This window comes from Melozone crissalis, unplaced genomic scaffold (assembly GCF_028551555.1).
Source record: "Melozone crissalis strain CALT ecotype California unplaced genomic scaffold, PUWL_Pcris_2 ptg000005l_1, whole genome shotgun sequence".
Lineage (NCBI taxonomy): Eukaryota > Metazoa > Chordata > Aves > Passeriformes > Passerellidae > Melozone > Melozone crissalis.
This window is the reverse complement of record NW_026535783.1, coordinates 37772266-37916444: the sequence shown is the minus strand read 5'-3', so window position 1 is coordinate 37916444 and position 144179 is coordinate 37772266. Positions and strand designations below refer to the sequence as shown.

The following is a 144179-nucleotide window of genomic DNA, read 5'->3' as shown; positions in this document are numbered from 1 at the left end:
CCATTCAGTTAAACAATGATATCAGCATCACTTAGATTCACTCTTGGCTTTGTGCAGGTTTTTTAATCTGTAATTAATATTGTGCCTCTGTCTACTTCATTCTCCTGATTAAACTGGTACGAAACTCAGTAAAACAACAAGTACTGGTAGCCCTAACTAAAGAAAGCTGTCATCTCAGATACCTATAGCCCATTGCCTAAGAATCCACAGGATTATAAATTCAATTACCATTTTCAATAAAAATAATTCTATCACAGAAGTACAGAATTCATGTAATTCAGAGACAATGCATCACAATATAATTTGTAAGTGTACTTGTGTATGGTGGGTAAGATAGGGACACTTAATTTAGGTCTAAAAACTCATCTCAAATGCATATTTTTATTATTTATTGATTTAGTCTTCACATGCTAGCTGAATGCAATGTTTATTAGGTTTTGGGAAAAGAGGGGCTAGACAGCCATATTTGCCAAAGGAAAAATAAAATTCTATGGCTGTAGGAATGTGGACTATGTATATTCTTATTACTTTTTCTGTCTCTAGCTTTCATGGTTGTATGATCAACTATTTATAAACATTGTCTTTTCTCAGAATGCCTTCAGCAACATGTAAATACAATTTCAATGTTACAATTCATTCTTGGTGCTTCAGATGACTGAGCAATACTCTAAGCCCCAACCCTTCTTGTGTTGCTCAGAAATATCCGCCAGTACATATATACAACATAGAATTATTCAGGTTAGAAAAACCTTTAAGATTGTCATGTTCAACTATTATGCCAGCACTACCAAGTTCACCACTAAACCATGTTCCTAAGCACCATATCTATTAGTCTTTTAAAGACCTCCAGGGGTGGTGACTCAGCCACCTACCTGGGCAGCCTGTTCCATTGCTTGACAATCTTTTCTGTGAAGGAATTTTTCCTGGTATCCAATTTAAAACTTCCCTGGGGCAACTTGGGTCCATTATCTCTCATCTAGTTGCTTCCTGCTTGAGAGCAGAGACTGCTCCCACCTCACTACACTCTCAGGTAGTTTTAGAGAGTGATAAGATCTCATGTCAGTCTCCTTTTCTCCAGACTCAACAATCCCAGCTCCCTCAGCCACTCCTCACAGGATTTGTGCTCCAGACCCTTCACCAGCTCAGTTCTGCTCAGAACACACTTAACCACCTCAATGTCTTCCTTGCCATGAGAGGCTCTAAACTGGATTCAAGGGGTGGCCTCACCAGTGCTGGGTACAGAGCGACAATCACTTCCCTAGTCCTGCTAGCCACATAATTTTTAATACAAACCAGGACGCTGCTGACCTTTTTGGCCACCTGGGCAGACACTGAATCATGTTCAAATCTGTCAACAAGCATCCCCAGGTCCTTTCCCCCTAGGCAGTTTTTCGGCCACTCTGCCCAAAATCAGTAGGGCTACCTGGTGCTATTGTGATTCAAGTGCAGGACCCAGACACTTGCCTTGCTGAATCTCCTACTGTTGCTCTCAGTCTCAGTCCACATCCCTCTGCAGGACCTTCCTACACTGCAGCAGATCAACACTCCCACCCAACTTCAATGTCATCTGCAAGCTGACTGAAGGAGCACTCATCCAGGTTGTTGATGTGGATGTTAAACAGAACTGGCCCCAACACTGAGCTCTCAGAAACCCCACTGGTAACTGGCCACCCAGAGGATGCAGCACCATTCACCAACCCTCTGTGGGCCAGTGGGTTTTTCACTCAGTGAAGAGTGCACTGGTCTAAGCCATGAGCAGCCACTTTCTCCAGGACAGGGCTGTGGGAAACTGCATCGATGACTTAAATGAAGTCCATGTAGACACAACCACATGAACATGGCTGAGTGAGTCCTTTCACCAGCTCCCTTAGTAACCTCAGGTAGATCTATTCTGGCCCCCATAAATTTAAGCAGGTTCCTGAGCATTTCCTGCTGGATGTGGGGCCTTCATTTTACTCCCCATCCCTGTCTTCCACCTTGGGGGGCTGGCTATTCTAACTAGGCAAAGAAAGCGTTGCAAGCCTTAGCCTTTTATCCATCTTTAGTTGCTGACATGGTATTGGCATGGTCTTCCTACATAGTGTCCTGTAAAAGCTGATCACCCTGTGCTACAACCAAACATGAAGGCTACACCTCACCACATGAGTTATTTTCTAGTACTTCAATTGAAGTGAAGAAGCATAAATAAGGATAGTAAGCAAAGTTTAGATAAGAAGTGAGGTTTAATTCTCTGACATTACTGTCCCAAGGGTGCATTATTGCCACTTAAAATAATTAAGTGTAATTAATTCTAATTCTAATTGTGCTCAGAATTTGCATATTAGGGACAGGCCTAAATCTTCTCAAAAAAAATGTAACGTGCCATATATCTTTACATCTGGTATTTATCACATTAATGTACATTATTATTCAGGAATATCTGCCCTGTTTGGGATAACTTCTGAATGAAGACTGTATGGTAAATCTACTTCAGAAGTTTCCTGAAAATTCTTTTGCTCCATAAACCACCACAAGACCTTAAAGTTTTCTTGTCACTTATTAAAACTGATGGCCATTTCTGAACACTTCTCAATATCCAGCCAAAGGATGAGAAAATGGAGCTCCCAACATTATATCTTTACGTCTGAATTCTCATTGAATTTCCTGACCAAAAACTTACTTCCTGGAATGGAAAAATGTCACCCTCTTCCCTCCAAATTACTAAAACTTTGAAATTACAGGGTTTTCAGGCAAAGATATGGAAAAGAAATACCGGTTCTTTGCTAGTGTGTGTGCACTAGTGTGTGTAGCATGTGTGTCTGTATAACCAGGCAAGCGAATAGCGGCACTGCTGGCACAACCAGCGAGAGCAGAAATCCCAGGAAGTCTCTTCCCGCTCTTTGAGCGCTTTGGTGCGGTTCCGGTGGCGGCTGGCAGGGGGCGCTGCTGGCTCCCGGCGGGCCGGGTGGGTGCGGTGATTCCCCCGCGCCTGCAGGGGGCGCTGTGCGCGGCCCGGCCGAGGCTTCCCACGCCGTCATGGCAGCTCAGGCGAGGGGAGATGGCTTCTCTTGTGAAACTCATGGGGAGCCACCAGTCTCAGTACCACTCTGGATCATAACTGGGACTGTAGCAGAAACCTTGGAGCAATGGGCTGGAACAGCAGAGGCGAACAGATCCAAGGGCAGCAAATCAAAGTGTAGCAACAACCCCGGCTCAGTCGCAGGAACGACGGCACAGACCCTGGGGGGCAGGGGTGGAACTGAAATGTAGCAAAAACCTCAGTGCCGCAGGAGGAAACCATGGAGGCCAGACGTGGGGTAGCAAACCACCCCAGAGTAGTGGCAGGAAAAAACAGGGGCAAGCAGGGTCCAACTGAGCAGCAGTGGACCTTGGCATCACTCACTGGCAACTATGGTGAAGGCGGGCAGGCCCAAGTGAGCAGCAATTGATGCCGGCAGCTGGTAAAAACGGAAAAAAAGGAATAGACAGACCCCAGGATCAAACCACAGCTCAGCCCTGTCAAGGGAAGGACAGGCACCTGCTCCTCACACCACAAATGGTCGCTCTCCCCTCTGAATGCAGAGAAGAGAAAGGACTGAGCCCAGCCCCTGACCCCCAGACAAGTCTTGGTTGGACCCCGGCATCTCATGATATTGCTTCCCAAGAGAAACCCCTCAAGCAGAGAGCTCACTCCCCAGCTAAGAGACTGCTGCAATCATACCCCTTCCCCCCTCCTCCCCCAGGACCATCTCAGTGGAATTTGAAGATGCCCAACCATGTTTTTGTCTCTTAATACTCTCTGTTCATCATCTCCAGGGCAACAACATGGGAAGAAAAATTCCCTGAGAGAAAGAAAAAAAAGAAAAAGCTTAACCCCCAGCACAAAGATATTTACTTTTCCTTTCTGTAGGAAAGTTTGGAATTTCTACTTGTTTCAGAAAGCTAGAATTTTTGACTTTTGGACCAGCTTTACCACCTTATGTCTCTAGTAGACAAATCATTATTATAAGAAAATTACCACCAATGAAGAGTGTTTTCTGTGAACTTCACCATCCTGTAGTCTCCCGTGTGCCCATTTGGTGTCCTTACCATTAGAATTTTGAGATAGTGTTAGACCCTTCCAAAGGCTGCCTGAATGGTGAAGGCAGCTAAGATGTGAGTAGGCACCTGATGCAAAGGACAACTAGGACCTGTTGACCTGTCACCCTGAGTGCAAATGCAGAGGCACGTTTTGTCCAGGCAAGTTGGCTCAAGCAAGGCCAGCAGCAGCACCAGCTGCAGCTCAGGCAGCCAGCACTGAGTCTGCTAGCAGCACCATCATGACCAGGGGAGACCTGCAGAAGATTTGCACAGCTCAGATCTCAGAAGAAGGAAATATCTAGCTCATCTGGCTGTATTACTGATTCCCCCTTGGCAAAAAGAGAGCACCCTTCCTCAAGGCTTTCCACAGCTGCTCACAAAAATCCAATTAAATCAGTACACTAACCTTGAGAAGGGGTGTTTTTGGCAGCATGGGGTCCTCATGCATAGGGCCACCATGGCAGAGACACCCAGTTACAGACTCTTTTTTTTTTTTTCCTTTTGCAGTTTATTTTCTGCAAAAGGAAAGCATTATGCTGCTCCACTGTTGCTTGTCCATTGTGCATCCAAGAGGGGAAAGACAGCTGCCAACTGGCACTAAGCTGATTTACATCCAGTGGTGGACATGAGTGGGGAGATGAGAAGATTCAGGGCTAACTAGATAAAGTCATAAGATAATTTTGGTGTTTATGATCATATGTCTGTGATGGGCATTACTCAGAGGTACAAGCTATGCCAAAAGGAGAGAGATCAAGATTATTGCAAAGCCCTAAACAATAAAAATAAATCCATGTTTGAGGAGGGAGATGCACGCATTTCATCCTTGCCTAAGCATGACTCATCAGTACTCCTCACTCCAGGCAGCCTGAGGAGCTACCCCAGAACTTCCCTCCCTCTCCCTCATTTATAAACCATGTTGGCAATGGATTTACAGCTATATCACTTTCCCTGCACACAGACAGGCATATTGTGCATAGAAATTCAAGGACTACTGTTTAATAACTTTTTGTCAGCAAATGCAATTGGATTAGCTTTCACTGCCTGACCTTACAGCCACACTACCCACCACTTCGAAACATTCCTTCATTTTCATCATAACATTGATGCAACAAGGAATTATTATAACCATTTTATAGAGACACAGAGTGATTAGGCTGTTTGCTCACAGTCAGCAGCAGATTCCACAGCCAAAGTCATGAAACTTAAAATCCCACAACTTGAAAAGTACAGAGTCACTCATCATCTGTCTCCTTGATTACTCTAATGGTACATGAGAGAGTTTCCATGGACGGTCATGTCCCACCGCCTTCTGAACTCAGTGACCATTTCCCAGATTTGCAAATAATGGAATAAGAGAAGGAAGACATTATAGAACAGGACAGGTTTATCTTTAAGCTTAAGAACAACATGCAGATTAATTGCACAATAAAACCTCAGGAGATTATGCAAACATACCACATTATATACATTAAAGCAGAAAGGATAACAGCCTAGTATGAAGAAAAAATACTTCAAAAAATACTTTAAAGCTACAACTATGGTCAAAGAACTACAAATACATTTATTTAGAAGTTTCTACTGGAAATCTTAATGAGAGATTTTGGTCACACTGGACAGAGCCTCCTAGGGGGAGTCTTCATGCTCCTCTAGCCTTTAAAAGCAGCTGTATTACCAATGCTCCAAATTCCCCCACCTTTCACTCCTGCCCTTGACAGTACATGTAGTTCTATGAGACATTTCCCAGATCAGAAGAACAAGATGCCAACTCACTGTCTAGCTTCCCTCTTAAAAGAGCTAATTTAAGTACCGAGATGTCTAGCTTCCAAACAGAATCTTAGCCCTGAAGAAGGTATTTCCTGAAGAGAAAGGTGTAAAAATTAAGCCAGAAAGTTTCTTTTCCAGATATACAGCACCTAACTTGAAGACTTCTGCTGTTATACCACATCAAAGGAAAAACAGTTCCTCCTGTTCAGTTTACAATTAGAAACAATGTGAAATGAGAAGGAACTACACATGAGTTACACAATTTCAAAGTAAGTGTAAGGTAAGAAAAAGAGTTTCAATGCTCTTTTCCTGCCTTATACTGCATGCAGATTTTTTAAAATCCAAATAATTTTCCTTTTATTTTTAAGGGACTAAACTTCTGCTTTGTTTCAATGTAACAAGTGCTTTGGAATATTATTAAAAGTTTGCAACATTTTTAATTGTTACATAGCTACCTGATAGAAAAATAGTTTTTTGACCATTTATAAATTCTTCCTGCCCCTCTACTCTACTCTGGTGAGATCCCGCCTGAAGTGCTGCATCAGCTCTGGGGTCCCCAGCAAAGGAATGACATTGGAATGAGTCCAGAGGAGGCCACCAAGGTGATTGGAGGGATGGAGAATCTCTCCTATGAGTGAAGGCTGAGACAATGGAGATTGTTCAGCCTGGAAAAAAGAAGACTTTACTGTGAATTAATTGTGGCCTTCCAGTGCCAAGGAAGCTGGACAGGGGCTTTTTGCAAGAGTATGTGGTGATAAGGATAAGGAGGAATAGCTCCACACTGAAAGTAAATAGGTTTAGATCAGATATTAGGAAAAAATATTTGCTGTAAGGCTGGTGAGGCAGTGGAACAGGTTGCTCAAAGAAGCTATGGATGTCTCACCTTTGGAAATATTTGAAGCCAGGCTGGATGGAGCTTTGAACAACCTGGTCTGGTGGAAGGTGTCTGTACCATAACGGGGGGGTTGGAACTAGATGATATTTAAGGTCTCTTCCAAACTAAGATATTCTATGATAAAAATCAGTAAATTATACTGGTAGATCTGTCATTTTTACATACTTACTATTGCACTTGGTTTGTACAATAAGGAGATATTTTATTTAAACATTGGGTAACAATGAATAGTGTTAGATGAACTTTAATGCAGAGAGTTTAGCCTGGCTGATCTCTAGTGATTCATGAAGATAAGATCATTATAACTTCAATAAAGCAACCACATCTCACACAAAGGAGCAAAAACCAAAGGAAGATGTAGTGGAGTGTCAGGGAAGATGCTGTAAGTATGCAGAATAACTGCATCATGTGCTTCAGAGGGAAAAAAAAAATCAAAGAAAAAATACTTTCCTCTATTAGAAAACCTACAATTTTTAGGATATTTTCAGGGGTTAAGAGCTAGAAGGGAAAAAAAGATAAAAAGATAGATAAAAAGAAAAGGGATAGAGATACATCATCTATTTCAAGGCTAAGTGAAATTTTTAGCAAGTAAGATAAATTATCTCTCTCCCTGCTTCTTTGTAGTTATTCTCTACACACACAGCTTTTAATTGTTTGTGATCTAGAACCCAGAAACCTTTTCCTGTGTCTAAATATCTACAGAAAACAGTAGTTTCTGGAAAATTCACAACAGAACAACCTAGAAAGAATAGTGGAAAAGATACCATAATTATTGTTCTTTTAGTGAAGCTTCTTATATTGCTCTTGCTGGGAGATGAAAAGTATCAATGTATGAGATTTATGATGGGAAAGGAATCCCTCTTTCTGCATAGTCCCACTGTTCCAAATGAGCCCCACATAGTAAAAGATTCACATCCCCATTATAAGCGTCATTCTTTTGCTGTATGAAAGAGCTTTCTCTGTACTCTTTTCTAGCAGTTATGCATAAACTGTGTTTTAACCTCCAAACCAACATAGTATAGCTGAGACCCTGCCTCGTGGTTTGCAGACTGCTCACACACCTCTTGTCTTTTTTTTGCCCACCATCCTGTCCTTGTTCTGCAGCTGCACGATATTACCACCACCCCAGCACCTTTTACTGTTATACAAGGGCCTTTCACCTTCTTGGAGTCACTAGCACGGTGCTTGTTTGTTCAGTGACTCCTCAGGACGTGGTTGATATCTTGAACTTTCTTCTAATTTGACATCAGGCTTTTCATTATTTTAACACCTTCCACATGGAAATCCCATAGATAAAAGTATTTTGAAGATAATGTGGTTTCACTTTCTCTGTCCCTCTCCTTTTTAAATGAAGATTTCCAAATCCCTGCCATTGTTATTGCTTTCACTGTATACTGATGGGGCCACCTTTCAGCACTATTGTGTACAGAACCTCCCACTCAAACCAAAAAAGGACATAATTCTAATAACATGTCATCTGAAGAACAGTTATATCTTCCTCCCCCAGACTGGCTTCCTCTTCACATCGGGATCTTTTGTGCCCATGACACAGACTTGTCAGGAAAATCTCATTACGAGGGACACTCACAAATGAAGTTGTGCTAATGCATAGGTCTAGGTGCTTGGGTATTACCTTATTTATTTTCCCATGGGGTAATCCATCTATTCTTACCCCACAGTTTCCTGCTCTTTGTCTGGAGAATAAGAAATGTTTGCAGATTTCAAACATATGTGTAACATTTTTGCCCTAACTTCTTTTAAAACAAGCATTCATCATTTAATCTTGAATAATTAATGTAACATTTTAATTTTTCAGGTAAAAGCAGCCTGAGATGCTCAGGTAAAAGCAGACTGAGATGTTGTAACTATAGACCTCAGATGTCCTTAGGAAATTCAAAGTGCTTTACTAAGCTGTTCTCAGTTTCAGGATTGTGGGTGTCTGGAATTAGCACTTGTCACATTTATCTTATGTTAGAGTTGTTACAAATGCATCACCATGACATTTTAACAAGCTGCCACTATAGATTAGCATTGCCTAGCTTTTACATGGCATTTTAGATGTGAATCTCAAGCACAATACAGAAGATGGTAAGCAATGTTTCTGTCATTAAGCAGACAAATAAGAGTGAGAGACAGTGTGGTTAAAAAGCCTCCAAGAGGCTGCTCAGAAAAGCCATTCCTGACAATTTACACGGGGTCAGTAACATTCTGAGCCAGAATGATCTCTCCCTGCCTGTCAGAAAAACTTCAGAAACAACTTGGAGATAGGGGTTCAAAGAGTAAGGCTTCCATGCCATGCTATGGATCTTGAACCCTTGATGCTGCAAAAGAATAAGGACAAGGCACAAGGCACCTTGCACGACTTCACTGCCACAGGCTGGCCTTCCCCTAAAATGTATTTTCTGTTGCTTTTTCACCAGAAGTGCTTTTTCTGTTCTAGCATGCTCCAGTGCCATATTTTCAGACTCTATTCAAACCAGATCCTACTGCTGAAACCACTTGAAACCTTCCCAATTTATACGTGAAAAGCAAAGAAAGACACTAATCAAAACATGCTTCCATATGAAAATGTCAGTAACCATCTAAAACTGCAATGTATTTCTTAAGCAGATGATTAAAAACAAGCTGGCTCTTAGCCAGCCACTCTACTCTACTGTGCTGTACTGTATCTTCCTTCACTAAAGAACACTGAAGCTTTTTTTACTAATCTCTAACATTAATAAAAAGCAAGTTAAGCAGCAGGCAGAAAAAAGAAAAAAACACATTGAAGCACCCTTTTGATAGAATAAAAGAAAGGTAGTTTATGCCAGTTTAGAAACCAAGTGACAAAAATAGCAAACTCCTAGTTTTTAAAAACCAAAAGTTTTTAAAATATTTATTTAAAACATCCATGGGAGAAGTCTTTGGCTTGAATAAACAAAATTCCAACTACATGGTTCAAGAAAGAGAAGTCTGTGAAGCAGAGCTCAATATCCAATGCTGAATTTCTTGGTTACTTGCAGAAGGGAGCAGATGTGTAACGTGCATAGAGGACCATGCTTAAGAGTCTCTGATCCTCTTTATGTCTGACATGTTTTAAGACTGCTCAGAAAACATCTCAGAGAGGATTGCAGCACTAACACTGTTTACACCTGTGTGTGCTTCAGCACCGCATCCTCTGTCTCAGTGACAACTAAACATTTGCCAGTGTTGGCAAAGGGATCAGTGTGACACACCATAAGTTTTCTGCTGTTTACCCTCTCTTTGTGGATATTTTTCAACACTTTGAAGACTGGATTCATGCTACTTTAGCTATATTATATGGTTTAAAAGCAACCGGAATGAGAATAAATTGTAATTTGTGTACCTTGAGTACAGGACTCAAAACAGAATGAAAAGCACTTTGAGACCTACTTTTGAATTGTTGGACTTGCATGGCAACTTCAAGCTCCAAAAGAGGACTTATGTTTCCCATTTGAAATTATTCAAAGTAGTATGAATAAAGGGGCAAGATGGAGATAGATTTTCAAGGGGCAAAAGCAAAGTCTTAAAAATATGTTTTATAATCATATTACATGGGACTTCTAATTTGAAGATTTCATGTCCATATTCTTCTTGTAGATAAATCTGCCCAGTTAACCCATGTTTTCTTGAGATGCATTAGTTGTATTCAGAGTGGTTGTATTTCCTTCAGAATTCCCACAATGAAACCCAGTCAGAAACTTTAAGCACTAGGGGAAAGAGGAACCCAAGGACAAAGAAGACTGCAGCATCTGACAACAGAAGGAATTATATTTTCAACAACAAAAATAGATTTTCTATGGAAAAGATAACATGATTCTTGAAAACAAATCAGATTTTCAATTAGCCTTCGCTACAAACAGCAACTCCCTTTTTATTGGTAGAGGGGCTGCAGATATTTTAACTGAATTTCTGTAGTTAATCATTACAACAACAAATAAATTCTCATTAGATAGTGATACAGAAATAATACATGCTTCTAAAGGAATTACTTCTCAAATGAGCTGATTAATATTTTTCTTGTACTACAATTTTGAATTTGCTGGCCTCACAAATACTTTACACTGAGAGAAAATGATGAATTTTAATTCAAGCAATTCTGTCACAACCTTGATATTTAGTGTATATACACACAAGGGCATGGATGAAATGGAGTCATTCACTAAACAACACTTATATTTGTAGAAAGCGTATTATATTAAGCAGTAGCTGTAAAAATAGTAAAAATATCTATTCATATTTCTATCTGTGCATTGGTAAGTTTATTCATTTGTTCCTGGGTGAAGGGATTTTTGTTTTGAATTAATAATGTAATTTATTTTTTTCAAATTTTTTTTTATTTTTTTCAAAATGAAGGAACTGGCAATAATACTATAGTTTTTGGTTAAGAAAGGAACTCTGTATTGTTTAGAGGAAGAGCTGAAAAAAACCTAAAGATAAAAGCAAGAATGTGATATTTGAAACCTTTAATGGTACTTAAGGGGGTACTCAAACCATCCCACTCAACTTTATTTTTTTTTTAAAGGGAATGGAAAAAACAACAGAAGTATTCACAAGGACAGTGTAGGATTATTTATTTCAGCAAACATGGGCATTCATAGCCATCTTATTCCCTGAGCCAATATTTGGAAAATACTGTGTTCTAGAAGCAGTTTCTAAAGCCCCCTGCATCTCAGCAAGACAGAAGAGGGTGAGGAAATTGCAGTCCGTATTATGACCTATATAAAAGAAATACAGTAAGTAAAATTACTAAAATTATATCCCAGGGATTACTATACTGAATAGATGTAAGATTTTTTTGTTTTAGAGGATGATAGGTAAGAAAAAGTGGATTCAAGCTCACAGGGTAGCATTCATGCTACTCTCTGTTACAAGCTCCATTTTTATTTCTGTGCCCTAAATCTTGTTCTATAGATATGCTCAATTTCTCATTGCTACTTTCTTCTTTGTAATGTCTAAGCTGCTTTCCTCCTTCTCAATTTTTTTTTTACTTATCAGGTTCTTCAGATCTTATTAGAGATCATCAGAAAGAAATTATTTTTCTGCTGAACTGAAAGTTGAAAACATTATTCCATAGAGAAATGACAAATTTACTCTTCAACACAAAATTAAAGATATTAAATTAAAACATAATTATATGCACTTTGGTTGACACAATTTGCTTTTTTCCTCTGCTTTCTTTAAAAAAAATAGTGCATGCTTTCCATTGAAGTCTAGACTTTCAAAAAATTCAAAAATTTTCTACCAATCCTAAAAATTCTCAGTGCACAAGAGACTAAATGTTTCAATGCACAAAAGACTAAAAAAAGAGGATAACACAAATCCCACCAAAAACCCGACATGAATCAAAAACTTGCCTTCATGAGAACATAACCATCTACAAGAGCAAAGTGACCAACATCACTCTCCTTCAGTTTCTCCCCATCACCTGCATAAAGAAACCTAACGCTCTGCCTCGTGTCTTTTTTCTTCTCTGGGTCTCTTCCCATAGTCTTTCTTGTCCAATGCCATTCAGTTCTAGTTCAACCTGTTTAACCAAAGCTTGGGGCAGGCTGCAGGGAGTCACATCAGGGGCTTACTGCCTCCAGAAATGTGGATAGAATAAGGCAACCCTCTTTCATCTTCAAAATTATTTTCAATATGGTAACTTTTAGATGGAAGTGAGGATGGGTGGCAACAATAGGGGTGACCCTTTATGCATATTTTCTCCCTTTCTAAGCCCTTACCCAACCTTGGGAAAGGATGCATATGGGTAAGGAATCATTGTGGCATTTTCCACATGTCTATGCTCTCTGTCTAGGCAGTGGCTCAAAACCAATGCAATCACCAAAGGTAGAAGACATTGTATTTTGGTTTCCTGGCCTCTGGGAAGGGGTGCTCAGCAGGACTTTGGTAATTTCCATGTCCCCTACTCCTTGGTCATTTTCAGGCAAGGAGTAGGGGACATGGAAATGTCCCATTTTCCTGTTTGCAGAAGAGCACTTTCTGGATCTGAGAACTCCCTCCTGTTCCTTCATCTCCCACTGTAGCAGTGATTACATATTGAGTATATTAAAAACAATTTTCAGATTAGGAAGAGTTAATCAAAGTTAATCAAGAGTTAATCAAAGTCCACACTCCTGTTGATGTGGCACCCTCCTAGCTGGCTTTCACATATTATTAAATACAACCCATCAGTGTTGTATTTAATAATACATGTTAAATACATGTATTTATTTACATGTATTTAACATGTAAATACACTTCTTCATTGTTGTACCAATGAAATTTTAATATGTATTTTCATTATTTAAAAAGCTTATGTATTTCTGGTGTTGTATAGTCTTGGTTTTGTCAAATGCACCTAAAATAACATACACAATCCCTATCACATCCTTGTTCCCTAATTATCACACATTTAATTCACAATAACAGTTCTTGCCTTTTGCCTTATGTTATCTTCAAAGAGCAGTAGAGTTGCAATTAGCAAAATCTTGTGAAAGCAGAGCCATACCCATTCAGCTTTGGAAAAACAGAGCTAAAGTTGTACTGATGTGATTCAGCTTCCATTCTGGAAGCTGACAGCTGTGTAAGATGCCTTTCAGCACTGAGAACAAGGATTTCCCCTCCTCACCCGCACTGGGTAACCTGGAGATGTAATTTATGATGAATTCACACACAAAATGGTCAGTGGTTCAGTACAAACCAAACATAAGCAGACACATTTCTAAACCCATCCGTCATGCTGCTTACACAATCTGTTGATCCATTGAACAAATATATGTTGAAAGATTAGGCGGGAGTTGACTGCCATTCAGTAAAATAAATGTGGACTAGACTAATTTTCTGCCTGACTTGACACTTAAGGATTTGTATTAAAGGAGAGGGGGAGGGAATTCCAGCCACCTAGATTTTTGGAATGAGATTACCCTTCCAAGAACCTCACAGAGAGGTCCCTACCAGTCCTCTTTCACATACCAAATCGTCTGGTTTTTTGAATAAAATTGCTAGGCAAGCAATGAACTGGTACTAAAGGAGCACTAATTCTGGCTATTCAGGTTTTTATTTTCTTGGCAGAAGAGAAAAAAAGCAGAAGGATGAAGTTGTATGGTGTACAGCTGTAAGTTAAAAGTGCTAGCTGTGCTGTCATGGTCTTTGTTATACTGTTGTTTCACAACAGAATTGCAGAAAATTGAAGATCGTTAACTGAGGAAAAGCACTCATGCTGCCTAGGGCCATCCCCTGCCATGCACTAAACCTAGTATTTACTCAGCTTCTTTTTGGTGACAGTTCCTCTAAAAGAAGCAGCTTTCCTAGAGGAAGACTTGTTGGGTTTTGTCAGAAAAATCCTTCACCAAAAGACATACTGATTTTTGGAAATTGTGTCCAAAAACTGCATTTAAATCATGACTTGTTGAGATTAGAAGTAGTGCCTAGAGGGAAATAAGCTTGTTTTATGATTCAGGTATCCCAGGAAATACTGGCATCCCCAGTAAAAGGGCTACTGAAAGTTTAGGTAGATGAGCTAACAAGAGGTCCAACAGGCGTAAACCACCTCAGGTAATTCATCATCACAAAGCATTAGCTTTTTGAAAAACAAACAAACAAACAAAAGAAAAGAAATCCAACAAAAGAAGGAAGTTTCTCATGTGTTTTCATACCACTCAGAAATGCAATTATGAATATTTCCACTAGGTCTTCAATAGACCCCTGAAGAAATACTGAAAATAAAATAGATTTAGCTGTTTTGTCAGGCAGACCAGGCTTTTAGAAACGTGGCATTGAAAAATGTGATAAAATTCCAGATTCACTGCAATGACAGCATTTCTACAAGCTTGAATGAATGTATGTTTTCAAAAGCTTACCCAAAAACCCCTCCATCTTTCCATTGTGAGCCCAAAGTTTGAATCCCACATGCTTCTGGGAATATGTCTTACTGTAATAATTCCAGTAACTTGTACCAGGTGTCTGTCTTGTGGTCCTAGGTCTCCTCGTAGCATCTCAGAATCTTCTATCACATCCTCCCATGATACCTGAAATGCATTTGTAAAGATTTTGGGGCAGGTGGCAATTTTCTAAGCATCTTGATTCCACCTCTATCTCTTTCTGCATTCTCGCACAAGACAAAATTTGCCAGGCTGGATGTGAATATCATTGCACAGCGCCTTGTTGTGCAGTACTGTCTTGGACCAACACTGGCATGTTCAATTAAATGTTTTGCTACTTCACAAATAAAAACACCTTGCAAGCAGCAGTGCTTTTTTCTCTTGTGTTATAAAAAAGCTACCCCTTCCATTTATTTCTTTTGTTTTCCAGTAAAAATCCCCAAAACCTTACAGTGCTTAACCTGGTCTAGCACTCCACTTTTCTGCCTGTTTGTTTAATTTACTCTAAAGCAGACCCTATAGTCTTTAGCACAAGATGCCTTTTTGGTTTGCTTGTTTCAACGAGTGGAGCCTAATGAAATGCTGATTTCTACTGGACACTACTTCAATACTGAAAGCAGCATTTCAGCAAAATAAGTAAGCCCATTGTTCCAGGTACAGCAAACACTGTCCAAACATTACTATGGTTGATTGCATCTCACTGGCTCATGTGCAAGCACTGGTCTCTGAATATTTAAGTTCATTGCAGGGATGGAAGCATCTTAGAAAACAGAAATGCTTCACTTGAAAATTGCCTAATACATATGATGAAAACCCCAGGCATACTCATTTATTGGTGCTAGTAGTTTGGTAATTTCTTGGGGTCTTTTATTCAGATGGAATTTTTTCCTCCACTAGTAGGAGGTGTTAGAGTGTCTTTAAAGATTTAATTCTACCAGAATCAATTCACATAAAAACATTTTATTTAGTTTCTCAGAATTACTTCAGCTTTAGCCTTCTTTAATTAAACAAGATTAAATAGGATTAAATTTAAATTGAATTATTAAATAAGAGCCTCTGTTCCAAATTTTGGGTATTTTGGGCAAATCTTTGAAATAAGTTAAGAAGGAAATCAAAAATAACAACAAATTATAGGAAGAAGAGTCTGGAAGCATGGGTAAAGAAATCTATCTTATTTAGGACCAATGATTCTTTTTCAATAAACTGATCCAGCCATAGGTAGGAACAAGGCAGAAGCATCAGCTGAATGCATTACAATTACCACTCCACAGTGTTCAAACATCTACATTAATCCCAGACAAAACACAATGTATTAGCAATCTCTAGATACCCTAAGCCAATAATTCAGTGTTGTACCCTGGTGTACTTAAAAAAGAAATAGAAAAGGGAAAGAAAAACTAGACCAGAAAAAAAAAGGGGGGGGGGGCAGGGGGAAAGAAAAAGATTCGTTGAATAGTTTAAATCCTTCAAAAATAAAATAATTGGGCACTTGAGATTAGTTTGGCAGACCAAGGCTTTTTAACCTAGCTGCTAAAATTATACTAGAAAAGAAAGCTACAATATGGTTCTAATGAATTCACTGGAGACAGTTTGCATTTTAAAGAAAACATAAACTTGACCATCTGGATTAAGTTATGGCAGATTGCTGAGTATTTTTCTTCCTCCAGTCCCACGTATATGACTAGCAACATCATATTTGGCACAGCAGTAATCTGTGATAGGCTCCATGGCTCTTTTGAAAGCCTGCTGGTACCTGCTCCAAAATTATGTAATTGAATGGGAATCATCATGACAAATGACAAATAAGGAAAACCTCATTTGGTAGCTTCTTTTCCTTCCGACAGCCACTATCATTGCTCTTCCTTTTCAGCAAGTACTATCTACAGACACCCAAGTCAATGCATGAGTCCATTAGTGTCTAAAATGAGTATTTTGCACACACTCGAGCACAAACACAAGAGATTAGCACCTGCCCATAAAATATATGTTATTTGTGAGCTCCTAGGAGAGTGCAAAATGTGTGTAGTTCAGAATAACTTCTTTAAATTTATCACTCTTTCTCTATCTCCTCAAGATAGATGGATGTTCCGCTTTTTCTCCTTACCCACCTGAAAGGAGGAACAGACAAGCTATACTTGTTATATTAGGGTTAGCAAACAACAATGCAGAAGCCAACAATTAAAATACACAGATAGCACATAAAAAATCCCGAACTAGGGGAAAGTGTTCAACATCTGCTGAAGTAGCCCGGTTCTCCATTCAGCACAATATACTTGCCCTTCATGAAGCACAACAAAATTATATACAACTGATACCCAGGTCATGCTCATCTCTAAAAACTTTTAAACTTTCTGCCCTGGAGATGAATTTGCCACCTGCTAAAACCAAGAATTTTACAACCATTTTCTTAAACAAAGATTGAAGTTTCAAACACACTTAAATTAAAATTTGCTAGGATAACAAAATGAAATCCTGTTTGAAAGACAGGAAGTTGAGCCTTGGAGTTTTTTCTCAAAGAGAAAAATCCCATAGTGTATTAAAATACCTGACCCAGCAAAAGGTAAGCAGTGGCAAGAAGGATGTATTTACTATGTCTTGAGAACATAGAACAGGTCACGCCTGATTTCTGTTTGCACTGCAGTGAACCTTGAATCTCCTGGAGCAATTTTTTCACCTGTGTCTGCAAGCTACATTATTCACTGTGTTTCATCTCGTAGGGCACATTTTGCATTAGCACCAATATCCTCACACTGTTTCTGTTCTATGCTTATTACACTGGGAAAACAATATTTCTGCATCACAGGAACTTTAACTTACATTTGGCAACTAGCAAACATAATCTGTACAGCTCAATGCCATTGTAGAGTACATAGTGTCTAAGTGGACAAGAGCACAATGGATTTTAGAAAAGCTGAAGCTACAAATAGCTGAATAAGGAACAGAAAAGAAGATCTCTTAGGATCTCCTCTGGTCCATCATACTGTGTCCTGGACACAGGTGCATATCTGACAGCACCAACAGGAGTGCTGAGTACTCGCAGCCCTTCTCCATTAAGCATGCCCAGAGGAAGATGACCACGAAAAGACTACGGTCCTTTTGAATCTACAGTTTGCATTATTATCACTAGCCAAGCTCATTCCAGTGTTCCAAGTTAATTTTAATGTTCCTATGAGTGCTCAAGTTATACAAAGACCTTTTCTGACAACTTGAGCACAGTAAGAGCTTTCTAGTGCTTTTGCAGTTCACCTGCAAAAGAATAAGTCTTTCTCCATAAAGTCAATGCCACATCCAAGTGCTGCATTTGAAGTTGAGGTAGAGTCCTCTCAGCTGCTTCATGGGAAGGAGTGATTTAGAAACAGAAGAGTTTTAACAGTTCTCAAGGATGGAAACCACAATGGCATTTTTAAGATAAAAATTTCTTCTTCATATAACGAAAGGGGAAAGAAACATTGCATGATTTTACAGCCCACTCAAGACTGAATCATAACCATGGAGGAGTTAAAATTACCATTTTTTCCCCTACTCAAAAGAAAGAATGGTCCACAAATCTTTTTTCCCACCAAGCTATTTCTGCCAGACAGAATAAGGCACATCTCTTTGATCTGCACAGCAAATGGAAAAGAGGCAGCGGTCCTTACTCCCAATAGCATTTTGAAAAAATCCCAAAAAGCCCAAGCAAAAAATCCTCCCCAAAAAGCAGAGAAGCCATAATGTGAATATGTAGGCACTGAAACGTTGTCCAGAAAACATTTGGTATCTCTATTCTCAGAATTAAGCAAAATCCAACTGCACCAGTCTTAAGCATCTCAGCTTTGAAAAAGAGCTGGCAGAAGGTGAGAAGCCTTTAAGATAAACATCAGCATAAGAATTATATTTCCTCCTTGGTTTTATTGAAGTAATGAATAGACACTAGGGAGCAAGAACAATATATGGAGATAGGGGCCTACACTAAGTAAATGGGGTTGTTTTATGGGACAAATACAAGAGAATTGGCTGAAAATTAACTACATTTTAGAGAAGACTGGCATTGATGTATGATAGAGGAGACCTACAGTGGCTGTGAAATGTGTCATCCTCCCCTTGGTGGAGCAAGTAGGTCTAGGGAGAAAGGCTTTTTTTCCAGTCATTTGTTTGGTTTGGTTGTGGTGGTTTTGTTGTAGTTTTTTCCAACAAATTTCCTGCTGGATGCCTGAATTGTTAGTTATGAGACACCCTCCCTCCACCCACAGCACAAAATCAAGCACGTATTGATTGCGCAAAATGACATTCATTGCAAAGCTAGCAGAAATGACAAAAAGCTCCTTCTGCCCGGAAAGCAGATACTACCCACTGTTGCCTCCTGAGTTGCCAACATCCAACAGATTGAGATTTAAAACCATTTTTAACTAGTTTCATCCAAAGAGGTTAGTCCTAATTTACCCATTCATGCAGAATAGTCCAGCAGCCCAACCCAACACACTCACCACATGGATTCCTCAGAACTGGATGTTTTGCTTATGTGCAACTCCAAGACAAACAAACATCAAGGAGAAATAAAAGAGTAGAAGAGTTACAGATGTTGGAGAGGTCCTTCAAATCTCCAATTAGAGACACTGGAAAAAGGAAACACTTCCTTTTAAAAGCTCAAAACTGAAGCAGAAAATAAATCAGTGAAAGTAAGATCAAATTAAAGCTGTTCTTCTAGAAGAGAAAAGTTGATTGCTGTGGAATACTCAGAGAATTGCTCAGAGCTGAAGCTGCTCTTATTGTTTAATTTCTGTTTTTTTTCATTTTGCTTTTGTAATATGAATTTCTTCACATTGGCGTAGCAGCAAACTACCTCCCAAGGAGCCGGACAGACAGTCAAATAGCTGGCAATGTTTTCCTTTTGATTTAATGTCTTGCTCAAGGCATATTTTCAGGCTTTGGATGAAAGCACGGGAAATTGCTATTATAAGTCTTTGACTTTTAAAAGCAGTGTAGTGGGGAAGACACTGCTATGTGAAATGTTTCAAAGCAACATGGCCGAACAGTATTCTGTCACTACACATGAGCATAACAACTCACATAAATATAAAACCCACTTTCAAGGATTTCTATGGTAGCAGATATAGAAAAGCTACAATAATTTTGAACAATACCTGTGGTTTTCTGTATTATTTGCCAGATTTCAAAAAAATTAAAGAGTAAACAATTTTCAGTAAGATTACCAAAGATTTTTTCTTTTTTATTCTTGGAGGTAAATGGCATACAATGTTAAGCACTTAGTGACATGGGCCTGAATTACATCAAAACAGGATCTTGTAACGTCATACTGTAGTTATGTAATGCTAAAAAAGGCAGAGCCTTCATCTGGGCAAATACCTGATCTGTTTCTCACTGTATATATCCAGGTTTCAAAGTCTCCAGCTTGACCGATCAAGAGTTAATAATCAACGTACTTGTGCTGGGTGTTTTCAGTCTTTTTTGGATATTGTGCTCCTGAACAGGAAGGTGAAATTCCTTACAAGTAAGATACTTTCCTGGGAACAGAGAGGACCTCTGATGGTACTTACATACAGCTTGTTTTAATTAGAACAATTGAAAGCAAGCTGTCTCAACCAAGAATGCTGAAATCTCTGCCAAAAGCACATTATACTTTAACCTGGTTGGTAGCCATTACCTGGTTGGATAAGACCATTTCTCAGGAACTTATCAAACACACAGATAAACATTTGCTTGGTTATTTGCTCTTCCACTGCCTTCTTTCCTGAGGGTACTAAGAAAAACTCAGAACAACCAATAATGTGTTCCAGCTTTCCCGTATTTGGCTAAATGCAAACGTAATATTCCACCTGAATAATCAAGTAAAAAGTCTTGGCTTACCTTTTTGATGTTTCATCTTCATTGCTGCTCAAGTGTGCTATTTCTAATGTATCTTCATTTCTTCTGTTAATGGAAGTCTTCCCTGCTGGCAGAAAAACAATGTTCTTTTCCAATCCAGTCCACAGTTACCTTCTTTTCCAGGAAACAAGCCCCAGATAAAGGCCTTTGCCCTGGCTGGAGAAATGCAGCAGAGCCAGGGTGTGCAATTCCTTCCCCTCAGGTGCTTTGAATCTACTGCCCAGCAGCTTGCTGCAGGGAGGTGAGGGAGATGAGAAGTTCACTATGAAACTAGTAGACACGCCCCAGGTGGAAGTGGCCATGACCAGCCAAAGACGGTGTCACCGCACAAACCCCTTCACTCCTGGGTTTTTTCTTCACTTGTCCCTGGATCATCTTGGACAAGCCCAGATCCCCAAAAATACTTGATGATGGGGCTGTAAATTATTTATTTAGAAATTTTGGGGCTTATCCTCATCCAAGAGATTTATGCACAGTCTTTTTATCCCAATTTCCCCCTGCTGACACTCTCCTCCCTTTTTTCTCCCAGCAGTCCTCAAACATTGGTTCCTCTCCTGCACCTCCCCATTCCTCAGCTTCTTGCGCAGCATTTCAGCCCCAGCCCTATCTCTAACAGCACTGGGGCTGCCTGGGCAAAACTGAGGCCAAAATACAGATACCACCCTGCATGCACACTGTTGCTTACATTTCTCTGTGACCAACTTTATGAGGGGCCCACCAGAACATGGCACCTCTGCTCCTCCAAACCTTTGCTGGCTCTGTCTTGGAGGCCACCGGTATCTCCCAGCTTATGGTCCAGTTGATTCTAAATGGAGGGTTTGCTCTTCATCTTCACTCCCTCCACCCTATTTCAACTACCCCCACACCATCCCAGCATGAAAAGCCTTTGGAAGGGCTGTAGTTATACTATATGCTTTCTTAGTGCCTTTTTATAGCAGAAAATTTAATCTTTGATGGAATATAAAATAAAAATGTTGGGAGAGTTCAAAGAAATAAAAGCTTTTTTTGCTAAATGGATCAAGCGATTTTGGATTTTTTTTTCAGATTCTTCAGAGAAATTTCAGTGTCAGATTCTTCAGAGAAAATGGTGGGGGCTTGGTTTACTCTCAGCTAGAGTATCAGAAAGGTACGGTGCAAGAGAAAGGAAACTATCACAGAGTTCAGGAATACTCAGATACAATTTTTTCATAAAAATTAAACACCCAATAAATGCCATTGATAAAGAACTTGAAAAAAAATCTGAATTGTTTCAATGAATAACCATGAATATGATGTCTTGGTACAATGAAAATTTGAAAAAAAAATTGGTAAAAATTTCTGCTGAGGCTAGAAAAAATGACACTAGCAAAAAAGATAAATGTTCATCATCATACTGCAGTAAATTAGGACCATTTCATGGTTCTGCACTTGGAATATTGGAAATTTGAACAGAGATGCTTAAGAAAAAGCTACATTTCCATACTGTGGCAAGTGAGAAGCATTACATAGGAAGGCGCAATTAAAAAAGTAAAATCAGACTAATTAAAGAACTTGGTTTTTGTTTTTCTGATGTGTTATTGGTTGTAATAATGCATTATGAAAAACACGGTCTGAACAAAGTTGGACTGATCAGAACTTAGACTGACAACAAACTCTCTTTGAACTAAGTTTAGTGTGCTGTCTTTTGCTGGAGCTCATCAACTGTTACAGGATAAAGGGTGCTATTTATGGTTTGCACATCTTTTCCAATCATTAAGTGTTGGCCAAGAACTGGTTTGTCAGGAGCTGGTTTTTCTCCCCTGCCAGTCCTCTTTTATACCAACCAACTGTCCAGAGCAGCTTTTGGTGCACTCCAAATTCCTCACAGCCCAGTCTAAATTTGGTTCTTTCCATAGGAAAGTAAGAGCTTGCAGCTTTGAATTTATGGAAAGAAAGCTTCTGCCTTTCATACAGAATGATTAGCTCTCTTTGCTCTATGTAGAATAACAGGCTTGGCCTCAGAGTATGCATGCAGGTAACAGTGCACATAGTGCCATCAGCCACAGGAAATGAAATCCTGAATACTGTATCACCCAATTTATTTTGTCTGTTTGTTACAAGAAAAGGCAAATTCAGTGATTAGCCAGGGAAGATTTTCTGTGTCCTTGAAATGTTCTTTCCTCATCCAATATATGTATTGAACTATACAAAAAACCCAGTTTGTTACTAAATGGCAAGGTTTATTTTGAGAATGCAATTAATATGTAATACCTTGGAAGATGAACAGCTATTGTAAATACAGAATAAAGGCTCAAGCACCACAGCTCTTCTGTTCCTGTATTTGTGTTTTACAAGAAAAGACACACAGCACTAAACTGCATAACTTCCATAAAAGGTGCTATAACTAAATTAGAAAATCAATGCCTCAACGAATTAGCATTTCAGACTGACATATGTGTGCATTCATGATCATAAGAATTCAAAACAGCAGTCCAGAGAGCCCCATGAAATGAAGGTTTCTTGATCCCCTTCAGCTGTGCTTTGAACTATGTGCAATACCTTTTTTACCCTGCTGCCTCTGCCTCAGCTCCATAAGGCAGGCCCCTAATTTTCTCTAATCAGCGGTGTGAGTGTTCGTAAGCCCTGCTAGCTCATTTACAACAGTGGACACTAATACAACAGGAAATGAACCCACTGGTTTCACTTAGATCCCTGGGCAGCTGCCAGTTACCAAGAGATCTCGTCTGAGTTTGAAAACAGCAATGCTCTTGATTGCAAAATGATTTTTTCCCTGCTGCTGCCGCCCTCCTCACACTCACTTCTGATCAATACACCATTCTGATTCACAATCACATCTTCCTCGGGAGGCTTTGAATCAACTAAGTACAATTGCAAGCTCAAAGAAAATACTGACATTTATTTTTATGTTGCAACAAAACCTACTATACATACCCCCTCTCTCAGAATTCACAGAAAAGTTGAGTCTTTTATTGAAAGGCCCTATAAAACTGAGGTAAAGTACAAAATTAGAAAGGTAGCTGTAGTAGAAATGACAGAGGATGAAACTCATTGTATATTACACCATAAAGAACATATGGGAATTAGTTTAAACATAGCAGAAGTGAGCTTCCTAGCAGCAAGGAATTTAATGCTAAAATCTGTGATAAGTAATGTGTATTCCATGACCTTTTACAGTTCACAGTTACAGAACAAATCAGTTCCTTTTCATTGTAACTGCTCCAAAATCAAATGTATAATATGTATATACAAATAGAATTAAATAGCCAAAAAGTTGTTCCTAGTCTGACCAAGACTGACCTGAGCAGAGATACCTATTAATTTTTTTGCATTTAGCTTCATAAATTACCTTTCAACTTTGTCACTAAAGCTTTGACTTTTATATGTACTAACATAATTTAAATACATAATGGGTTTTTTGCCCATCTGTACAATGAAATTTGTGTATAAGGCTGCAAAATGTCCACTTCCACCTTCCAGTGGGAATGAGGGGCAGCAGAACCTGCTGCTCATACTTAAGCTTCCTGGAACAGGCTGACTACAAGCATAGCTAGGATAATAATTCCTTCCCTCCTTCAACCACACATAATACAGTCTTTATTCAGCAAAGTCGTTTCACGCCATGCCAAAGGTCAGCTTTTGCTGTATTAATAGCTGCTCTGGGAGGATCAGTGTTGTGCTATCCTACATTTTTTCCTGGGTCTGGAGATGCAATTTCCTACAAGCTGCAGGCAATTTCCCACCAATTTTCTTGGGGAGCTAATAGGCTGTGACAGGAGATGGAGCTAGCTAGCAGCAGGCGGCTTCAGAAAAGACAAATTGCATCTCTGCCACCTAACTGGGCAATCTAGACAGACAGAGTTTATAGCTTTGTAGTGTTATTGGGCCCCATGCTAACAGTAAATTGTTCAAGCTGCTATCTGAATTTCATATTCTTTTCCTTCCGAGTTACCACCACATATCACTTTGTAGCACTTTTTCTACGAATGGCAGTTAGACACAGATCATGTGTGATTACTATTTTAACTGCCTTTTAACTAGACAGGCCCTGCTAAACAATATCCACATCAGAAACAGAGAAATAAACAGTGTCTCTATCAAATAGTGATATTTTGATTATTTTTATATTTGTTAAGGTTCAAAGCAGACACCTATGGAAAGGGATTAGTTTTTAAGCTAAATTCAAGGGAAACAGATGGAGCAAACTATGGCAACATTAAAACTGAGCACATCTACAGTGGTATGAAGGTCCCACTGATATATATAGTACAAAATGAAAGCAATAAAAAACCCCCAAATATAACTGGCAATTTCTCCCTCTACTCTAGCAGGTTTTGAAACCTAAGAAGTTAACCTGAACAGTCAAATCAGCTCAAAACTATCCATGTAACCATTTACCATGCAGATTTAAATTTAGTAAGACTAGTAAAGCTCTAGGAATGTATTGTCATATCCACTTTGATAGAAATGAAACTGATTTATAACTGCTCACCTCACCTAAGATTACAAGAAAATTTAAAAACTAAAGAAAATGGTTCAAAGGCACATTGCACTAGCAACTATTGCAAGTGGTATCTGTCACTGTACTTCCCCTTACTGTTATAGCTAACCCAGGGGATAAATACTGTAAACATATTCTATTACAGAACCCTGTATATCTGGATGCTTTCTTCAAAATATAGAAGAACTAATTTCTGAAGGCATGGAGGTTATTAAAAATAATTAACAATAGCAATGAAATTATTATAATTAGCAAAATTTGCAAGGTTAATATTTTTCCCCTTCCCCCCTGCCCAAGAATAAATTAGGTAGAGTAAAAACAATCCCATCTAAATTATTGCTGTCCACTGGGAGACAAAATTAGTACTGAGATGTATAAAATTTTACTATAATTCAACCCTAAGGATTTTTTTAATTACTTAAGTAATGAAAAAATGTAAAATTACAGTGAACAAAGTGATGAAATATTCTAACATGCATTTGAAACTCTCACATTTAAACCACTTGTCATTAATATCCCCATTTCATATTTGTGGTTTTTAATAAGTTACAGCTAGATAAAATACTGAAGAACCAGGAAGAATAAATAGAATACCAGGTCAATAACTTGTACTCAACAAAGAAGAGTATCTACATAAATGAATTTAAAAAGCAATGAAAACCATTCAAAATCCAGAAGTATTTCCTTTAACAGATTCACTGATAAAAATACAAGAGTATCAGGACTTGAAAATCTTGAATTTAACAAATGAAAATCAATGATTTATCTATACAAGTCTATAAACTTCTTGAAGTACACATTCAAAAATTCAATTATATCATATATTTGTGAATATTCACTCAACTGCTGTCAGAAATACACATCTCACATATCTAACAATCAGAAGGACAAAGAAAAATTAGAAGCATTATGTATGTATAACTCATTAAAACATCTCTAGAGATCTAATGTATATCCAGGAGGAAACATAAAGGAGCACGGTAGTAAACTGATTTCTGTATGAAAAAGGAAACTTATTCCAGTAAGTAAATTTAATGTGGCCACAAAAGTTGAATCACTCCAAAGTTTTGTTGCATGCATGGCACGCTAAGCAAAAACCAGGCTGACATTAAGAACATTTACATACTTAACAGCAGTGTTTGGCTGATTCATCAACAATTACAAAATACTTTGAATTTGCAAAACCATCAGATTGTATATTTATTTGAAATCCAATTTTTAAAAAATCATTTCCAACTGCAGAAAAACCCCAATAGCTGATTATTTTTTAAGAATAAAGGGCATCTTCGCTGGACTGCAAAACTTTATGCTACAGCAAACCACAAAATAAGAGTTATTAGCTTATCATAATTTCAGACAGGTTTTAAAGTAAGGGGGTAATCCACTGTGGATCACTGAAGGAAGTGTGACAAAGACTGTGAAATGAGCAGATGGATTTTATGTTAAACAAATTAGGCTCACTACCACGAAAGTAACAAGGATTTCTCAGTTTCCAACTGCTGTGGGTTAACTTTCATTTATGACTCCTTCATTCTGCTTGTTAACTTTTTTAAACTGCCATTAAAATCACTGCTCAAAGGAAAAACAGCATTTATTGTTTGCAGTTACAGGCTATCATCTCCATTTTCTATGTTAATGACAGAGTATACAAAAGGGATAATGATAACAGTATGTTTGATTGCTTAGTCTCCAGACTATGTGTTATCTTCACCTCAAACTAATTTTTGGCAGAAAACAGGGTTTTGAAACAGGGTTTGAGAGATACCTTTGTGCTGTGAACACAGCAAAGGCAATCCTTGCCAAGCTGTACACAATATAAATGTTGAGTTGCTTGCAGCATCTCTTCTGTGAATCAACATAATCTTAAAAATATGGGCAAAATCACATGTGAAATTATAGGACAGGAAAAATCTCATAATTTTATGTTTTACCACAGAAGCCATCATAGAATTTTTTCTATGAAGAGTCAACTACACCAAACCAGGGATTCATAAACAATGAAAATATGAGTATAGAATACTGCAGCTATCCTATATCTGAGTGCTTGCATTAGTAAGGGAAATCATTACACCAGACACTGCCCAATATAATTATGCAGCTATCCACTGAAATATTCAATCAGATTTTCCTGTATACTGTATATCATTAACAGGCAACTAAATTCTTACTAATGTATAGTAGAGCATAGACCCAGAAAGAACATGGACTGTGGTTCAGCTTCTCAGAGTGAACTGTGAGACCCAGATCTAAGAAATATGGGGAGGGCAAACCCCAAACAACCCAAACCCCACAAAAAACCCTGCTCAGATTTGAAAATGATAACTAACATTTGTCCCCACAACAGACATTTTTGGTATTCAGTTTTCTGAGTAGCACTTTTAGCCTCAAGGAAATAGAAATCCAGCTCTCTCAAGAATTAATGTATCACAGAAGCAGTAGGTTCTTTGCATCTTCAACAACATTCTGCCCTCTGAAGACTACTATTAATTCTTCTGATTTCCCTTCATCTTTTCTTGTTATATTCAATTCATACTTTTTAAAGTAATGTCAGAAGAAAAAAAAAATCAATCAACAGAAAATAGTGAAAAACCACAAACAAAACAAAAAAACCCCCAAGCCCACCCATGTGCTTAAAATATGTTCAAAACACACTTTTTGCTGATTGAGAAAATGTTTCAGTGAGTGTTTGAGCTCTCCTATATAGCTAAGCAGAAATCCTGGGTAAATTTCTCAGAAATGTCAGTAAGATAGACCCATAGGACAGATTTTTCAAGCACCCAGTTCTCACATGTCTGATTTCCCTAGCAAAACCTACCACACAGCACTAAGCGCGTAAGCTGCAGTGGGACATTTGGGAGCATGTTGCTGAAAATGGGATTATCAAGTGCTTGGAAGCAGATCTTGAGCTACAGAAATAAAGGTAATGGTAAATGTAGAGAACTGGCTGTGAGTTAACTCCTTTTCCCTCTTAGGATGAGATGACTAGATGTTTATGGATATAAAAGAAATGTCCACTTCTAGTTCAATCACACAACTCAAGGGTCCTTGAATAACTGCAGAAACATTTGAACAACTTTATAGAGAAACAGATGTCAGTGAACTCTCTGACTGAAATCTCATTCTAGGTGAATTGCGTAGATTGCATGTTAGATTACACCTAAAATAGATGTGTTTCTAGTTCTCATTTCCTCTTGTCCTGCAGTGTGACTAGGTGTCCAAGGTGACTGATGGTGTCCTCGTTTGTGTCAGCAATAGTGTGGCTAGCAGGACTAGGGCTGGGATTTTCCCTGCCCCTGTTACTGGAAAGGCTGCACCTCAAATCCCGTGTTCTGTTTTAGGCCACTCATGAGAAGACACTGAGGTATGTTCAGAGAAGGGCAAAGAAGCTGGTGAAGGGTCTGGAGCACAAGTCTTTTTAAGGAGTGGCTGAGGGAGCTGGGATTGTTTAGACTGGAGAAAAGGCTCACTATACAACGCCCTGAAATGAGGTTGTAGCAAGCTGGGTGTCACTTGCTCTCTCCTCTCAGCCACAGGACAAGAGGACACAGCTTCAAGCTAAGCCAGGGGAGGTTCAGGTTGGACCTCAGGAAGAATTTTCTCATGGATGAAGTTGTCAAGCATTGGAGCAGGCTGCCCAGGGAGGTGGTAGAGTCATCCATCCCACAGGTGTTCAAGAAATGACTGGATGCAGCACATAATGCTATGGTTTAGTTTACACGTAATATTCAGTCAGAGGTTGGACTAGATCATCTTGGAGGGCTTTTTTAACTGAAGTGGTTCTGTCCATGAATTTCTGTGCCATAACTCACCTGCATTCTGGTGTTTGTCAGGTTCAACTCTGAGTTACTCCACCTTTCCCATTATGTAATGAAGTATGTCTGTCTGGCAGGACAGAATGAATCGGCTGAAGTCTTACATAAAGCTACATTCTCAAATTCCTTCTGTGCACTTGTGGTAGGAGAAAAAACCCAAAATCCTTCAAAGAGACAGCAGAGTTGGAGTCAGTCCAGATTATCCAGTGAAGTGATTTAAGGGGTAAACACTTTATCAGTAGTGCGAAATCAGAAGTCTGTACTCCTCCTTAGCCAAAAAACTTCAAAATCCACCTTTCTTAATTAATAGTATGGTGGAATTTCCCCATCAACTCAAAATTGCACCAATAAAATAGAAAATATGAAAGACTATTTTAACTAGACTACATAATCCCTTGGGATCCTAAGTGGGCCAGCCATTCCACAAAACTACAAACAAACAAAAAACTTTATCAGGAATTAAACACGAAACAAAAAATCAGTTTGTCAATCTGAGTTAAAGTTACTTGAGTAACTTAGAAGCTTCTGAAATTCTACTTGTATCACACCAATGCAAAAATGTGACCCAAAAATTATGGTCAATCATTCATACATAGATTCTACATTGATGTTTATATTAAAAAATAATGCTTGTTATAACAGCCTGTGAAAATGATGTTCATTTAGTGGTCTCTCTTTCCTTTAAAAGAACAAAAGCCTTTGAAATGCCAAATGAATTAGGAAGAACTAATGTAGATGAAAATTCTCTCTCAAGACACCAGTAGCTTGTAGGCTAACATGGGGAACTGCCATTGCTTGGAATTATAAATTGAAAAGAACATCTTACACACTGACAAATACATTGTGTGGAATGATATCATGACTTTCTGCACAACTGATTTATGAAGGGTTATACCAAGTGCACATATACAAAATATACATATTAAAGCTGACAAAGGATTTTGTTCAGTTGAATTGGTATCACCACAAATCCCCTCTTCATCAGTTATTGTTCGCATTGACATCCAAAATGTCTTTTGTAAGGACTCCCTACTTCTATCCAGAACTGGCATTTACCAGAGTGCCATTGAGACATCTCTGAATACTGAAGGCCACCTAGCACACAAAGACTGTCCCAAAAGGCGCTAACCAAAGGAATCTTTTAGGACTGTATTTAGGTTGACCTCCCACAAAAAACAGAATTACCTATACAATAGCTACTGCTGCACTTCTCTTCTCCACATGGTTTCCCCAGTGCCTTTTCTGTTACTGCTGACCTTGGTTAGTCTGTTTCTTCATTCAGTGAGCAATTATTTTATTTCCACCCACCACTTTACACAGGGCTATAAGATCTTACAGAAGTTTTAAGCTTCACAAGTTTTACATCTTTTAGGTGTTTGTGTAGACAGACATGCTAGAAGTTCAGCAAACCTCTCTTTTCATTAAAAATTACATCTGCAAGTAGAATATGCTTTACTCTCTTGACAAATCAAAAGACTCACGATTTTATAAACATTAAGTGAAATCTGAAACAACAAATGGAGAGAACTACTCATCCACAAGTATGGATGATGCATCCAGAAGCTTTCAGATGTATCCACTAATTTTCAGACCCAAGGCTTATAATAGGGGGGAAAAAAGGAATTAATTTCTTAATTACAATCAAGAAATGCATGGTACAAATATGATTAAATTCATGCATATAAATTTCTGATTCCATAACTGCTCTGACTCATTGTACATTCTAGAAGCCAAGAAAACAAGGTATTTTATGATTCTCCTGACACTATGATTTTGAACCTCCGGATTGACAAGGGTGACCTTGCTAGCAAGCCCTATGCCACAACATATAGCAGACCAATTACACTTGTTGGGTCTTTTTTAATTGATATAGATGTGTAAGAATACTTGTATTCTTGGCTCCTGTGATGTTGACTTCAGAGAACAGCAAAATTTTACACCTATAAAGTAAAAGCCAAGGTGCTAGCAGTTTGGCAAAAATCCAAAAGATCCTAATTAAAGCAAATTTGCCAGTGCTGCTAAAGTCAATGATCACTGCCAGAACCAGATGTTCAGAGAAATTTCAATATGAAAAGTGTAAAAATCAAGTAATCTTGTAAATACTCTTGTTTTAAAACTTTCCCTTGTAAAAATGGCACAGCACTTCCCAGTATTTCAGTGTAGCAAATACAGTTAATTCTCTGACAAGCCTCATGATTCTGCTTTCTGCCCCACTACGTCTGAAAGCAACATGACCAGCATCTAAACTTGTCCGTCATTTTCATACAGATACAAATTAACAACTAAAAAATCAACAAAGAAATATATGGATACATATTAATACAATGCTATTTTTAAAATTCTCGGAGACCAGATTATCCTGGATGGGTAATATTTTACATTCTGGATGGAATGTACTATGTTAAGGCTATTACAGTTTTAGACACTATAATTTGGTTTCAGTAGAACGGTCATGTAAATCAAAAGGAAAACCTATGTCCCTTCAGACTAGAATCTTAGATAAAATTTGCCCCCACACGAAAAATTCTTTATCCAATCAACACACCTGTCAGTCAAGCTTGTTTCTTCCTAGCTACGTGTCTTCGTATCCCTGAAAGAGCAGGGATATAGGCCATCGTCAAATGCTAGGAAAATGAGAAAGCAGCTCTTCTTCTGTCTGCCAGTTTGTGTAATCTAAATTAATTGTTCAAAGATATCTTTCTGTTCATCTGTGCTCTCCATTAGCAACAGAAATTATAACCAAATTACAGAATGTAGGAAATGTACAGCTCCCACCAGTGCAACAGCAAAGTCTGTTGTCTAGCACACAGTGGTAGAACACATTAGTCTGAAAAAATAATAGTTAAATAAAGTGAACACATTCTCTCCTCATCCATTGCTCTTGAGTACACCAAGAAAACTTGAAGATGCATAGCTTTGGTAACTGGCTGCTTATCATGGCTCTTCACAGATGTCACACAGTGATGCAACAATGGAAAGGACTCACAGATTGCTCAGCATGAATACATAGAGCCTACAGGCCTGCATAACATAGGACACTCAGGAAAATTAATTCTAATTAATTTGTAGAGTGGATTAGTTAAAAATCAAAATATTCCTTTGTCATTATTCTCACAAGAAATTAAGAAGCGATTTTAATTTAGTTTAGGTTAATTCACTTCACTTGCTACCCTGCAAGTATTCAACATCTTTAAGAAATCCCCTGTAAACTCACACTTTTGGTAATTTAGTTAAATTTACCTGAGTATCTAAGTATAGACAAGATTTTAAAAAGGAAGTGGCCATTAACTACCACTTCTCTGTAACACATGAAGGATGCAACTTCTCTAATCACAGACATCCTCATATAACAAATAAAGGCTCTGATGTACTTAGTTGAAATGTAGCCTCACATGAATTCTGTTCAGCTGGGGGGGAAAAAGAACAGGGAAGACACCTCCTCTTCTAGAGAAATGACCAAATGTGTTATGATCAGGCACATATTACTGTATCTGCCAAAGAACATATACATGGGACATCAAAATAAACTGCACAGCTTTATGAAATGTTCAATTTTTATATTTACACTATAATTAGTACAAAACTGCCTTTAAGTTTTCTGTAGAACAAGACAATATCTACTGGACTTGATATCCTAGTATGTCAAATCAACTACTTTGAAGTATGATAAAGGAATCTAAGAACAGTTATAAAGAATAAGACACCATTTTCAAACTATACATAGTGTTTGCTCTTGCTTCTAAAAAGGTACTTATATCCCCAAAAGGTTTTTAATTTTAAATAAGCAGGGCAAGCAGGGAGGGGGCAAGGGGGAAGACTGGTTGTTGGTACTAAAGCCTTTACTGTAGTAAACTAAATATATTTACAATTTATACAAATGTTTGACCTTCAACAAAAATACAAAAACATATCACAAGATGCAAAACCAGGAAACAAGTTCATCTGAGACACTGCTGCTCTACCCAGGACAGAATGCAACTTGAACTGCAAGGAACAGAAAGGTATTTATCCCCCATATTCAGGCAATGAGAAAAAATTGCATGAGGTCACAAAAAGAAAAAATAAAAGGCTCCAACGTTCTTCAGTAGACTTGGCTTTTAAAAATTATGTCAAAAACCTAGGCTACATTTGTCCATCTTGCCTCTGTGTTCCGCCTGGTCCACGTAGCCAATACTTAGTTGCAGGACGTTGCCTTCTATTTTGAAAAATTGGAGTAGTTTCATGGCAAGGTCTGGAACCTCAACACTTTTGCTCCTTTCAAAAATTCAAAACCTTTCTACTTCTACTAACAATTTTGGCCCAGTTCAACCTCTAAAAGAATATCCCCATCATATTTTTCAGTAGATAACTTCATAGACTGTAGCTTTTTTGTCTCCAGAGCCAGTGACAATGTACTTATCATCCACAGAGATGTCACAGCTAAGCACTGATGAAGATTCTTTGGACTGGAAGAAAAATAGAAATATATTACATCATTAAAAAAAAGTCTGTTTACCATCATTCCATCATCTCATTTTAGGTAGATCACATATGTGAAGATATCTGAATCCACTCCTGGAACTCTGCATTTTTTTTTTCTCTTCATGAAAAGCAACATTATCCTCACCTGGAAGATACTGGCTCCATATGGAGTTCTCCATGCATTAAGAAGGTTATCTTTCCCAGTACTCACAAACCATTTACCTAGAATAAAAACCAGAAGGATTACAGAAATGTGAAAGAGACATGTGACAGGTTTTGGGTTTTCAATTCACATCAATGAAATCTGTTAACTAATTGCCCTTATAAAAGCTCTTACTACAAATCAACACAGTACTTTTGCTTACAATCAATGTGGATGCTCAGCACGTTTGCAGTGTGTTACATACTAGGAAATCCCTAAACTTCAAACAGAAATAGCTTTTTACACATGAATCAATCCTCACAGCAGCCTCTAGACAAACAGATGGCTGTTTGTAGATAAGTGCATTTGAATTCATAAAGCAGAGATATTTATGCATTACTTAAGAAACTGAGATGTAATAACTAATGACTATGAAATAAATAATCAGCAAAACATGAATTAAGAGCCCTGACCTCCAGTTCTATGTTCAGGGCAACTTACCACAGTAAGCAAATTTGAGTGACAATACACAGCTCTCATGAAGGTGCAGTTGATACTTGTCTGGTTTATTTACATGTAGCACTTCGACATTGCTGCTCTCCATTCCCACAGCTAGCCATTCACCAGTAGGACAATAACCAAGGGAAAATATCTGAAAATTATATCATATTTACACCTTTTAATTATTTTCCTATAGATAATTTTTCTGCAGTTAAGATTATGTGGGAAAGGGGGGGGGGAGGAGAGAGAGAGAGATAAGGGCAAATTTACATAGTTCAATAGCAAAACTGCAGTTCAAAATTTGAGTAACTAAATAACCCCTGTTTTTACACATTAACTTAGAAAAAGAATAGTGTCAGGCTGTCATTTTCTTCTGTAATCTAAGCACATACATAAGCTTCAAAATATTGTGTTGAGAGCAGTCAAAAGGAAGCGAGGGAACAATCTGCTACTTCTACTGGGCTCAGTCTTACCTTTGATCCTATGGGTTTCCTTCCCACCCCACATATTGCCACAAGCTGTAGGAAAATCCAGTTACCTGTGATGTGAAGTCATGCTGTTGTAGCTGTCTCCCTTCTCTCAAGTCCCAGGATCTGACAGTGTTATCCAAACCTCCTGTCCAGAGCTTGGTACCATCATTAGAAATGTCAATACAGCTGGCTCCATCTGTGTGGCCCTGGAATTGCCTGATAAAACAAACCAGATTGAATAATGATTTCCTGCCAGAGCTCAAGGTAAACACTTTGTGGTGTTAGTTTTGGACTCTGAACATGTGTCATCTGTTCTGTGTCTGACGATGAGCAAGAATCAGCCTCTCACTGAGCATTAAATACCAGTATTAAAAAAAAAAAAACATTTTCCAGGTGCTAGAGAAATGATTTGCATCATGGCTAGCTGAATAAAGTAAAATATTTCCTATCAGGTTTTGAAAAAAGAAAACAAAACAACAACCCCCCACAAAAAGCCTATACCCACTTGTGAGAATATTAAAGCCCAGTAACTACAGTTAAAAACCACTAAGGATAACTCAAATAAAATTGAAGCGGGTCAGAGAATAAAACCTCCAATTTCAGAAAACAGCTTCTGCATTTTTCTTTGGCTGCAGGTCAAGAAGATAAATAACAAGCAGATATACTAATAGAAAGGGATCCAGATAGAGATCCAGATAGTTAAACACAAGCATTGCTGAGTCACAAAGTTGCATTCTCTGTGGCAGGAGATTAGAAAAATCTGAACGGAGCAGTTTTATAACCTTCTCATTAGCAAATCTCAGCTTTCAGCAACCAGAAGGTCATCTCAACTTTTTCTTAATCCTTTGGCAAAAGCATTCTGGAGCTTCTGCATTTTTCATCAGCAATTAGCTTTAGCAAAGTCCTGTGCCTCAGTGCGAAAGGCGGAGGGCGGGTGGGGAAAAGACAACTAGCTTGTGAAGGAAGGGTATGAATCACCAAGAGCTGCCACAGAAAGGTCACACAGCATGTTTTGTTTAGTAGCTCTGGTCTCCAAATTCCATGTGCTATCAACCAGCAAGATCAGTGTGCAAGTGGTGGGAACACATACAGCAAACATTTAAAAGGCAAGACATTCACAGATGTGTATAGATGTTGCACAGTGCAACCTTACAGGGTCTAAGCATGCACATGAAAACTTTATGTAACTAAAATTGTATTTATTGACCTAAAGTTCAACAGAAAGAAAAAAATTGCATGCACATTAACATGACTCTCTGTATGTAATTTTCAGCTAATTGTGGATATACAGGAAGTTTAACTGAAACACAGCGGACTAAGCATATTCTTTAGTTTTTGTGTTCAGAACTCTTCTCAAAATATTGTAAGCCATCACTGCTTTGATAAGCCTAAACTAAATTTATCTTATAGTAAGCCCCACTGCTTTCCTAAAGAACTGAGAGGATTAGTTCTTTAGGAAAAATAGTAAGATTAATTGTAAGATTAATTTTACTACTTATCCTTGCTAAATAGGAATTGAAAATACTCTTTTTCTACTTAACAAGGCCTAAGACAAAGGAAAAGAGCAAATCTCAGACCTTCCCTAGAAGGCATGTTCAGTCCATACCAGTAACAAACCAGCAAGAACGCTGCTTGTAGAAACCTGCAGACCAATCAAATAACAGGGAGGATCTGCAGGAGCTTCTACATTGACTACAGCAGGTTATGGACAAACCCTAAAAGATATCTTCCGAGACTAGGCCGAAACTACCAAAACTAGTTTCTGCCTGACTTGGGTGTAAACCACTCCCCTGAATAAGAGACACTATTTACTTTGCTGTTATAAACCCTATTCAGGGAGATAAATATTTATGTAGCTGTCCAAAGAGTAACTTCTATTAAAATTTTCTGTAAACAACGACTCACCTGACCAATGTCTGGTTATGCAGATCCCACACTGCAATGTTCCCATCACTGCAGCAGGAAAAGCACACCTTGGAGTCAGGGCTGATAGCCAGAGCATAGCAGGCAGGTGCTGAGGATGTCAGCTCTGCTTTTATGCGAGGAGTTGGAGCTGCCAGGTCCCATATGGATAATGTGCTGGCCTCCCCACCAACGATGAGGGTGCATCCATCGGGCAGCAATTTACAGGAGCGGATGTAGTTATCTCTGTTCTGTACAACACAAATCACCTCAGTTATGTGCCTGCCAGTAATGACCACTAACATAATTCTGACTGCATCAAAGTTTCAAGCAGTGTGGTACTTTTTCCATTACCAAAGTACTGAAGAGAAGCCAGCAGATCTTAAAAGGTTGGAAACATCTACTTCTCATCACTAATTAGAAACTGCAGCTGCAGAAATTAAAACTGCAGACTCCTGTTGCCACAGTCTACTCTGTTTCAAACGTGACAAATGGCAAGTTTTCTATCTCATTACACAAAAATAGAGCCAAAGTAAGCTTGCTTTTCTGCAAATGTACTCCATCAGTGAAGGTCACCAACAATAGAAATATTAAAGCAAATGACCTTTCATTTGGCATTTAACAGCCCTATATGAAAATGTCGTTCTAGTCTCATGCGCTTCAGGTTTTTGAATTTTTCTTTCAAACACTATTTTTCATTCACAGTGTTAAAGTTGAAAGATTAAGGATTCCTGTATTGGTCCTGTATTTATGTTGGTCCTTTGTTGTTCAACATTATTCTTATTGTACATATTGATCTCTCCTTCATGATGTTATTATTGATTTGAGAGGTACTGTGGGTGAGTTAGTGACAGAAGACATTTCTACCTTCCCTTATTACAGCCTTGCTTGACTGGCAACAGTTTTTTTACAAAACTGATAATAAAGATCTGTAACTTAGGACAGAAAAAAACACTGCAAGAATTAGTTAACAGTATTCCTACTATGATATATTTTTTTAATTTGCAGCAAAGAAGCAGGAAGTAGGGCAGTGAAAATGTTGACTTTAATCAGTCATTACTGCTCCCCGACTTAAATGAAGGCTCTTCATCCAGAGAGATATACATGCCACAGAACAGAATACCTATTCAACTTCACTATTACTACTCAGCAATTACAAAATGATAGCAGTAAAGAAACGATAAAAGGTAAAAAAATCCACCACACATAAAATCTACACTGAAGTTAGAATTTTCATTCACAATACATATTGCTGTGCTTGACAGCATTGTCTTCTCAGTTAACACTGCACAGACCTTTATGCTGCCTCTAGTGAGAAACATCTCTTGTTGAGCCATTACTTTTTTTGAGTTAACTTTTCAGCTACCTATATACTATTGCACCCAGTCCCTTTTGTACCCTGCACATGTGAAAATAACCAGCCTGTACGTATAACTAGTGGATCGTGAACAAAAATCATAGCAAAACTTTAAGTGACCTTTGGTACTGTGTCTCATTATTCCAGTAAGTGGCTGCTATCATCTTACAGAAATGAGGTTTTTGTTCCTTGTGTTTGTGAAAGACCTAGGAAAATTCTCTGCAGCCCTGCATAAGACAAGCTATATTCCTTTTAAACTCATGCACAAAAATCATCAGTATAACTAGAAAGGGAAAAAAATACTGTGTTTTATTCAAAACATGACATACACATTCTATTCAGAAATCCGAGCTAATCTGTTATTTGACCCTTAGTGATAATTATCACTAAACAAACCAGCACTATTCTCCATGACACTGTTATGTATTCAAAAAAGAAAAAGGACATCAGGAAACAGATCTGCTATTTCCTTCTAATATGAACAAAATCCAAACAAGGACTTTTTTTTTGAGTCTCTGAGGAGAAGCTACCCTTGTGCATAAATTCCTGTTCACCTACCAGGCAGTCCAGCTGAGAGACGGGGCTCTTGTTGCCAGGCTGGCTGATGTCCCAAACCTTGACACACCCCTTCCCACCCGTGTACACATGTCTCGTGGGGTTGCTGATGGTAACTGCACACACAACTTCCCCGTGGTTCAGGGTGTTGATCTGACGGGCATGGCGAGGGATTCCTGGACCGATGAGGGCATCAGGAGGGAAAGGAACTGGCTGCATCTGACCATCTGCAGTAACGTGAAAGGAGTAGGCTCTTTTGGGGAAGGGAAAGAGAGAAGACAAAACAGTTTAAAAAAATCGGCCATTACAGAACTACAATGCAAGAAAAACACAGTATTTTTCATTTTAGTTCTTTGCCAATCATCTCGCAAAAATCTACTGTAGCAAAGAGCTCCAGTGCCAAGTAATGCAGGCAGATGAAACCTCAGATGGAGACAAAGAGTCACAATAGAAATTTTCAGTTTGACTCAGCTGAAATATGTGTGTCATGGGAAAGCAGGTTAAATTCCACCCTTAACTCTACAGGCCAAGGTCATGGCTGCTATCCCTCAGCGACTTGGATAATCGCAAGACCTTTCAGCCCCCGGTTTCCAGCTAGCTGTTGCAAGTCTCATCAACACAAATACTACAGCAGCAGTGCCTCACCAGGCACTACTCATCCTTCCATGAGGCTTGCACCTGTTGCCTTGTGGCACCACAAAACAAAGTTTTGCTTGATTCCTGCACCTCATTTGTAACATCACCACTGCCTGTGCTCATATACTCCTCTTTCCAGCTGGTAAGTAGTGCTTTAGAAAACAGAAACACAGAAAATAGAAACACAGAGTGGCTGCACACAGATTTCAACAGAAAGCTGATATCATCTTCTCAAAATTATGTTTTCTTGAATACATACATTGAAAAACCTGAAAGGCTCAGTTTTCCAGGTACTTTTGGCACTTCAGAAATACCTTTTATCTGTATTCATTGCATGATTTCCAGTTTGTGGAAACTGAAGGTTGAGGAAGTGATGTTCTAGCACTGAATAAAAACACTCCTCAGGGAAAGTACATGAAATTATTTTTTCATGGTCACTGAAAAGTAAGTCAGCTCTGCTCAAGGGCAAGGGCACAAATCCCAACTAATAAAGGTTTCAGGTGCGGGGGGGGGGGGGGGGGGGGTTCTTTGTTTGTTTATTTTAACTACTAATGAAAATGCTACTGTAAAATGCTGGCTTTTGCTATACTAGTGAGCTCCTTTTCTGTTACTTTTGTTGTAAGTGCATCCATCATGCTTTTGATGCTGTTGTTACATCAACAACATCCTTCAAGAGGCCGAAGTGGATAAAAAACGCTGAGAGATAAGTATTCTTTTTTTGGTTTTTCCACTAATAAGATGCCATCGCCATACTGAAACATTTATTTTTCTAATATATTCTTCTGTTCAGAACTTCCTTTTATTTTCCAAATCTACTTTCTTCCTCGGAAATCTTCAATCACTGTAGTTCAACTATCCATTTTCCAAGAACCCAACAATAGTTATTTCTATTAAATCTTCAGTCCTGAATAATAAGCTAGTATTTTCAAGGCATTTTTTTACATGTTCCCAAGTATCACATAGTTTGAAATGAAGGAACAAGCAAGAGGCCTGGTTCTGGAACAGACATCACAAAGCAACTGAATCTGCTCTGCTTCTGGGCATAAGATATTCCCTTGAAAAACCATGAGGAGAGATGAAAGAACTCCATAGCTCTTTCACAGAGAAACTAAGACTGGAAACAGTCAATCTATGCAATATCTCAAGTCTTTTCTTAAGTGAAGGGCAAAAAATGGTTAACAGTAACTGCTCTTAAACAGAGGAGAAATGAATAGTAAACATGCATGCAATTCCTGTATTCATTCATGTTTCATGGTTGGGCATATAAGCAGAGAGCTTAGTCAGAGAGTACACAGAAATAGAGAACGAGCAAGTGCAAAAGATGACATCTTTTTTGGCACAGAAATGACAGGAATAGGAAATGTAAGGTAAGAAAGGAAGTGCAGTGTTCACTCCCTTACATGTACACAAAGCACACAGTATATCAAATGTATTTTGTCCCGTGGGAACCTTTTTGTCTTTTGCTATGAAGAATTACAGTAATGATAAAGGCTTAACTAGAAACCCATTCCTTTCTGTGAAGAAGAAGAGAAACAAGATTGTTGGTCCTACAAATCCCCCTTTGAATCCCAAAGTAGGTATTCACTAAACAGATCAGACATGGGGCAGGAGAGAAAGCAGAACAGGAGTAGCAACAAGGCTGCTTGAGGCTGAACTGTGCGGGTTCATCTACAGAATCCAACAAAAGAGTCACAGCATTAAGACACTGAAAAGCTTTGCCCCATCCTGGGCGCCAGATCAAAGTCAGTTGCAGAGTATTTGTTAGCAGTAAGAGTACACAGAACCATATAACTTTGAAGTTTCAGCCCCTCCTTGCTTTTATCATGGACTGAAGCAAAACAATTAAGCACGTATTAGGCAATTTTTTCCAGCATGTCCAAGATTAATAATCTACTTGTCCATTATTTTTTTTAATTTGAAGGTTACAGCTTAAATGTTCTGTTCAATTCAAACTACCTAAATAATTAGTGTTTTGAAATGCTTAGATGCATACACAGAGCTCCTCAGTTCTTGCTGAGATGGGGTGTGAGAAAAATAATAGAAACATTTTTCAAGTACTTCCTGTTTACTGTAGAACTGTAGTGACTCTTATGCTTTGAAACATCAGAGGCCTACCTACTGTATTTTTAAATCATGTAGAATTTTACCACTATGTCTACGTTTAAAGAGGGGCTATACTAATCATAGAAGCAGTCCCTCTTTTTTAGCATTTGCTTAGTTTGATGGCCTAACAACCAGACCAGTTTCTTACAAGCCAAGACAGCTTTTTCTACAGTGCAACTTATCTGCAATCCACTGTAGAAAGAAATGGCAACACTTTGCCAAATCCCTCTGCCAAGACAAGCACACAAAGCAGTAAATGTTCCTGTTTGCTTTGAGATATGTCACATGTAATGCTGACATCACCACTGCCAGCATACCTACGGTATGGTAGTCTAGTGACTCGTCTCTGCTAGGTATTATGGTATAACTTTTGTTACACAATACCTTTTAACCTTGAAAAGGCTTGCATGGTTTGCCAGACTGACACTCCAGACACTCCTGGACAAGGAAAAGTGTCTGTGTCCAGAAGAACACAGGACCGGAGACAGCAGGAGTGCAAAGGATTATTTGCAGCTCAAACGCTGCAGTCTTTGCCTTCCTCTTCATCATGAAAGAGATCCTGCTGCTTCTGAGGAGGACTGTACTTACAGGTCCACACCTACAGAAGATTCAATTTTTAGTGCGCTAGACATATTCACAGGCCTCAATTCTCAAAAATTGCAAGAATTTTCATTATCTAACCTCATAGGAGTCAACAACTAGCAAAATCTGGCAAATTCTTGAGTTCTCTAAAGGTCAGGACTTAACAGGCACCACTTGACCACCCATTTTTCTTTTAGAACTGATCATGTATGCCTGCTGTTTAGTCTCAAGACTAGCACAGTTTTCTGTCTCGCTCAGAACATTCTGCCTGTATGAAAGATGGCTATCCTATCATTGATTCCATGATTATCCCTCTTTGGTCAAAGGAGAGTCCTTCCGTGTGTTGGGCTAACAACAAACAAAGAAAATTATCTTCTAAAAATGCAATTAAAATATGCAATATAAAAATAAGCTAAGTACATATCAAGTAATACATATTAACAGAATATTACAACAAGAACAATTATAAGACAAATGTCTGTGCATTTTGCTTCGAACAGTTCTGAGAAATAGTATACTTATATTATTTCTGAATAATGGAAATAATCTTCTGAATTACTGCATCCAGGGACTTCTCTCGCGTGTGTCAAAGCAGTACTTAGAACCCTCAGAATTCCTATGCCCAGCAACATGGTTAAGTGATACTAATACAAACCAGTTTCTCAGCTTATTTCTCAAATTTCCAAATAAGTATACAGCAAGTAAGTATCATCTGACATGCTGAGGAGGGTTCAGGATAATTAATTCACTCCCCAAAAATATAGGAAATTAACTAAACTATCTGCCAGCTACTCTAAGTATTCAGATTGATGTACAAATGCACACAATTTCTGCCTACTAAAGTAAGGTCTTAAAAAAAAAAAAAATCCCTCAAAAACTTCCACTTCATCCCTTCAATTCAAGCAGACTTCTTTAACCAGCAGAACAGTACCACCCACAGCAAAATAAGAAAGCAAAAAGTTCCTTCCATTCACAACTGCATTTTGCTTTCAGCTTTTCTTTGCACTCCAGCTCATTTTTAATTGTAGTTATCACAAAAAAAACATGAATATCTGAGTGTGTTGTTTCATCATATAGAACAAAATGCCAAGAAACAAGGATAGATATGTTTGTACAGAAATGACTGAATTTTCATCTTCAAACATGTCACCAAATGATTTTATTTAGAGATAAATGGCAGGATGCACACAGCCCTTAATCTCCTATAATACAGTAAAATTAGCTGTCCTTTACAATATCTCTCATTGTACATTCACTGTAGAAGTATGAAGATCTGAAGAACAGAACTGAAATCAAGGAATTCCAAAAGAGTATAGTATACCTCTCCACAAACACAGTGAAAAGTCAACTTATAAGTAGAAGCAGGAAGATTTAACATTTACTACGTAAAGTTTTCCTTTCCTACTAGAATTAGAAACATATATTTTCAGCTACTTTCACTGCCCAGGAAAACACGCTGAGAAATACATTTGTTCTCAGTACTAACATTAATTCAGAATTTTATACACCAAGGAAGCAGTACTGTGGACATAAATCTTACCAGTAATCTTGAAACTCTGTATTTAGTCCAAAATCCAGCTATTAGAAGGCATGGTTCACATAAACCATAAGAATGTTATTTCAGCAGCTATAGAACACTAAAAGCTAAGTACTTGTTAGAAAGACTATGCAAAGAAAGAAAAAATTAGAGCAACACACCAAAAACTTACAGTCCAGGGCATATTTAAAAGCATCAGAACAAAAGCATTCAGGACTCAGACACCACATGTTCATGTCCAAGTGGGTTTTTAACAGGCTACACATTTTTCTAACAAGAAGATCAATAACAGACCTCAGAATATGCAAGGCTTACAAAAACCTGGGTGCTATCAGAAGTGTCTGTCCTTTAGAAAGAAGGGAGCATAATTTTCTCTTGGGTCAAAAAACAGTATAATCATAACCATTGATAAAAAATGTGCAGCCTAAAGCATACACATATGAGTGGGGATTCAATAGTTCAATTCAAAAATTCTCTGTAGCACCTGCAACAAGACTCATTAAAACTTCACATCTAATAAAACAAATTCAATGCATCAGCATATCGGCAATCAAGAAAAAGGCTGACTTTGAAAATAAACAAAGCATACTCCACCAGTTTGCATGATTTTTTATTTCTGCTCTCTACAGAAACTACAGGAGAAAAACCTGAAGTAGGTGAGATACTTGCAAATGCTGCAGGTAGCAGACAGCATCTAGCCAATAAAGACTAGAACATGAGATTGTTTTATAGATGTCAATGGAAAGACAATTCCACAAGTTTATAAAAATTTTAGACTTGCTTCACTAAGATAAGCAAAGAAGTAATTTTAGAAGAAATGTACAAGTAACATGACCACAAAAACCCCCAAAAACTGCAGAACACATTAAATGAAGTGGTGACTAGGGCATATGTATCGAAGCAGGCAATATATGAAGCAGTGTGAATAAAGTGGTAAAAACATTTAAAAAACCCCAAGCAACTCCCACAGTTTCCCCCCACTCCTGATTAATTCAGCTAAATTACCAGGATACAAAGTAGAGCAGTATACATATTCTGTCCTTGAACAGTGTAACAACTAGAACTCAGCCACAGAAAACTTCTGTGAACAAAATTCCTGAACAAAAATAGGTTTCACTAGATTACAATATAAAATATTGCAAGGCAATGAAATATGTTATTGAAAGCTTATAAACAAACTTGTTTAGAAGTAAAAACATAGAGCCACTCAATTATGTGATTTTCAAAAGCATTTAATTTAAGTATGCCAAATTGTATGACAGTCAGCAAGACTATGTCTGAGTTTTGAGTACAAAGCCTGATCCTTACTGCACTAAATTTAAATACACCACATTTGATATACAACACCAACTCATTGAGCCTTCACTTCACTAATCTTGTCAACACACCACCAGCTCTAAGTACAACCAAGATTTAACAGGTTTCTCACACTGTCAACAGATAGCTAAGCCTGTTCCCAGAAGCATGGTGGATAACCACAAAAACACATTCAGGATGGCTTTCCAAACCAAGTCTGCTGCTTCCCTATTGTTATAGGAAAAAAATCAGAAGAAAACATACTTTTTTTTGGCCTGTAATCTGGTATTCTTTCAAGGATGTTTGCAAGACTGACATTAGAAGGTATCACTAGTCCAAAATCAAAGCAAACAGAAATGCATGAGTATGTAGTTTTCACCACAGCCTGTCAGACAACTTGGCATCCTAAAAGTAATAGTTTCTAAATGTTTCCTGAAACTGCAAAAGGAAAAATTAAATATAGATTGGCAAATAGGCATTATGAAACATTAACATCCTGCACAGAAAGTCCAATGTGTTAAATAAGTTTCAAAATTATGTAAGCAGCTAGGTAGAGAAAAACTACTCTAATTGCAAACTCCTGTTGAATGAGAAATCAGGACTGACTGTCAAGTGTGAACAAAGAACAGGTTCCAACAGAGTGTTGAAAAAACTGTTAGGAGTGCTCTCTGCCTCATTCTCTCCAGAAAAACAGCTGAATTAAATTTGCTCTGTTAGTACCCACATAGACTACCCGTCCAGAAATACGTAAACATTAATTGTGTATTTTCAGAGGTCATACATGCTCATGAGTCTACTGCACTGGTGAAGTTCAGGGTCAATGGTCTACCAAAGCCAAATTACTGAAACATTTCATGTATGCTGCTGAACTTATTTTATTGAGACACTAATAAGTCGCAGCATCACAGAACCATTTTATTTAATAACTGCTTCACCAATAACCAAAACTTTTAAATAAAAATACTTATTGTGGAACCTCTTCTACATCTATGCACCAGCTGCTCCACAACTGCTTCATCATCCTTTTGCTCTCCAGCTGCACTCACACAAAAGTTCTAAATAGCTTGCTCCATTATGCAAAGTGTGTGTAATCTGTTGCTAAAGTAAATGCTCCAGATACCTCCTGTCATCAGTTGCAGACTCCCATGCCTGATAAAACAAGTGCCAGACAAGGAGTCTGCAAGTTTGCAATACACATTTATCCTGATGTAGTGCAAATTTTAGTTTCAACATATTTTTATCTAACACATTTTACCACTATTTACTGTTTAGTTTGTCATCCCCTTAACTTTCCCCAGAAAGAATGAAATAAAAAAAACCTTAACATATACCTTCAACAACTTGGAAATAGGTATATACACACCTGTTTTAGGATATGACAACTACCATTTGAGAACTTTTATGCTGCAGGTTTTACCTAGAGAAGTCTAAAACACCCTCTTAAAAACAACCAGACACCATCCCCTTTGAAATGCCTGTTCACTGACAAATATAACTTCATTCCCTCTAAATATTGCAGAAGTTACCAAAATGTTAAAAGTTACTTACGGTTTTCCCCCAGGAATCCCTGCTAGATTTGGAGGGATTCCAGGTACTCTCATGTGAGGAGGAGGATCAAACCCAACCTGACAACAAAAAGTGAATTCATCTTACACTTGGAATTTCTCATCCATTTCTCAGCAAGTCTCTTTTCTCCACTCCCAAGACACTCTGCATTTAACCAAAAGGTGAATTTTACCCACAGTATCAGACAACTGCATGACCCTCCACTGGGGGGCAAAACCCAGACCTTTTCCCTGAGCATTCTTTTGAAAGAAGCACTCATACAAAAGCAGAAAATAATTTATCATGCACTCACACACTGAGCATTACCCAGCAGTCCGGGTTAGCAGGGAGAGTCCTGTGTTGGCCCTAGAATCAGAGTCCATGTCAGCAACAAGCTATGCCAGTGCTTTTCACTCCTGGGAGAGCTAGCACGTACTCAGGCTGGCACAGTGAGGTGCTGGAAAGTAGCTCTGGGCCCCAGCTAGCATCTCAATGCCTCCACAGCATTCTGTGTGGGCACAGCAGCTGAGAGATCTCTCAGACACATTGTGGGGTGCAAACAAGCTCATCCACAGCTTAAAAAAAAACAACATTCTCTTTACATACTGCAATTTCACTGAATTTTTATATCTTGAGTATGTTTATCAAATAATCCAAGCAGAAAAAGTTGACCAAAAAGTCTTAGTTTTTCTTCTGAACGTTATACTTGAATAAACATTGTTATTGCTTTAAAAGGAGGGTGTAAGCTATTTAAAATTTGAACATTTTCACACAAAAGCCCTGTTTACCAGTTTGAAAAAACTGGTCATAGAAACAGTAATGGGAAGTTGACAAGCATAAATCCAACTTTGCAAATTTACAAGTAGGTAAGTTTATGGCAGCTTTCTGCATAGACAAAACTCATGTTTAGCGAGTCAGGACCCTAGGTTATTCTGTGTGACAGCCACTATAACCACCAGGTTCCATTTACTTACTACACCCACAACTGCAACTATTCTTAACACACCTGATCTCAGAGCTCCAAAATAGGTACTGACCAATTTCTCAGGTTGATTTCCACAAAAAAACCCAAAAAAAACAGGTACAGAGACCCAGATAAAAAAAAAACTTTTACATGCTTCAAGATTAATCTGTTATGTCTATATGGAATACAAACGTGGTTCAGCAACCAAAAAGCAAATGTCCACAGCTATAGTGAAATACTTTGTGTGTACCAAAACTACTTTTTCATTTACAGCAGCACAAAAAAATTTTTTGGCCTTTATTTATCAGTTAAAGCCCTGATGAAGGTGAAGGACAAAGAAAACATCCACTAATACACTGAAATTCTTTGCTTTCAAGGTGCAAATTTGTTTCTTCAGCCACACAGCAAAGTGAAGCATGCAGTGAAGCACGCAGTGAAGCTGTCAAGCCTCTGGCACTGTTATGAGTTGGGAATTCTGCAGTGGTAAATGAAGCATGCGGCTTTTCTCAGTGAACCGCAACTCACAGGACTGAGATTGCATGCAACGTATGGCCTACCATAGGAGATCTTCCATAGGCAACCACAGCAGCTGCAGCAGCAGCAGCACTCATCTGGGGTGACATATTGTGCAGACTGGCATAGGCTGCCCCTGGACTGGTTAACTCTCCATTCATGCCAGCGTGAGGTACCATTCCAAACGGAGCAGGGTACGGTCCTGGTACTGCCAACGGGGTCCGCAAACCTGCAGCTACAGAATCATGAAATTAAGTGGGTTTATTTATGTATTCCTGCATACAGGAAAGAAGCCCCTTTTTCTCCCTCCTAAAACACCTCGCCTTCCCCCCTCACACGCTGTCAAGAAACATTGCCATAATTTGTCAGTACCACCAGCTCTTTTCAGTGTAAATAAGATCTACTGAAGTCTGAACTTGCTGATTACTTCTAGCAATCTCTTCTAGCATTACCTATTTCCATTTCTGTAATATTCCCCTGTTTACATTAATCTCTTCTTTGCCAAATTAAGCAGTAAAGCTGACAGACATGGTTTACACAGCTCATGTCTGAAGCAACTGTGTGTACCAGCCTGAATAGCAAAAGTAAACTTCCCCCGGCATTTGTCAAGCTGTGCACTGCAGCAAATATTAGTAGATTCAGACAAAGACTGTAGAAGAGATTGCATGCAGAGTAAGTACCAGAAACTTCTGAGAAGTCTTTTTATATTGCACTCAGTCTCTGGATTATTTGCAAAAAAAGATAAAGACAAAAGTAAACAAAGAAGACTAAGACACAGAAAGATATTCAAACTCCTGATAATCCAAACATCTGCTTCTCATCAAGCCCTCTCTTGATATCAAGAACAAAGCAATATATTTAGTTAGCAGTCACATGTGTAAAAAAAAGATTAATTCTGAAACCATAAAAAACCATGAGGTAATGCATTTACCAGCTTGGTTAACCAGAGGGTCCATTGTTGGAGGTTTGCCAAGGCCTGGACGGAGTCCTGGAGTTGCACTAGTGCCTGGGGTTGGCACATCACCTCGAGGAGTTGGTGTGCTGGATTTCAGAACAGGCGTGCTGGCTTTTTCATGCTGGTATCATTAAACAAATTAAATGAGTATTATTTTTAATCCAGGCCATATTATACAATTTATCACAACAGCAGCTGGGATGCTGGGCACCTACTACCTAGTCCCTCAGCCAATTTTCATAAATCCACACAATGCTGACAACATTAACTCGTGAGAGAGAAATGTTGACCTTTTTGATTGCTGCCAAAATTAAAATAAGAAACGTAGAAAGTTATTTTCCCTCCTCTACTGACATATAAAAAGGAATGCCTGAGCTAATTTTTTTCTTCAGGAAAACACAGTATGCATTATCAAACCACTTTAGTTTGAAATCATTAATATCTCAATTATAATTTGACACAGAAAATATAACTGCAAAAACCAAAATACCACCAAAATATAGTTGAGAGTATAAAAAAAAAACATGACAGAGAGAATCAGATCAAATTATTAGGGATACTACAAGAAAAAGTCTCCAAGGAATAACAGCCTATTTAGAAGAGCTTAACAAAAAAGTCTGAAGAACTTCTTAGTGATTTTTACATGCCATGGTGGTTTTACATGCCATGTAAAACCACAAGTTATTGCTTCCAAAAAAACCACCAAGCCAATGCTTAAGCAACTCTTGCTCCTTGTAATAAATTTGCAACTAATTTGACAGAAATGTAGGAAATAGAAGAAATCAAAACAAGGCAGAAAATACTGCTGAGGAAGAAAGCTCAATACTACTTTAAAGATCTGGAAAAAACAGTAGGCAATTGCAGCCTCAAATGTTCAATGAGGGGTAATTTGTGCCACAAGTAGTTGCAGAAAAGTGGAGAGTCAGATTTTACAAGAAAGACGACTAGCTGGACCACTAACTGCTACCTACCAGACCCATTTCCTTGGATTTGAGGGAAGTGGAACTTCCTGAAGAAGCTGTAGATGCTGGGCTGCTGGAGGCATCCTTCTTCAGCAGGCGGGCTTTATCGATACCGTTTTCACGGGGTGAATGAGTGGGACTTGCCCTTGGGGAAGAAGGATCCTAGAAACAATGGGAAGGGAAGAACAGCATAGAACTGTGTCATAAACTGGTATACAAACACCACTAAGGAGTCTATGGGAGCAAAAAAAAACAAAAAACCCCCACCAAATTAGAAGAATTTAAACAGTAAGTGCAAATGACAAGATGTTTTGTTATCTTTGTAGAAAAAAAACTGAAATCCCTTCATCAACCTAGAGAAGTACATGAAGTCATATAATAAGCAATCTGTTTTTATTGTACACTACATATAATCATAAATTGTTTTCAAGCACAGAGCTTGCAAAGCATACCTAAGTACAAACTAAAGAAAGTGCAGCAAGAGTAAGGAAGAGTAAGGAGTAAGGAAGAGTAAGAGTAAGAGTAAGACTAAGAGTAAGGAAGACCAACAGAAACTGCAGTAACTTGACACAGTTTTTATCATGTATGTTCTCCATGCTCTGCTAGTTGCAATAAATATTTCAAAAATATCTTACAGGTGATAAAAACCTTGCTTATCTCTACCTTCAGAAGAAGAGGCAGACTCATGCCTTCACAGATTTCACAGAGTATTTTGAGTTGGAAGAGACCCACAAGGATCATTGAGTCCAGCTCTTAAGTGGAATGGCTCATACAGGGATCTTTATACGCCATAATAGCTGCCACATTTTTGCTAAACACCATATGTAATTGCCTTGCCACTTACATCTAGAGAAAAACTGAAATCACCTCTCAGGTGATTATTTTTCTCTGTTCCAGAGGCACTCTCTGCATTTACTTTAACTTGAAATAGCCAGCCCCATGAGTTACAATGCTATCAGAGCTCTGCAGGTTCTCCACGCTCCTCTGGCTCATAAGAATAGCACCAGGGAGAAATCACACCTCACAAAAGGGCTATAAGTCTACTGACTGATTATTAAGCAGTTTCATTGTAAGCCGACCTTCTGAAAGGATTACTAAAATCACTAGTTGGACACCCATTTTGCTACTTGGCTGACATTGTTTGGGCACCTTGGGCTGCTGAGGGCACTTCTCTCCCTACCAGCTTCTCTTCGTTTCACAGACCTGAAGAATCTCACTACCATATTCAGGCTTCCTAAATCTGTGTGCTATAGGAAATAAAAGATGAAGAAAAGGGGGCACCCATCCCTTTACTTTGATGCCATTACCAAATCTCAGCCCTGGAGAAAAAAAAAAGTATCTATAATCCTGTAAAAGTGTCTACAATCTTGTAAAATAACTTCATTCTAGAAAAACAGCATTTATGGCAAATGTCTTTAACACAGGAGATTAAAATACAAGCAATTTTTAAGGTAATTTTTAAAATAACATCCCTACTATGAAATACAACATTAGATAATGTCTTCCTTCCTTTTTCATTCAAAGACAGGAGTTTGAAAACGTCAGCCTTCCACATGCAGCTCACCACAACCCTCTACACTACAGGGCAGCTGTCAAGTGTCAGAATGTTAACTGCAGAAAGAGAAGACCTGGACAAAGCAGCAGAAGAAAAATCTGAGAAGGCAATCAGATAAATCTGAGAGGAAGACATAGTACTAATAAAAATGAGAAGTTGTGAATATTTTAACATATCCACAGAGGATTATTTTTCTTCTAACAACTAAATGTACTTTTCCTTTCACCTTTGGGCAAACGTCAAGACTACAAAAATGAAAAAAGTTACCTCATTGGATACATCTACAACCAAGTTATCGTCACTCTTGTCCCCATCACTGTCCTATTAAAAATAAATAAATTTAGTGTTCATTTAAATTAGTACAATAAGAGCCCAGACAGAAAAACTATACATCTACTCAGACATTTTTTGTTTTTCCTAAATAAAAAACAAACAGCCTGTCATTAAGTTATTAGCAGCAGGGACAATAATTAAAAAAGAAATACAACACCTTATTTCTGCTATAATAGTAAAACCCAAGTAAGGTAGAACTAGTTGAAGAATGGGGATCTCCTCATCAGTCAGCAAGATGGTCCAAAACCCATCCTTCAATACCACCATAAACAGTGTTATCACTTCTCCTAAAAGAGAAAGGTACTCTGTTCATACACTAAACTTGTGTTAATTTGGAGAAAGTACTGTTTGTGCATACCTGGAAAAACACCAAAAAAAGGATGTCAGGAAAATAGAGCTTTTTGCCATGTTTGATGAATCATCTTTCCTAAAGTGATAGTACCATTTTCCCCCTTTTACAGAAAGGCAAGTTTTGAAATCAAAAGTTCTGGGAAGAAAAAACTTTAGAAATGCCAAGGAATTTCAACATTTCTGCCCAAGAAAAGCAAACCGTGGATGTTCCTAAACAGAAATGTTCTACTGCAGCTTGTCAAACTGCATTTTGACTGTTTCACTTAGACTGATGTTCACCTGAGCTGGTCTACTAATGACTGCTGTCACTGTAGTGCCTCCTGGTCCCTTGCTCCAACAGGGTCCAGGATGCCCCAGCAGACACATTCAGACACGGAGGTCTAGTGATTTCCACAGCACCCCAGAGTGTTTCAATCAGAAGGCAAGTCCTGACTCAAAATCAAACAAAGAAATGAAGTGAATGTCAAAACTTTAAATTTTTGTGGGAAGAAGCTTGACATTTCCAATAAAAGTACTTTTAGTTAAAAAGCTTCTACACAAACAAACCAGACATACAAGATTGCTCAACTATCCTCCATCTCTTGCTTTCAAAGTGTCTGAGCTTTCACACATAAAACTAAATACTTTCTCTCACTTCAGGCCACAACCCTTTAAAAAAACAAAACCGAGCCACCCAAAACCAACCAAACAAAAAACCCAAAACCAACCAACCAACCAAAAGAAACACCCACAAAAACTGAACTGAAAAATGCTCCCTAATCAAGAGGTAGTTTCAACCCTTCCCTTCTGTTAACAGCTGAATCTGCCTCCAAGAAATAACATAATAGGGATATTAGGGATCCAACAGCGACAATGGTCATTCTATTTGCAACTCAGGAAGCTATCCAATCAACAGGTGAAAAAAAAAGACTTGGAAGCTTTAGCTCCATTTATCTGCCATCTCCTGAGAAGCATGAAGCACCCAGAGTGCTAGAACAGGTGGGAGAATGTGGGAGAAGGGGCACTGGTTTGCCAGAAATGCCCCTCTGGAGGAGGACAAAAATAGTTGCAAAGCCATGTTTAAGTGAACTCTAGCAACTCAGTCATCTTAAGAAACAGAAACTTCCTGGGACTATCAAAGGCATCTCCAGTAACTTCTACCAATATCAGAAGTCTCCTCACTAATAAATTCATGCAGTGAAACTATATTGGTACTAATATGAAAATTAGTCAAAAGTTAAAAGGGGGAAAAGAATTCACTTTTTATTATTATTCCAAAAGCTACAGGTCCTACAACTCATTTATGTGCCTTTTGACAAAAGCAGTATTTCCTTGTTGCTACAAGGGATAAATCTAAAATGAGCTCAAAATCAGCAGATCTGTATTTGCTTAATTGGTGGGCCTTCCAAAAACACTTATCTTCAAGATTAGAATAAATCTGGAACTTTCCAATATCCTTGGATATTTTTTAACTTGATGCTGCCTTTAGCTGTAAAATCCATGTCAAACAGAGGGCAGAAACATTTAAAATGTGGATTAAAAACTGCTTCTACTGTGCAATAGCATCCTTTACATTTTCTTATGGTAGAAACACAAGAAAAACAAGTAAGTTAAGCTTTTCCTTCCTTTTTTTATATCAAGCATACCTTAAGAATGCTTAATCTCCAAATATTAAAAATGAAAAATGCCAATAGAGTATCAAACCCTTAAAGTTGAGGGAGTAAGATGGGGAAGTTTGCCAAACCCTTCTGTAATCAAAACATTATTATTAGTGGTGGAAATACAACTTGTAAAGCCATTAAGAGCACTAAAATATCTAATAGCTGCTCAAAGACATTATCGAAGTGGAGAGAAATTAAAATTATCCTACCAAATACTGAGAAAATAAAATGGCACCTAATTTTGTCTTGGGTTTCAGTAACCAAGAACTAATTAGTGATCTGAATCACATAAACCAGATAATTTGCCACATTATTGCTGTATTAAAGTGCAGTATGTTCTAATAGATTTGAATTTTGCTTTTCAGTACTCTCTCACACCAGTCCTAGTTTCTTAGGCCGGTTTAAGTACCATCCTGTGTTTTGGCTGAGAATTTAGACTGAAGTCAAAAGCCTGTGTGAACCTTCTGATGCTCACTCACATTGTTGCACTGAAGTGTCTCTTTAAAACCAAGCAACAAGCGAGCTAGTTAAAAATGCAGAACACAAAACTCTGAACTTTCAACATTTCAATTTGCTTTCTGCTGGAATTGCCTTATCAGCCAGAAGTAAAATTCAGTAAGTTGGTACAGCTTGACAGCATATGCAATTTGTAATGGTAATTATAACTCAGCATGGTAATAACTACTTATCATTACAATTTACCAACTCCTCTCAATAACAAAATTCTCCATTTCAAACAAACCTGCAGTTTCTAGAGGAGTCCAGAAAGAATGTCACTCAAACTCTGAGAACTGCCCCAGAGCACAGTGAATCCCAAACAGCTACTCCTATTGAGGACTATTACTTCACAATATCCAAAACTACTGAATCACAACTCTTCCTAAGATTTGGATCTGTGCCTCTCTGGCACATATATTCATGTGCTACTTCATCTATAGGAATGTTACCTTGGTCTTCACAGCTCTTTTACTCCTCATACAAGCACAGTATGTGCAAATAAATTAATCATTTCCTTGACACAGATTTGCTTACATAGTGGCTGGAATCCTTATCATCCACCTTTCTCTTTTTGATGTCATTGGCATATTCAGGGCCATTCCTGCGTTTATCTGTGCTTCGTAGACTGTCGGGGACCAACAGAGAATTACTCTGTAAAGACAAAAACCAAGGTCAATCAAAGATTCCTTTTAGGATTCCTCCATATATTCCTAAAAATTCAAATTGATGTGATACATGTTTTAGAAACGTGATACGTACTTAAGTCTTTTAATTCAATTTAATTCAAAACAAAGTGCTCCAGGCAAACATATACAGCTCGACACATTCTAAGAAGCTTGGCTTTTCATTGTTCAAGTTATCAAAAGTTTAGTTCACTTGTCAGTCACCATCTATTTAGCTAATTAATTCAACTGAATTTATTGTTTAGGAGAAGAAGAAGGCTTGCAGTTTATTCATGAGCAAGTAACAACAATTTAATTATTTTTTTAATGTTCAGATTACATATAATAAAAGGGATTCACTACACAATCCGATTGATCAGTCACTTTTAGAACATCATAAATAGATGAGGCTTTGGTACCTACACCTGCAGGTATGGACAGATAAACAGCAGCTTGCCTTTAATGCCTAAAATAACAAGTATGTGCTGAATAGGGTTATGCAGTAATCAATTGTTAGCTAGAGTTAACTCCAATTTGATTCCTTCAACAAATGGATTGCAAACAAAGATCAAATATTTTTACTTCCAGCATAACATTCACTACTAGTGTGAAATTAAGGCTAAAGTGTTGCTTAATCAGTCTTGATCTGAAAAACCGAGGCCAACACAGGCACACAAAAGACAAAAGCAAAGACTAATCTTTTCCTCAAACTACATGGACTGCTTTCATTCATGCTAAGTTATGCTAAGTACAAACTGTTGACCCAAAGAGCATTTTAGACATTTTTCAGTCACATGACAATTTGATATGCCTGTGATTCCCGATTCCCATCTCCATCTCAGTTCCAGCTAAAGCATTAAAATGTGTTACAATGAGTTCTTTTAAGTGCAGGATTAGCATATGCAAGAGGGCAATTTGTTCACTGATGTGTTAATGCTGTGAACAATACTGAATGGGTTGAGAAAAAAATCTCCTTTCACAAAGACCTGGTAAGCCTAGATCCTAAAAGCCAAGTACATGCTTAGATAAATAAATATAGGCTCACATAAATATATAAGTAAACAGGCGTTTACATCCAGACACGTATCTCTCTCAAGAGAGAAGTCTAATACCAACATGAACTTCGGTGTAAGCCCTCAAAGGACATTTTTAGATCTACCCAAGACACAGATATTTACTTTAATATATCATAAATTTATACAAATAGCCAGTGAACTGTGCACTGAATAGCTTCCCCTTCAAAACCTGAAGACATGAAGATAGTTTTGCTCAGACACAAATGTTTAGCCCCAAGGAGAAGGACAAGGAAACAGGGTACATAAGGCAATCTGAATCCTCTTTTTCCTAATTCAGAAGCTGCACTTTAAAGCCAACTCTAAGCTCTTTTATTCATGACTATTCAAGCTAAACAAATGCCAAAGGGCTTACATAAAGCATATAGGAGGGTCTATTGAAATTCAGTATAAAGAAGCTCAAAATAATGTCTTTACCGAAATGTTTTGTGGCTAAAAGGTGGGCTTGTTGGATCATTGAACTAATTGCCTTGACAAATACATTCGGAATTTAACCCCTTATCTCCTCCCAGATGCACACAAACTCAGGGATTCACTAGTCTGAAAACCATTAAAACTAATTTTCAACATTTTAATGTTAAATCCATCATGCTTGTGGCAGTAGAAGCATCTCAAGAAGCAGCAGAAACACCTTAAGAAGTAAGATGTCAGTTAAAACTTGACCAGAAGGTATTTTCCTCTTAAGGAAGAAAGTCTTTTGGTTAAGAGATACTTTCCTTAATAAAAATAACTAAAAATTTCTATTTTTCTACTGAAGAATTGAGATTAAAATAATTAAAGCAAATGCAGTAAAGAGAAAAAAAGTCAGCTCCTCACTTTAAAAAAAATGTATGAATAGCAGAAAGGTGGCAAAGAGGCAACACTTGAAAAAATTTAGCAAGCTTGCTATTTGGAGTTACAGCTTGCAAAATGTGACAACCTATAGGCATAATTACTATAGCTGATTTTTTTGTCTTTTTAAATTTACTCAACCTAAACAATGCTGACAATATTTTATACTGTTTGTCTTGTAGAATTTCAAAACTGTGAAATATAACATAGGAAATGCCAGTTCCCACTGGGTCCTAAACACCAAACAAAGATTATTAGATTTGTTTTTTCTCCAAAAGACTGGTTTCTCACACTAGCATATAATTACATCACAAGCTTATTCTGCAAAACATATCCTCTATGGTCATACTCACACCACTTTTCTATAACTTACCACATTAATTTAAACCACTGTTCTCTGTGATCAGAGCATCCATGCTAGGAAGCTGCTGTAGAGCAGCTCATTTCTCAGCAGCTACATCAGAAATTGCAAATAAGATTGTGCTCTTTTTATGGCAAAATCTATGAGTAAACTCAAAAATTAAAAAGTTCCTGCTTTGTTTACCACAGAAGTTCAAGAAAGTTCTAACAACTTTGACTAAAACCAGGTAAAAAAAACCAGCTTGCTACTGTAAACTACTACCATAATTCAAACTACCAAATAGGTAAGATTTCATTCAACAATGTGAAAATATGAATATTTTACAATAGTGCAAATAGTAAATCCAGAACACCTGAAGAACAAATTAAATAAATGAAAATACAAGAACTGGTAAAGAGATGATCATATATGCCTTAGGCTATTAATATCTCTTACCTTTGTAATGATAAGGTTCAGAGAACAGTGAGAACATACTAAAAGCCACCTTTCCTCATTTTATCTCTGGTAGACTTTATACTTGCTGTACACCCACTGTCAAACAGGGCCGGCCAGAAGGCAGCAGCAACAGCCTCACAACATTAGAGTTTCCTTATTTTCTCTTTTGAAGAGTGATCGGTTTAGTTCTCCTAACTAGGTCTACAAACAACTGACTTATTTTCAAAAACGGGACAAGAATTCTTAATTTGGTTGTAATTTTTTTAAAATAACTCTGCAGAAATTTTCAGCTGGGATAGCTCTTCAATAATGATTGAGCAAAAAGGGCAATAATGTGTATGTATGTATATATATATATATACACACACACACCCATGCAGTTTATATCCTGAAGAGAAACTGCATAGCATCAAATTTTATTTTGTCTTAATTTCAACAGATTACATACATGACTGAGGATACTCCTTTCATACTTGAGAGTTCAGTTCATTAAGGATTACCAATGCAACATTTACAAATCATGAAGCTCAGATCAGAGGAAGTGGTCAAAATTAGTTCCATGTGTTTTCCTATCAGAATTACCAGACTGTATAAACGCTGTACAACAGGCAACTTGTGATCCGGAAGCAACTCTGCGGCCACCAAAAGTTAAATACTGAAACCACCAGAAGGCAAATGCGAAACAAAAACCTGGTCCTGATGCACAGTAAGAATGTAGGCTCCCTACTAGGAATATAATGCACTTTATTCAAATGCATCTCTTTGACTGCCACATTGCTCCCCACAGGAATCACTTCCCAACCTCAACTGGGCCAGAGGTGCAGGCTGAGAGCACCTCATTTATCCCATTACCCCACTTATGACACAGCACAGACAATTCATACAGAATAGCACATGCAGAACTGACAACTGACTTTATGCTGATCATTACATCAATTAAATAACAGTATTTACATTACATCTGTGCAGATGGTTCAACTGCACTTGGTCCCAATTAAGATGTTCTCTAGTGCTGGGCTCCTTAGTCCTCTCGCTCCCTTTTCCCCAAAGATGTGTGATGGCTTGCTCTGTGCTTGGCCATTCCCTGCCTCGCTGTACATCCCTCAGCCATCACAGCCAGTTACCACAGCTAACAACTTGGGCTTGCCTGCTGTGCTCAGTAGAGCCTCTGTGTTTATTTTATTTAACCACGCATGGGACCTCTGCCCTGCCACTGCACCACACACCAGTGCTATCTACAGATATGCACAAGTGGACAGGAACAGGTACAATTCCTTGCTGAGTAGGCAAAACAGGATCAAGTCTAACAACTACACCCAAAACACCAGTTGCTCCTTGTTAGGACTCACTGACAGGAATAGAGTAGATGCTGGAAGATGGACTTTAATATCCCCCAGACAGGCAAAAGAAGATTGCACTCAAAGCTATTCTGTTCCAGAATTACCAACTTCAATTTGTTCAATATGCTTACTGCAAACACACATGTCAAAAACCCAAAACCTGACTTAGGAAGTCAGTAAGTTTTGTGTCAAATTACTCCTGATGGAAAGCTACTTGACCTCTCCTTTTTTTCAAGTACCACTTTAATTTATATTGAGTTCACAATCAGAAGACATTAACAAAGAATAAGTTGATTTCAGTATTTTCGAGGTATTGTTTGTCAAAATCAAGGTATCCATAAAAACTTTTACCAGACCATCTCAAACCCATTGCCCTTTGTCATCAACCTTATGCTGCCTTCTATCAGCTACAAACTAAACTGCAACTGCTCTAGCAACCCACAGCTCTTATATATCAGCAATCCCTGGAGCCATTCTTTCTTCAAAAAGTCCAAGAAACATACCTGTGGTATGCTGATCAGTACCATAGACTTCCATATAACAACTTTTATGAATTTCTTTCCCCCATTGAAAGAATTAAAACACAAAACAAAACCCAAAAAATTGCACATAATATCTTCAATGAAGTAGCACTCAGTTGTTTATGCCCAACTTCTCCAAGACTGGGAGATGAAGAACAGGATACAGAGCTCAGGGCATAGAATATTTTTCAACTGTAGGAAAAGAGCATTTGCTTTACAAAACAATAGCAATAATTACACTTAACAATGAAGGCAAAAAATATCTGGGAAAATTTATGAATACTTCCTAGGCCTTAGAAAATAAGCTCAGTATTTTTCATGAGGACAAAAGACAACTACCAACTAATGTAAACCCTAAGCACACAATGAAGTAAGATTTCACTGTCTGAAAATTACTACTGTTACAACAGAGTGCATCAAAACATTTGCATTTCTGTGCTGTCCAAACAGGATACTAGACTAGTGGGAGGACAAGCGATAAATGAAAACGTACAATGAGTTTCAAAACTGCTGCAAGCACGTTTCCTAGAGAAAAAAATGTGGATATCAAAGTTCTTTTATATTGGTATCTCCCAAAGCTTTCAGATTCAGTTGCAAAACTTGCTTCCTTTGTCTGGCTTCACTACCTGCAGCCAGAATTTGCCACATTAGAAGGGACACCTGCATTTGCACAATAACACGACCCATTTTGGGACAGTTAAGAGATAAATCAGTCAAAACCCACCAGCCATTACCCATCTAGGCATGTAATTTAAACCTGACAACACAGTTTTAGCATTCATGTAGGAAGTATGCTATTATTACTAACTTATATGTTACTCATTACACAAATGAGTGAGATGTACCAAAAAACTTTTCTTCATTTTACTTTCTGGAACTTGAGCTAATATATACAAGAAAAATGTCACGCTAATTTAGATATAACAAAAGTAGTTAAACTGGTCAAAATAAAAAATTATGAAACCATGTCTGTATATTAATTTATAAATACAAGAATGTCACTCATTTTGGTGTATTTCTACATATACAATACATAAAAGCTCATTACTGCTTATCTAAGGAGACTTTAAAAAATAAATCCACATCTAATTTAAAAACTAATATGCTCCAATCTGTCAGAGTGCACTTTAACCCAAAGATATGTCAGAAAAACCTCAATTTAAAACCCCATAGACAGGCGCTAAATTTTAACTTTTTGAGCTGACATTTCCAGCTTTTAGCTTTTACTGATAGTGCTTGAAGGTCATGCTAAACATACTCGATGGAAATCATACTGTAGAACTGCACAGTAGCAGCAAACATCATGGTGGATATAGGTAACTTACAAACTGCCTGGGGTTTGGTGGCTTGGATGATGAAAGCATCCCTGTCAGGATTTTTAGCAGCACCATTACTTTTAAAATGCTGTTCTGAAAATCAAATTGATTTTATCTTGATGACCCAAATGTAATAAAGTGATTTCAACCACACAAAACAACCAAACAAACCTGTTGCTATCCCTTGTGAACTTGGAACCCATATTCTATTATCCTTAAAACCATATTTTACATTAAAAGAAAATTCCATTAAAAATGTAAGAGAATTAGAGAAGCTTGAAGAGTCCATAATTCCTAGCTGATCATTTTAGTCATAGAGTTGAACTTAACTATCTCTTGAGTTATTCTTTCATTGAAGGTGTCCTTTACTGCTAAGATTTTGATGTAACAATGTATTTAAGCAATTTTAAGTTCAAGTTCACCTGTATTCAGCTACTAAAGTTTAAGTTAGCCATGCAGTATTATCCTGCACTGAGGACAAAAAGAAACTAGAATGACCATAGTGTAGTATCCAAAACTCAGTGTATCCACATGGCAAAATTCCTTTATGATATAAAGACTCAGATTATTTAAAAGTTAATTACTGATAAACCAACATAAAAACACCCTGCTTCAGGTAATAAGCAAGCAATCATCAGTTAGACATATGGATACAGAAGCAACTGCAGCAACAATTTTACATAGTTTAAGTAAAATTTACATCTATAGTAAACTAAGCTAGTGATCCTGCAACTCTCCCACAACCCAAAAGTGAGGTTTAATTTTTGATAGTTTTCCTTCCAGAGGCAAAAACTACTCTCAGCTACAAGATTAAGTCAGAGTCCAAATTCACAATGCTAAGAACCTGACTTGAAATTCAAACCCTCGATCAAGACTACTTAAAATTAAAATTAATTAAACCAAATTGCATGATGGACAGGGCAGGAAGCTGGGACCAGGGAAAGGACATGAAACATATCAAATCAAAACACAGAGCCACCACTAGCTGGGGATTCCCGCAGTCAACTAACAGCACTCAAAGAAGTATGTCCCACACTGAGCAAAAAGCCCTGAATAAGTCAGAGACTTAATAAAAACCCAGCTTAAAATTATTTCTGCAGATACACTGTCATTAATAACATTAAGCAAGCTGAAATGAATGCTTCTTGCTTAGTAATCTAAAACTAAAAGATTGCTGCAAAAGATATGCACATAGTTTCCAGTAAATAATTGTCAAGCAATTATTTACTGGAAATAATTTTTGTATATATTAAATAAGCAGCAATAAAAGTCAGAAATTTAGTACTACACAACTACCTGTCAAATAATTTTTCCTAGTTCTTGTCTTTTGTAATTGAGAAAAGGAATGAAATAGAGCCCAAATTCACCTCTGACATAAACAAACAGAATGAGCTTTGTTACTTGAATTAAGTTGCACATGACCATCTCTAACAGATTAATACAGCAATATCACTTAAAACAAAACAGCATGAAAAGCAGCAAATAGTTCTTTAGAGGGATTTTCAGAGAAGGCCAAATCTATTGCAGCCTCTGTCTACAGGGAAAAAAGTATCACTGTAGGAGTTATACCTGAAGCATAAATTAAGCAGCAGTGACATTAGTATGGCTTCAACATATGCAGTTAAAAAAACCTAGGGCCAAACACCATCATGACACATTTAAAATTCTCACAATTGAATTTCTGACCTGTTCTCCAACTCTAATTCCTGAAAATCCTAGAGACTGAAAATCTCAACTCTGGACTAAAAATGCTGTATTTGCAACGTCCTTTTTTATTTGCAGCTTTGTGCCCCCTTTCTGCCTTCAACAAGCAAACTAAAGTTCAAGTTTCCCTAAAAGCATTCTGCTCAGAAACAAGACTCCTTCGTACAGTCCATCAAACAGATGATCTGGGGTCCCGCATAAACCAAGACATATCTTAACAGAAAACACATACACCTTGTATCATGAAAATAACTAAAAGGAAGACAAAACAGACAAACAGCACATCATCTGATTATCACATTATTGGAAATGGAAACATTAGCAGGAACGTTGGTACTTACTGTGCCTGGCTCTCTGTCTGCTCCCGCAGTAACCAAGAAATGGACAGACATGCCCGTTCAGACACAGAGGCAAGAACAGAAATAAAAAAGGGGGGAAAAAATTAGAACACAAGCCACAAACAGTTTTAAAATGGCTTTTATTTATATAAGTCATTGCACATTCCTAATACAGTGATTTCCTGAAAATTACAGTATTTTGTAAACATGATTTACAGTTTAACCATACACAAAGCCTAGTTTTATTTCATGACAGAATAAATTATTTTCTTTTCAAAAATTAGTCAAGTGCAATTTTGCCCAATATTTAACTGAGTACTAGAATTTAAGCTTATGAAACTAAAGTAACAGATGCAATTATCTAAATCCTTTGTTTGAACACATTCACTTCAAAATTTAACTTCTTGTTCCCCCTACCTTCCCACCCACCCACTTAACAACATTACTTTGTTTGAAAAAAATCACCATTATGCAGTTTAACAATTTTCCACAATATGGTGCAGGCCACTGCTATTACAACTAAGCATTTACCAGGATGTCAAAAGGCCCTGCAAAGTATAGAGCAGGTGACACCTAGTGATCCCCTTTAAAATACTGAAAAATTCCAAGTTGAATTTTTCTTCAGTGGTTTATATGCAGACATTTTAAAGTTTGCCAACAGTTTTTTTTTCGTTCTATATAACATGAATTCTTTAGAGATGCATATATTTTGCAGCAATGCGCAAATTTGACAAATGTCCTAATCAGGCCTGCCATGCCTCTCACCTCTGTGGTGGTCTGCATCGTGATGCTTCTTGTCATCTTTTATTGCCAAGTGAGACTGCCCACCCAAAGCACTGGAGAGCGCAAGAAGGCCAGCACTGCTTCCAAGTGGAGGGATTCCTGGAGGCTGAAGTCCTGATGGATGCGGTGTTAGAGGCACTGGAGGTCCGTGGCCATGGGAGAGATGCTGAGCCTGCAACTGCTGCTGCTGTTCCCAGTGGTATCATCATCCCCAGAAGAACAACGTACAGCAGACAGTTTGGGAAGGATAAGGCAGAAGTTTGGTTAATTATTGAGAATCTATAGTGAATTTTGACAATTATTTGTTTCCTCTTAGTCTAGCCCCTCCCCTTTAACCCACCGCACTATATAAGTGCATTGTATCATGCTGTCTGAGGACAACTCTGCTCATATCCTAGAAAAACTTATTTTGCAGCCTGATGCATAAGTTCAGCAATTATGGGTTGTTTTGGGCAGCTACTGCCTGCCCCAGCATTTCTGTTAAGTTCAGAACAGCAGCAGAAGAATCAAACACCTTTCCCTTTCCAGAGAAAGCCGTATCACTGCTCTGAAAAAAAAAGTTCCAGCAGCAAGATTGGTTTAAACTCACATCCCTCTCTTTCCCCAGTTTGGAAGCAGCAAGTACCTTTCCATCCTAAATATTAAAGAATGTAAAAGATACAATGAACTCCATATTTAGGTAAAGTTTCATTTGTATTTTATTCTAACCAAGGTTTTTAAGGGAAAGAGGGGAAATTATTCATGACTTAATGCTCTGTTGAGGAGCCAGCTTTGAGCTGAAAATCCAGGTATTTTAGATAGCATGGAATTCTCAACAAGAAACATGGTATTAATGAATACATCCACCTCCTTTAAAAGGAGTTTGCAAGATCAAAATCATAACGAGTGGACACATTAACCCTGTAACCAATCAGCTAAAATAATCCGTAAGTAATTTTAGAAACAGAGTTTTTCTGTTAGAATGTCTTCCCCATAGTTTAAATATTAAGATATTTTCTAGTTAAAGCTTCCATGGTTTTATTAATGTTTACCAAGTTCAGCTATCCATTTAATTTGCCTAAAATGCTTAGCACAGTTTTTTTTTTTTTTAGAAAATGAAGCTTCAAAAACACCTTTAGCTTAGTCATAGCTCCCATAATCTGCTCCAGGTTAACAGGTATTCTGCCTCTCTCTCCTGCTTCCTTGTGTCTGGACATGTGAATAGAAGACAGAACAATCCTCTCCACCTTGGTCACTCTCCCTCTGCTCAAGGCAGACACCAGGAAAAAGCTAGAGTGCCATCCAATTCACGGGATGGAAAAGGAGACAAATAAACATATGTCTGAACAGGATGAACTCAAGTCTGACCAGGTGAATGCTAGTGGTCCTGCAGCAGCATGTAAAATTTTTACATGTACTGCTGGTAGCTACTGAAATCGTTCCTGGACTGCAGTTTACAATATCTCACGCATCACACCAAAAAAACCTCAACTCAAAATAATGCAGCAATATTTAATCTGTTTCTTTACGTGTGAAGTCTTTTCAAGACAACCAGTCAACAATACCTGTATAACATCTACCGGCATATGAATGAATTTATTTATCACTATTTATATATATTACTACTGAACTCCTACACTTTTACTTCTCACAACCCCATCTCAAGACATGCCTTGAGCTGTTTATAAAATTATGCAGACACAGGGGCTGACATTCAAGAACTCTACACTGCACTTGCTCATTTTTCACTTTTCTGCTGTCCTAACTGTCATGCATTTACTTATTTTAAATTACAAGACAATCTTTAATTGTCTTGTAATTTCTAAATTACAATAAAGATTGTAATCTCTAAATTTCAATCTTTAAATTTACCACAATCCATTAAGTCAATTCTGTAAAGCCACATATTTATCAAATCTTTCTCACACACATATCAGGAATTTATTTTTGAATGCTGCATAAAAAGCCATGCTAGTATACACTTCAAAACATACATCTGATCATCACCCTTTTCAGTTTGTTTGGAAAACAAGGTAAAAGAGAACTTATTATTTTTCTTCTAATTTAATGAGTTTACAAAAGGCAACATTTTGAAGGAAGCATTAGGAACTATTTTGATTTTAAAGTAGTTAACACAGTAGACCACTTTCTACAATATCAACCAGTTTTTGCTAGTAAAGCTTCACTTAAGTGAAGAACTATCAGTAAGGAGCACTATAAGGTCTGACAGGTCTGCAGAGGTTTGGTTTGGGGGTTTTGCCTGTTTTTTGAATCCAGCCTCTAAAGAGCAATATGACATCCCTCTCCACACTGACTTTAATAAGACTTCAGTAGTTTCCAGCACATTTCCTCAAAATGGGTGATAACCTGATATTTTGGCTGTCTCTCTCAGAGATGGTAACTTAGTCACCTCCTTCCTCACGGACCGCTTCAGCCACGTCAGTCATCTGCACTCTAGCTCTGAGGCAACTTCAATGAGCAGTACTGTGCAGCATTGCTGGCATCAGTCTTACTTGTCCCCTGCTGCACTATCACCCCACATTACCTAGTTTTAAGGGCAACTGCCTAAAAATAAAAACTGATTTATTCCTTCCAAATTCGTTTCATGGCAAAAAGGCTCCTCCCTTCTCCGGCAATAAACCCAAACTAGCTTCTTTTGCAGAGTGACCATGGGAAGGTTGAAACCTGGAACAGGAGTTAAATTGTTTCCATTTTTGCCCCTACTATTTGGGAAGTGTAGGAGGATAACCCTTATTCATCTCTATCCTGCTTGGTTTAATTAGCAAACAAGTTAACACACTTGATTTCAAGAAGCACAAGTTAACATTTTAAGAAATGTCAGGAGCACGTTACCTGCTATTTCTCTGGCTCTGGTTTGTAGCCTACATACCACACATTATGAAAGTCTGAGAAATGAGGAACAGATAAATGCTCTGTAAGAGGCTCTGAAGGTGAGAGTGGAAGGGTTGGGTCCTGTGCTCTCTGGTGGTGCTGCACACAGACAGTGGGGAACAATGGGCAAGGTGTGGTGTGAGAGCTGCAAGTGCATTGCAAAGCTGCCCTGCACATTTTTGTACCTTTGCAAATGTTTAGTTACAGGCATGGTACACAAAGATCTGTAAATATGGCACTACATGAAACTGACTTATAATTGAAATCCTGATCATGGTCTTTTAAGCCACCAATGTTATATCATGATTTCATGTTTATTATCTGATGTTCATCGCTGTTCAGGGCTTCAATACACTGATTTATTGCTTATGTGTTATTTATTCATAACAGGTTTCAAGTTCTCCCTAAGAGATGAAGGATCATTCATAAAGAATGATCCAGAAATTTCTTTCCAGAAATTCATATTATTTTTATTTAAAAAAACCTTAATTTTTAAAAGCACACTGTATTATCTTTGTAGAAGGGATAAAAGGAATATGTGCTGCACACAAAGGAAAAAAAATAAAGAATCGGGAGAGGGATAATAGCAATGTTCACCAGATGCATTTAGTAACTAAACATTTGCCATAGTAGATCCTACAAATAATTATGTTATGCATATAATCACTTTCCCATCACTTCAAAGACACTAATGCCTGCTCTGTAACCTTTTAAGAGCTTAGCAGCAGTGAGATATAAAACGGAGTAGGCTGGCAGCAGTATCATGGTCTACTAGGCATGTTCATTAGCAGTTAATTAAAAACTAGACATCTGCCATAAGAAATGTGCTCAAAAAAGGATGAGTAACAGGTCTGTCTTAGTACCAATTATTATCATTACTTGCAGAGCAAAGGCTGTGTCCACTTTCAGAGGAAAGTGGGAAGGTAGAGAAGAGTGCAATGATGCATACTTAAGTGACTGCACTTAAGATAATTAGCCACAGCAGTGATTTTAAAAATATCTGTAGTTCACCCACCACTTTGTTACAAACCTAGAAGCTCTTCATATTTGGAAAGGGAGAAAAGGAATTACAAACTCATATTACTGTACTGTTTAGATGTAGGTTCTATTGCCTCAGTTTTTTATTTCCCAGTGTCTCCATAACTAAACCGTACAGATCGAAACTTGGCATATAAAAAACAGCATTGCTGTCCCTGAGCAAGCACCTCCTAACAATTTTAAAGGTAGTACAGCTTTTTATCTCCCACATTTTTGGCGAAGTCCAACTATGAAGAGATCTTTAATCAAGACTTAAAATGCGAAATTAGGTTTTCAATCTCCAACAAAGACTTCCAAAGACAGAGTTAGTATGTCTTTGTGAAACAGAGCTCCTATAATTAAACAGTGATAGGTCTCCCGTAGGCTCCTTGCTCATAAAAGACAGAAAACAAGCTCTTACAATCCTACTCCTCACCTTAAAGCAGCTCTGGTGAGGTCTCAAACACCTGATTTTACTTTGACACCTTTTTCACTTAAATATATGGTTTTTAATCCTTATCATTAAGTACTTAGAGCATTCTTCTGTTCTTAAACAGATGTATGATGTACTCTTCTGCATCTCTTGAAAAGCACTGAATTAAAAATTCAGATGTTACTGTAAATGAACGGTGGAAAAAAGGTTATGCTTTGTCCCAGACTACAAGAGCTGTCTTCTCTTGGGCTTTTTCTAAATAAACACTTGAAAAACAAACACAGAAAAATGTTTCCAAAATCTTATCAGCACTAGCATCAGTAATACTATCAACAGTTGCCTCCAAGTTCCATAGAGGTGTTCTGAAAAAAATCTGGAAAACACAAGACATTTAGAGATCTAAAACGTAAAGGATGCTATTTCATGTCAACTTTTGTAAAATGGAAGAAATGTGATTTTGTTCAACTCATGCAGACATGAGAAAAAAACACATATTACTGTGTTCAGTTTCATTATCACATTCACTTCCTTTCCAAAGGAGCATCTTCCAGTCTTTCATTCGCTTCCTTGAATTTCTTAAGGAAATGAGTGCCTGCATCAAATATCTGCAGCCACTAAACACAAGAGGGACACTGTCTGAGCACATACAGGTAGTTGATCAAGAATAACCTTTTCCCTTACTGTTTAGAAATATTCTTAAAACCAATATTTCTAATATAACCTTTCAAAAAAGGAAGTAACTCAAGACTATGCTTCTTTCACATCCCATTTTTTCCCTCATCCTAAAAAAAGCCAAAAGCTGTGTATGCACAATCCACTGTATGAACAGTCAAATTTGGCAGGAGGAAACTCAGACACTCTAAGCTGTTAATTAATACTTACATTTAAATTTCTGTAAGTACTTTCTAAAGAGTATTTCAGCTATAGGGAAGAACATGTTTCAGGACAACAAACAAGCACTTGGAAGAATATATTCACATTCTTCTACAAAAGTGGACATGGGAAGAGTAAAAGACACCACCTACTTAAGGCTTCTGCCATGTCTTTGATATGGTCCCTCACAAAATTCTTGCCACTCAAAGAAATAGTGCATTGAGGGATGGATTATTACATGGATGAGGAACTGCATCTCAAGAGTCAATTAAACTTAACCCAAAGAGTCAATGGCTTCACACCTCTGTGGAAAACAGGAATGAGCTGAGTCCCTCAGGAGCCCAAAATGTGACCAACACTACTTAATACCTTCATCATTGACACAGGAAATGGGACTGAAAAAACTGTGCCTTCTGCAAGTTTGCAGATGACACCAAGCCATGCAGTGCAATTGATTCACTTAAGGGAAGGGGTGACATCAAGATGGACTTTGACAGGTCCAAGAAGTGGGACCATCTTACATGGTTCTCAAGAGGTTCCACAAGGCCAAATGCAATGTCTGGCACTGACCTGTGACAATTTCTAGACTGCGGGGGATGAAGGGCTTGGGAATGGCCCTGCTGAAAAGGACTGGGGGGGTTGGAAGATAAATCATTGAATTACTGCATCTACAGCCCAGAAACCAAACTGTATCCTGGGCTGCATCAAAAGGATTTGGCCAGCAGGTCAAAGGAAGTGGTTCTGTTCCTCTTCTTCCCTCTACATCATGAGATGCTTACTGGAGTGCCATTCCCTGCTCTAGGGTCAACAGTGCAAGAAAAACATTAACGGGCTACAGCAGGTTCAAAGAAGGCCCACAAAAATGATCTGAGGGAGCTGGAACGCTTTCCTAAGGAAAAAACACAAAGTTGGGCTTCTTCAGCCTGAAGGCTCCAGGAACACCTTACTGAGATCTTTAGATACCAAGTGTGTCTGTAAGAAAATGGAAAGAGACTTTTTTTGCAGAGCCTGTAGCTACAGAACAAGAGGCTGTGGCTTTACACTGAAAGGTGGTAAGCTTACATTGGACACAATGACAAAACTTTTATGTGGTGGGTGGTGAGCCACTGGATACCCCATCCCTGGAAATTTGGATGGTATTTTGAGCAACCTGTCTTGTGAAAGGTGTTCCTGTCCCCATGGCAGAGGGTTTTGGTTTGATCTTTGAATGTTTCTTCCAATCCAAACCTTTCTATCATAGGTAAACAGATTTATTTATGAAACACCAAATGTGCATTGCTTACTGCTCCATTTCCCAATTTTGCTTTGGTAGCAGCTGTCATGTTTCCTTCTTGATGCTTCTACATGTTTATTTTTCCTCGATAATATCACCAATAAAGTGTGTTAATAGTCCCCACAAGACACTTCCTTCTGACCTATTTCAGCCCTAATCTTCAGTACCACTGCAGCAATTTACAAAACTAAGGTCTGAGTTTGCTTTCTTTTGCTGACTGTACACAACTGTGAAGAGCAGCTGATACACCACACAGCTGAGATTCCATTCACAGACAACTCAACAGGCTGGAAAAATGGACTCACAGGAATCTCACAACATTCAACAAGGGCAAGTACAATATCCTACACCAGGAGGAACAATACCATAAATTCATTTATGTTGGGATCCACACAGCTAGAAAGCAGCTTTACAGAAAAGGTCCTTCCATACCAAATTGTGCAGGAGTCAGCAGCAATGTTCCCTTGTGGAAAAGCAGGTGAATCTTGGGCTGCATCAGACAAAGTGTTGCAGCAGGTCTAGAGAGAGGATCCGTCTCTACTTTTCACTGTGGAAACCACAGCTGGATTACCATGTCCTGTTCTGAGTTTCTCCTTACATGAGATATGAACAAAATAGAGAGCATCCAACAATACAAACAGTCCCAGGTCCCTCAGCCCCTCCTCATATGACATTCCCCAGTCCCTCACCTTTATAGCCTATCACCAATGATAGCCTGACGAAAGGCAAGAGGCAACGGGGGCAGACTAACACATGGGAGGCTCTTCTTGAACATTAGAACACACTCATTTTTGACTGAGCCCTTGCACAGGCTACCCAGGGAGCTTTGGGGTTTCCATTTTTGAACTCAAAAGCTGTATGGACATGGTCCTGCATAACTGGTCCTCAGTGGTCCTGTTTGAGCAGGGGCAAGTAGGTCAGATGACTTCCAGTGGTCTCTTCCAACCTTACCAATTTTATGATTTGCAGACTGCAGAATCACAGAACACCTGAGGCTTCAAGGGACCACAGGGGGACATCTGCCTACTCAAGCCAGGTCATCCCAGAACACATGGCAAAGGATTGGGTCCGTGTAGTCCATGTAGATCTCCAGTGAGGGAGACTCCAAAACCACTCTGGACAATCTGTTTCAGCACTATGTCACCCACAAAGTAAAAAAGTTCTTCCTCATATTCAAATTGAACTTCCATGGCATCAGTTTGTGACAGTGGTCTCTTGTGCTATTGCTCAGCACCACCGAGCAGAGCCTGGGTCCATCCACTGACACCCTCCCTCCAGATACGGATCGACTATGATATCTCAGTCATCTCTTCCCAAGGCTGAACAGGCCCAAGTTTGTAAGCCTTTCTTCGTAAGTGAGATGGTTCAGTTCCTTAATCAACTTTGTAGCCCCCTGCTAGTGACAGACCTGCCACTAGACCATGTGCCAATTCTCACTGCTTACTGTTGTCTCCCTGTTTAAACAAGTTTTATCAAAGTGAGTCACCTACTACTATAATTTCTTAATTTTCTAAATACTTCCTTTGAAATATTTGTTTATTTTGGTGTCATGGGATGACCGCTTTTATCCCAATATCGTGTATTATGTCTGGCAGCTGTGTTTTTTTTTTCTCTCTCTCTCTCTCTCTTTTCAACCCCCCCCCCCCCCCCCCCCCGGCCGTCTTGCCGCGGCGGGGCGGGGAGGGAGGAGGGAGGGGGACTGGGTGTACTTTGGCTTTTTGCTTTTGGCTTTTGGCTGCTTGGCTGGCTGGCCTGCTTGCTTCTGCTTGCTACTTCGCTTGCTTGCTGCTGCCTTAGCCCTAGCTGATAGCTGCCTTTTTTCCCTTTGCTGCTTTCTGTGCTGTTTTTTTTTCCCTTTTCTTTCGTCCTCTCTTTCTTACCCTCCCCTGAAGATACTGGACCGGCTCCGGACCTGACCTGGGACGTCCGGCGGGACCTCCGGAGCCTGCGAGAGACGCTCGGCACCCTCCACAACACTGACTGGTTTTCTTTTCTTTTCTTGTGTTGGGGAGTGTTCTTTTGTTATTTGCCAATAAATAGGTTTTGTTTTCCACTTTGCTCCTCCAAGGAATTCCTTCCCGAACCCGGTATTGGGGGGGGAGGGGTGGTTGGAGATTTCCCCTAATTTGTCCTAAACCAGGACATTTGGTCAATCTGGTTTCCTTGCTTCCTTGTCTTCTAAATCCTTTATTCTGACAGGAAGAAAGCCACACTCTACAAGAGTAAACAAACTCTAAAGTGCCCACCACTGCATGTCTAGCTAATGAACCAAGAATGTGGGTTAGCAGAAGTTGTTTGAGAACTATCCTTATGTGTACAAGCCACAGTGCCTAATGTGGGAAGAGAACGTCCCTTCAGAAACAAAGAATAGAGTCCTCAGTAAGTCTCTTCCATCTATAAACAACATGAAATGTCATTGTGCTACAGAAATTTAAGTCCATAAAAGGACAACATTGGCAAAAGCTAGTCAAAACCGTATATTTCACACATATAGAATTTGTGTGTCAGTGGCATGATTACTTAAAGGCCCATCTGTCTCATGGGTGAAATCCTGTTCATTTTTCATGCTTTATTACAGGAAATGTACAAGTTAGTATCTTGGGGTCTTCACAGTGATTTTCCTCTCCCACAAAAAAAAACAAATGACACCCACAACTTTAGTGAGAAGAGAATTTATGTCAGAAAGCAAATATCCAAGTCAGAAAGATGTAAGTTAACTCAAGTCTTAAATTTCTGAACAGAAAGCTCTTCAAAATTTTTCCTATTTCCTGTTTTCACTTGTTCAGACAATGCAAACCACACTAATAAGTATCAATTCCACAACAACATTTTTAGGCAGTAAAGGGTTGCATAAATTGCCTTTCATAAAACAGAAAATGATGCTATACAGGGATAAAGGCAGCTTGCACATACATTCCCCAAACAGCCCTTTTCCCACAAATAATTTCAGTTATAAGGTAAGAAATAAGACAGAGAAGCTGTATTTCAGTGCTCCACTGTAAGTACAGTAAGCTCTTGTGTCACTTTAACTACTAAAATAAAAAAAAAAGATGCAGACGGTCCAGCAAAATGCTCAAAGTTGTCCATGAACCGACTTCCAAACAACATGAAGCCTGACTGGAAGCATGTACCCCAAGGTTCAAAATGACTCCACTATTGTTTAACTTGCTTATCAGTGACTCGGGCAAAGGGACAGATGCCTCCTCAGCAAATGTGTCACTGATGACACAGAGCTGGAGCAGTGGCCATACCCCAGAGGGCAGTCTTTCAGAAGGGCCTCAAAAGGGTGGAGACACGGGCAGAGAGGAATCTTCTGAAACTCACCAAGGGCAAATGCAGAGTTCTGCACAGGGGAGGAATAACCCCAGGCACCAGCACAGGCTGGGAGCTGACCTGCTGGGAAGCAGCTCTGAGGAGAAGGGCCTGGGGTTCCTGGTGGACAGCAAGCTGTCCATGAGCCAGCAGTGTGTCCTGGTGGCCACGAAGGCCAGTGGTGTCCTGGGGTGCATTGGGAAGAGCAGTGCCAGCAGGACAAGGGAAGTAATCCAGCCCCTCTATTCAGCCCTAGTGAAGCCTTCACATGGTGAAGTTACTAAGGTGATTAGGGAAATGGAACACTTCCCATATGAGGAAAGGCTGAGAGAGGCCTCAAGAAGAATGACGGATGGGTGCTTATCAGTGTCTGGCAGTATCTCACGGGAGGGTGTCAGTGGATGGATCCAGGCTCTGCTCAGGGGTGCTGAGCAATAGGACAAAAGGCAATGGGCACAAACTGATGCACAGGAAGCTCCACTTGAACACAAGGAAGAACTCCTTACTGGGCAGGTGACTGAGCGCTGGCACAGATTGCCAAGAAAGGTTTTGGAGTCTCCCTCAAGGGAGATATTCAAGAACCATCTGGACACAGTACTGTGCCATGTGCTCTGGGATGACCTGGCTTGAGTAGGGAGGCTGGACCAGATGTCCCCCTGTGGTCCCTTCCAACCTTACCCATTCTTTGATTCTGAATATATGTATTCTTTGGCTTGCATTCGGAAATATTTTCTACTTTTATGAGAAATTTTGAATTTTTTCAACATGAAGAGAATAAAATTCTTCCAATGCCAGAAAGGCTTGGGCTGCTCTTAATTACATGGCAAATACCAGTACATACACAGTACTTTTGCTGAATCACAGGATCCCACTCTTTAATTTTCATTAGGTAGTTAGTTTTACACCTACAGAACTAAGAAATAGGTCCTCAGTGCTTCCCAATTCAAAAAGCATTTTAAAATTAATATTCAAGGGTAATTTATTTACCATTGATTCTTTTCCACATTTCCACTATATATCGCAAGGGAGAAATGACTCTTATCTTTCCCTTTGTACAAATCTGAGCCGCAACTCTTATCATCTCTGGGCCTTGCTGTCTTACTGTAAACAGCTAGGTTTCACTGCCTTTTCTCCTGGCATCTTCGAGGGCAAGCCCAGGCACCAGAATTAGAAAGATAAGAGATAATACACTTCAGATCACTTTTGTAAACAGTGAATGACAGGTGTGGGTGGCCTCACCCAAATGATTCTCCACCACACCCACTGAATAAGCCCATCGGCTGTTTTGCCACCAAAGTGACCAGCAATGAACTATTTAACAAATTTTTTGTGATAATTCTTAAATGGCAGGATTTCCCATTATCACAGAGGGAATAATCATACAGCACTGCCAGCAGGACCGGAGTTCTCACCAGAGCAGGTCTGCACTAGCAGCCTCTCCAGGCTGGCCAGCCCCTGTGGATAACCCCACGGCACACAGGGAGAAAGGATGCAGGGCATTGCCAGCAGATGGAATTCTTCCAGCCCAGTGACATCTCCCCAAGGTGCATTAACACTCCCCTACCATGGCTGCACCCACACAAAGGCTTTTGATGACAGAAAAGGGTTTTCTTCCTTCCCCTGTGCTTTTAGGCAATGCAAGTCAACGTAAAACTGTAGGTTGTACCAGTGCAGTGCTGACCCACTGAAGCATGAGTAGAGCAATACAACAAGCAGCCCACAAACTAAAGGTGGCCTTTTGCTCGTCTAACCTTTTATGTATGTACAAACACACCATACTTTATATATACTTTATAATACACAATATTTTACATCTCAATGTATCACTAACATATTGCTACATACAACTTTTATTATATATTACAAGTACTGTTCTGTGTATGTTACATACATATTGAGTGTTTATGCTTCTATGTAAAAATGTAGCTCTTCGGTATGTTTGAACATATAAGAAAATGTGTATCGCAGAGCTCATTTAAGATTAATACCTGTCTCAAATACTTCATAGCAAAAGAAACCTCAGAAAACCAAACAGAACTGAATCATAAGACCATGTTTTTAAGGGTCCTTGTATTAATTATGTTATTTGCCTTGTTTTTAACTTAGATAAAATCTTGCTGGTTTTTTTTTTTCATTTCTTAGGCTAAATTCTGAAGAAATAAGGGATAAACTGCAAAGCCGAAGGCAACCAGGAGAGAAGGACTGCCACAATGGAAGAGCCAGACAAGCCTTTGTAAAAAAACAGATGCCACAGGACGGGAAGGGGAGAGTCAGAACCACCACAGAAAAAATGATCCTTGCTTGGGAAAACATGTCTCCACCAAAGGACTTCCCAGACTCTAAGAGAAAGTAATAAATTCAGAACCACAGTCTAAAAGTGGCAGAAGATGACCTTAAAATCTCCTGGTCCAGACAAGACAAAGGCTGGTTTTCTGAAAACATTCATGTTCCTCTATCACTGTCAGTGTAAGTCAGTTCAAGAACAAAGCTCTTCTTTAATTTTAGACAAGTACATGTTGCCTTCTCTGAAGGCTCAGATGCAAGCCTGAAGTCTCTAGAATGAAGCTGTCAGCACCACTGCTTCTGCTTGCAGAAACTGCCAGCACATTTCATTTCTGCGGCAATCATAAATTCCTGCTATTACTCACCTTCTAACCTCAAATCTAGTATTTGCCTTTTTAGCTACTGTTAGCATACCACCACCATCCAACAACACTTCAAAAGCATGCTCCTACTGCATAGTTGCCAAAAACAACTAGTTCAAGCATGCACCAATTTGGAAATGACTTACAGATATTGCTCTAGAGGGCTTTATTACTGACATATGATTATCTTAAAAAGTATTTCTTTTCCTTTCAGGCACTTTTAGTCTCCAGAAATTTAACTCTTCCTGAACATGACAGAAATTATTAAGTAGCAAGGCTTTTTGTAATTTAAAATCCACAAGGTAAATAGAGGATTTGAAATTATGCTCACTATCCTTTTGTCCCACTTACTACTAACTACAAAAACATTTCAGAGACAATAACAAATTAAAAATATGACAGTTATAAGAAAAGCAGCACAACAATCTTTATTTAGTGTTCCAAGCCAAGACCAGAAAATTGTATGTTTTCTCTACATTCCACAACAACTTTGACACACCAAATAATTACTCCTGAACAGGCATTTAAGCACTTTTGCTAATTCTTGCTTTTAGTTACTAACTACTGCTGCTTGTAAGTACTCAGTCTGAAAAGCCGGTTAGCCAGCACCTTTATAAATAGTATGAGATACTGTTTCAGGCAGTTGAGTATTAATTTCAGGCAATTAACTGTTATACAAGATAATGACCTTGGTAGTTCAGCAAGTACTCTGAAAAATTCCAAAACAAGGCAGTTACTAGACAGCAGAAATTCTGCATTTGAAACAAATTCTTATGCATATTGAAGAGTTATCTTTGTCATGCCTTTACTATGTCCTAAAGTTGTCCTAACTGCCTGTGCTAGCCTCTCTGTAATCAAGAATAAGGAAAGCAAGCTTCTTGTCTAGTCCTCCCACAGCCCCTATCTCAAGTCTGTCTTGCTCTTCTTCCATGAAAAGCACAGCAAGCAGGTTGCTATTTTCTTGTACAATTTCAATGTTTAATATTTACAGTACTTGTGTCCCCCTATTCTTCCTCCACCTGTATCTTTGTCTGCACCTTCCTACTCTCAAGTGACCCCACTGTTGACACTGACACCTAGTCAGAGGTGTATTTTGCCTGCGCAGTCCACATCACTCCCATCCACACAGTGGCAATTAGTTCACCACAGTTTACCAGCGTTTTCTTCTCAAAATCTGTATGTTTCATTCTTTGCACCACTTTTACTGCAAAGCAGGTCAACCTGCAGCTCTACACTGTTCAACATACTAAGTCCCAACAACTTTCTCTACTCCTACTCACACTGGGATGGGCCAGCTCCATGAACAGAACCACCCTTTGTCCTTACTCAACTAACTTCTTTACATTTCATTTTTCCTCATACAGAGTCCAAGCTGAATTCTTCTTTTGTCTGCACCAACCAGAGCTCAGCTCTCCCACCCAACTCCTTCCTCCTCCCAACACACCACGTTTCCAACCACTTTCCAGACAAGTACTGAAGGTTACATCATATTTTATCTCAGCCCACTGACTCTATCTACTCCAATTCCCCCACATATCTCACTAAGTATGAAAGCAAAGCAGACATTTTTAAGAGAGAAAAATTATGTACATCTCTTCATTTTGTCTCCTTTTACTTAAAAGCTTCATTTTTATGAATATTATCCACTTTAACACTATTTTCAAAGCACGTAAGCTATTCTGCTTATACACTTGAATCAAGAGAGGTGAGTTAAATCACTTTCTAGAGGAAGTAATACTTTCCTCTAGGATTAAATAACAAACCCTCTGTGCCAATTACATACATGAATACATACACATACTACTTCAACCACATTCTGCAAATTCTTTCTTTCAACTGCACTATTCCAGCGCTTGCATCCAACTTCAGTCCCTTATATGTCACCAAAACCATTCTTTCTAAACCAGCCTAAACAGAATCATTTGGAGCCAAATACACAAAATTAATCAATCAACTCTCCAATATCAAATCCTTCTATCTAACCCTTCCTGAAACCACATGTTCCAATTAGACTTTCTTTTTTTCACTACCATCACACACACATTTTACCACCAAAATTACTCCACCTCTGCTGAGAAACAGACCACTTTAGAGATCTACAGCATTCATAGTGTACACAACACCCACTCAACAAGAAGGAACCTAGCAAGTAGCACCAACTCACATTTGGTACCCCCTAAGTTATCTCATAAGAATCTGCCCTCTCTCGGCATTCACATTTGCAGCTGCATACCTTCAGGTTTTAGCACTAGTTATTTTTGTTAAACTGTCACACTTTCACTCTTTTCCTGAAAGCTTTTAGGCTCCACAAATTTGCAACTGCATACCTGGTCTCACCTTTGACTTGCAGTTTAGATACTAGATCTTATGAGAGCCACCTGAAATTCTTTTGTTTTTCTTTTTGGGCAAGAACCAAGGTGAAGCTTTTTCCATCCAACCCACATGAAGCCTTACAAGACAAGGGAGGTCTGGCCTGCAACTCAATTCTATTTGACTTTTGGATGCAATTTTGCTCTCTCCAGAATGACTGAGAATACCTTCTTCTGCAGAAAATTGTCTTGTTTAGATACTACCTTCCTCTATATTGCTGCTCCAAGATTCTTCATTTCCCATCAGTCCACAGAGAGTGGGTGTGTGGGGGTAAGGCATCAAGAGGAAACCAAGTTTGATTAATACCATTCTTTCATATTTTACACACCTTCTACCAGATTTTTTCTTTTGAGTAGGTAAAGCTACCAATACTTACCAGAACCACTTCCATATTTTTCCTCCAAGCTTAGTGGCACCAACAGTAAAAATCTGACCATTGTTTGGGGACTGGTATTTTGAGAACTCAGCACCATGCTGACAGGTACCTTCCTCCTGTGCTTTCTGCTTTAAACTGGTAAACTAAGTTGGGTAGTTACTAAAAGTACCATGAATTCTAGGATTAAATTAGGGTTTCTGTGTATTCTCAAATATGAAGAATAACCCAGGATATTGCTACACAATAGAGCTCCTATTGCCAGAGTTCAGTAATTTAGACTTGCATTTATGCAGTTTATGTTAAAAGTGAGGAGAGTGTCTTGTGCTCACTAGATCTCATTTTATTTAATTTAAAAGAACTAGGCAATTTCCCCTCCCTCAGCACATAATGCAGATCATGCCTGAGAAGGATCTAAAGTAATGCTACAGCTGCTTAGCTCTTCCCTTGCACTAAATTCTGCATTCATTTCTGCTCCAGTCTGTATTTCTATTTTATAATGAAACATACAGCCTAGTTATTTATAGGCTTTCTAAGGATTAACTACACACTCATAAGAATAAACCCTCAAGAGGTTAACCTCATCCTCTTAAGCTTCACACACTACAATCCCAGAGATAGCTGGCAACCACAGCCAGGAGAGAAAAAATAATCCCACATCTTGCTAATCCTTTAGCCAATCACCTCATGCAACAGTGGAGAGGCCTCTCGGAGGCCAACAACTCAATCTGTCTCAGGAGAACTGTCAGTCCAAATGATACTATATTTCACTAAATCAGTAGCAACACACCTCAACAGGAAAAATAAGACATACCTGGCTTCTCAGTGGTATGCTGAAATCGTGCACCAAAAATACTGTGCTGAAGAACGTTTCCTGTTTGCTGCTTGTATTTCTCATTCAGATATTTTCATATTTGACTCATAAAACTAGTTTATTGATTGGAAAGTAAATCTAATCTTCAATTGTTCACACCTAGACACACCAATTTAACTTATTAAATCACTTATACTCCCTAACATGAACCTGTTATTTTCTAGACATATGTCACGAAAACAACCCCACAAAAACCAAGCAGACACCGAAACAAAACACAAGAAAACCCAAACCATCCACAAAAAAGCCAAAACAAGCCTTCAAGTTACACCATAATAGTCTACCTAATTCTTTCATACCATGATCTACAGTCTTCCTTAACTACAGAAGTGGACGCCACTGGCAGCTGCAGCAAGGCCAAGGAGTTAATGGGGGCACTTATCCTTTTAGTTAGGGTTTCTGCTTTGTTCATTATTTATCTAGCAAAATTGCTACTTCATTCTACTCTAATATAATAAATATTAAATGGTGCTATCTTTAAAAAAAATTGAAAGGAGATTGTTTAGCCACACTGCTAACCCATGGCTGACAGCAAAAGCCTTCAAGAACATGTAGGATAAGTGTAAGGCCAGGAGTATGACTGTTAATAACCAAACATCATCCGGGGTTTTTTTCCTGAAGTAAGAACTTTTAATCAACACAGAGGATTAGCACTGCTTGCAAGCTCACTGAGTCCAACTATATTACTTTCTTTAAAAAATGTGTCAATTTATTCATTCTGTTTCATACGTGCTTAATATACACCTATTCCAAAGTCTAGCTTTTGATTTTGTAGTCAAATTCTCTGAAAAATCCTGGTCCTGTGAGACTGTAAGTTTCTATCCTCATAGTCTGTCCTCTAATAGGCTTCCCTCCTTTCGACTGGAAATAAAAAGTATAAAATAAATATAGTTCAAAATAATTTTATATTTCAAAACACTTTTCCAGTAATTTAAAAGCCTTTGTTTCCTTCCAGATTTCATACATTGCACAGGAATAACATGAACTTCTCTAACTGAAGGAAGCCAACTGGGAAACTCTTGAATCATCTGGTGTCAGGAAACAGTGGCCCTTAAGGACATAAAGGAAGAGGGGGAAAAAAGGCAAATCCTAGCAGAAATGCAGAATTTTATTTAGTAAAGAGAAACCAGGCAAGTTAGTACCAGCTAGCAAAATAAACTTCCCTCCTATCCTCAAGAATTATCATATGCATGTATTTTAGGTAGTGTGACACCAATTGCATCTTCTACTGTTACAGATTGGTCCAGCCTATTTGCACCCTGAAAAGAAGTTTGATGATCTTTCATGCCTATAATAGGTGTCTAAACCGTTAAATTACTATATCTTTTCTTATCTTGAAAGACACTGCACTTCAGCAGCATGGCCCTTCCATTGTTCTTTACACCAAGTCGGGCCCCTGAACAATACTGACAGCTGCTATCAAACTGTGCCGTGCTCACCCTCGGTGCAGCTGCCGCTTGTAGGAACAGACAGGCCTCTGATGTGTCCTCCCCTCTGGGGAAAGGGCTTGACACCCTCAGTGCTCAGTGATGGGGGAGCAAAGGTCCACTGAATTGTCAACCTGATTTTATGCTATTCAGATTTTCCAGGACATACACCGTCCCTTTCAAACAAAACCAAGCATATGTCAGAGCATGAAACTTATTGTGGAGCACAAGGTAACTATTGATTAATAAGACTGTAAAAGATCACTGGGACATGCATCTAATTTTGGCATTATGGAAATGCGTGCACCTACGTGGTCAAACAAGTTTTGTGCCCAGCATGTTAATTTCCTCACTCGCAGTTTTGGATTTGTATGGCATCATTCAGGAGTCTTTCAGAAGACACAGGAACAGTATTTCTTCAGGTAAATCTTAGATGATTATAAAACCAAAATGTTAGAGCCTACTATTCCTGCTTCCAAAGAGCTTCCCTCCCTGCTCCCCAAAACCCCTAAAGTTCTTAACTGCATGTGGTACTTGTAGATCCTATGGCTTTTAAGACTTTGGTGCAGATATTAAAAAAAGCAGTTGACATGCCTGAGATAGCAAAATTTGGTTTGTCTAAGTAGCACTATTTTAAGGCAAGAAAGAATCTTGAAAAGTATGTTTTAATATGTTTCCTTTTACTGCATAAACTCTTCTTTAAAACTATTTCATAACGAAGAGTTTTCCATTCCATTTTCATCCTTAAGAAGCGATTTGTTTTAAAAAATGTAAGAAAGTACAGTTCTCTAATCTTTGCTAGTCGAATACCACAAATTTACATATGGCGTATTCAAAGATGAAATCAGGTATTCATAAACTAATTCATTACACAAGCAAAGCATAGAGGAGATTCTGACAAATACAGATGTAATTGTGTGGGTTTCTAAGATGTGATTAGCAAATCAACTAAGTAACAGTCAAAATTTGATACGAAGGAAAAACAGCACAGATTTGAAGGGGGGGTATGTTTATGCAAAGCTAATCTGTCAAGTGTAATAAAGCAGCTTGAATAAAATTTAAGCTGAAAATCCACTGAAGCTCCCCATTTCAGGGAGGAAAAGCTATTAAAAGGAAATGAAGGTCACCCTCCCAGTTTATTTCACCTAATTGACTGCCAATAGCTTACCACAGGCAAACCGACTGCAGATCTGCAATTGAGAAACTGATGAAAGGAGCATTTTCAAGCTGAGGCTCATTCTTTTAATCCTCCCTCTCTCCTATTTTTTTTTTTCCATCTCCAGTTGGGATGTAATTTTAAGCACAGATGGATTAACTGGTTCCATTGTCTGTAGACGTCATTGGACTATGGCACTGTTAATCCGTACAGCAGCATGTCTAATTATCATTACAAAGTGTCTGAGGGAACTATAAAGACCAGCAGGGCATCTTCTCACAAGCAATTAACATAAATTGATAAATGAGTAATTTGAATCCGCTCAAGGCGCTCACATATGAATAAAATCAGAAAGGACAGGTTCTTGTTTCGGCTACTTCTTTCACTTGGTCGGAAGGGCAGAAAACATGAGAAATATTCCAGACTTAGTGGCAGGGGAAATGAACTCATACAGTGGAAGGAATGTATGGTTCAAAAAGTTCATTAATACAAAGCAAATGACTTGTGATTGACAACCAGTCACAAGCAAGTAGTATTAACTTTTTTAGCATATTTAAAAGCACATTCTTGGTGAAAGGCTATTAGAACACTGTGTCAGACAATTAATACTACTTCAAAAGGAAGTGAAGTTTCTATTCAGTAGCTTGCTAATTTAAAATTCATGAAAGATTCACAAGAAAGGCAAAGAAAGAAGAATGAATAGTTGTATAAGCTCCAAGAACTCAAGTGTCACAAAAAGCATGAGGAAAAAGTATCTAGCTCAACCGACATACAATACCCATAAATAAACAAGCAACTCTCCTAAAACTCTATTTCTTGCAGGAAAAGTTTTGTTACATGCAGCACCGCTGGCCAAAATTATGTTCTGACAACAAAGTAAATTACTACCTTTATCTCTGCTAAAATCTGTGTGAAGCAAAAACACTTCAGCAACACTGGGCATCAAAACAATGTCAGAAATCAAAACATTAAGTTTGTTTTAAAAAAAATAGCAAAGCAGTAAGATATGAAAGCAAGTTATACACACTGTAGGAGGTAGACCTGGAAGGCCACGTACCCCGATGATGGCATTCAATTCAGCCATGGTCACTTGTTTGGCACGTTCTACAGCTTGGGCCACTTGTTGCTGATGCTGTTGAAAGAAGAAGGGGTATAAGGAGGAATTTGTGTTAAGGTATTACCACACCATATCAAACCAGGATCACAAATACTTGAATAACCAGTTTGTCTGCAGAAGCCCACAATACCCACTGCAAGACATCTCACACAGGTAAAAGGTAACAATACCCTATTTTTCACCTGCTCAAAAGGAAAGAAGAGACCTGAAGGCAGCCAGCTTATCTCTTTCCCTAAGTCCCTTCATTATTTGTTGTCTGGCAGATGAATAATCATTTTTAATTGAGCCAACAGGACAATGTCAACTTTACATTAGTTTCAATTTTAACATTTATGGACTCTGTGCCTACATAGCAAAACCAACTGAACTTTTAAACAAGGAAAAGCTGCCCACAGCATGCTAAAATCACAGTCATTCAGACTAAATGTAGGTCTAAAAACTTAAATAATGTTTTGCATAGGAGCTAAACACTCACCTTTGACATAAATTATGTAGAGAACATAAGCATGCTTATTTCACTAGATCTACACTTGACAACTGAATATCTAATAAACAATCACCATGATTAGAAACAAAAGCTTTTTTCTTGTATTGCTACTATTTTACAGACTCCCACTCTCCTCAGGCACTGAATGAGGCTGAGCCATTGTCACTAGTTTGAACTCAGATTTGTTAGATCAAATTAGCAGGGGGTTTGCACACTTCAGCTATAACAGATGTTCCTTACACTTGTGTATTGTGATAAAATTAACATCTTAAAACTAGCTAATTTGCAAACAGAAAAACAACATAATCGCACTTTAACAGCTGAACAGTTTTACTTACTTCCTGAGACAAAAATGGGATGACTTGTGCACAAATTGTATTCAATCTCTTCGCAATTTCTGTCTACAGAGCAAAAGTATTTTGATTAAAAACTGCATTTTAGGGGTTTGACATATTAACTATTATACAGGACTATATTAAGTTCAGACAGTGAAGAAAGTAACAAAATATTACGTATTTTTCACACTACTGCAAATATAAATACTTAACATACAAGTCCAGACATGGAAAGAGATTTTGTTAGCTACTCTAGGACATCTGCCATGTCTAAAGCACCTAATCTGTACACACATTTAGGCACAAATCTGGTCCTTGTATATACTTCATTATTAAGCAGAGCATTTTTGAAATCCATTAACTCCAAGATAAAGCCTTTTAAAAGGTAGATTTATTATTACTCAAATTATCAATCAGCATAATATGAAGGCAGCAGGAGTAGAAGAAAAATGCTTCTTTCCTGATCAATTTTATCTGCCTATTAGAAGGTAAAACGACAGAAATGCACCATTGGGAATACAAAAGAAATACTAAAACAGAAGTGAGTAAGAATGGAGACAAAAAGTGCAGACTTCTAAAATCCATATTGAAAGTGAATTAAAATAATGCAAGCAAGAAAAAAAGAAATAGATCAGAAAATGTGATCTTGTGAACAGCACATTTGTGAAACCATGAACAGCAGGAGAACAAGGTTAGGAACCAGAAAAGAACAGAACAATCCTTCAGGGAAATCAACAGAGATTACAGCAGGACAAAGAATTTGAGTCCCACTTTTCAACAACCTCATATATCTTGTACTTCTCTATGTCCCATTTTGTTATGTCAACCTAAACCCTGGATTCCTGGTGGGGTAAAGGGATCTTTTTCTCTCATTACTCAGTGTTATCTGTGTTTACAGCCTTTCAGACCCATACATCTGCCCATAATTCAGAGTCACTATTATAATTAACCCTCAAGCTACCTGTACAATTTCCTCAGTTTTCCTTAAAAACAGCAATTTCAGTCACTGTAGCACAGTTGCACAAAACCAAAATCAGCACCTAGACAAAAACACAGCTTATGTAAGAGACACTGAAAAGCTCCTGTCCATCCCTGTCGTATGATCAATCCATAAAGACATTTCTTGGTTAGTTGGGGTTTTTTTTTGATGTTTCAAGACAGAAGAAACAAGCAGTCACTACTATGAATCATTAGGCCTTCTATGAAATCTCATGTATTAAAGCTGAGCAAAGATAAACTCACTTAAGTCAGACTAAAACTGTTAACTCTCTGCCAAGCCTTTTCCCAAACCTTTCCATAATTCTGAGTTTTTTCAAGAAGATGCTGTGGTATGTTGATCTTCATACATCAGTCACATCCTAATTGGGATACAAAATCAACCCTCTAGCTTTATGTCTCAGTAGACAGGTGATTTGGGATCTAAGCATAATTAGCAACTTTAACACCTCCTTCCAAACCTCTGACAGACACAGGAAAAATACATGATGGCATCTAGACCTGTAAAACACCTCATCTCTCTTGACATGAAGCACTCCACCTGACCAAAGCCTGATATTTGACACACCCAAAACTATACAGTGTTGCAGAAGCTTCCAAAGAAGTTCTGGGATGGCTTCTTCCTAGGATTAAAAGGTTTCCCTTAACTAAGGGCAAAGAAGTGACAGTTGCTTTACAGGAAATCTTTGCCCCCTGCAAGAAGGTGGACATATCTCTATTCTCAACTGAAACAGCTATCATTTCATAGAGTTCTGTCTGGGCCACAACCACAAAACATCTATAATTCCATATTTAGCCTTTAGTACTCATACTACACACATAATAGCAAAGTCAACACTTGGAAGTTACCAGCTTATCTATTACTGGTCATCAGACTTAACTATTACCAAATCTGTTGGTATTTCTATGTTAAAGGGGAAAAAAAACCCAAACACATGTACTAATGGGCATTTTTCCACATACCTAGTATATCTCTCCAGAAAGCAGGGTACATCAGCTGTAGAAAAGGTAGTCTGTTGCATAGCAATCTGTTTGGCTGATGTTTAGCTAAGATGTTTAGGATCCAAGACTTAATTGCCCTAGACCAATGGGAATAATTTTGTTTTTCAGCCAGGAACAAGTATGAATCACAGCAGGTGACAAGAAAGGATAGAGAAGGAATAAAGTAAAGAAACTCACTTGGTGTCTACTGCAAATTTATTTGGCCTGTATGGGCCAAACAAATGGCCTATACATTTACCCTATTCTAAGGTAAATGTTCTTATTGCTGCTATAAGGGAAAAAAATGCAGTCCTATTTTTAGTAGAGTCTGTAAAACATGCAAGTTGTCCATATTATTGGATTTTTCTGCTCCGAATCCCAAACATCTGACCTACACTGTAATAACATATTATACATGACATCAAACAGTAAGACAAAAATGCAGTATCATGTGCATCAGGTTATAATTGCCATCCAGTGAAGGTCAGTTAGATATTTAATTTATTTTCTAAAAATTAAGGCATAATCAACTTTCCCACTTTCCACACCAATCTTCTGTTAAAGTATTATCACGCCCAACAGTGTCAGAACAGCAAAAAAAAAAAATAAAAGTGTATTCTTCTTAGTTTGTCTTTAACAAACCTGGGCATCATTGAAGACCATATGTGAACAGCAATCTTAATTCAACTACAGTGCTAAAGAAACTTAAATGTACATGCCTAAAATAAGTTTATTTTGAGATTTCTTGCTGTTGTTACAAGCGCCAGTTAAGAGACACCTACACTGAAAATTGAAATGACTAGTCAATTAACCATAAAAAAGTCTGCTTGCCTTTAAAAGGCAATTTGTCTAAGAGTTTTCACACACGTTTTAAGTACTTAGAACTGTTTATCTACTATGCAATTTCATGCAGTTCCTGTTTGCTGCACTCTAATATAAAGTAAAAAAAAAGTCATTCACAAACATGTCAAAAAAATTTTTTGTTGTCTAGCAATTTGTCAAAGTTAAGTTTTAATCCACAATTGATGTAATTTTGCTGATCAAGAGTTGCAAGAGGTTGTCTTAAGAATTGAGAAATAATGAACATTTGTTACTTTAAATGTAAATGCAACAGTTCAATAGACAATGCATGTTTGCTTTTTAAGGTGAAATACAGGCACGCGTGCACGCATACTCAAGGGTAAGTGTACACATTCACTCTGGAAAGCAAAACCCCTTTCTGAAAGAGTCAAGGACAGTTTCATTAACCAAGACTAGACATCAGTAACTGGTGTCATTAGAGTAAGCCCCCAGACTGGGGCTCAGAATTTGAAAGTCTTAAAATAAAGGTACTTATCTCCTGTTTCTAGAGGCCTTCGAATATAACATAACTATTACCTAACTGCTCATTTTGAGACATATAAATAAAGAGGTCCTAAGGATGAATAAATAAAGGAAACTTGGCAGAAAGCTGCTCAAACATAGACAAACATGACTAATTGCTCATGTTCTGTGGCTCCTTGGTAAAGCAGGCTACAGAAGCCTGCATCTCTCATGAAAGTCCTCTGAGCTCTACGGCAGCTCTTAGCAAAGCATCTGAAGTGCCCTTAATTGTTTGTGTTCTTAATGCAGAGCCTCTTGAATACATTCATTTTTAATAGAGAACTTGAGTGTGAGGCCCATCAGAGAATAACAAAACTACATCATTCACTGGTTCTTGCTGCTGTAATGATTGTCTTTTGATTTATTTGCAAATGACTAGCTTGTCAGACCCCTGACTGAAGTGCTACCCTCCTTTCTGAAGTATCATTAAAAATTAACATGAAGGAATTCAGCTGCATTTTGTAAAATTAAGTTCAGCAGATAGATTTTTTTCTCTTCACTTGTGTAATTTTTTTTGCTCCGTTCCATTTAGTTAAGGACTTAAATGTTTTGACCTAACCATTGCCAAACTCAAGTGTTTGTACTTAAGTTTGCCTTGCACACTTGTTAAAGTGAATTCTTAACATAATGACAAAGAACAAAGCAGCCAGACTAGTTCCTAAATACAACACTCATTTAAATAAGGCTTTTTACTATGGACTTAAACTTGTCTGTAGAATTGAATTCTGTTTTCCTTCTGTATTGTTAGAAAAAAGTATTGACCTGTTTTCCTTTACAGTAGTCTGCTCCAGATAATTTTGCATTTTGATAGCCTGTACTTCCCAAAGTTCCACATAAGGTGTCATACCTAAATCACAATTTCTTGAAAAGGACAAATTTTTGCAATGAAATTAAAAGGAAGTATAACACAAGTATTCAAGTTGTATTTCACAGCATAACAAACACCCATGTGTATTTTAGCTCTATGCAAGAAGCCCTAACTTATGGGAACCAGCAGTTTAACTTCTGAGTGAAGAACATAGACTTTCTCTGAGGAGAATTAGTTAATCCCCTTTCAGCTTCAGAGGTTTCAAGGGGAGTAATTTTGGGTTTGCTCCAGTGTCTACCAATACATATCCCAGTACTAACTTCAGCTATAGGATACGTGGTGATTTAAGACAAAAATTAAATCTTACAATACTTCAGTTTTAGCAATCACTTGCCCTGCAACAGCTGCTCCATTATTATGGCTCAGGCTCAGCTGTTCAGATTCTATTTTACAAAGCGATGCTTGGCTAAAAATGCCCATTTTATGTCAGAAGCTTGTTATTCATTCCTGCACTGAACTTCCAGTACCACAAAGTTAGAGCAGTCCTTTCAGATCTGCTCTATCACCAGTTCTGAAGTAGTCTTATTTTTTTACATTTTTATTTATGCTATTATTTTGATCCAATTTTGCAAGTAAAATTTGTAATAAATTCAGCAAAATACAGCTTAGGAACAACATGATTAAAAATAAAGCAAAAACCACCAATGTTCTGATAATACCAAAGAAGCATGTCCTAATTCATTCCCTTCAAGCAAAAGAATCAGAGAATCAGCCTTTAATGCACACAAAGGAATATACTGTTAGAACACATTCACAAAAGCTTTAGAAGGTAATTCTTAAGCATTCTGCCTCTGCTTACACTTTCAGGAATTAGAAAGCCAAGTACAACACTGAACTCCTCCTGGAAGGACAAAATGGACTTCCTGCCATTTACAGCATGTAACACAGTAATCCACTGGGGAGAAAAGGTCAACATTGCACTTTTGGTCATTACTGAATCATTTGAGATTATCTGTGGTGGGGATGAGAAGAAAAATCGAAGCCCATGAGAATGCTGCGAATGGCTTGACCTCAGCCCAGTTTTAATCTCCATCTGTCTATAAGGCATGTGAATAAAAGCCCTCTTTCTGGGACATGCTTGACCATTTTTTTAAATTCCTGCTGCAAGGCAGAACTCATTCAAATACCCAAAACTTGTGAAATGCAGTAAGAAACTGTATATTTTAGTCTTGTGTTGAAGTTTAATATCCATTTAGTGTTTTATTTTTTCCAACAGAATCACTGAAACAAGCAATGCACTTAAATGACAAAGCCTTTATTCTTTTTGTGATCAAAATCTTCAAAAACAAGAGAAAGTAGACACATTCAGAGAGCAATTACAGAAAAAAATGTATTTCACTGTACTTAGCTTTCTGTATGCTTTGTTAGTACTTGCTACAGCATGACTCCAGCACCTTCAAAAATTAGTTGCTAAGAATTCAGGGGATGAGGGGATGTTGGAATTATAATTAAATCTCAAAACCTAAACACTCAAAAGCTTCAAATGATTAAGGCTAGCATTCTGTGAACTTTGCTGTTCATGTTATTGAATCCAGGTTGAGCACAGAGATATGCATATATTATGAATGCCCTTTTATTTAAAATTAATACACTACATTCCACTTTGGCAATGGCTGCAAAAGAAAAAAAAAATAAAAATAAAGGCAACATGCTATTTAAAAGTTTAGGCCCCCACACTATATCAATGTCAAACAACAGCGTGTCAAGCTAAGATTCAATTCAGGTAAGTGCCACTGCCAAATTTTCTTGTTCCCAGACGTGCTTTAAGATTATTTTATTGCTTAAAATTTAATTTGTTCCAACTTGCGTTTCCATGACAACGTTGGCTAACCCTGCAAATCATTTGGGTAATTGGATATCTTATCTTTCTATTGCTCTCAAATCCAATGATTCTGGAAGAACTGCAGCAGCCAATCAAATTTACAGGCCTCCTGAGTAATAGACTTGCACAAGTAGCCACATCCATCTCCCCTTTTACTCCTGTACTAACCAACCTGTGACAAATTGTGGAAGTCGGCCTTCCAACTGTATTTAAAATTACAACACTTTCATCACTAGTACTCTCACCAATAGGAAGGAGTGAGAAGGTTTATTCTCAACAGATACTTGATATTCAATCTGACAAGAAGCAATGGGTAGCATTCATTCCAGCAACAAAAATAATCTCTGAATTTTGGGCATAAACTTCAGTTTAGCATGACATGTAGTTAATAAATACAGTTTCCTTCTGCCCCGCATTAGTACTACTCATTTTGAGATCAGTCACCCACAAAATGATATTAAAATCCCAGAAGACTGGGATGAAAAATCTTTAGCAATAAAAAAACCAAAAGATCACTGTATTGCAAGTAGTAGTGGGGAAAAGAAGCAGCAGAAATATTAACAGAATAAAAATTCAAAATTATAAAGATACTGAATGCTACATAGTTTCCAAAATGAAATTAGAGAGCTTTAATTCAGTACCTAAACTACTTTTATCTGAATCCTCTTAGATGTTCATTTAAATTACAGAAAGGTCACAATAATTTAAACATAAGCTACATATGATGCATAAGACAACAGCTACACTTGCCAAATATCTACTACAGATTTGGATCCCATTCAAGTGTAAAGTGACTGGATATATTTCAGATGTCTAATTTCAATGCTTTATAAAAATAGAGAGAGGCTGTGTGTAACTCAATGAACCACTGTACACAACTGCCCATCCCATTTACAGCTGTAAGTCCTGTTGAAACAAAGCCAACGGGCAACAAAGAGTCTGTTGTCAGGATGTCGAAGTGCTCCTTTCACATATCTTCACTATGTCAAGACTCTTCTTAAACTTGGCTAAAGAGGGCAGTTACCACATTTCTCCTTTAATCTAACTTCAGCCCATCTTGCTTAAGCACTCACAACTACAAAAGGTGTGTTTATCTAAATTTTAGTTCCATTGTTTGGTTTCCAAGCCTAAGCTAACCTTAAATACACACAGAAGTATTTAAATCTCTTAAGTGAGCACACAGCTTTGTTTTACTTTCAAGCTGTTTTCCAGGACACAGAGTTCCCACTTTTATTTAGATTACAAGAGATGCTGAGAGAATCAACGGCTGACTCCAATCCAGAAGAGGTCTTTGCCACCTTTGCCTCCAGGGACACAATTTCTTTGAACCATACTGCAGACATCTAGAGACCTGCCAAACATCTCACCAACTAATCAGGCAGAAAACACTGCTACAATACAAACTGGGAAAGGACCGGCTTGGTAGACCACTATATCAGGTAGCTAAATAAACTCACAGGAGACATCCATCCAGTGGGAGAATAGCCCAAAGTATCAGGAGAACCAAGAGGTTTTTGGAAGAAACATAAGCTATCAATGAGTTCCCCTCTTCTCATCTAACGAGTTGTTACGGTGCTCTACAAGCAGCACGGTCTCCAAAATTACCCAGCACACTTTGCAGTATTATTTTTAAGGTCATTAAGAACTTGATTTACTCTGGACAACTGAGCAACACTGCACCACACAGTAACAAGCAGGAGACAAAGAGCACAGAAAGATAAAAGAACATAAAAAGTATAACCCTAACTGCTACACTCCTACCACGAAAGGGCACCAGCAGCTCTTAATTTAGTTTAGGATGCTATTTTAAAACTACTTCCTACTTCTGCAAATATCTTTTCAGTACTTGTCACACTGAGCCGCTTGATTGGGATGGCAGTAGAAAGTCAAAGCTCTTACAGAGCTGGAGAAGTACCAGGATCAGTTTCTAACAAATCAGAGCATGAAGTTCCTCAAACCAAGCACATACATTTACAGTATGCAAGTCAATAACAAAGCTGCAGTCAGGATTCTGTTCTTACCACCCTTCAAGTAAGACTGTAACAGCAGTAAGACAGGAATTTATTTACTAGAACAATAAGTAGAGAAATATTAAAACAAGGGTCTGAACTATTGGGGGGGGGGGGGGGAATCTAATCATTATGCAACAATCAGACTTTAGAAATAACTACCAAAGTAAGCATACCAACTAAGTCACATGTACTACTCTAAATGTAGTTTCACCATTTTAAAATACTTAGTATAGTTACAGCTCAGTTTCAAAAATCTATCAAGTCAGAAAAACAATTTAAACACTTATTTATATCAATGCTTCAGGTGCCATCAGGTGACTCACTAATGAATAACAAGTTAAAAGGATTGACAACTCCTTTGATAGTAACTCGTGGAACTACCCACCACATAGGATTTGTAAGGAAGGTGAACATAATGGATATTTTCACTGCATAGGGAAAAAGATTCAGAAATATTTCAGCAAAACTTTGGGAACATGACACTAGATTCCTTACCCATTTTATTATTTTTATATATATTCTGTTACTTACAGAATAGAAACAATAGTAAAAAGACTATCTAAATTGCATTCTAATAGACAAAAATGCCATACAAACCACAGGTCTGAAATATTTTTCAGCAAAAAACATCAGATTTATGCAAAGTCCAAAAAGGTAAAGAGAGAAAGATGATGTTAACATCTTTGCTAAGAATCTGACAGTCATAGCATTATTAGGAACAACACTAGCAGCACATCAAAAATTTCATGGGAAAAAGGACAAAATCGCTTGATTATTAAACCATGTATGGATAAAATAATTTGGGTTTTTTTTGAAGCTAAGAAGTCCTGCATTCATGATAAGTCCAGTATTTTTTGGTGTTTCCCACTAACAAGCATAAAGATCTCTTCATTTACCCTAATCCTCAATTTGCAAAGAGTTTCAAGCTGAGAAAGACAGAATATGCTAGAGAATAGCTTCAGAACTCACTTTACAGTGAATGGAAAAACGGACTGAAAAGTAAAAAGGACAGGGATAAAGGCCCATAGCATGCCTAGACAGGAACATAAAAGAAAAGGAAATAATGGGCCTTAGGAATGAAACCCTCGGTCACAGAGGATCAGAAGTTGAACATAAGTCAATAGCAGGCTGTTGCAGAAAAGGCTGCCACCGCAGTAAGCCGTATTCTGAGCAAGGCTTCTGTGCCACTCAGCAAGGCATTTCCTCCCCTGGAGTACTGTACTTCAGCTGGGCAACACCATTCAGAGAATGAACACTCGACTTGAGGTATGCAGCATGGTTCTGCAAGGCAGGGGAATGATTTGCTCTCCTTGTCCACGGTGAAGAAAATGCATAGTAAAGAGCTGAAGTTACAACAGAAAAGACTGAAACTGTAACTCAAGAAGCACTTCAACAGCAAGGACATAAAAGCAATCTGTTACCTGAAGAGCTTGAGGGTTGCCACCGCTGTTGAAGTCTTTGCTAACAGATAGAACAAGCATCCTATCAGTAATGACATTGGTATAGCTGATCCTGCTAGGAGGACACAGGGAGGCACTAGGTCCCCGCTAATGACATGATTCTAGAGTTCATATTTCAGTTTGAATAAACAGCCTAAAAGGTTTCCATAGGTCTTGTTGAAAATTTTGCTTTTGTTTAACTGACAATTTATAGTCACCATTTGAGGCCACAGACAGCTAGTTTACTGTCTGAAAAGCTTATAACCAGCCATTTTACAACAATAGAAATTTTACACCAATATTTTACAACAACAGAAATTCAGAATGACCTTACACCCTTGCACCTTAAAGAAAGATGAATGTTTTACCTTTTTTTTTTTAAGCGAAACAAAAAGCTTTGTTGTAAATAGGAACTGTTGGAGCAAAAGTACAAAAGAATAATCTTTTTGTAAGTAATTTTTCCCAAGAAAGGATGAAAACCCTACACTTTCTTCCCAGCTTAATTCAAATTTCTATACTTGAAGTTGAGATAATCATGTCTTGAAGCAGAGAGCATGGCATTTCAAGGGGTTTAGAACAGTTAAAAAACAAACTCATAAATAGGGAGATTTCCACAGATCATAAAACCCACCCAGTTTGAGACGTCCTTTCTTTTTCTTGAGCTAACAAAAGCAGGTTCTCATAGACTTAATGTCTTATCAAGATGCAGGTCAGCAAGCATACCCATTCCTGTTCCCATTCTCCAAAATGAAAGCTATCTTTTGTTTTTGCTTGCTAATCCATAGAAGACTTTAAAATGGCACAAGTAGAGATGGCAGCATTTTGTTCTCTAAATCAATTTTATCCTCAGCCATCAACTAGATGTTTCAGCACACAGAAAGATCAGTCCTTCCCTTCTAATTCAAAAATCTATACTACCACTGCCCTTGCAAACTGCTAAACAAGCAGTATCGGCAATGCACTTGTGTTCTGTAATATATTTACTGCAAATCCCAGCGGCTTGCCTCCTAATGCAGTTTTCTATTGTGTCTGTTCTTGTGTCAATACAGTGACTGGTCACCTTACAAGTAAGTTACTCAGACCAACTGTTTACACAAACATCAAAAAGCTTCAAGACAAAGAAAAAAAAAAAAAAGACCAAACAGAAAAAAGAGAACATCCATGTTGCTGAGGGAGGGGGACAAAAAAAAAATCCAGAAACTTAAACAAACTAAGAAGTCTTAAACCAAAACACAATTTAACCTCAGTTTTCTGTTTTATTATCACACAGCCAAAAAGGGTAGTTAGCTGTTCAGATCATGTGTGAAGTACAAAATACTTTCAGATAGACAGCCCTGACACAAAGTTTACCTAACACCCCTCAAAGAACTTAAATCTGTAAGTTAATCATCGGTGCTACTTTGTTCACAAAGAACAAATGTTCTGAAGAACATAAAGAAAAGGCAGGAGCAACTTCGCCAATCTCCACTTAGCGACTAGACACTTCTAATACATTCTGCAATTTCTCATTAGACACTGAGTGTTATCACTATAAAAAAAATCAGGGACACTCACCAAACACAATAATTTCCTGAACTGATTTCCCCATACTAGAAAGTGTATTTTATAAGTAGGCTTGCTAATAAGCCTCAACACTCAAAACAAAAGAAACCCAAACAGCCCACCTGGATGCTGTCAAGATTCATATAAACCTATGGAAACAATATTAAAATCTCTAACTTGAAAATATAATCAAAATACTTCCAAGGGAAATTGGAATAAAAAAAGGCTTACAGCATTATTTCACAGGGTTGTAGCATTTAAAATTTTGGTTTTGTTGGAGGTGTTTGTTTGTGCAGCACCAGGATTCTTTCTTAAAAGAGACAACCTCACAAAATAACTGATTTTTACGTCTAACCTGATTTAACTAGAGTTCGGTTAAGATTAAACTCAATTTCAACAAGCTCTAATCCACTTTTCAATCACCTCCAGCACTAAGCCAGAAACAGTTCACTAGTGGAGTTTCACAGGGGCCTTTGCTGCAATCTGTTTTACTAATATGATCAGCAGCACAGCCTGGAAAAGACAGCAAGTGGCGAGTAAGAAAACTTGCTCCATAAAAGGAATTGCTCCATAAAAGAATTATAAAGAAAGTAAACATAAAGGCTTCAAGGAAATAGAAATGCATTATTTTATCCATAAGAAAGTAAAAGCAACAGCTAAAGAATTGCAAAGAGACCTTACAAGAGTAAATGGGCAATGAAACAACTGTACATAAACAAGTTTTACATACACTAGGAGTAGACATCCCTAGCCACGTAAAATGATGGTCCTTGAGCTTACAATTATCATTCATGGTAAGAACTCAAATGTGAAATGAGTCTCCAGCACGTAAGCATTTCATGGCAGTGAAAAGGAAAAACTGGGAAATTTTACTGAAAAAGAAATAAAAATTAAAGTAAAACCCAAACAAAAACCATTCAGAAAACAGAAAAAGGTGATAATACTAATCTCTCATTCACCAGGATCCTGAGAGCTGCATATAGCTCTAGTTCCCCTTTTCAAAAGTCTAAGTTAAAAATTCAAAAAGGTTGAGTAAAAAGAAAGTGATCAAAGAAAGCTTCACAACTGTTTAAACTGAGACTGCCCAACCTTATAAGGAGTCAACACAGATGGGCTGCAAGAGATACACCACTTTGGCTCCAGTGAAAACACAGCTAGGCATCAACAGCTTCTGTGATGCAGAAGCACTGTGAAGCAGTGACCATGTAATACAGTGGAAACCAGATTCAAAGCAAACAAAGGTGGGGGGTTGTCCTAAATCTTGAACAACTTTCTCCCCACAACAGCTCAGCAATAGTGTAAACACACTAGAAAGCAATTTTGCAGAGGAGGGCTCTGGAGAACAAGTTGAATATGCATCAGCCCCACACTCATGTGCTGATGGAGGCTACACCTCATGTGAAGACACAGGAGAATGACTGTAACCAACTGGCTACAAACTGACTGAAACAATTCTCCTTTCTGTTCCCCTTGTTCGACAAGAAGGAAGATGCTGGTAAACTGGAGCAAGTCTCTAAGTGCCACCAGTAAGATGATCAGGCAATCAGAACACACATCATACCAGGGAGAAAATATATTTGATCAGTTTCAGGAAGAAGGGGATTAATGGGTAGACAAGACCTCATTGCTGAAAAAGAAGTGATTATGGAGAGGACTATGTCAGCTCCTTCTCAGAGGTGCACAATAGAAGAACAAAAGGCACACAATGGTTACCAGTGCGGAAAGGTAAACTCCTAGTTGGTGAAGGACAAAATTCTTCACAATAAGGGCAGGTCAAACACTAGAAAGTGTTGCCCTGACATGTCATGCAATATTACCTCCAAAAACCTGTTTTAGGTAGAAATTTGACACTTACAAGAACACAGGTTGCAAATTCAGCTTGACTATGGGATCAACTTGCAAGAACTTCAAAAGTCGTAGCCTTCAAGTAATCATAAAGGACTAATCTGTTAAACTAGTTGTTTTGACAATTAAATGTGGACTAAACGATGAATTCTCCCTGCCTTTGTTTTTCCCCTTTCTGAGAGGAGCTATGTAAGCAACTATTGTTCAAATACCTACACTTAAGAATCCAACTAAGTGTGATGCTGAAAGTGACAATAGTAGTGTTTAACATAATTGCCATTAGATGTCCCTAAATCTTACCCCAAGTTGAAAGTTTCATTAGTTCCATTCAAAGCTGTCATCATGTTTAAAGTAGGTACTGTGCAGTCTTCCGATAAGTGCCAGTTGATCCAAAATTGGTTTTAAAGGCTTTTACTGTATGCCAGTGGTGATCCATCAAGTCTAAAGGATCCTAATTTTCCATTTTGCATAGGAGATGCTGCATTTTTAGCACTTTGCTGCAAACACTCAAGTAGAGAGGGACAAAAGGCAATTCAGATGCTCAGCTTCATTTTGTATAACAACCAGCAGAAGGAGGAAAACCATTAAGCTTTCCCCACATAGTCTGTTGTGACAAAAGGATATTGCACATTTAGAAAGCATTTCCCCTCCTACTCTTCCCCCAACCCTGAAAGTTACCAGCACTTTTTTTTCCTTCCCTCCAACTGAACAGACACAAACAACAGCAACAGACGCTGCAACGCAAGCTCCAGCAATGCAAGGGAAATGTAACAGTGTAGATGGTAGGAATAGTGTTCCTCACTCTGGCTCCTTGAGGAACCTGAAATCTGGTAGACTAAGTCTAAAATGAGAGATGATCAGGCCCTATTTAACATATGTACAGTGTTTACACTCTGACACGCTTTTGAATTAAGTTCTATATGGAGCTGACATAATAGATGGTATCTGACAACATGGTTTTATGAAAGCCACATGGAGAGGTACTTCACAGTGCCCTGAATCTGTCAGATAACTCCTTCACAATAATGTTGGCCTCAAGCTTGAAATATGGTTCAAAAGTCACGAAAGTTGAGGTAATTACTCGAGTCTTTTCTCCTCTTTAAAACTGGCAACTCTATTTGTGGTTGAAATAGCTAGGCTGCTGACACAACTGTACTCATTTAGAAACCAAATATTTGTAGAATAAGTACATTTTTTTCAGAGAAAAATACTGTCACAATCAAGCCTACCATTTTCTCTTTTAAATAAAAACAGTTTTTGCATGTCTTTTGTGGCTGTGCCGACTGTAAAATGTTCTTGAAACATTCACTGCACACCACCAAAACCTTAAGGAGTTTTTCATTCCAATAATTAAAATGTAGGAAAAAAAGAGGAAAATTAATTTATCTTTAAATCCCTTTCAACAGCAAAGCCATCCTACTCAAGAGCTGCAGAGAGCTAACTAAGCTCCTTAATTCCCTCCTGTTTAACCCTCTCCTGAAGACTGATGTTCTAATGAGATATCATTAGAAGACTTTGTCCTTTGCCATGAAGCATTAGAAACGATTCCACAGAACAGTTCAGGATAAAACAGACATGTAACTCCTGTACAACTGGTTAACACAATGCAGCTTTGGAGTTTGTATACTTTTCTACAACAGGCAAGCTACTGAATGACAGGTCTGCCTCCAGGCAGGTCACAGGGATCAAAAAGACCCACCCAAAGAGAAGGAAACCTTGCTGTAACTGTTGGGAGAGCAGAAACCCAGACGCTGCAGTAGTTTATAAGTCTAGCACTTGGTTCAGCACTGCCGAATTTTTTTTTTTTCCTGTGGCTGCCTGCCAATGAACAAAAGATAATCTTGCACCTAACCAATCCAGACATTAAATGCACAGGAAACCTTATCTTCTGACTTATGACAGAAGATGACAAGCAGAGCTGGCGAAAATAAAGACAGAGTGCCCTAGGAGCCAAGGGCAGGAACTCTAAGTACAGCAGGATCTTTAACACCCAACCAACTATTCATCTTGGCAATAGCAGCTGATTCATCTGCTTTGCCAGCCACAGATGTCACATTGGGGAAAATCTCACTTGGACAGCATAACACAGAAAAGAAACAGAAGACCACACAATGTTCTTATTCATTCTATCGTGACACATATGAAAACAACATCTAAATCAAACCACATCCTACCTAAACAAATCCTCAGGTGGTTGTTTCTGTTTCAGATATGCAAAACTCGGTCAGTAACTACTCACCTTAAAATAATTTCTACGAACACAGTGTAGGTGTGTACATAAAACATGCTCTTAATAAAAAAAATCCTCTGGAATTCTTAAATTAAAGTTTAAAAACCTATGCAGAAAAAGAGGGAAACAAACAAAACCAAATCTAAACCAGATAAAAATGTGGCAAAAAGATTATTTCCCAACCACTTTTCAGCCATCAGGTTGAAACGCAGCAGCACCTTGATTTAAGCACACATCATGCAGTTAAGCACTGCAAAGGGCCAAAGCTAGATTTGAGAGGGAAGCCCTTCTGTGGCCATTCCTGGACTTAAATACAACATATTCAAGTGAAAAGCTCTGCTGTTTGTGTATGCAAAGCTCACCTCAGTTAAGTCTGTTTATAACAACATTCAAGTCTTGACTAATTTTATTTTAGTTAAATTACAACAGATTATTAAATTAAACTAAGACAGAGCTGCTGACACATATCCATCAGTACAAGAACTCAAACTCATTTACATGCAGGTTAACTGCAAGTACTTCATTTTATCTAAGTGACTCTACCTTAACAGTGATGTACACACCACACTCCATGAATAAGCTCTGCTGCAGTGTAATTTTGTTTTTCAAACAGCAGCCCAAGCAATCTGAAGAGTTTCACACAGAGCAAGTACAGCATCCAAACAGGAGGAAGACCTTAAAAATGTTAAAGCTTGTTCACTGGAGAGTTTCCCCATCACTGCATTTTCCAGTAACAAAGATGTTGTCAGAAATGACAATTTTTCGTGTCCCCTGATGATGCCTTGCTAGCATTTGGTTATAAGCCATAAAGCAGGAATAATTTCAGCCTGTCAGGAGTCTAGCTAATGCCCAGTTTCCCCCTAGAGAGAATTCCTGTCAAACGTAATGAGAGCTCCAAAGGCCCTTTCTACAACATAATGAGCACTTAGGCCATGCTGGTGATCAGCCAGCAAAAAGCATCAATTTGAGCCTGGCTACACCCTTGGGGGTAGACGTCACCAGTTAATAAGAATTATGATTACTATCTGTCAAAAGCCTCCTCAGAACTTATCGTTAGCAGTGGAAATTCAGAAGAATGTCATTGTTAGTTTTTTTGGGGGTTTTTTGGTTTTTTTTTTTTGTTTGTTTGGTTTTTTTTTTCCCTCTTGTTTTGGTTTTTTTCTTCCTGTAATCTAAGGCCACCTACATACTGAACTGCAACACCATTTGGCATCCTCACTGCAGGAATCTAAATCAATAGCCTTTAACATGAAGGTGCTACTTTTACCAGAAATTAGAATTACTTAACATGTAAAAGCATAGTATCTGAGACTCACATCCAGAGAAATGTATTTATACCTTCAAAAGCCTATTATTTTCTTAACAGCACGCACAGAGCAAGTGTGCACTACTCTCCCCAGCTACAACTAACACAAATATAATGCTCTGTCATAAATCTTAAAAGCTTCCGAAGTATCACCACCTACGGGGTACATAATTCTAATTGCCACACATACAGGACATTAAACCTTTATACATATGTTAAGGTCAAAGTGGGAACCTTAGTTCTCACCCACTTTAATCCTGTGGGTTTAATTGATTTTACCTAAAGTTAATTCCTAGTACACTAACTGAAATCACACATTCTCTTCAAAGAGCTCCTGAAAATAACATCCATTTTGCAGCAAATTATCTTCCTATACAGATACTGGCTTCCTCATAGGTTACAGTATGCCAAGAAATTGTTGAAGAGAAAAAATGCAGGGAAAAAAACCCTCAAAATCACAAAGCTATGAAAAGTCACCTCACAAAAAAACTGACATTCTTCTAAAACACAAGACACAAGAAAATTTGTTAGGCTACAGTACAAAAGCAAGTCAAATACTAAGCTTGCTGTTCCATCTGGTTATTTGGTTCATTATTTTAAAAAAAAAAAAAAGGTTGTCATAATACGACTTCTTTTAATGGCATTTTGAATTGAAACAAGCAAAAAACCCTCCAAAACCCTAAAGAGTACCTACCCAGATTTGGAGATAGAAAGCTATCATGGAATTACAATGCCATCCTACCAAATATGGCATTTTCAGGGGAAAACAAAACAAACAACAAAAAAAAATTCAAAGAGTTCAGAGTTACAAAAGCAAAACTCAACTCCGTAATTCACTTGCTTAATGAATGTCTTTGAATATACTGAAGATCTGAAGCCTGAACTAATCAATTTCTTCGCTGTGCCCTAGCCGGTCAGCCATGCTCTTTAATTTAATGAAACAAGAGTTTTAGATGAAATAGCACATACACATCAAGAAAGAATTGTATTGTTGCACTTTGAAATGTGTCCAACTGTGCAACTTCATCTAATGATAATTTTTTTAAGAGGCCATCGATTTCTGAAAGACTTATTGTACTAGCATCTTGATGAAAAAGTGAATGTCAGCATATCTACAGAATACTTACACCCTGCCATTAATGCTTTATTTGGCAGACAATGACTACTCAATTGAGGGTCCTCTGGGCTGTGCAATCATTTAGCTTTTCTTCTCTTATGAGGTCCTTAGTGTCTTGTTCCAGTTCAATACTCTTTTTATTCACCATTATAGTGGCCATAAGTGTGAATTTTATGGGAACTTGCAAACTCAGTCATAACTAGAGCTTTCCAAGTCACTAATCTCTTCATACCTTTACAAGGCAGGGATTTGAGTAACTATGACTACATATGCTACACAGACATGGGATCAGTTCTACATGTCAGCACCTCTACCAGTAACAAAACAAACAAACAAAGCAAAACCCAACCCAAAAAAACCCTCAAATTTATAAGTTACTGAATTTCATTTTTAAAACCACAGATACAAGATCTTTCCTATTTATGCCCAAGTCTTTCAGAACCAGTACCAAAAAAGGTACTGCTGCTTAACCTAATCTACACCTCATCTGACAGGAGGTAGGCAAAGGTCTACTAATCAGGCTACAAATCAGGCTATTGATTCAGACACGATACCTTCATCTGAGCACAAACAGCACAGCTACATATAAATGCACCAGACAGATTGCAGATTTTGCAGCTTAGAAAACAAAATGTCTTACCTGTTTGTGCATTTCAATGTTTAATCCATACGACATTTCATAGTACTGCAAATAAATGAACACATACATTATTTTCTTAAACTGACTTACATTGTATTAGGAGATATTTACTGAAACAGAGATAAATATACTTACCATCACATAATGCCTCTGCATTTCTGTCTTTTCGCTTGCCAGTTTCTCACATTCCAATTTAAGGCTACAAAATAGATCATGTTTTAATGTAACACATCATTTTTTTGGCATCTACCCGCCCTATTTGTATTTTGACAGAAGCTGCTAATTAAAAACCTCATAAACTGACTTTCAACATAGAAAGACTTAATCATACTTGAAATAAAAAGGCCAAAGAAGAAATTTAAAGAACATTTCACAGGTGCTGTAGGAGGCCTGAACTGTCTACAGAACCTAAACATATCGACTCTTCATACTTTGACAAAGAGCTGCTATTAAGTGCTGCAACTTGCAAGTGAGAATACGGTCTGAATTTCCCGTAAGTACTTCTCAGGAGTAAAAAGATAAAAATAGAGGCATTTCTTTCTAAACAGCATTTAGTAAATGACACCACTCACATTTACAATTACAACTTGAGTATAATTCTTACCTTAAATTCATTCTAGCAAATGTTACCTTGCCCAGTGCTTGAAAGCTGGTAATTCTGACTATCATTTACTGGCAAATTTCTTTTCATAAACAAAAGTTAAGTTGCATTTGCATGTCTCATCACAAACTGTGATATAACTCTGATTACTTTCACTGAGCCTCAATGTTTCCTTTTCTATCAAACTGATTTTTTTAATGATACTTGCAAGCAGCCCACGGAACAGGTAGCGTGCAAGCAGTACTTTTCACTCACAACTACAAAGCCAGATGTTTAGAGTTTACATTGTATTTTTTAAGCAATAAATGGCTTAAGAAAGTTAAAACTACAGTATCATAGGTAAAGGAAGAGGAAGCATAACTAGAACCAAGCAATTTCTGACTGGAAAACCCGTAAAGCTTTTACTTCACTCCAAATGTTCCAGGTGCACATTAGTACAAAATCAGTGAAGGTTAATGATCCTCGACACCAGATGACCAGGATCAAAAAGAACCTGTACTCTAAATCTCTGAAAGGACCTCAGCAGCAAGCACACACCCACAAAGAACTTCCGAAGGGCAGAGCAGCAACGAGGAGTGCATCCCACAACTTCCATGGATTATGGTAAACTTTGTGTTACTACTCTGAGTACTTGTGTGTTTTAACCGTCCTCCTTGGCTCTTAACCACAGGACGCTGGAATTTTATTAACTTTTGCATTAACACCACACACAAATGAGCAAACATGAGAAGTAACCTCCTTAACGCGCTGTGCCACAGAACTGGCGCAGGTTTTCCCGGGATACACTGAAGTGACCCCATACACACATACGGGTTCCCAAGACACACTGCACTTGTTCGAACGCGCAGAGGCGCCGAACGCTCCGGTTCGGACAGTTCAGGGGCCCGGGGCAGGGCTGTGTCCCAGGGCCGGCGCACCCGGAAGCCGCGCCGGGCCGCGCACCGGGGCTGCCCGCGCTCCCCCCGGTCGCTCGGCGGGGCTCTCCGCGAGCCGCACGCCACCGCCTGGGCGCGCCCGTTCGCTGCAGCCCCTGCCCGCGCTGCTCCGGGCCCCGCAGCGCCTGCTCCCGGGGCGGCCCGCCGGCGCTCACCTGTGGTACTGCGCCTGGAGGAACTGGAACTCTTCTTTGATGCGGTCCAGCGACTCCGGGATGGTGAATTTGAAAGGCTGGCCCGCAGCCTGGTGCGGGGTCTGGCGCGGCGGCGGCACGGGAGAAAGATGCACGTTCAGACACTGCGCGGCCGCCCCGCGAGCAAGAGGAGAGGACGCTGTCCATCGCGGCCGGGCCAGAGGGATGGAGAGAGCGCCCGGCCCGGCCCGACCCCGCCCCGGGGCGCTGCGCACTTGTTACCCACCTTCCCGTCCCTCATCTGCGGTGGGGCCGAGGTTAACCGCGCTCTCGCTCCGACCCACCCGCTCCTGCCGCCGCCGTCTACACGAAAGCGGGAAGTGCCGGCTCCTCCCGCCGACCCCCGCCGCGGAGGCACAGCCAGCCCCATTCTGTGCTCGGCGGATGCTGCCCGGCCCGGCGGCGACACCCCGCCGTCCTGCCCAAGGCGAGTAAGTTGCCCACGCAACAAAAGTACTGGGGGCCGCTCCGGCAGGCAGGACGAGCCGCTCGATCCCGGAGAGAATTAACTTGTGAGGGCGCCTTCCTTTCCCTCCCTCCCTCCCTCCCCCCCCGCCCCCCAGCTCCAGCCGAGCAAGCGAGCGGAGGTACGCTCCGCAGCGCCCTGCCCTCGCCCCGCGCACCGCGCCCGCGGAGCGGCGGCCCGAGCCGTACTTACGGGGTGCCGGCTCTGGGGGAACATGGCTCCGGCCGCGGCGGGTCTCCCTCGCAGCGCGGCTCTCGCGGCGAGACTCCCCGCCCTGTCCCGGCTTCACACCCGGTACGCCTAGGGGACAGGAGCGGCGACACCCGCCGACCGCCTTCCCTCCGCCGCCGCGGGCAGCAGCGGGGCGAGGCGCGGCTCAGTGCCCCCGCCGCGGGGACATTCCCCAGCCGCGGCGTCCTTTGTTGCTGTTGTTCCAAGGAGGGCTGAAGGTGGCCAGGAAAGGCGTACGGGTCGCGCTTGGGACGGTCACCAGCGCCCCGCGCTCTTTGGGCTGCGCTTCGACCGGCGGGCGGCGCCCGCAAGGCCCGGGCACGGCGGGACGGGACCCGACGGGGCGCAGCCGGGAGGCCACAGCCGCCCCTCAGAGGCGGCGAATAATCCCCTTCACGGACTCGCAAGTGGTAGACGCGATTGTAAGGCCGGAAATCCCAGGCGGAGTAGACTCCTCTCTCCTCTTCTGCCCCTTGTCAAAAGGGGAAAATCTAGCCGGAGGGAGCGGATCGCAGTATCCGTGGCCGCACCGTCGCAAGCCGAGGGGGGCGACAGAAAGTCTCCAGGCAGGGACGCGTTGGTCGCAGGCGTCGGCGCAGGGGCCAAACCACCGGCAAGACAGAGCGATGAACAAGGGAGGAAGGCAGGAGGAGGAGGAAGGAGGCGGGCGGGGGCTCTTGCACAGCCGTCGCCGATCGGAGCAGCTCCAATAGCACATGCACGAAACGCTGGAGGGCAGAGGAAAGGGTACCACACACGCAGCACAGACTCTTCCGTTAGTTGCAGAGAAGTCCCCAGGACAAAAGGAAAGCAAACCCCTTAAGATGCTCGCTGGCCTCAGCGTCCAGGCAACCAGCCCCGTTGGGGAAGATTTAAAAAAAATAAAATAGAGATGAAAGCGTCCGTTTGAGGTTTAAATCAGACGGGAAGCTCCTTCGTGCAACAGCACCACTACAGCCTCTTACAGGCGGGCGCGGATCTGGGAGCTGCGCGTCTCACCAGAGCCCTCCGAGCGCGATACATCGCGGCGACATCAGCAGCATCATCCTCATCCTCGCTCTCCTCCGCGGCGGCCCGCCGCTCCTCGTCGACCCGGGATATAAAGTTCCCCCCAGCTGAAAAATCCGAACCCAAGCGCAAGGGAACACCACCGGCTTCCTCTGCCCCGTCCCCTCCGCGCCGGCCAAGGGCAAGGGGGAGCCGAGGCGGCGGCCTGGCGGGCGGCGCTCGGCGGGACCTGAGCGCGGCTGCGGCCGACCTGGACACGCCGCGCTCGCCCGCGCCGCTTACATTAGCACGCGGTTTCACACTCCTCCGGCTAACCAGCCGCGCGGCCCCGCCCACGCCGCCGCGCGGGGGGGGCGCCCGCCCAATCGCCGGCCCCGCCGCCAACGTGGGCCCGTGACGCGCCGCGGCCCCGCGAACCAATGGCACGCGCCGGAGTCGCGCCGCCTCTCGGCTTTGGCTGGGGAGCGTTTGTGTGGCGGAGCGGCGCAAGCGCTCGGAGCCGGCCAATGGGAGCGCGCGGGGCGCGCGGCGCCGCGGGGGGGCGGGGAAGGTCGGCGGGAAGGAGAGCGGGAGGCCGAGCTGTCAATCAAAGTAACGTGGGGTCCGCGCGGGCGGGCGGGCGGGGCTGCGGCGGCGGGCGCGCGGCGCCTGCGCGCGGCGCCTCTGCCTCCGCCGGAGCCGCCGGGCGGCCCCGTCCGGCACAGGCAGCGGCCCCGCACACACCGCACACCGCACAGGGAACCGCACCGTGCACAGCGCACAGGGAACCGCACCGTGCATACCGCACATCGCACCGCGCACCGCACAGAGCACCGCACACCACTCCGCACAGGGCACACCGCATACCGCACCGTGCACACCGCACAGGGCACACCGCACCGTGCACACTGCACACCGCACACCGCACAGGGCACACCGCACAGGGCACACCGCACCGTGCGCACTGCACACCGCACAGGGCACACCGCACAGGGCACACTGCACACCGCACAGGGCACACCTCACAGCGGGCCCGCACACCGCACAGGGCACACCTCACACCGCCCCGCACACCGCCCGCAGCCCGCCCCGGCTCCGCACGGCACGGCGACGCGCGCTCAGAGCGGCGGGCGGGTCGGGCGCACGGTCCCGCCTCGCCCGCCAGACGACGGCGGCGGGGCCGTGGCACCTGCTGACAGCGCGCCACGGAAACGCCGAGGTGCGGAGGGATAAGCCCTCCCACGTGCTTGTGCGGCTCGGGGCACGCCAATTGCTGTGCTGGTTGGAATGACCCTCTGATAAGACGGAAGTTGTCCTTTGGGTAAAACTGGCTTCTTTTTAAGAGGGGCTTGATAGAGGAAAGCTGTCAATAACTTTGGTTTATAGGCCCACTTGAGATAGATGAGGGTCAAACAAATTCCACAGACTGTGTGTGCTTGCTGAGGAGATGACAAATGGTGACATAGCTGGCAGTGGGAAGTACACTTCAAAACATATCCTCCATAAGCAAGCACCTTATTCATAGCAGAATTCCACAATGAAGTGTGAAATACCTTAACTTAAAACATTTGCTTAAAACTTAAATAAAACACTGCCTTAGACTTAAAACACTGCCTTAATACACACTTTTCCTGTTGGTAAATACTTGTGTGCTGCCTAAAAAGAGGTCTTGGAATGCTGAACCGCATCATTTAAACATGGTAGGGGTAATGTTGCAGTCTGCATTTTCCTCATAATTCCCCACTAGTCTTTACTAGATACAGATTACTTCCTTAGAATTGTATTGTACTTCATCTTGAGTCCTAAAGAAAGAGCAGTCTTTGTTTTATATTTGATAGGAAATTTAATGTTTTTGAATATCAAAGCTTTACTCATTCGGAGTGATAATTTCCCATTATCATTCCCAAAATATTCTGTATTTTTACTTTAAAACCTCCAACACAAAAGGGAGTGAAACCTCCTCAGTCTTCTGCAGTGAAAAGTTTGGACTTCATTCCCGGACTGCAGAGTTTTGTCAATGAGCAATGATACATCTGTGTCTCTGTGCACCTATAGGTACATATAGGTGTATAGGAACACACGTGTGTTTCTGTTTATGTTCATGGTGCATATGTGCGTGCATCCTGGTGAACATATAAATAAACGTGGGCTTTTACTGGTTTCTAAGAGATGACACAAAATACCCTCGATAGTGAGCTTTGATAGATTGTGGTTCCCAGGACGGGAATGTAAACATGTCTGGTATTCCACCTGCATAAGCAAACCTTAAAATCTTGCATTCTGTTCCCAGCTCTTCCCTTGTTGTCTTGGACTAGCCAGCTCGCTGCTCTGTTCGTGGCAATGGAAAGCTTAATTACTTAATGCTTATTAAAGTACTTAGATCTTCAGATGAAAGGTGCCATAAAAATGCAAACCATGATTATATACTTTGTGTGTGTACCTAGTAGCTATGGAGTCTATAATAATGTAACACTTACCTCACTTTTGTTGTACTTTGCTTAACCTGCTGGCACAAGTTGTTAATGAGATATTGACAGATATGACATTAAAACAACACTGTGTTTTGGAACATAAACAAAAGGGGTTTGGTTTTTTTTCAATTGCTCACCTACATGAAAACTTGAAATGTCTCGTTACCTGTATTTGTCAACATTAAAACGTCCAAGGCATGTTTTAACAGAGAGAGAAAAGCTCTGTTTTCCTGGTTCTTATTAGTAAGTGCTTTTAACCTACTTTGATTCTGGAATCAGACACTTAAGGGCATTTTGAATCTTACTCATTGTATTTGAGATAGAAGAGCTGTACAAGCAGAAGTAGAATCAAATGTGCTGGGTTTTTTTCAAATGAGAGCTACTGACATTGCATAGCAGGAATAACAACCAACATGATCTGATGTTTAACTAATTATAATGCATCATCACTGGCTCATTAATGCATAAAAATACTATTTTTGTTGGATGGGCATAAATCTGTATGAATTCCAGGAAACTGAACATTCTCATTCCATGGCAATATTCACTATTTACACCATAGAAAGATAACAAAATACGGCTAGGCATGTTGTATTCAAGTAGGTAGCATTTTATACCAGATCATTCTGCCACAATGCTTTATGTACTCTACACAATTGTCCAACTGGATTAAAAATACTTGTTTTATATGTCTGTCTCGTGTTTCAAAACCAAAAATATCTCCTTCAGTATTAACCCCCCAACCACCCTGTCCAGTCACCCATTTTACTCTGTTGCTTGAAGTTAGTTGTTTTTTACTGTAAAACTTTTAGTGTCATCTTCCTACCTCATAAAGCAAAGGGCCTAATCCTAAACTGGCTACTCAAAATTCACACTGGAAGCGGTTGGAGCTTTGGGTGAAAAAAAAGCACACTTGGGTCCAAAATGTAGGTTAAATGTACTGGAAGGGTTTCAGAGGTAGCATCCATTCTTTAGTGAAACCATAATGTTCTGTTTAATGCACTGTATTATTTTTTTCTCCAGTGTTCACAGTACTTTTTATGAGCAATATTTTTTAACTTTGTGCAAACTGGCACATAAAGCAAAGATGTTGATGATGTTAATCAGTAGGTGTTAGCTGCAGGTGGGCAGTAAACAATTTAGTGTGATTTGTCCCACTCTTCTACTCTCTATGTTGGGAGAGCAAGCCAATAGAGGAAGCAATTCTAGAATTCAGTAGAGTTTACGCTTTCAAAGTTTTAGATAGATCACTGGATTTTCAACTGAAAGAGAAACGTGCATGTGTTAATGTGCATGGGGGTTGTTCTATTTGGTTTTTTTTGTTTTAGGGTTTGGTTTGTTTGTTTTTTAATGTGGTGCAGGTGAAATAGAAAAAAACCCTGAATCATACAGTACATGTGGTACAGTAGTGACTGTCTGCACAGTTGAGAGAATAGTAATTATTATAAGGACAAGAAAAACAGTATCGCTTTTTAAATATTCATTTATTTGTGAAGTGCAAATGATGTGAACAGGGTAAAGCAATTACATTTCTAATTATTTGCTGTCTTTTGGCTAATAGCCATTGCATACCCTCTTAGTAATTTGATTTCTTTTTAATTAGTAGCTTTCCTTGTAGGCAAAAATGTTCAAAAAGTTGCACTAGGTCATTTTACCATTATGACTGTATTCACTTCCCCCATTCCTTCACCCATAAAAAATCCCTGAGCTGAATTTTAAAAAAAAACCAAGTCAGTAGCAGATCATGCAGCAGTAAAACCTCAAATAGAATCAGATCCAAAGAATCCCTTTTGGCTTCACACAATATGGTAAAATTAGAGATTGCAGGAAACCAAAAAAAATTAAACTGGGAACATTTGAAAAGAAATGACCGGGCTTTATGAAAATGACACATTGACTGGCCAGAGTGTTTTTTTTATCGACAGTTTCTTTGTTGAGGCATAGATCAAAGAAACCTGCATATGTTTTCATTTTGTTCTAAGTCTAACTAGAAAATTACATCCAGATGTTTAATAGGCATTCTGTTGGTTTTCTGCATTGATTAGATATGTTGGTACTGTTTGCTTACAAGTGTAGCTGGATCATTAGCTAATGCAAAGAAATGTTTGTAGCGAGTTGCTAATTAGGTCTTTTGGAAACTCTCCATACTAAGGAACAATTTGTACAGTGGCCAGAAAAACTTGCGGTACTTGAGAAGTCGCTTTCCCTTCTGTGTCTGGGAAAAAACAGTCAGTCGCTTTCCCTAATCTTCTTTTGCCTACAGGGATTGCAGCTTGATCCCAGTGGGTTGAAGTGCAAATAAATTAGGAAGAGACCACACACACACAGACACGCACACGCGCGCACGCATGCACACACATGCACACACACACGCACATGCACACACACGCACGCATACATACACACGCACACACACACACACACACGCGCGCACACACCCCCACACACACTCCCCCCTCCACCCCCAATCTGCTCCTTTAGTCAAAAGTCAGTTGTACAATCTTACAAAAAGCTAGCCAAAATGGAGTGCTTAAAACTAAAATGTGTTAAATTCTCAACATTCATGTTATCAAATACACAGCATTTTTGAGCATACTTTAGAGACAGATGGGGAAGCCCTTTATGATAAATGAGTGCACTTGAATTCATTACTGTGGTACTTATAATTAAAGTAGCTCTTTCTCAACTTCACTACTTCTGCAGGGTACTTCAAGACAAAGCTTGGGGAAAGTGTGTACATGGATGACAGAATGGTGAAAGAGGAGCAAAAGAACTTTAATCATCTGTGTTTTGTTAAGTACGAAAAGAGGTCAGATGTATTACCTGTTTACAATATTGACAGAGAAATTGTTGTAGACTTCATGACTCTGGCCTGATAACCTTCTAGGTGCAATGCCACCTTTCAAAGGCTGCTTGACAGTGTCAATGACCTTTCTAATAAAGACCACTTTCAGTGTACCACACTTCAGTCCGTAGCAGAATGAGGCCTCCATTGCAGGAGGTGACAACTGAAGGAGCAGTTTGTGTCTATTTTGTACAGTAAATGAGAGTGCATGATCATACCAGCTCCCTGATCCTGTCATCACACACACGACAACGTTTTACTCCTGGAAGTAGTCCCTTTGAACTCCATGACAATACCTGCTTGAATAAAGACGTCTTTTTGTCAGACTTCACCAGATCAGGTGCATACAGAATAGTAGGTTGGGTGTGACATACATATGCAAAACACATGTGTTTTTACCAATGACATGCAAGTGTGGAAGTTTTATCACCCTTTTCAGGAGCTACCTAAAAGGGAAGGTTGCCACAGAAGTACAGTTAACCATTGCACTTCAGTTTTTCCTTGCTCTACTATTTTTCCTTGCCTGGAAAACTATGAAAACTTTTCCATCCTGTTTTGGTTCCATATACATAGTCTTTTGACAGGATTAATAGGAGGTTTTCCCCCCTAAGCTGTCAATAACGTTAGTAAGAGTCTACCGATCACCAAAGACTCTTAGACTTAAAACCACAGGGGAAATAGCGTTGAGGCAAATAGTCTTGTGGAAATGATGCTTTCAAAACATTTGTGGAAATGGCTGATGGAACTTCCATTGTACAAAGAAAGGGATTGTCTGAGAGGGGGAGATGGCTCCAAGTGCACCAGCATTTCAGGATTAGGAACAGCAACCAGCTTGCCACTGCTAAGGTACATGAAGGTACTATCCTCCTGCCTAGTACTACCCTAGTATCTGTTCTCCACCTATAAAAACAGCAGCCTTTAGGACTCTTTAAGAACAGATGTAGTACAGAAATATTGTGTGGAATCATGGGTCTCTGTCAGCCAATAGGAAGCAGATTCAGCTGAAAGCTGGCTGGAGTTTGGCAGCTGTTTGCTATTATACCTCTGCCTCTCTGTCCTTCAGAAGACGTTCTTGCCTACTGAGGTTATAAATGCTGTATGAGCTGCTCTTATACCAACCTTCTAGTCCAGACCTCAGATTTCAGTCTGGTAGAGTCTAGATGAGAGCAGATTGTCCTGTCCTGCTGTCTCTTCATAATGCAGATGCTGTAATGGGCTGGCATGCTACAGCTGCAACGTCTGTGGAAATGCTTTTCCAGTACTGGTGGCAAAAAGGCATTAAGTCTGTTTCCAACTTCTCCCATCCCTCAAAAGCTCTGGGCTCCCATATTCTTGTCAGAATGGAATTAACAAAAGTATTTTTTAGGACTCAATGAAAAGTGGAGAAATTATGTGAAAGAAGTATCCTTGCTGCGCAAGGGTTGTGATGGTAGTGATAGGGAGGAGAACTGTGGAGAGGAATTAAATCAGGAGGGAACATATCAGTACCAGTGTGATGCAGTTCTTAACAAATATGGAAGTTTCCTCAGTAAAATGCCATTGGACTTCAGGCAAAATTGTGAACTGTAACAGTTGCTCACAGTATAAAAAGGAAATAATTAACTGTCTGAGTCATCCAGCACTATCCACCTCTCGATTTTTCTACTTACACTGCCCTTCCACTATATTCAGTGCAGGAGTCTCAGTTTATATCCTGAGGGGCTAAAATGTAATGACAACAGTGATTATTAATAGAGTATATCCATTTTCCAAAATGCAAAATGATAAATTCCACCATTTGACATACACATAGAATTCTCACTAATATGTATCATCTACTCAGTCATCAAGTGAATGTCTACATGAAGCATCCAATCAAAAAGGCATGTCTTGCAACTATTCATCTGTTCTGATACACTGGTATGCTCATAATCATTGGCATCACCCAATAAGGAGTTTGTATGAAGGTAAGGAAAAATAGACACATCCCATTAAATTCCACTTACATATTACTGCCTCTAAAATATTGATATGCCTTCTGTTGCAGAAAACCACATCATGATTACACAGACAGTAGAATAATCATGGTTAGCAGTGCGAATATATGAATATTTATCAGTAAGAAAGCGTGATGAAGAGTTAATACTGCTTGTTGCCGAGAGAGCAGCCAAAGTCACTGACAGGATACGTCTTGAAAACAAGAGAGCAATGAGTACAGTGTAGGTGAGGTATTGAACATTGCTTGGGTGTGGAGGGAATGGTGGGCGCAAGGAGGGGTTGTGTTTCATTGTTTCGGGTCTCTGTTGGCTTGTTTGTTTGTTTGTTTGTTTGGATGGGTTTGTGTGTGTGTCTTTTGAAAAAGAAGGATTTTCCATCTATCCACCTGAGTTCAAAAGCAATGAAAAGTATGCACATATTCATAATTTACTATTATAAATTCAATAGTTGGTAGTAAGACATTTTCTACCCAGCCTCTCACATTTTCTGCCGTAGTTTTACTGTCTGTTAATGTGCTTATGCATGCTCAGGTGCTCAGCTGTCTGAGTTAAGTAGCATCCATGAAGAAGAAAATCTCAATGCAACATGACCGTAGAGCATAGCTCAGGAGAATGTCTATGCCCTAAAACTGGCAGGAGATTTTACTCTGGGAACAGACTGAATCTCATAAGTGAAACCATTATATCTTCATTAATTTTGCAATAAAATAGTTTGCAAATCTCACCCATGTAAACCCCGAAAAGCAGAGAGTAAGTAGCACAAGGGATACAGGAATAGAGGTGCACATGCAGCATTTAGCATTATTATACACTGAAGTAAGTATTTTATATTGTCCATATTTTGGTTTTGAATAAGATGTTTCACTTGATACATTATTAGTCCTCTGAAGGTGGGACAATACCGGAGAACTTTTATCAATTCTTTTTACATCTGCAAGTGAAATCTCTCCTCTCCTCTCCTCTCCTCTCCTCTCCTCTCCTCTCCTCTCCTCTCCTCTCCTCTCCTCTCCATCAATTTCACTGGGAGGAAAAAGAAAGCAAATAAATGTAGGGAGGAAAAAAAATCACAGATTGCTGAACTTTGGGTCAGTCTTAGTCTGAGATGTAATAGGAAATGAAGAGACTGTGCTCTAAAGGATTTTTCTTTAAGTGGTTCTCATAGGACTCCTGCTGACCTGGTCAGATGGTGCAGACAAGGTCCCACATGTCTTTAAATAGGTTTTGAGTATTGGTTGTTTCTCTTTGAACTAGTCAGCCAAACCGCAAGACAACTTCTGAATTCTCAATTGAGTGAAACTCCCCACAAGCAAATTGCTCAACCAAGTCTGGTGTATTTTGTGTTTGAAAACAATAGGGGCTAGAGAGAAGCATGTTTACTTCTGTCCCAATTTACTTCTATCCCAGGGTGTTGGACATTTCACAGAAGGTCCTAGGAGTGCAACAGGTCATTTATGGAATATTGCACCGGGATGGTTGTCTTCTAATGGTTTCCCTTGAATGTGGGCTGCCAGCTGCAGCACAGCCATAAACCTCATCACCTTAAACCCAACCCTAACCCTAGCCCTAACTTCTGCCTCACACATTATCCTACCTTGTTTAATAGCATAAGTCAAGCTGATGTGTGTCCCCATCCCCTGAGTCATAAAGCATGAAAGACTTTCAGTGAATGAGGTACAAGCCAACTGTAGGGCTCTGTGCATTTAACAGGTCCCATTCACTTCAGGAGAAGTAGGATTTCATCCTAGGTGTCTGACATGTTTAGTAAAATACACTGAATGCCCTAAGATATACTGAGAATTTTCCTTTCTCTCAGAGAAAAAAGCAACTGTCCGGAATTACCTGTGTTGATGTAATTGTCCAGCACAGCTTTCCTTTCAAGGAACCTGGGCAATTGCAGAAATATTGCTGGGTGCAGAATTTTACCGTAGGGAATACTTGTCTCTCTTTGTCCACTCTTATCTCAAGGTCTTTCATGATTTTGCTGCTCTGCATTAATATCTTCTTCTTTTGTCTATGAAGAACATCTGGGATTAGTTTACTTACTTGCCCAAAGAAGTACTAGAATATGCTTTATCTGGAATACAGTACTAAAAATATTTATAAGCAGCTCTTGAGTTCTTTCTCAAGGTATCCTTCTGTCACTTGCTTTTGTTTGGGTGGAGTTTTTTGAGGGGTTTTGGTTTGTTGTTTTTGGGAGGATTTTGGGGGGGTGGTTTGGGTTTTTTGGTTTGGTTTGGTTTATCAATAATTTGTTTGGATTTTTCATTTAACAGAGCTTTCTAATAGGAATGTAACAGGACTTTAAAAATAGAAATTAATTCAAATCAATGAGTTGATTAAATTGATAATGTCCTGAACTTTTTTATATCATTGCTAGATATCTACAGTAAATCTCCAGTAAAAATTAAGATTTATTGGCGTAGTAAGTATTTGAAAAGCATGAGAGAGTGGAAAATAGAGTTTAATTGAGATGCTGCTTTAGATATTTGCTTTGTTGAATTTTTTTCCATTGAAAACATTTGAGAAACTATTTCATGATGTCTTGGGCCTAGTTAGATATTTTCTCACTGAGTGAGAGATTATTACAGGAAACTGGGCTACTAGCAACTGGGCCAATCCAGGAAGATTTTTCCTTTATAGAGGGCAGAATGTACTACCCTGAGTCTCTGATTGAACTCCATCTTCCATCTAGTATGTGACAATTAGCTGCCCACATAGGAATAAGATATATCGCTTGAATGAAAAAGTGAATATTAATGCTTTCCCAAATTTTCTGGAAAAGTATATTTTATAAATATCCTGAACATATGAAATAATAGAAAAATATTTAAATACTATTCTCAGCTTTATCTTGCATTAGCTGAGCAAGAAGGTCAACCCACAGGTACTGTTTAGGGCACTGTGTGGTATGTACAATATTATGGCTAAGACATAAAATATTATATGATACAGGGTGTAATTTTGTTTCTTGATTGTTTTGAAAAAACAATTTACTGTTCTTCAGTAAATAAAGAAGTTGTTTATGTTTATATGTATATATATACACACATACATACATACATACATATATATATGTGTGTGTGTATATATATATATATATGTATGTATGTATGTATGTATGTATGTAATTACATCCATGTAGACATAGACATGAACATGAAATAAGAAATACTGATCTGTTTAATTCCCAGGGAGGGCATTCAGTGAACCTGAAGGGTTGGGAAGAAAACCTGATCCAGATCCAGAGGTGCTAAACTTTTAGTTCATGCCATGAAGTCAAACCAAAGTAACCTCACTTTTTTTTCCCCTTTCTTTTCCCATTCCAAATTATTATTCAAAATGCATGTTAACATTCTGGTTAAAAACATTCCTTTTAAGAGCATCAGATGCTAGGAAATCCTGTTGTCTTCTGTTTTCAGCATTTTAGGTCTTCTGTTCCTTAGTATAAATGGCAAACTGAATTGGCACCTGAAAAATAGTGTTAAAATGCACTGAAAGTATTGGCATGACATTGATAAATGCAAACAGCCTGCTGGAAGGCATATCACCTTCATTTAGATCATCTGTTTGAAAACGTGTGTATCTGGGAAAACAGACATATTAATATAGCTTTTACAACAAAGTAATACATGGACAATAATTTAAATTAAATCATATATATCTGTTGGTACCTTGAGAGGAAAAAAGCTCCTGGAGATGGTTCTGTAATTAAGAGTCCAAAAGACCTTAACTTAACATAAGGAAATGGTGGAATATTCTTGCAGATTGAGTTCCTGTTTCTTTTTTTTTTTCTAAAGTTTTATACAAAAATAAGGCAACATATATTGCTTCTTTTTATTAAACAATTTGATTATATTAAATGCAAAATCAGTGGTAAAAGTGACACCATATTAACTGATTCAAAGTTGTACTTTAGACATTTTATGGATTTTTTTCTTACAAGTCACTCTGTCCATTTCTGGGGCTATATGATTCAGTCAGATGGGTTTTGACACCCATATTTTTAAATATGAGACTCTGTTGTTCCACCTTTTCTCTTCCTTTGTTTACACAAGTCTGTACACTCACATGCATTCGCACAAACAAATGCATCAAAAATCAAAAGATGCTTAATGAGTGCAGAGATGCAAAGCCACTGGGATTTGTGATTAATTTATGCAGAATAAAAGAAATGACAAAAATATTTTGGTAATGCTTTGGTGAAAACGATGTTCTAGTTGATATGTATACTTGGTCCTTTAGCTTATTAGATGGGAGGCTGACATGGTGTTTTACATTTATAGGTAGGAAGCAAACAAGCTGTGAATTTTTTGTCCTTGAGTCTGGCTAAAGGAGAGTAAGAGAACAGATTGTACCTTTGTCTAGGTACAAAGGGCAAACTGTGACACCATGTAGAAATCTTACGTGTGGCTCACACAGGGTCTGGTCACCAAGAAAAAAGCTGTACTCATTACCAGACTGAGATTTTATGTACCGTGAAGATTTTGTAAATACCAGACTAAGATTTTTGAAGAGTGTTGGTGCTCATATAGAATTGCGATATGTCTGTATATTTTAATAAAATAAAAATAAAGCTCTCCATTACTGTTTTTAGAATATATTATATTCTTTTCCACACACCATTCTCTCTTTTTCCATTTGAATTATCCCTGCTGCCTACTTACTGGTGATAGGGGGAAAAGATGTGTCATGCAAGGATGCAGAAAACCCTGTCAGGACACACTCAGAAATTACATCTTGCTATTCAGCAGATATACAGCGAAATGAAAGAGTCAGGGGTTTACTAGGGCAATCCAAAAACTTCCGCTGTGATGTAGTCCTCAGGTTTTATGAAAGAACATTGTAGCCAATAAATTCAGACATTCCTACACCACTTTGCGTGTACAGTGGTGTTGGTTTGGTCCCACAAAATAATCACTGGTTGGCTTCTTTTTTTAACATACCAAGTAACACCCTCAGGTTTCAGGGTGAAAACAACCACAAATATGAAACCCTGTTTCATCCAGTCTTGTAATTCCAGATTGGAAAAAATAAAAGTCTGGCTTGGTGTCTATCCCATTTACTTTAAAGGGAAGTCAGAATGTTTCCATAAAGCAAAGAATAAATTAGTCAAATAATATTTTTTGTTATATTAAAAATATTCAAATTCAAAATTTTGTTTTAATCAGTCTGGATCAAAGTGTCTGTTGTTTTGTTGCCACTTTAATCTTTTACATAAATCAGCTGAATATTAGAAGTATTTCAAGAAAAAGGGTTTAGTCAAGTGGAGTTGTTATTTTATTGCAAGTAGGTTGGGCTCAGGTGTTTCTCTGCTATTTGTAAACCCAACCTTTTATCCACGGGTATCTGAAGGACATGGTGGGGATTTCTGTCACTGAGGCTGGCTATGCATCTAGTGATTCTTTCCAGTTGAGTAACAACTTAAAGATCCTGCTACAGCTTCCTGCTAAATACCTCTCCTTTTTAGTTCAAAAATAAGTCTGCAGGTTGTAAATTGAGTATCAGGAGTCCATAGGTGTTGAAGGTTATCAGAGGGAAGCAGTTACAATAAGAAGGTTGGGGTTTATCCCTTTTGCTTTTTTTTTCCCCTAAAAGGAACCTCATAGAATTTTATTCTAGTGCTGTATCTCTTTTAACTAGAACGCAATAAAAATTTTGGCTAAAAAACCCTGAGTACTTCTTTAAAAGTACTTTTAAAATAATTGCTTTGGAGCAGTTTGCTAATTGCATAGGTTTTAGCTTCAGTTACCTGATTGTTGTGTGATCTTTGTAGGGACATATTTATATTTTTCTTTCATGTCATCAAAGATGTGCTTTTAAGGGGCAGAAACAAACATTCATTTGACCAAACTATTCTCCACAATTCAGGATTCTTCTTCAAAGTATGTGGGTCTATGCCCACATATTGCTTGTGGAAAAGATTTAAGATGGGACTGGAAGCATGCCAAAATACAGTAAAGATACATAAACCTGCTTTTCAATTAGTGGTCACAGCTAGGTCACTTCCAGTGTCCATGCTATCTCATTTAGAGTTTGTTATCAACCATGTGCTGGGTATTTTGGTGGAAACTGGTCCTTGAAGCACTTCTGCAAGGAAAAATGTTCTGTAATTTCTTGTAGTTTTGCAGTACACTCACTTCCCTTCTGGAGTAAGGGTGAAGTAGTCCAACCTATTGCAATGGGGAACTTGCTGTAATAACCACAAAACAACCTTGAAGAACTGAAGAAATATAATTGGGTGCTAATGATATATTAACATAACTTTCAAAGAGCACACTCAGACCTCCACTGGAAAAAAGCAACTGTCAAAACATTGAATTTTTCATGTAGTAAAATTTTTTATTTGGCATTTACAAGTGCTGAAATACAGGAATAGCAACCATACTTTATTGATCAATGCAAACTGCTGAAATGACACTAACACAACGAGATAAAGCGCCAGCATGAGAGAGGACCAACACCTGCCATTGGGAACACTGTCTTCACTTTCCACAAAATATAGGAATAGGAAATAGGTACACCAAGAGGAGAAGCTTACTTTTTCAGAAGAGAATGGTGTTGACATTCCTTGTAAAGGAGCACTGCAAGTAGTTCCCCTCTCCTTATGCCAAGGGGGATGCTATTATCTGGTAACTGCATAACAGTGCTTTTGACATGGAACAGTTCTGTGCAGGTTCCTCTGTACTGCCCCAGTTTCATCTTCTTCATGAAAAATTTGGGGTGCGTAGTCAGATGTAACCACAAAGATACTTTTTGGTTTTTGTTTTGGTTTTGGTTTTGGTTGTTTTTTTTTTTTTTTTGTCAAATATTAAGGTTTTAGTTAAAAATTCATGACAGAAAAGAGGTGCAACTGAAAAAAATAGTAAGAGGCATCTGGAGTACCCAAAGACTTAGCAACTAAGCCAATATGAGAAGAAAGAACTCCAAGCAACATAAATCACAACTTAGTGTTCTTAAACATTTAAATCTAATAGAGCTGCAGTAACTCTAAAGGGAAGGAGCCACATCCACAGACAGATGGATTTCATGCTAGCCAGCACATGCTACATTGATAATGTGTGGTCATAAGGCATGTCTTCCTTCTGGTAGAGTTTCTCCTAACCTTTGGCCAAAAATAACTTTAAAACAATCTTTTGCTGGAAGTCAGACATTTCTATACAGACTGTGTGGTTTGGCTTATGTAATACTAAAAAGCTCTGTTTCATCTATACTTAAGTGATAAAAACTGTGGAAAGTATGAACAAATCAAGCAACTTACATTTTAAATCAAATGTATGTTCAGCTTTCTCATAAGCAGAAAGTCAGGCATTTCCATATTTTTATATGTATGTTTGAAATAATAAAACTCATTTAATGTACTTCTCTTTATGCTGTAGTTCAGGTCCTACATTATTTACAAAAGTAATTTCTGTGATTTTTTTCCTGTTAGCCATTTTATAAATCTTGAATCAGTTTTCTTAGACCTGTGATGTATCTTAGTGAGAATTAATAAGCCTTTCTTAAATAAGAAAAAAAAAAAACAAGTGAGTTGCTGTTATGTGGTAGAAGTCAGACTAAATTATCTTTCACTTTGACAATATCTACCAAGACACTCTTTTGGACCTCTACCAGGTGTCCTTCTTCATCTAGCTTCTAATGTCTGAAATGTAGTATACTGAGGAAAAGCAAAAACCTAGTCTGCTCCCGAGAAAGTCTGATTCTTTTTGAGGGGCAAAAAAAATTCCCTCTGTCAATCACATATGATATTTCCTTAGGACTGAGACTTTTCATAGTAGTCTTGACTGGAATTAGTAGATTGGTCAGCAAATGGTCACAGCTTTCAGTATTCAACAATCATGATTGTGTTTCCTGCTATATTATTGCTGCTACCTTAATTTACTTCCTTGTCCTTCAGAAATCAACTACTTTCACTGTTTTTATTTTAAAAAAAAGAAAAAACTCAAACAAAAATCAGAACAAAACCTCCAACAACCAATCAAACCAAAAATAAACATAAAACCCCACCAGAACAACACAGAGGCTTGTCAAAGAAGTGCAAGTCCATCCAAATTGAAAAGAGAAATTGAAGTTCTGGGTCTTTGTAATGTCATTGCTCCTTAATAACCTGGCCCCATGATACCTACCAGCAGATATGCACATTATGTGTATGTGCATATCTGGAGTTGAAAGCGCGTACAATTGAAAAATTGTTTTAAAAAATGTCTCTTTTCCTAAAGGACAATGCTTTTTATATTAAAGTGGTCTGGTTAACTTCTCTGAAATTTTTATATTCCCTTGAGTTATCATTGCATGTGAGATCCACTGATGCACATGGATATGAGGAACTGCCTGGGAATGACTTAGTAGCCCAGAAAAGTTGCAATGTCTGCTATGCAGTAGCCCAAGAAGGACATTAACTTTTGAAAGATCTACATCATTTCATGGGCTAAATCTTCTGGAAATAAATATTGTGATTGGAAACACAGGTTACTTCTATGTCTTCCTTACATTCTTGAAGATTTTTATGCCATTGTTCAAGGTTTCCAGTTGAAAAGATTCACATGCTGTAAACTCGGGAAAAAAGGTCTCTCTCTCTTTTTTATTTTCTTCTATTATGAGGGGAAGGAAGTATTAAAAAACAACAAGAGAACAAGTAAGGTGTTTCTGAGAAAGTACACCATGCTTCTTTTGTAGCACACCATATTCCTGCCTAGTAAATGAGGGAAAGGCTGTGGCCGTGGTCTACCTGGATTCAGTAAAGCCTTCGATTGTGTGACCCACAGTATTCTCCTGGAGACCAGGCAGCCCATGTCTTGGATGAGCGCTCTCTTTGCTGGATAAAAACCGACGGGATAGCCCACACTGGGCCCAGAGTGTTGTAGATGGAGTTAAATCCAGTGTTGTGCATGGAGTTACATCCAGTGTTGTGAATGGAGTCACATCCAGTGTTGTGAATGGAGTTACATCCATTGTTGTGCATGGAGTTACATCCAGTGTTGTGCATGGAGTTACATCCAGCTGACAGCCAGTCCCTAGTGGGGCTCCCCAGGGCTCAGTGCTGAAGCCAGTTCTGCTTAATATCTTTATTGATGACCTGAACAAGGGGATCAAGGGCATCCTCAGTCAATTTGCAGATGACACGAAATGGGAGGAGATTGTTGGTCTGTCAGAGGGTCAGAAGGCTCTGCAGAGGATCTGCACAGGCTGGATCAATGAGCCGGGGCCATCCAACAAAGTGCCAGTTCTTCACTTTGGTCACAAGCATGCCTCCCAGTCCCAGTCCCCTGGGGGACAGATGTCTGAAAATTTCAAAGCAGCAGCTGTCCAGAAAGAAGGTCATAAAAATAGGGCCTTATAAAAATTAAAATAATTCCCAAAATCCACAGATAGCTGGCAGCAGAATAGGCAAGGTGAGCCATGTGCCTGTAGGCCTTGCCTGTTAGGTGGAAACACTTCTTAGGAAGACTTAGAAGGGTTTATGCAGAGGGGGCAGGTAAGTTCTGAAAAGAAACTGGAGACTGTGTAGGCAGGTCTCAAAAAGTAGAAATACAACACGAAAATGTCACATCCATCATCTAAATAAAAAATAATTCATACATTTCTCAGAGTGCTGGAGAATATTTAGGAGCAGTATACAGTCAGGCACATAGCTGGCAGAAAAACAGCCAAGGTTTCTCATGCTAGATCTGTCAGATTGCAGCTACTGACCAAGGTGATGAAGTGGCCTCTCATTCAGTTTGCAGATGACTCCAGGTCAGGCAGAGAGTGTTGATCTGCTGGAGAAAGAAAAGGTCTAGGCCAGAATAGATCTAAGGACTGAGGCCAATGATATGAGGTTCCTAGCTTGCATCCAGCATAGTGTGGCCATCAGGACTGGGTAAGGGTTCATCCCACTGTATGTGGCACTGGTGAGGCACACCTTGAGTCCTGTGCTCAGTTCTGGGCCCCTCATGACCAGAGACATTGTTTGAGTGGATGGAGCACGTCCGTGAAAGGGCGATGGAGCTGGTGAAGGGTCTGGAGAACAAGCCTTGTGACTGGGCAAAATTGCTTATTTGGAGGTTATGTACCTGAAAATTCTGGCCCAAACTGTCTGTTAGTGCAAGGAAAATAATTATATCTCAATTAAAGAGAAATGTCCACAAGTAGGCAAACAGGCAAATGATTGCTACTGGAAAACCTGGAGAATGGACTGCATTCCTTTTTAACCAGTAGCATGCCTATAAGAATATGGTTTATTATCTAGATTGTCAACTTTTATCCTTTGTTTGTGGAACGTGTGATTTGATGTTTAAATAGAGTATTTTCTTTCAGATTTTCAGATGGTGATAACTAGGATATAATCAGGTTGCCTTGTTTACATGACTAATGTTCCTGCATCATGCATATCTGATGTCAACCCATGGCTCTGTTGTCTCTTTGTCTTCTCAACTAAGCTTAAAATCAACAAAGAGCTTTTCTATCTTTTCAATCTTGCATTTCACCTTACATGCCATTCAGATTTTAGAGGGTGTGTGAAATTCCTTTGGACACAAAGTAGTAATTCATGTTTACCACTGAGAGAAACAATTACCTGTCTCTCATTTCCAGTAATCTGCTTCTATGAGTAAACACTGTTTTATAAAAAACCCTGCCTTCATACAAAAAGAACTAACTTCCTTACTGCTCAAAGCTTTTTATTAGTAATAATATCTCAGTTTCTGTTTGTTGTAAGATCCATCCCAGAGGACAAAGAGAGGAGAGGAGAGGAGAGGAGAGGAGAGGAGAGGAGAGGAGAGGAGAGGAGAGGAGAGGAGAGGAGCAGGAATAAGAAACGTTGGTAGTGCTCAGGGAAATAAAAAAGGTTATACATGAGTACAGAAAAGGACTGCCTAGATCACTGAGTCAGTACCCTGCTTCCATATGTGCCACATAGTGAAAAAACATTACATGAATAATAAGATTAAATTGTCTGTCTTGAGAATTCCATATTTAATAGTTAAATAAACTGCCCATGTGCACGTTTAAGTTCTGAGTATCACTTTTACAGCTTGGGATTTCATTATGTTGCATTACAGTAGAGTTTTGATTGATACTCAAACAAAGTTCAATTTACTTAAAGAAAAAGAAAGTCTTTGAGACTGGGAGATCATTCAATTTGTAACAAAAAAAAATAGTTAAAAGTTTCATTATGAACCTTGTATTTACCTAAGATATTTTTCCTAATCAAAATTTTTAAAATACTTCTCTTTTAAACATTACCCTTCCGTTTTTGATTCCATTTGGAAATAATTACTAACACATCCTGTTTGCCTATTTCAATTGCATGGAACCAATTTTTCATGAGTTTGAGATTACTTATATTAATTTATATTTTTATATTAAATTATTGAGGTTGAGAAAATTTTGCAGGCATTACAACATTCTTCACCATTGGCTTCTCTTGTTTGCTAAAAATAGAAATTGTTTAATGCTGTAAAAATAATACATTCTTACATGGATGATTGCCATTTTATACTGCAAAATCTATGCTCACATGATTGTGCTTCTGTGTGCTTTTCACAGAAAGTCATTAATGTCTCCTTTTTGTACTGAACTGAGGTGAGGTTTGGGATCCCTTTGCAGTAAACACAACACCACAAAGAAAAACCAAGGTTCACAGAGACTCACAATCTGAAATAAGACTTTACATTCATCCTTCCTGGAATATTTTTTCTCTTTTGACAAATAAATAAAATCTGATCAATGTTAAAGATGCAATGTAGAGGAAGAAAAGGGAGCAGTAGGCTTGCCCTAAGTTCTTTCCATGAACTGCACAAACCAAATGCGTGCCAAAATTCCACATCCTGCTGTCATGGACAATTCAGCAATGCACATAATGAAGAAATGCTGGGTAAGCTCTACTTGAATTGACAACATTGTTGACATCCAGACCAACCATTATTGTGAAATCCACTGGCAAAACATTAAGTGCGTAGTTACAATCTAATTACAAGGTTATTTTTATTAGACTTTATGGAGGAGTGCAATTAATTTGAAATGGGAAAGAAGTAGGAGAGGAAAAGACATTCTGAGTTATTCTTACGTCTATTCTGACTTTGTCTTTTGGTGGTTTTACATTAGTTGGTCAGCTACTGCATGAAGCCTAAAGCTCTGCTGTTCTAAATGTCATTGCTTTTTAACACCCACTTTTACTGCAGCAGACACTGTATGGGAAATTAAAGGTCTATGCAGTCACACATCTGATGAATAGTATACTCTCTGATGAATAATCTAATACATTACTCTTTCTGTAATTACTTTTTATCTGCACACGTATGCTTTTGCATTGTTTGGCCTACAAGAACTAGTTCAAGAATGTTAGGGAGATTTTCCTCTTGTGTTTTGATTTATCATACTGCATAGAAGGAAAGAAGTTTCCTAACTTTTGTCCTGTTTCAAACAACTTTTGAAAGACACTTTATGATAGGGAAAATGTGAGGGTACTCTCACATACAGAGCAAACCTTTTTGTTTCCTTCCCATAGTAAACACCCAGTCTGAGTAGTGCCATTATAAGGGCATTCTGGCAATGAGTGGGACACTGAACATCATAATTTTCATTTCTGCTTGTATGTCAGCCTATCAGGGTCATGTCAGCAACAGTGCTTTTCTAACTGTATGACTTGTTCAGAAGAGGAGTGGCAAATGGAAATCCTGCTCTGAATCAGAAAGTTGACACCTGGGAATGAATTTCTGGTGGATACTAGAAAATATATAGATTTTTAAATTATTTTCTGCAGGCAAGGAGTCTTTTGAATAGAGGGACAAAAATTAAATGCCATTGCACACACCTCTTCAATCTTGTCACCGCCAACTTTCTCATGGAAAAATGTCATTGATCCTCCTAGGGAAAATAACAACAATGAAAGTTACTTTTAAGCACAGTAATGGTATTAGATATGAGACTAGCTGTCCATAGTTAAAATGCACTGTTTCTTTTCTGAGTAGAACACTGTACCACTGTACCAGGACTGCCAGATGGTTATTTTTCACTATGACAAGGCTAATCTTGGCTCTGTGCAATGTAATGCTTGGTGCTAAGATGAAGGCCACAGTTACAGGGATTTTGAAGAATGTAGGAAGGAAGATGATTTAAAGGGCCTTCTGATTTTAAAAATTGTTGCAATATTTTTCGGCTACATTTTCCACCATTTCAAGTGAAATTGAATCCTTACTCATACTGCAGTGTGATACCTTGTTAAATTGTTTAGGGATGTGGCCAGGCCCTGAGCTGAGGCCACAGGTCATATGGGGGTTTGGGACTTCTGACAGCGCTTGGGCTTATACCATAAACTCGGTGAATTTGCAGTTTTGTGTTATGCATTCCAGCTTCGGGTACAACACAAGTGAAGGGTGACGTCTATGGACAGCCCTAGAGAGAAAACAGAGCTGCCTGAGCTTGGTTGTAGGGAAATTTCAGGATAGTTTGATGTCTTAATTTGTGTCTAAGTCCACTGCTTTGCTTTTGGATTGAGAGGCCATATCACTTGCAAGGAGCACGTACATCCACAGCTAAGGACATTAGCCTTTTCTTTAGACAGCTGGGAAAGCCAGAGTCTCTTAAGTGCATTAGAGGAATAGAGGAGAGAGGGAAAGAGTAGAATTTCATTCCCTGTTTTTCCAGCATAGCACTGTTTCAGTTGAGCACCAGCCATCAGAATTTCAAATCCGTTCTCATGTGAGGATACTTTATTTTTCCCTTCTTTGCTTCAGCATATGCAAAAGGTCTGTATGACACAATGTTTGCAGGTTGTAGGGCAGGAAGGAACACCTTTTTTCCTTTTCAGTCATTAAGTTATGAGACTTCACTCAGTGTGTATATTAGGCAATTATAAATAATTAAGACAGTCATGTACTTCAGAAGTAATGAGGGACACCATCAGGCTTTCAGTGAGAAGCTTGACTTGGAGCTTCTTTACTTTTTTGGACAAACAGAATTTCCACTCTAATGTTGCTATAATGCTGCTTTCAAGTATAATTCTTATACATGTTTCATTCTACCTTGTCATTCTTGGGGCAGATTTAAAGAGCTCTTACCTACATTTCACACTCTATAAGTATTTCTGCATCTTCTGATGAAATACTATTTCATAACCGCGGCAGCGTTTCTCTGAAGATGCATCTTACCCTTACACAAATAAGAGTATATTTCACAAGATTTTTCCTATTCACATAGGCTCTGGACAACAAATAAACTGTTATATCAGAGCTGGTGAGCTCTACCTGTCTACTATATTATGAGCAAACTTTTGAGAATGCATTTTGTTGTAAGCATACTCATAAAACTTTGATGAGGAATCCTGTGTAACGTCACCATTTTCTGGGTAGAAACTAGAGCCTCAGATCTTCCAGGATTTCACTAGCACTAAATGTGGAGGTCCAATAACAAAGGTAATGATGGAAATACTCTCTTCCAAAAAAAATATTGTTTGGCTTTCTTACTGTGCTTGTTTATATTTTTCATGACTGCAGTATGAACCAAGCAGTTGTTAAAACAAGGAAATATATCCTGTAATCAAATTTCTGTGGGGTTGTACTAGGGCTGCATTTACCCTTAGTATCAAACTTCATGTAAATCATTCAGGTACTGAAGGACTGTGGGTGGTTTTAAATCAGCTTTGTCCTATGAGCTGCATTTAAGCAATAGTTTTTCAATCAGTCAAAAATAGTTCCTCCTTTTTCCCCTTGAAAGCATATTTCCAGCACTATAAAACTTAATTTTGTGAGCTTTTACACACTCTAAGTATATTATAATGTTTTCTTAGAACAAGAAGCTGAAATGCCACCTGGTTTCACCAGTCTTTGTTAAATATTAATGATTAAGAGGTTTTGTGACATTTCTTTTTAAATTACATACTGATAAAACACTTCCAACAAAAGTGATCACGAAGGACTTCTGATCCCATGACTGTCTTTTTCCACACTTCAACTTTAGATTGGCTCAGTATTTGCTGTATTACAACAGCCCTGAACTACACAGTCCCATGCAACTGGTACATCTTATTTGTCTCCGTAGTGGTTTGCTAATGTTGTTCCTACATCTCTCTCCCCTCCGCTCTCTCTCCCACCCCTTTTCCCCTTCTCCCCGTGGCATGCTGAAGAGGAGAACTGGTGACACAAAAGGTAAAGATCATGGCTTGAGATAACACTAATTTTCTGGAAACAGCAATGAGATGAGAAAGGGAGCAGTAACAGGAACACAATCAATAATGAAATCTGCAGGAAAGGGGAATGATTTGCAAATGATTGCTTGGAAGCGGGGTCCTCCTGTGCTCCCTTTGCCCCATTTACTTTACCAGAGGAACCCTTCTGCCTGGAAGAGATTCCCTTTTCCCCACCCCTGGCAATAACATGTGGTGGTATAGAATAACCTCCTGGTCCTGACTTCTCCAGGGGAAAAGGAGCTATGAAAGCTGCCTACCAACAGGAGATCTATCATTCTTTATCTGAGGGGTGAGGAAGGGAATAGTGTAGAGTCCCCTCAGTAATATCAGAGATGGAACTGATGCTGAGCACACTAATGCAGAATGAAAATTTTGTCTTGGAAATTTCCATTTGCAAGGCAACCTCTCAGGTTTCTTCAGAAACCTGTAAACCTTTACAGGTTTCTCTCAGAAACCTGTAAATTCAGTTTGCATGCCACTTTATGCCAAAGCGGTGCCAAGACTGGTGTGGCTCTTTTTTCTATTGTTGGTTTGCAAGTACAGTCCTGAAAACAAGAATTCAAAGAAGTAATAAAAGGAAAGAGCTTTGTTTCCAGCAAAATTCTAGATAATTCCATGAAAGAATAAAGATTTTTATTCAGAGGTGGGTAAACTGCCAATGAGCTCCTAGCTAAAATCCAGACAGAAATACTGTCAGCATTGACCCTGGATCAGAAGATTAACTTTAATGGCAAACTATTGTTCTCAATTTGTGCTTTTACTGGCCAATCCTATTAAAAAGCATGATATTGCAAAGTCCATGTTTGCTTAGACCAGCATCTTTTATTATGTTGGATTTGTCTATTTTTCTCTTAGATAAATTTTTGTGGCAAATCTTTTTAACTGTTTTTAATGTGTGTGCTTGTATAGAGTCCATGAGTATACATTTCTAATTGTGTGCTGCCTTACAAGTTACTTAAAGTTAATGCTAAATTTCTGTGTCTTTTGAAATGGAGATCCTGTTTCTTTGGTTATCACTGTAAAGTCTAGGGCATACATAACTGTGCTAGGATACAAAGGAGGAATTTTAGTAAGTTTTAAAAATGATGCTATTTTTCAATAATGCTATTATGCTTCCAGTACCTCTATTGTTTCACATGCAAGATTTTGCTGAAGTTATCTAATATTATGACAGTTTCATCCCACCTCCCATCTCTTTAGGTCACAACACACTGAAAGAAGTACCAGGCCAATTTTCAAAGAAATTAGAGTGGTGTGGATATCTGAAAAACATTTTTAGTGTTCCAAGTCTGAACTAAACAAGTTCTTTTAAATGCTTCATTATAGTTATTCTGACAATCATTCACCAAAATACCATATGTTGCCAATAAATAAGCCTTTACTAGATAGTCATAGGCCCCTACAACAGACATAAGCACTTGTTAATTAAACCTAATTAAGCCAATAGCATACATAGTAGAAACACATGCTGACTAATTTGCTAGCCAAAATCAGCTTGGGCAAGTCTTCAGCTTTTGGCAGATAGCTGACATCTCAAAGCCATGTGCATTAAGGAGGAAAAAAATGTCAAGCTATTTCAGAAGAAAGATGTGAAAAAGGTTTGTGTACACAGACACAACCCTTATGTCTGTACAAATGTAAGTCTAATTTTTTCTATGGTCTGAGAGCCAGCAACACATCCAATTGAGATAATTCAGTCATAGAAAGTGTCTCAGACAAAAGAGAAATAATTCTTCACCACTTTTTTGATTACTGTGGGGAAGAAACACCAATGGATATATGGCCAGAAGTATTGTGCCATTGCAAAACTTACAGACAGCTATGTTGCACCTCCCAGTGAGATATCAAAGGCTGGTTCACTAAATTACCTACTCATCAAATACTGTGACCCATTCAGAGAATACAGAGAGATTTTATAAAACCATATGCTCTTAGTTCACAAGTGAGATTTCAAGATCACTAGCAGGTCTCTCTAGAAATTTTTCATAATTACATAAATATTGTAGGATCTGTATCACCAGTCAACACATTAGCAGGCTACTTTGACACGAGAAACAATAGGGAAACATGCATAAAGCTGTGCCACAGTTGTCATTTTGCTTTATTGACAAAAATATTACTCCACTTTGTACTTATTTTAGTTCCTCCACCCCATTCAACATTTTAGCTGTTTGGTTAATGTCTTATTGACCCAGGTATTTCAGCTGGTAATTTTGCAGAAACTCTGGCTGAGTTTCTGCACTGGGGCTGTTGGTGTGGGGAAGACCCCTGCAGTTACAGCTGCCTGTGCACAGTGGTGGAAAGGCTGTCTCAAGCAACAGGACACATTTGTGCTAGGAGTGTTAGTGGCTTGTTCTGCTTATTGGTAAAGCTGCCTGATGGCTCCCACTAAACAGTGTTTCTTCCTAAGCACCCAGTATATAATAGAGTGCAGTGGATTTACAGTTTCATGGGGTTATGTTCCTAATTTTAAATAATTCTGATTTTGACTAGCAAATTTACTGGTCCCATGCCATACCTGCTACCTTTTGGAAGCTGTGAGCAGCAATATACCATGAGCAAGCTGAGAATATAACTTTGAATGCAAGAGATAGCCATGAAACAGAGACAAAATTGGAAACATTGACATGAAAAACATGATTCTGTTTTGCTACCACCAATCATTGCAGTTTCTTATCCAGAGGCAAATTTTATGGTATAAATTGTTAATAAGACTGAAGAACAGCTAAATGATTATGCATCTTCTGATATTATAGTTGTCTTAATCTTTCTGTGTGAATTCACTCACTTTTCCAATGTCTAGTATGATATTTTAAGCCTAATTCAATAAAATGAGGGGTTTTTTTTTAAATTCAAAGCAAAATTTAATTCAGATGTCTCATATGCGGCCAAATATTTGTATGAAATATCCTGGGTTTATGAATATTATATTAGGAACATTTATTAGTTGGAAATTTCAATTAGCCTATATTTACATATGCAATATTAAGCCACAAAATTGCATAAGTTTCCAATTACTGTAAAAGAACAAAAAATGTTTACAATGTTTAAAGTAACAGCAGGGAAGTTATTGCACTGGAATAATGGGACAAAAGAACTTCTGCAATAGCTATGGATTCCTTAGAGAGCTGATTTACACATAATTCCCTTCACTCAGGAATCAAAAAAACATTGCAGTCATTTAAAGTTTAGAATATGGTGCCAAGAGATGCTGAAGTTATGATGAATTTGATCACAATACCATCTCATACAGAGTGGTGGAAGTTTGCAGAAAAATGTGCAAGCAATCCTTCTGCTGAAAGTAATTTGAATTATTTCCCTTCACATACAAAAGGGATATACAACAGATCCAGGAGTTTCTGCTGCAGCTCTACTGTCTAGAAGTTTCTGAGCCACTAAATGCATGAACATACTGGAGAAAAAATTAATTACTAATATTACTTGTACCTCTCCTGATTGTTGCAAAGCAGCAAATGAAATAACTTTTCCAAAGCACGTTTTTCCCCTCTGGTACAATTTCAATAGACATAAGAACAAGCTTAAGAGGACAGAATATGCATTTAGGGTTATAGGAAAAACATTAGTACTCATTGTTTTCTGATATTTTTTTTCTCAGAAGGTTAACTGCACAATAAATCCTTACCTTGGTGTTCTGCAGATTATAGCAAATCAGCATTTGACATGGATGATCTAAAATAGACTCTTGTTTATAGAATTAGTAGCTAGTTACAGAAGATTGCAATTTGTAATGTTTTGGACCAGGTGTTCAAGAAAGTTGTGCCCCTCCGTTTTCCAATGAATCTTCCCTGAAAGGTTCTCTCATTTACTTCATCACTTAACTGTACATCATATGCTTACAAAACTATTTTAAAACAAACCTTTTTTGAAATTATTTTAAAAATAGTCTGCATTAGCTTGTGTAAAGGCTCTGTGTATCTTGTGCAAACTATGAGTAGGACTAAGTTCATGGATACAGAAACTCCTGGAAACTCCAGGTTTTGTTTTGGGGGGGTTTCAGGTACAAGATATGCTTAAAACTATAAGAATTTTACTAACCTTTGAAGAATTTAAATAATATGTTCTCACACTAAATAGTTTCTTGCAAGCAGGTGCAGGCTGAATATAGTGGCCTTTATTGAGCCATTAATGTAATGTTCGTTGCAAATCTCTGATTAATAAAATTGGATTGGCATTAAAATCGAGGCTTCTTCCTCCTCACTCTGTCATTTTCATTTTGAATCTGAAGATTTTTCATAGAAACTTGACCACAGATTTCATCAAAAATGTCCTTGTTTCAGGTCAAAATGACTATTCAATAGAAACCATTGTAAAGACAACACACGTAGCATACGGATGGATAACCAGAGGAATAGAGCCCAATTTGAATATTTTGGCAGATCAGATCCTCATCTTTTTTTTTTCCTTCAGATTTTCAGTTCATAAATGTTTATATAATTTCTGGGTTTTATTCCAAGATGAAGGCAAAAAGAAGTCAAAACTTTGAAATTCTTGTGGGAATTATCTTCCCAGCACCACACAGAAATTTTACTGTTCTTCATAAGCATTTTCACTTTCCTTGAAAAGTAAGACAGATATTCTAAGATTGGCTATTACAATTTTTTGAGGTTTTCATACTCAAGAATGCTATACCAGCCTTTTTCATAATAGTCTACCTGAAGATGGTAAATGGATCACTGCTGTATGATTAAATTTAGCTTGAGTAAAAGAGCTTGATCTCCCTGCTTGTCAGCAGTTTCATCCTTAAAACAGGGTAGTAGTCTTTATTTAATAGATGCTTGTAAAAGTCTGGTTTGGTTACTAACTCTTTGAAGTTTTTTTAAAAATGTTAATAGATCTTTGTACCACGCATGTGAAAACTATTCACCTAGTAAAGTCCAGTCCTTCAAATTCCTGCCTATGAAAGCTTATTTAGTTCTCCTTTGAGGATGCTCCTTTGAGAAGAAATTTAAAAGGCCTGGTTATAGAATCATGCACAATAATTTTTAAAGTAGTTAGTCTTTAATTATTTCTTTCCCAAGATGAAAATATAATCACCCCCAAAATCTGTGCTTTCTAAATTATTAAGTCAGTATAGAAAAAGGCAGATTTTGTGTGTTAGGGTTGTGGAGGAAGGTGGGCCCAGAGGCACGAATTATCCAATAAAATTAATTTTGCTTAACAAAACCATTTTATCATCATGTTGTTTTTGTACCTGTGATGATGCATAAAATTATACAAGGATAATCAAGAACTTGATTTGACATGACAACCTTGATTACTGGGGCTAGAATAGCAAACAGCTTTCTGAAGATCATCCTAATTGTAGACTTTCTGTTACCAGTCACTTTCAACAAATCTGTTAACCATTTTGAAGTCTTCCTTAGGTAGGAAGGTCAACATTCTGACTGCCAGGAGCAGGAATTTTACAAGGAGGTGAATCGTGAGATCAGTTTCCTTTCCAATGAGGAATATGTTACTGTCTGATTGTCCTCCTGAAGCTGACCAAGGAAAGACAGATGCAGTGTTTAATGTAATACAGTCCTTTCATCATTACAGTTTGGGTACTGGCAGCAATCCTTGAACCAAACTGCTAAAAGGCTTATCTATTGCAAAGCAGTATTTCTAAGAAGTTCTTTCCTAGTATCACTGCGCTGAAGAAAACTTGAGTCCTTTTGAGTGTGACATATTGTATGACATGTAGTAACAATTGCTGATAAAAGTAATCCAACTGGATTATAGAGAGAAATTATTTGAATGCATTCACAGTATGCCACGTAACTACTTCAATTTGTATGAGTCTGGTTGGGATGGAGTCAACTTTCGTGTTGACAAGCATTATGATGCTGTATTTTGGATCTAGGACAAAAACACTGTTGAAAACACACCATTCTTTTGTTTATTACAAAGTAGTCCTTGTACAATGTAAAGGCTTTCTCATTTTTTTTTCTTTCTCTAACTCCACAACGAGTAGGCTGAGGTCAAGCAAGATATTAGAAATGCTCACAGTCAGACCAGGCCCAAACTGACCAAAGGGGTATTCCATACCATATATTGTCTTGCTCAGCAATAAAGCTGGTGTAGCAGAAGAAAGTGTTGTTTGGGGGTCTTATGTTTTCTAGAATGCCTGATACTCAGACAGTGGCTGTGCATCAGTCTGCTTGTGGGAGGTGGTGATTGATTACCTTTGCATCACTTGTCTTTTTGTCTTTCCTTGATTTATAAAACTGTTTTTCCTTCTTCAACCCATGAGTTTTCTTGATTTTGGTCTTTGTACTGTCTCTTGGCCTGCTGGGCAGGGAGCAGTGAGCAAGTGTGAGTGCTTGTCTACTTGCCAGGGTCAGCCCAACACAGTTGTACCTGCAAAATAGTTTTCTTGCACTCTCAGTGACATGTGTTTTTATTGGAGAAACAGAAAATGCTTGTCTTTTGAGAACGTGTACTTCTGTTATAAGTCATGGCACATGAAGATTACCTGATTCCTTTCTCAAGTGTGAGCCTGGTGCCTTCTCCCTAAACATTACACACACAAATATATGTATTTGGATAAAAAATTATTTAGTAAAGCTGCTTATAATTCCTTTATCTTTGCCTCCAAGTTTCTTCAGAAAAAAAGAAGATTCTGGGCCTACAAGAGTAAACCTTAATCCCATGAGTACCTTGAGTGTTGCAAAAAACTTTGATTTTTACCCGCTAAAATCTACAAAGATGGATAAAGAATTACCTGACCTTTCTGGTTTTCGATCTTGAATTTTGACTTTTTTTTAACTAAGAAATTGACACCATAATACTTGCCCATATCTCTGAAAACTCATATGTATTTTCCCTGGAATCAAGAAGTGTTCTAAGCGTGAAGAGCATTTATTTGATTTAGAGATTTTATTGACCATAACTATTTTGCTGTGTTTTGTTTGGCACAACAGCCTTGGTGTGGTGACTTTGCGGTTGAATTTTGCAGGCTTTGTGCAACCAGATCCACAGTTAATGATTTAGTCTGGCGATATTTCAAAAACACACAAAATGTATCCACTTTTATTTTAAAGTCTTCTTTTCCAATTTGTGGCTTTCATTTGGGAAGCATTTTTTTTTAATAACACAGTACGAATAACATATTCATTTTACATATGAATATCAGCAGCCTGCTAGGAATGAAGGCTTTTTTGCAGTATTTGATGTCAAGAAAATGTTTACATGCTGTTGTAATAATTTTTGAACTTTGAGAGTACTCTAACCTGGGACGATGCAGAGTAGCAATAATTTGTACTCGGTGTGAGAAGACTCAGAATTTGAGAATGTGTAAGCACAGTGGGATACATAAACAGCTGTTTGTACATTTTCTTTTACATCAAGCGATGCAAGCAAGCACCAAGGGCAGTTCACCCTCGATGGCTTTTGGTGCAAATGTTGGAGTCTTATATGGGAACCTCCAAGGGACAATGGAGTGAAGTTGCAACTTTTAACAGATAAGTCATCTGAATTATTGCCAAAAAAAAAAGCCTTATAGTGAAAGGAATGACAACCTTGAGTTGCCTTTGTGTCTATATGGAAAGCATAGGAAGCTAACATCTGTAGACACGTTGGACAGAGTAATTCCATCACTACATTTTCTTGTAGGATATGATTCTTTCTATCGCATTTTTAGGTATCTAGACACCTTTAAAAAGATCTGGCCTACAACTCCCAAAGAATTTGCTTAGATAACAGGCATTAGACTAACACCCAATTTCTGTCATTGTAAAGACTAAAGAAGGTTGGACTTACTGACCAGGTAAATGCCTCGGTTGAGAACATTGGAGCTCATTGCTGTCTGCAGTGGAATAAAGTTAATAAAAAGGAAAGTATAAACAAATGTAACACAGTACTCTGGGTGTCCAAGCCTGGCCTAGAGAAAAAGAATTCAAAAGTAGTGGCACAATTCATAGAATTCTCAAATACTATTCTCAAATACAGTGCTAAGTCCTAAGTCCAATTCACTACCATTTCTTATATGAACAGACCTGCTTCTTTGAATTTAGGTTTCAGGTACTCATTGCATAATTATAATGTGTGCTCTTTGCAAGTGCCTATTTAGTGACCTTGAAAGGAGGAAATATCTTACAATGCCAGTGCTGTATTTTTAAAACTAAAGCAATTGACAAAGAAGACTGGAGTTCTGTTTTGAAGAAAGCCTGATTTCATGATACTTTGCATTATAAAAAATATATTTTTATTGATATAGAACATGAAATATTGTGTTTTATACCCTATTACTTTCATATGGAGAGATAGTAAACTATGCAAGGAGCAGATGTGCCATCAAAGATGCATTGTGCCAACACAACACAATGTGGTATCTTGCAAGATAACCTGCTTATTGACAAGCTGTGCTGCAAGGAAGTGACATCACTGCAACAATTCAGTTCCAGATATGACATTGCTGTATGTCACTGCTTCATGCTTTGCAGTTCATGATTTGCCCTATCCATCCCAATACACTGATGTGCAGCCTTAGGTGAAGGTCAAAAAATTTCTGGATAAAGACAATACAACTGGATAAATACCTAGCACTTCTGCACTTATTTCTCCTAAATTTTTAATTCTTAGATAACTTAATTGACTTCAACTGATCATTAAACAGCCATGACTGATATCTGCTATCTGTGGTTTTCTCTTAGCCTTACATATCAAAAATACAGTATTTGTTTTTGTTAGGATTCCGTTTGTTTGTAATATACCCATATAAAGTTTGTTTTGTTAGTGCAATCAAAGCACTTGGTCTTGGAAGTAGGAAGAGATAACAATAAAAATTGTGAAGACCTTCAGTTTTCTTTTTTACTCTTAAACTACTTTGTACAAAGAGGATTTCTATAATGACTAATAGGCTTTATAGTTACTTTGTTTCAGACTACTGGCTGTCAGTCATGGTCTTTATCCTGGCATATTTCTTTTAGGTACAGAGAGAGTGTGCAATGAACATGATAAAGGTCTAAACATTTATCTTTTCTTCACATTCTCTGATAAATCAGCTTTATGAGTACAGTGTGTTTTTTATCTTTATGTCAGCCTGTGCAGCTAAGTACGCAGATTTACCCATTGACTGATGTCTTTAAACTTGGTATAATTTTGGAGTGTAATGCTCCAAGTAACATTTGGCTTTCACACTAAGGCAAAATTCTGGATCTTCCTTCATCTCATTTGTAGTAAGCCAAGAGGGAAACCAGCTACAGGCAAACATCCATTCCCATTACTGTCCTTCATGGGAATACCAAACAAGATCTGATTGCTATGATTCTGAAAGACATTAAAGTGACATATCCATGGAGTCATGCTGCATCAAACAGCTATAAACATAGTGTTGAAAATCAGCATTTCTCTCTCCCTGGAATTTTTGAAAAATAAAAGCGAACCCCCAAAATGGCTACACAGAGTTCAATTTCTGGAATGTAAAATAGATGGGTTAATTTTTTTAAAAATAAAAAAAGCCCGAAAACCAAAACATGGATGAGAAAATAACCTATGAAGCTATACTATTCCTGAATTAGTTAAAATGTTTTGTGTAGATAATGTGAATGCAGAAGAGGTTTGTGGTTCATTTCATCAAAGAAGCACAAAAGTCATGTGAACAACAGTTCAAGTTTTCATTCTTGAGGTCTCCAGTTCCTGCTGAGCTGCTGGCCTTTCTTAGGCTTCCAGGCTCTGGTTTCACTATACTACAAGCCTCACAAACCAAGCTCTCTACAGAACCACAATCCAGCACCTTAGGGGAAAATGGTGCCACGGGTATGCTACCCAATCTTGTTGGGCTTTAGGCTTTAAAGAACCACAACGGCTGTGATGGCAAGTGAAGAAATAGCTTTGCAAAGGCATGCTGACTATTACATCAGAAGTTCATCAAAATTAACTTTTGTGCTTCCCGTGACACAATAATGCCTCAATCAAACAAGTTTTTTTCTGAAAAAACTTTTGTTGGAAAATGTAAAGCCAGCGTCATGAAAGCCTCAAACTGGCAGTCATGCAACAATATTTTCCAGAATTATTTTCCAAATTTAGTGGCCTTTTTGTGGTTATTTGGATGAAGAAGGAGAATGAAAATAATTTTTCATATGGTCACATACAGAAGTCAGCCCTGTTAATTGCTGAATTTTGAGCAATTCAGTTGTCAAATGAAAAAACATTTCTGGAAAATTTTTAGGAGTAAATAGTATAAGTCAACATTAAATCCCAGTGAACTTCAAGCACAATAGCAACAGAATTAACCTCCCTACTGGAGCACCTGCATAGTACATAAATTCTAGAAATATTGCTTAATTGATAGGAAAATATTTCTATCTAAATTAATCTAAGAAGGTACATTGGATTTCATTTCTTCCTTGGACTGGTTTCCAGAATTTGTCAATGAAAAGCTTACAATGTTTTTGAATTACTGTGGTTGGTTTTGAAATGATCAACACATAATGACTCTCACCAAAATTGTCCATGACTTTGCCATCATCACTGCTTAATATGAAAGTTGAATAAATACAGAGTAAAGAAGTCTCTGGTGGCTGGTGATTACTACTGACCAAGAAAGAAAAATTAAAGGCCCCTTACATGGTAGTCCCATGGCATTAACCAGACAAGAAGCATTGTTCATAGGGGGAAAGTGATTCCATGTGTATCAGAGAAAGATACATCAAAGATTTTTATTATCAAATATTTTTCCATTTATTGCCATAATTTTAAAGATTCCGATGAATTCAGCTAGACATATGTAGCCTTCAAGCCTTCCTCAGTGTTTCTCGATTGAACCATAGATAAAAGAATTTGCAATTGACCTTAAATCCTTTATGGAGATACTTTGAGTGTTCTCTATAAGTAAGGTACTTTATAAAGTAAGAGAATAATTGAATTGTATTTGAAGATCATAACTATATTTGAATTTTAAAATTGAATTTCAAATATGTTAGATGAAAATGAACTGCATCCTCAGTAATGTTGGAATTTCTAATTGGTCTAAGATCTGAGCAATATGAGATACTCTGGTTAGACATCCATCCTCATTTATAGCCGTACTGTAGAATACCCTGAAGTGTTAAGAAATACAGCAAGGAACTTTCTGACAGTAAATTACTGCTTTCCAGAGAAACTATGGAATTAATGGCTACATTTATTGTTGGTGCTATTTAGAACCTGTATTACTGAGCCAGGTTTTGATATTATCCAGTAAATATGTTGGCAGAAATAATTGGGTTTAATTATCAAACACCTTCTGTGTCTCCTTAAAACTGTAATAAAACTGTTGAAATCAGGTTTATATATGTTTCAGGTGAATCTAGTTTGATATGTATGTTTGTGTTGATAATACTTTTTATTTACTAGGGAGGACTCTTCACAACTGTGTAAAAAGACTTAATGAACTCAATTTTGAAATACTGGATAAGTGCTAAACTTGCTCAATGGAATCCCAAAGGCATTGGCAACACGAGTAGGCTGTACTGCAATACTGCCAGATTTTTGAAGGCCTTCTTCATGGGTCTAAAAGGCCTGGTTCTGATCTCTGACTAGTGAACTTTTCACTGCTTCAGCTGAATTCCTACGCATCTGTGGGGCATGATGGAATTCAGGCAAGCATCCTCAAAGAGGTAGCTGGTGTCATCACAAAACCTCTCAATAATTTTTGAACAGTCCTGGGAATCTGGAGAGGTCCCAGCTGAATGGAAGCTGGGGAATGCTGTCCCAGTTTTCAAGAAGGGCAAAAAGGAGGGCCCCAGAAATGACAGGCCAGTCAGTCTCACTTCAGTGCCCAGTAAAGCTTTTCATTAGATTTTTTCTTTAGATTTTCTTTGGATTCTTCTTTAGAGAAGATTTTTCTTTGAAATACTGAAAATGCTAAGAGACAACACAGTCATCAGTCACAGCCATCAGAACAGGACTGGAAGAAACAGTGAACAAGTCCATAGACCATACAAAACTGGGAGGAGCTGTTGAGGAGCTGTGCCCCTCCAGGGCAGGGAGAGGCCCTGCAGAGAGACCTCCACAAATTGGGGGTCTGGGCAATCACCAGCCATATGAAGCTTAACAAGATAAAGTATTGGATTCTGCATCTGGGATGGGGCAACCCTGGATGTATGGACAGACTGGGAATGAGGTGCTGCAAGCAGGGCCATGGAAAGGGACCTGGGGGTCCTGGCGAGTTGAACATGGGTCAGCAGTGCCCTGGCAGCCAGGAGGGCCAGCCCTGTCCTGGGGTGCATCAGGCACAGCATCACAGCTGGGCAAGGGAGGGGATTGTCCTGCTCTGCTCTGAGCTGGGGCAGCCTCACCACCACTGCTGGGGGCAGGTTTGGGGGCCACAATGTAAGAAAGACATTAAACTGTTAGAGAGCATCCAAATGAGGGCAACAAAGATCATAAAATGTCTTCAGGAGAAGCCTCACTTGGTCTGTTCAGCCTGGAGAAAAAGAGATTGAGAGGAAGTCTCATCATGGTTCCATCTTCAAGTGGGAACGAGGAGGGGCAGGCACTGACCTCTCCTCTGTGGTGACCAGTGACAGGACCTAAGGAGAGTCCTGAAGGAGGAACTGAAGCAGGTTTGGGCTGGGTGTTAGAAAAAGGTTCTTTTTCTAACTCAGAGATTATTTGGGCACGGAATGACTTCCCAGGGAAGTGGTCACAGCATTAGGCTGACAGAGTCAGAGTTTGGTCAGTGCTCCCAGGTGCATGGTGTGACTCTTGAGGATGGTGCTATGCAGGGCAAGGAGCTGTTGCTTGCTGTCAGTGATTCTTCTGAGTCCCTTCTGACTCAGCTTATTCTCTGATTCTTTTCAGAATTAGACAGCCCAAATCTTAATGGCTGTGATTCTCCTTCTGGTACATGGAAAGTACAAATAAAACTCTATTTGTCTGGAGGACTGTGATATGAAAAGGTATAAGGGCTAAACAAATCTCACACTGGATCCATTTTGGATATGCTACTGCTCTTGAATTTCAAAATAGTAACCTGCCACCATCTAGGCATCCCATCTGCTCATCTATTCACTGTTAGTAGCCACCTGCAATGGGAGGTTAAAATACCCTGCCAGTCTGTGCTATGTTGCTACCTGCCTAATTTCATGCCAATGGCAAACTCAGGGATTTTTACAGGGACAAAATAATGCAACTGCTGCAGCAACCACATGTTTTCCATCATGCAGTGGAAAAAAATAAGGTCAGTGTAGGCTTGAAGGGTTGTAAAGCTTTAGTCTGCCTGAATTATTTTATGCTTGTGAAAGTTAAGCAGATGAGAAACACATTAAATAAGATGACAGAATTTAGATTATACCTCCTCCCCTCCTCGTGCCCCTTCCAAGTCCTTAGCTCAGTGGATGAATTCCTCCCCCCATTCCTTTTTTCCTCTTTTTTTTTTTTTTTTTCAATTTGTTAAGATGCTGAAATCTGCTTTGTGTGATTTATGAAGGAACTTGAAGCGATTAGTTTCACAGTGCATGAAAATTCCTCAGGTTCAGAGGGATGTCCAATCTGTTACACCGCAAGCCGTTGACTGGATGAGAACATGAGCAGCTCGGAGCCATAAGGAGATTGTGTTGAGTTATTAAACACTTGTGGTAAAGCTGCTTATTGTTAATTCCCCAATGTCCTGCTGAAGTGATCGGATAAGATCAGATCGGATTAGATCAAAGAGCCTGGGAACCAGCCTTTCGAGCAGATTCATTTAATCAATAAAGAGGGTCTCCAAAGAGAGAGAGAGGCAGTACCAGGATCATGAGAGATTAGAGCAGGGAAAATAAGAAACAACAGATTATTTTCCTCTGATTTTTAAAATGTGATTCTGTAAGCCAAAGCGTGCTTTTATGCCTGTCTGTGTGTGTGCGTGTGTGCAAAAAACAGCCAAAAAGGATATAAGTGCTTCCTTAAAACTTCATTGCCAAGCAGACAGTTTTAAATGAAGTATTTTTCAATACAGTGATACTTAATAAGTCAAGAGACTGTAAAAGTATTATTAAAGCAATCAGTACCATGAAATACCTACTGTGAAAAAAAGAACCATTAACAGCATTTCAGCAGAAGCAATTTTTGTTTTAATGATTCCTTAAGAATAGGGGATTCTGGGTGGGTTAATGTGCACAATTTCTGATCTGACTTTCATCTAAAAGAAAAAAATGGGAGCAAAACCCAATAACGCCTCCAACAACAGCCCCCACCCACCAGTATCACATCAAGATCCGAATGTATTAAATTAATAACACTGGCAGATGTTGTGGAATGTGCATTGTTATAATACATGTAATTACAGTACAACTGCTGCCGTTAACGCTTGTACAGTGAATAGACTTGTGTATAATTACTTGCAAAACCTTGCTAAATCTGTACTAAAAGCTAGAAGCTGTTAGTAAATGTTTAGAAAGTTAACCCATGGAAAAAGGAGGAAAAAAAGAGCAAAATATGAAGAACAAGGAATCATTCATTCTAATAAAGCAATGATATAAATCCTTTCCATTTCTAGAGTAGCAGAATTTGGCCCCAAATAATTTGGAGAGAGGGACACACTTCTTTCAAAGATTATTAGCCCTAATTGCTTAATAAAAAAATTACATCTACTTTTACAGGTTGTAATTTATATTCAGAGTCAGATAAGGATACATATCTACAAATCCCTTGTATAAAATGTAATTTTCTATCTAGATAGGCTGATGACTTTAGGCCCTGCACACCTTTAGCAATTGTTAATTACTATGGGATGGTTTAACACTATTTTCCAAATCAGCATGCATGCATAAAATGACTGCAATCTAATTTGACATATTATTAGTGATGATTATTGTCAGAGATAAATTAGATTGAACAGAAAATAACCTTCATCCTTAGCATGTTTTAGCTCTCAGAATTAATGTGATTTGGTGAACACATATAAATAAAAGTCTGATGAGTCCCTGCTGACTGCAGGGCCTGCTGGTACTGAAGTGTATCAATTTCATGCAGATGATGAATTCCTTAAGCATTCAATGATAATCATGCTTGATTTGACAAGACTTTCTCATGCTATTTTAGGGCCTTAATTTTCTGTGAAGTTCTGTCAAGTGTTCATCAAGCACCCACTTATCTCCCTATCTTAACCTGGCAGCCAATCCAAAGGTTGCCTACCAGTGCCGCTACCAGTCCCAGTCCATTAATATTCCTGCCATGTGACTGTCCACGGAGAGAAGCCAATCAATGGCTGATTAACATTCAGGTCACATGATGCCCAAGGAGAGTAAATGAGTTACACAGTAAGACATCAAACAAATTTTCATCTTGAAAGAGTGATTGCTTTTTCTGCTGCTGTGATGTTTGTCAAATTCGCTCTAGCCTTGTCCAATTAAGCTCCATGAGCTGAATGACTAATGAAGAAAAGGGAGCGCTGTGCCAGCATGACAGCTATGAGATGTACCACTGAATAAGAGCTGCTGAAGAAATTTTTTAAAATTAAAAAAAAAAAAAAAAGCCAAAATGATTGAAAAATCACGTCTGGATAACTGGTGTAATTGTTTTCAAATTTCAGATGCTGTTTAGAAGTCTCTTGTGAAAAATATAAATTGCATCATGCTGTATAGGACATTTGTTTTCTGTCTAACTTTACAACGGAAAATGAGCTTGCATTGCCTAATAATAAAATTATTTTGGGGATTTTGAACAAATATACATTAACTGGATTATTGCCAGCAAATGTGCTAATGAACTTTCACAGTCTGCTAGAGACATACTGATAACAGAAGATCCCACTTTTAAGCATCAGCCAGTATGGGTAAAAAAATCCTTTTTTTATGCAACTGAAAGAAAAAAGGGAAAAAGGAAGATATTTAGCAGATGGAGGAGGGAAGCAAGTGCTCTGGATTTTAGAAGGAAGTAGCATTTCAGGACATTGATTGAAATACTGTGTGAGATTCTAAAATAATGTGGCACAACTCTTTGTGCATCATTTGAGGAGCTGATCCAGTATGGGGTTTTTTATTTTATTTTATTTTATTTTATTTTATTTTATTTTATTTTATTTTATTTTAATGTCACTGTTACTTATTTGTTGTTAAATTAAAACTGCTCAAGGAAACAAAATAAATGTTTGAATAGAATTATAATCCTGTTTAGCAGAAAGCTTTTAAAGTGAAAATCTGAAACGACATTCCGGGACATCACTGGAAGTCTATTTAGTCAGAAAGTCAGAAATTGCATTTTAGTGCTGATACTGTACTAAATTCCAGTGATGTGTTTGGAGTAGAGACCCTATGACTAATAAAGCTTTCAGTCACTGAAAGAAGTTGCAGTCACCTAATGGATTACTGAAGATATGAAAGAGTGTTAGATCCTACTTATTAAGTTCTAGCATGAAATTAGTTATATTCCCAAGGCATTCTGAAGCAATATTTTCAAGTTGGCTTAATAAGGGTGTTAGAACATGCCAATTAACTGGGAGCTGAAATAAACAGCAGTTGGAGGCATAAGACAGTATTTATATTCGCAAAGCTAATAACATTTTAAATGGGACTTCTCGGTATGGTGGCTCAAGGTGCTGGAAGGAGGCAAGATGTGGAGCATCCTGTATTCAAAAGACTGTAAGTCAATTCTCAGCGCCACTAGTCAAGGATGGAGACTGCAAATAGAGCAGCAATGAATTTCTGAGAGTCAGTGAGAAGGAAGACAAG

General features: G+C 38.7%; 1 protein-coding gene across 3 annotated transcripts; it reads right to left on the bottom strand.

The window, feature by feature from the left end:
• Window positions 1–30681: 30681 nt before the first annotated feature.
• Window positions 30682–104331, bottom strand: TLE1 (TLE family member 1, transcriptional corepressor). Of its 3 annotated transcripts, none has more exons than XM_054284509.1 (20): window positions 104068–104331; window positions 103371–103471; window positions 101815–101878; window positions 101680–101724; window positions 83523–83585; window positions 82608–82712; window positions 62939–63143; window positions 62177–62193; window positions 54127–54243; window positions 51038–51091; window positions 49225–49377; window positions 48230–48374; window positions 47343–47533; window positions 45825–45901; window positions 38126–38375; window positions 36214–36461; window positions 34377–34524; window positions 33839–33989; window positions 33341–33417; window positions 30682–33179 (listed from the first exon to the last, which is right to left on the bottom strand). In XM_054284509.1, the coding sequence occupies exons 1-20, from the start codon at window positions 104089–104091 to the stop codon at window positions 33072–33074; spliced, it is 2343 nt and encodes a 780-aa protein (XP_054140484.1). In that variant the 5' UTR covers window positions 104092–104331; the 3' UTR covers window positions 30682–33071. The 3 variants fall into 3 exon arrangements, with proteins under 3 accessions (XP_054140484.1, XP_054140493.1, XP_054140494.1); XM_054284518.1 differs by having other exon boundaries at window positions 82638–82712; XM_054284519.1 differs by lacking the exons at window positions 82608–82712; window positions 83523–83585.
• Between the last annotated feature and the right edge of the window lie 39848 nt (window positions 104332–144179).

What these genes read in the sequence shown, in the direction of transcription:
- TLE1 (XM_054284509.1), bottom strand. Translation starts at nt 104,091, where the DNA reads ATGTTCCCCCAGAGCCGGCACCCC. An exon ending in TGCAGAGGCATTATGTGATG is followed by an intron (nt 101,725 to 101,814) that starts GTAAGTATATTT and finishes ATTTATTTGCAG; the next exon opens with TACTATGAAATGTCGTATGG. An exon ending in CATAACCAGACATTGGTCAG is followed by an intron (nt 34,525 to 36,213) that starts GTGAGTCGTTGT and finishes TTGTTTTATCAG; the next exon opens with GCAATTCCAGGGCCACACAG.